The sequence below is a fragment of the Emydura macquarii genome, unplaced genomic scaffold, assembly GCF_026122565.2.
Source record: "Emydura macquarii macquarii isolate MOO-44397 ecotype Brisbane River unplaced genomic scaffold, CSIRO-AGI_Emac_v2 contig_1045, whole genome shotgun sequence".
NCBI classification, from domain to species: domain Eukaryota; kingdom Metazoa; phylum Chordata; order Testudines; family Chelidae; genus Emydura; species Emydura macquarii.
The window spans coordinates 10559088-10673602 of record NW_027131182.1 but is presented as its reverse complement, the minus strand read 5'-3'; the positions used below and the strand labels follow the sequence as shown (position 1 = coordinate 10673602).

At 42.8% G+C, this 114515-nt stretch overlaps 4 protein-coding genes and 1 long non-coding RNA gene across 6 annotated transcripts in view; 2 read left to right on the top strand and 3 right to left on the bottom strand.

The window, feature by feature from the left end:
* Positions 1-10361: 10361 nt before the first annotated feature.
* Positions 10362-44411, top strand: CPLX4 (complexin 4). The gene is made up of 3 exons (XM_067545660.1): positions 10362-10528; positions 13755-13842; positions 44184-44411. Exons 1-3 carry the CDS (start codon positions 10362-10364, stop codon positions 44409-44411), a joined length of 483 nt encoding a protein of 160 aa, XP_067401761.1.
* An 18322-nt stretch (positions 44412-62733) lies between these two features.
* RAX (retina and anterior neural fold homeobox) lies at positions 62734-66212 on the top strand. Of its 2 annotated transcripts, none has more exons than XM_067545659.1 (3): positions 62734-62969; positions 63138-63414; positions 65017-66212. In XM_067545659.1, the coding sequence occupies exons 1-3, from the start codon at positions 62734-62736 to the stop codon at positions 65455-65457; spliced, it is 954 nt and encodes a 317-aa protein (XP_067401760.1). In that variant the 3' UTR covers positions 65458-66212. The 2 variants fall into 2 exon arrangements, with proteins under 2 accessions (XP_067401760.1, XP_067401759.1); XM_067545658.1 differs by having other exon boundaries at positions 62734-63007; positions 63188-63414.
* Positions 66213-66250: 38 nt separating this feature from the next.
* LOC137151289 (uncharacterized) lies at positions 66251-70323 on the bottom strand. Its single transcript, XR_010919234.1, has 3 exons — positions 70240-70323; positions 67296-67358; positions 66251-66597 (listed from the first exon to the last, which is right to left on the bottom strand). It is a non-coding gene; the product is annotated as an uncharacterized lncRNA (long non-coding RNA).
* Positions 70324-80205: 9882 nt separating this feature from the next.
* On the bottom strand, positions 80206-89765 carry GRP (gastrin releasing peptide). The gene is made up of 3 exons (XM_067545657.1): positions 89368-89765; positions 84544-84794; positions 80206-80793 (listed from the first exon to the last, which is right to left on the bottom strand). The coding sequence occupies exons 1-3, from the start codon at positions 89537-89539 to the stop codon at positions 80740-80742; spliced, it is 477 nt and encodes a 158-aa protein (XP_067401758.1). The 5' UTR covers positions 89540-89765; the 3' UTR covers positions 80206-80739.
* A 20583-nt stretch (positions 89766-110348) lies between these two features.
* Positions 110349-114515, bottom strand: part of SEC11C (SEC11 homolog C, signal peptidase complex subunit) — an 11360-nt gene continuing 7193 nt past the window's right edge. Inside the window, exons 4-6 of the mRNA XM_067545467.1 lie at positions 112184-112303; positions 111091-111148; positions 110349-110598 (exon numbers count right to left, since the gene is read on the bottom strand). Coding sequence (XP_067401568.1) covers positions 110545-110598; positions 111091-111148; positions 112184-112303 — 232 coding nt within the window. The 3' untranslated portion in view covers positions 110349-110544. The remainder of the gene's footprint in view (positions 110599-111090; positions 111149-112183; positions 112304-114515) is intronic.

Below are 114515 nucleotides of genomic sequence, written 5' to 3'. Positions count from 1 at the left end.
CATTGGTTTGCAACCATTTAGGCTATATCTAAACCACAGGCTTCTGTGAGCGTAGCTATGTCAGTCATAGATGTGAAGAGGTGTGATTCCTGACCAGTATTGCTATGCTGGCAGAAGCCCCCAGTGTAAATGCAGTTTGCACAGCACAAAGCTGTGCTGTTACTAGTATAGTGTGTGTCATTTGGCGGTGGGATGACCATTTTACTCTTCTGGTACAATTACAGTTTTGCCAGAATAACTACATCCATACTAGGAGTGCTTTGCCAGTATAGTATACCAGTAAAGTGCTTCTAGTGTGGACATGGCCTTTAAGAAGAAGATTCTTTGCAACCTTAAGGCTAGGGAGGAGGGGAAGATGTAAATGAAAGCTTGCACTCTTTAGCCACTGATTCCTACATCAATTTATCAAAAGCGGTGGGCTGCAGGTTCAGGATTTTATATAGACACAACTTTGAAAGAACATCTATGTACTTTCATTAGCACCTTGACTCTAGGACTCAAAGCAAAATAGTTTTAAAAAAATTAATAAAATATTTGTTGCAGGTTATTAAAACTTGAAACATTAAACCTAGTTTACTTTGCACTAATTATGATGGTGGTTTTTTTCTCCGTTTTTCATGGACAAAGATAGACAAGTCAGCTCCTTTTTATACACACAAATACACAGTGGTTTTCCTGTTGTTTGTCTAGACTGTAAGCTCCTTTTGGAGCAGCAATTGTCTCCTTTTTTGCCCTCTACTGGGCTGAGTGTCTTATTGGTACTTTCTCGTTCTGTTTTGTTGTTTCAAGCATGTTATGGCTCTTAACATCATGGTGTCTGGGTGCAATTTATATTACTCATGTTAAAAGGAAAAATGTTAGAGAGCTAATACCTCATAATCTTCCATAGCATCAAAGCTTTTAAGAACGGATGAGGGAACAATGCATATGTTGGCAAACCACAAGACTGTAAACCACTTTAGTAGGTGGTTAGATTGTTTCCTCAGTTGAGGCAATCACTTTATCACTTCCTGAAAATGCTTCCCTCTGACAATTAGCATAATTCTTATTCTGAGCATTCTTAAACCAGTCAGTCTTCATCTTGCTCTCTCTGTGCTAGATGTTTAGTAAGGTAAGGCACCACCTGGATCTTAAGGGGGTTGAGATGATTGTCCTCCAGCATGCTGATGTTTGTTAGCTTGTGTTGCAAATTTCTATCAACAGCTTTGTGTAAACATGAACCAAAAAGGCTGGTAATTCTGCATCCAGTACAACTCCACTGCCAAGGACCTTGAAGAGGAAATGCTGTATCCTGTTGCCTCTCTCTAGGGTCTGACTGGAATGATCAGAAACAGTGATCCTCTTCACCCATTCTGACTCCTGTTGGCCATAGCAACCAGCCTCTCATGGTTGGTAATACTGAAGACTATTGAAAGATCTTGCAGATTTAACAAAGGCAGCTGTCCTCTGATTGGCTGGTGTCCATAACTTCAACATGCAGAAGTGGCTGGCAAGCCAATTCTTCACATTTTTCCCCAAATAGCAGGTGGTGGTTGCATCCCACAGTTGATGTCCTAGCACCTAAGTGGCTCTTCCACAACCCAGACAGAGTATATTGCTTTTACTACAGGTAGAGTATATTGAAGCGCTGGTGGTGAAAAAAATCTAGGACTTTGAATGGGCTATATTGAAGGCCCCGTACAATTTGAGTTGCTTGACCACTGTCCTACAGGGCTAGCATAGCGTCAGTTGCTTGCTTGGCTATTCTGATCCTGTAGCATGACATCTTCCAGTTGGCAAAGATGAATAGGACTACTGAATAACCTTATAGATGTCTCAGTTTCTGCATACCAGGGCACATAAGACAACATACAGATACTGTATGCTTGCAGCTGCGCATAGATAATGGTGATGGGAACAACAAGTTGTCCTTGAATTTCTGGGGTACACTGTTTCATTGCCAAGGGGCATACTTTTACTTGGCCCCTCCTATCACCAGATGTTGTTTTGATGACCCCAATTATGGTGAGAATGGAATGTAGTTAAGGGTGGAAACCCAATGTAGGTAATTAGTCTATATTATAATGAGAGAGAATTAGGTGAAGGTTCTTTATGGAAGGGTATAAGAAGTCACCACTTAGAACAAAGGGGGAGTGGGGATGCTCCATCAACACCTGACGCCATGGGAGGTGCTGCCGGTTGGACCAGAGGATCCACTGACACCCTGGCAGGGCCCCTGAAGAAAGCCATTCCTGTATACAGCCTTCTGAGTGACTGCTTAGTTCTCCAGGCTTAGTGAGTATGATATATTGTAGTTAATTTTAGGTTTTGTATTTAACTCGTATATTTATAGAAAACCTTGCACATTAAACCTTTATTGATCTGCAAATCGGGCGTACCGTGTCCCACTGGTATTCACACTGATCACGAAGTGTCCAGTATCAACAGGCTATAGCACAAGGAATTCCTATGTTACAGCTATGGCAGAAGCCAACAGATCTTTCTCCAGTGTTTTACTGAGCACATTGCAGAGCCAGCAGAGGACAAGATTCCTTAGCAGGAGGGCGAATGCTAACTCAAGGCAAGTAGGTCCCAAAATACTTCTCTTCCCTCACACTAAAAATATTAATTATTTTAAAGTCTGTGAATTAAGATGATTGAGATTAAAAATGTTGCAGCTTTGCAGTAAAATGGATGTTCTGTGTGCAGTGGAATTACAAGATTCGATTACAGGCTAAGTATCTACATGGGAAACAAATTTGATACGGGCTTTTGAATCTAGCAGAGAAAAGTATAACACAATCCAGTGACTGGAAGTTGAGGTAGACAAACTGGAAGTAAGGTAGTTTTTTAACGGTGAGAATAATTAACCATGGGAACGATTTACTAAGGATCATGATGGATTCTCCATCACTGACCATTTTTAAATCAAGATTGGATGTTTTTCTAAAGTCTATTATATGAATCTAAATTTGCTTGTTTACTACTTGCTGTACCACTTAGTTTCTTGTTCCTGTTCCACACTCATTTTCACTCACTGAATGGAGCATCTGTGTCTGGATGTAGTGCTATGTTAGCTTGCTGTGAGTGAAGCCTACATCTAGATCAGAAGCATTTACATCTTAACAAACAAGTAAGTCTAAAAATATAAGAGAAGGTTTCAGAGCTTTCACTCTTCGGTGGTGGTATTTGCTTTAGAATATATTTGCTGTTTACGCTGAGATCTGTTTTCACTTGAGAGTGAGAAATCTAACTTTTCTAAAATTAAATTTGTAATGACATATTTAACTCTTCACCTGTTCCTCACCTCTTGGCAACCGCAAGCTACAGGGGGATTTCTTCACATATCATACATATTACAGCTATTGTATTTGCCAGTTTTAGTTAAATATGAAGGCTTCTTTAAGACAAGGTAGGTTGTTCTTGCCTGAATTTTGGGTTCTCAAGTGCTTAGACTAAAATTAGGAAGCAGTAACTGTGACGCACAAGCCTGGGAACAGAGGGTGAAAAGGAAACATCCATCTTTATGTTCCTTAAGTTTTCCTTATCCCATCAATGGTTTCCTGTATATAGCCAGAATTAAAGTTAAGAATATATTTCTTGAATCATTTTCACTGTATGTTTGCTCTGCTTCTCTGGAACCTAAACTTGGGCAAATAGCATTTAACTTTTCACTGACTTAACTCAAGAACAGGTATGGTGATCACCCTTTACTTAGAATAGTTTGAGCATAACAGCTAGTTTTAAAGGGCTCTGAGTTTTTGTGTTAATGAGGACTGCTATTTCCCCGAAAATATTTTTATGGTCGTTAATTGACAGCGGTGCAGCTGTGCACCTCCCATACCTTTCCAGAGCCCAGAGCTTACGGAAGAGTCATCAAGAAGTTACCCTTATGGCAATCTTTCTCATTTCTTGTGCTGAGACCCTTTTATGGGGCTGGAAGGGAGTGAGGCTCTCACTCTCTATGGCAACCCTGCTTCCCTCTCTTTGGTCTCTTATTACTATGGTGGGTTGTGATGTGGATTAAATTACCAAAATGTCTCACCTGACTCTGTTTGCATAACTGTCCTTTGCCTCTAGGCTTGCTTCTTGCTCTATGCAGGGCTTGGGACACTGTTAGCAGATATCCCTGACGAGGTGATGTGTGAGGGAGATGGGTGTTACAGGCAACTAGGAAGCAAGGTTTGGAAGGGGCTAGAATAGAGCTTTGTTCAAAGACCTCTTCTCCGATACCAGAGAATCCAAGTTAATTTACAGGCTTCAGGAATGGCATGTTGCCTTTATGTGTGTAAGCTAAGGGGAAATGGTATTTCACAGTATTTAGCAAAAAGGCAGCTGGAATGCAAGATTGTAGGCCAGAGCTGTGGGTGTTGAATAAGGAGACTAGAGAATCTTATACTTCCCATTCCTCACTCCTCCCCATGCAGCGCACACTTCTGTTCTCCACAGCCCAGCTGCAGAAGCAATGTTTTATATGTTTGAAAGCCAGCCTTGTCAGGTGTTTGAGCAGTGATGGTCACCATGCCTAGCTGTGCAGAAATTTTCAGCTGGGGAAAAACGTCAGGAGTGAACACAATCGTAGATGGTCTATTGGCTTGCCTGCTCCTCATGCCCATCTGCTAAATGGCATTGTGCCCATTCATGCATTTTGACTGCTTTGCTATATTAAAGGCTCCAAGGATTTAGACAGCAGCCTGCATAAAATGAAATGGTTTTTTTGTGTGCACAGGAAACATCCTGTGGATCAGCCCTGAACTGACTGGTTTTACATGTCTCCTCTTCTATATTCTGACATTTACTTGAATTGCTTTATGAGTCCGTAGGGCTCTTCCTTGCCATTTTGCAAATCCAAGGGAGTATTTCACTCTAGGCATCCCTTCCCCAATTTAATATATTGCTACCCCTTAAGCTCTGAGCAGGAGCTGCATCACTACTACAAAAAAATATGATAGGAGGAGGGTAAAATGACTCCAAAGTCTTGAAGCACCTCTGTTCTGTTATGGGGGTAATCAAAAGCTATACAACAGAACCCCTCCTCTCTGGCTAGGCTGTAAACATTACTTCTATGGACCTTCCAGCATTTTTATTTTCTAATGACGGCTCAAAACAAAAACTGGAAGCTGAAGCTAAACAAATTCAAACTGGAAATAAAGTGTGCAATTATGACAATTAGAGTAATTGATCATTAGAACAATTTATTTAGGGATATGGTGGATTGAAATCAAAACTGGTTCTTTCTAAAAGACTTGATGCAGGGAATTACTGGGTGAAATTCTGTGGCCTGTGCTATGCAGGAGGCCAGACTAGATGATCATAATGGTCCCTTCTGGCCTTAAAATCTGTGAATTTCCTACATGGCTGAGCTGGTGACCACGCTTGCAGCCATTTGGCAGGAGATATGTGCCTTCCATGTTTTTTTTTTTTAAATCTTATTTAAACTTGTGTGCCCCTACCCCCAAAGGCAAAATATGTAGACCTTGGGAACGTATGTCTTGTTCCATGCAATTTCTGTTCAATGAAAATAAATTTACACTGTTGCGGGAGAGAATATAGTCCATATGCAATATTTGTTAAAGCATAGTGATGAAAAAAATGAGAGAAATTGAACCCCAAGAGGTAGAGGTTACTATGAGAGTTGTGGAGCAAAACAGCAGCAGGTAAAAGATGCATTGCCTCACCTGTGACTGGGGGCAGGGGGTTAGACACAACATATTACCTAGCATCTTTTTACATCAGCAAACATGGGAGTAGATTAGAAAGGCAGCATTGTCCAGTGCCTTGCTTTTGTCTCTTTCTATGAACCATGTATAAAGAGGTTCCACTTCTGCTTTCCACTCCCCCTCTACTAGGTTCTATTAGTAGTAGTAGTAGTAGTAGTAGTAATAGTTATTTGTCTTAGTGTAATGCCTAGAAGCTTTAATCATGGGCCCCATTGTTCTAGGTACTGTACAAACACACTGCATCTTGGAGCAGCTACTCCTGGAATCCACAAGGGGAGAGGCAACTTTTGATATAGTCCTAAGTGGAGCACAGACATGGGTGGCACATGACTCCAGCCTTTTGTGGAGGTTTGATGGGGGGACACTGGTGCTTGGATCATGGCCCTACCCCCTCCCCTGAAGCCCCACCTATGCTCCGCCGCAGGCCCTGCTCCCACTTGGTCTGCACCCCGAGGCCCTGCCCAACCTCCACCCCTGCTCCACTCCAAGGCCTACTCCCGCTTGGCTCCCTCTCCCAAGGCTTCCCCGCCTGCTGCTCATGCCTCTCAGGGGAAAGGGCAAAGAGGTGGGAGTGGCAGATGGGGAACCTTGGGGGAGGGGGGCCGAGCAGGAATGGAGCGTGGGCAGGGAGCTTCCAGCGGCAGCTGTTTAGGAAGGCTTAGCCTCCCCAAGCCTATTATAACTGCCACCTACGAGCACAGAATCTGGTCCAAGAGGTGGCTATAGCTGAATGGCTTAGTAACAGTCATAATGTAATTAAATTAACATTCTTGTGTGGGGAAAATATCTAAGAAGCCCACTACAGTAACATTTAGCTTCAGGAAGGGGAACCATACAAAACTGAGGAAGCTAGTTAAATGGAAATTAAAAGGAACAGTCAAGAGTGAAATGCCTGCAAGCTGCATGGAAACTTTTTAATGAACACCACAATAGAGGCTCAAATTAAATACATATCCCACATTTTAAAAAAAAGTAAGAGGACCACCCTGGCTAAATAGAGGATGTGATGGAGATTCCCACATCACATTTTTAGGTGACAAATCTGAGGAACTGTCTCATGTTGAGGTTTCAATAGAGGAGGTTTTGGAGCAAATTGATAACGTATTACTTGTTTAGTTTACTAGGCCAAGTCTTCTAATGTGTTGTTAAAAATGTTGCTGCTGTTTGCCATTGAAGTGACTTTTCTCAGCGTGTTATCCTCAGGATTCTAAACTGTTTCTCTCTCTCTGGGACTCTTTGATTCTCTCAGCAACTCTTTTGTCTGCTTGGGAAGCCCTTGGATCTCTCTTCTTGTTCCTTTCCAGCAGCAGTTTTTGCTGCCTCTGAGCTGACTTCTTTGCCTGCTCTCCGATTTCTCTCTCAACTCTCAGTTGCCTGTCTTTATATACTGTTTTAGCTGTCAAATCTTTGTCTGGGCATGTTTGCAGCTAACGTTACCTCATTTTTGGACATATGCCAACAATATCACACAAGTTCACTGCTGCTATTTTGCCTCAGAGCCCTGATTACCTCGTCTGACCCTATTGCCCATGGTCCAGATCTATTTATTTTGTGGCCATACCTCATTTTATGTAATTTTACTGCTGGGCATGTTCAATCCAGAGATTGCCCAGCTCTGGTCATGTGACCTTCATCGTCCAATAGTAAGTGACCTGCAGCATTCAGTAGTGAAATGATTCTTGCTTATTCAAGAGGGAAGCCAGGGAGAGAAAATGGCGATTAGGACTACAAAATGGAGTCTGTGGGATTTTTCCAGTGTCGCTTTAGGATTTTAAATATGGATGTGGCAGAGAAGCCACTGGTGGGAAGGAAATGTCCATCACATGATTCCTAGTCTCAAGTGGTCTCTGTACATAATTGGATTATTACCACTTGTGTACCGCAGCCAGCAACTGCTTGTTCCCCTAAGAGGAAGATCAGCTGCAGGAGTGTTGTCAGTCTGTTCCTGAGGGGTCTCCTTCTGTCTTGACTCTCATTATATGGTCTTACATACATTAATAAACCGAGGACAAGTCTACTTGTTCCTAACAACAAAGAGAAAGGAAGTGTTTTCTAGGGCCATGCTGCTGTTCCACAAGCCACATGGTGAGATTTTTCTTCTATTAATACGTCTGAATTTTGCTCTCCAAAAGCTATTCTAAGCCAAAACTAGAGAACTCGACATTCTTCACTTCAGAGTTCCTCACCTAACAATTTATAAAATGCCCTATTCAGGTTATGTTGCACCAGTCATCGTGGTATTTGAGTACCCTATTCCCTGTGTAGCTGCCAGACCAGAGAAAGCTAGGGCTGGGACTCTGAACACCAACTCCATTTCAGCTCTCTGGGCGCTTTGCAGGGATGGGACAAATATAAAGCCAGGCTTTCTGCAAAGTGTACAGAAACTGGCCCATGAGCCCACTTATGCAAGATGTAATAAAACCAATATTTCTGCTATGCCATGAAGTCACAGCCACATAGCTGAAACATGCCATGTGTTCTAAGATGGGGTTGAAAACCATTCCTCCATTCTGTGTGCATTTGTCTGGACTGTGCACTCTACCAGGATTCTCCCCTTTAACAGCAGCCATGATCCACTTTGTATGCAGCTTCCCTTCTGTGATGAGCATGGTGATGTCTTTATATTTGTAAAGGTGCTATGTAAATAAAAGACATTAATTACTATTATTGCTGCTCTTGTCTGCACAGTGTTGTAACTTAGAGATAAGGACTTACACAGATGCAGTTGATAAATAGTCCTTGTCAAAGCAAAAGTGATTCCTATCCTCCATGTATCTGTATTCTGTCCAATGAACTGAGCAGGTTGGATTATTTTTCTTTTTTCTGTTTTCAAATTGTGTAACCAGATGATGAGTTTTATGCATGTTTCATTAATAATTATTTGGCAAACAGTTTGTGCATCAGTTTTAATCTGTGGTTTGCTCGTGAACTGCTCCTAATCCGTATTTTCTATTCGAACTGTGATTGGTCATCCAACTTGGGTGTTCTTGTTTCTTCGTCCCGGATTGAATGACTGAAACTTTGGAATCTACTTGGGGCCCAGTTTTGGTAGATGCTGAGTAAGCCTAGGATCACTAGATGTCCTGATTTTATAGTGACAGCCCTGATATTTGGGGCTTTTTCTTATAGAGATGCCCATTACTTCCCACCCCATCCTGATTTTTCACACTTGCTATCTGGTCACCCTAAGTAAGTCAGCTAAATAGAAGGAAATCCCTGCTCCCAAAGAATTCAATTATGCAGGACCTTAAATGGGGGAGCATAATGTTTACAAAATTATTTCAGGCTTTAAAAAACACAATGGTTTTCTAAATGTTTTAGTAGATCAAATCTATTTTATAATTTTTAAAATTCTCCTAAGTGATATTTATTGTTTTCAAAAGGAAAGTTAGTCTGCTGATTAATCAAAGATAATCCAGGATTACTTAACATCCTGCACATTTTTTTTTTAGTAGCAGGGAGTGCTTTAATTAGAAAAGTACTAATGTAGATTAGGGCATTAGCCAAACTGGGCTCCTCCCATATCTCCAGTGAAATGACTATTGTGTTGGGAGAGCAATTTAGATAATCAAAGTTCAAAAATATTTCATTAAACTGTACCCAATAATACATAGTGTGATGGTTAAAACACCCCAAAGTGTGCAAGGCATTTGAGACATATAAAACAATTTCCCTGCCCCAAAGAGTTTGCAATCTAAGTGCCACCTCCTCACAAGACTACACTCAACTGACAACTAATTCCACTGAAGTCAATGGGATCATTCATATGAGTAAGGGTCAGCAAGACCAGCCCGAAAAAGACAATTTTTCAGACAAAGGATAGCAACGATGTGATCTGGCTGAATAAAATGCATTTCTTCTTACCTGACAGTTAAGAATCTTCAGTATTAAATATTCCATGCAGTTCCAATCAAAGTGATGGCCTATAGAGAGAGAGTGTAAACCATAAGCAAATCAGAATGGTGGGACGGGGAAGGAATGGAAAGATATAATTTCCTCTCTCTCTTTAAAAAAACATTATGATCACAGTGAAGACTCATGCATCTGTCACAGAAACCAACCCCTTTAAAAGGCCTGAAAAAGCAGATGAAGAAACCCCATCGTACTGTACTTTCTGTTCAATGGCATAAAACAATATTAATGGATAAAAGGATTGGTTTTTGCTTAATGAAGAATCCCAGTTTTCAAATCTCATTGGACTGTGTACATCCAACAGGATTTGCTACTCAGTAGCCTGAATTTTACAATTCCGCCGTGATCATGTAATCAACCAAGTCATATTTTAATTCAGATACAGTGTGTTCTGATGAAGGCTTTACTCTCCATGTAACTCAGTTTCAAGACTAAAGAAATGAAAATGCTATTGTGAACTATGTGAATGTTTTTGTATTTACAATTAGCTTAAGGTATTAATATTAAAAGTAGGTAGCTGCATCTAATGACTTTTTGGAGTAATCTGAACCATCTGCCTCTAGATACTAAGGAGTTCACCACTTTAATCCAGATTATGGCTGACGAACTGTTTTTGGCATCCACTTCTCACTAGCATTGTGCCCTTGAAGAGCTTCTGAGGCTGTAGAAATTCCCTTGCTGACAAACATATTGTTGTCTTTCGGGAACGTTTTTGGTTTGATTTTATTTTTACATTTCCTTGGGAAGAAAATGGCTTTCTTAATGAAAAGCATGTTGAGCAACCAGGTAAAGAATTTAGGACTTGGTGGTGGAGGTGAGGAAAGCAAAGAAGAAAGTGGTCCTTCCGACCCAGCTGCAGCAGCGGGAATGACTAGAGAGGAATATGAGGAATATCAAAAGCAAATTGTTGAGGAGAAGTGAGTACACATTCCCTTATTATCAATGTGTGACTAACTCATGATGACTTGGTTCATCTGAGAATAACCCCAGAAAAATCAGAACATCATCCCTCTACCTAGCATTCCTATTTTTAAGCATAGGGGGAACATTGCCTCACTGAACAGCCTCTCTAAAATAAAAGCTCATCTAGCTGCAAATTGTAAGATGTTTTGTATGATGGTTTCATCCTTCATCCTCATTTCTACCCCTACCATCTCCCCACAGACTCACATACACACTTTGTGCTGATGTTCCTTTCTGCTTCCATATGGGCAAGATAATTTCTTTCAAATTTATTTCTGTAGCCATAAAGGTATCAATGATGGTTGTAATCTAAAAATGCAGTAGTTAATGCTGAAAATTATATAATATACCCTCTTAAAACACTAAATCTAATATGCTTAAAATATTTAATCTCTCCCTTTTAGCCCCATTTATTATTGCAAGCATGAGGACATGGTAAGAATGGAGTATGTAAAGATGATGATGTTTATTCAAAGGACACTTGACTAATTTCAAAATTATAAATTTAAACCATTGTTCAGTTGCCCGATTTCCCCCAAAAGCCATCAAATGAAGCAGAGAGTTTTTGCTCTCTGTTTAGAGCTCAGGAATTTTATTTTGCCGATAATTACAATCCTTAACCACAATCTCACAAGTAAAATGTGTAGGTACTGTTTACATAGCAGATATAAAGTAAAATAATGGGTTTCAAGCATGTAGGAGTTTAAACCCTGCATAATTATAAAGAAAGACAATTGAATTCTAAATCTCTGCTGCATCTAGTTTACTAATGATCAATTACATAATGGTTGTCTAAATCCTACATTTAAGATGATTATAGGTGAAAGGTTAATGACTTATGGAATTTAAGAGGTATCCAGGTCTATATTTAGAAGTAGCAACTTCCATCATAAAGTCCTGAATTAATGTAACCTGTCTGTGTAAATAATTCAAGATGGTACCTGCTTTTGTGGTACATTATATAGAGGGAGGTTATTTTTCTTTTCAATCAGCCTGCAAAATGATGCTGTGCTGGAAAAGATAAGCAAAGCAATAAATCTGGAGTGGAGAAAAATTCAAAAGAGAAGAGCATGTTCTTTCAATAATGTTTTGAAGTCTGTTCATATTAAATATGAAGCTGTGGTATAAGTCAATAATTGAACAATATTCCTTTCAGCAAAAGTGGGATTAGAAGTACTGTAATGAGAACGGTTTCGTATTTTTGCACAGAAAAAGCTGAATGATGGAACAGGACACTGCACTGGTTCTGTAATTGTATGTCAGTTATTCATCCTGGAAACATGATCACAGATACAGCATCTGGTTTTAGTGACATCCCAATTTTATTCAGTTTTACAGCTGCACAGCCTGAAGATCAGAGATTAAATGACTTGCCCAAGGTCATGCAATGAGTCAGAGGCTCAGACTGGATTATGACCCCTGACATGACCCGGTTGTCTCGACTATTTTTGGTTTAACCTCTAAACAACACTGCTTTGGATAAAAATGTAAAAATGCATCAATCACCATTCATCAGGAAAGCATGTAAACGAGCAAATGAGAGACTTGTTAAGATTGAAGGACTCCTCTTAGTCACATAGTCCATTCTCCTGTATCATAAATTCCTCCATAATAAATGAGCATCAATTCTAGCCTTGATTTTTTTAGAATTTCATCTCTGACGTCAGACTTTGATGTCATCATCTTTGTAAAGATTTGGTGATTAGCAATAAATAAACGGGAAACGACTGTCTACAAGTATGTGCGTGAATGTAAAAATGCAGAATAGGGAAAGAGATTGTACACAGGGGGAGGAGTATTGGGATGAAATTAGGAGAGAAAATGTATGCTGAATATCAGAAAAAATTCCTGAGTGAGATGTATTTGGCTGTGGAATAGCTTTTCAAGTGGATGCTTAAAACTAGTTTACATGAAACTCTAGAATATGTTCCACAGAAAATAATCACTGGCAATACGGTGGACTACATGACCTAATAGATATGTCGCAGTTGTTATGAATCTACAACAGCTCCATTAACCTCTAGTGGACAGGAATCTGTAATTGAATGTCAGGCAATCACACATTATGTATGCAAGTTTTTAACTTTAAAGGAAGTTCCACAGCTAAAACTATCCATGTTGCTTTGAAAGCTTATGGATAAGATTTGATCAGACCATTTCGGTTTTTCTACAAAAAACAAACATTTTTATGAAAAAAAATTCACGGAAATGAAGAAGTTTGGAAAAGGGAAGGGAAGGGAAATATTTCTCAAGCAGCTTTAGTGCTATCAACTTTACATGAAAATATAAACAATCTAACAAAAAAAAATCAGTGAACATTTTTTAAATCAAGTGAAGTCAAATTTACCCTGATTCAGTAAATTCGGCCATTCATAAACTTGACAATGAGGAATGTCTGTTTACCTCTTATTTGGCTTCAGTCTTAGAAGGTATTTGATAGGAATACCACCTGTAGGCCAAATCCTGGAGTTTTGATTAAGGATTGTAGCATTTCTACCAGAGGCAGCATCCCTATAAAATATCCCCTGGAACTGAAGCGATGGCCATGTGAGGGGTAAACAGACGTATGACCACTTTTTTTTCCACTCCCGTTAAATTTGTGGTAATGCCTCCCTTCGCTAGGCACATTTTTACTGAATGGAGGATAAGATTCTTCTCTCAAATTATCAGGGAAGGATCTGAAATTTCAGATTCTGTTGTACAGAGATCTCCATTGATATCAATGTAAGATCCAGTCAAGGAGGGAGAACAAAACTGGAGGAGAGATCCATAACATGGCTTATGTCATTAGACTTGCCCTTCATTTCTTATAGAGCTTAATGGCCTTCTGGTCTGAATACAGGCCGGGTAATCAGGCTCCTGACTTCTAATGCCACCTCTAATAGTGACTCCTTTTGTAGCTTTGGACCAGTAATTTAACTGTCTCAAGTTCTTCTATAAAATGGGCATAATACTAACCTACCTCCCATAGGTGCTGTGAGACTGATCAGTAAATGTCTGGAAAGAGCTCTACGTATGTTCATTGTTTGTTTACTTTGATATAAGCATAAAATGGGATGTGAATGACTTCAGCCTGTAGTTTCCTGTGGCTGAGTGAGTAGTTCCGCGACAATGACAAGTTATCGCATAATATTTTGAAGACAGGTTTCTGGTGACACGCCACTTATTTTGAATTTTCAGGATGGAGAGAGATGCAGCATTTGCACAAAAAAAGGCAGAGAGAGCCTGTCTGAGGGTTCATCTGAGAGAAAAGTACAGGCTTCCTAAGGTAAGACAAAGTCACCATCATGACCTAGTTCACAGGCCAGGTTTAAAACAGCTGCAATCAGACCTGCTGTCTGGCTGGAGAGACTTCCATACTCATGTCGTCTTCCAATAAATGTGCACGTTGAGACTATCAACCCTCTTCACCAAAGAGATCTCTGTGATAAACAGCACTGCCTCCATTTTTATGTTGTGGTGAAGCCTGACTGGATTTAGATTTTCAAAAGTGACTAGTGATTTTCAATGCTTCCATTTTGGGTGCCCACCTGAGATACTGTAATGGGATTTGATTTTTAAATGGTACTCAGATAATTCTCCATCGAGTTTGGCACTCAAAATTGCTAGTCACTCTCTTGAAAACCCTGTCTCATTGTTAAAGCATAGGGATTGGGATTTGGGAGATCTTGGTTTTATTCCCGGAAGAGATGGTTTGAAAAACTTCCATCAGAATGGTTTTTCAAGGAAATTGGGGTTTGATCAAATGAAATTTTTTTGGCAAATTGTGTCTGCTTTCCATAGAGAACTTCGGGGTCTTAGAAAACCAAAAGATTTTTGCCAACAAAAGAATTCAAAATTGTCCGTGGGTGGGGGTGCGGGGGAACATTTTCTGACCCACTCTTAATTCCTGGCTCTACCACAGCCTAGCTCTTTGGGACTCTGCATAGTATCACTTAACCTCTCTGTGCGTTAGTTTCTTCATCTTACCTTGCAGGATTATTGTGAAGCTTCATTGGTTAATATGTATATGAAATACTTCAGACAGGCAGTGCTATAGTAGTGCAAAATATGTTGTTGATACAATTTGTAGCATGGGGATAATGATGTGTATCTAGTACAATGGAGCTCTGATCTCAGTATGGGCCTCCATGGATATCTCAACACTGCAGCTGAGAATGTGCCTCCCAGCCTGGGTAGAAAGACATATGGTTGAATTAGTATACTAAAAATAGCAGTGCGGATGTTGTGCATGGGCGCCTGCTCAGGCTAGCTGTCCAAGTATAAGCCTGCCTAACCCATTCTTGGGTGTTGCCTGTACCACAGAATCCACATGGCTGGGTTTAGCAAGCAAGGTCAAGCAGAGCTAGCATGTGTCTGTCTAATGAGGCTGGGAGGCATGCTCCAAGCTGCAGTGTAGACGTGCCCATAGAGGCCCTGACTGAGGTCAGAGATCTGCTATGCTGGGCACTGTACTAACATATTGTAAGAGACAGACCCTGCCCCAAAGAGCATACAAACTAGCTGGACAAGACAAACGATGAATGAACATAGAAGTACAGAGAGATGGCGTGACTTGTGCATGTTTAAGAAGCAGGTGATAAGCAGAGTGGGGAAAGGAACCCATATCTCTTGATTCCCAAACCGTTGTCCTATCTACCCATCCTGCCTCTCCAGCTTCCATTACCTGTATTTCATTTCAGTATCTTGTGTATGTGTGAAATAGTTTCTGCATCTAGTACACTAAAGGAAAATACTCATTTTTCACAAGGTACCTTACTGCCCCATTAACTGCAACATTTGCAGGTGTAGATGTTTGCTACTCACCTATAATACTTATGAAAGCACTCAATGCAATCAATTGAGGACAGATTCCCATTCATTTTAATGGACATGTGAATGGAGACCTAACACTGCAAATGAATATGTACATCCTTTACTCACAATCCATTTGTTTGCTTGCCGGAAGTACTATATTATATTAGATTGTCCATGATTTTTTGAGATTCTGACTGTGGACTATGGGGCTAAATGGTTATAGTTTTGTTCATTATTTTATAACTACATTGCCCGTTCTGTGTGCCCTTCACTTTTGCCAAAACTGTTTCTCTGTGTTGTATTGAAAATGTGTGGAAAACAACTCTGATGTCAGTGCTTAAAACTTTTCTGCAGTGTTTTACTTATCAGTAATGCCAGTATTTTGGGGAAAACAATTCAGGAATCTCTCAAATGCTGCTGGGTGATGAGTTGAGGTTTTTAGCTTAAATCCAGGGATATGTATCAATACTTGATCTGATCTACCACTGAAAGTAAGGGGAGGGGGTTGTTCAGTATGTTTAATAAAGTTTTCACATCATTTATATCTCCCAGACTAATGTTGAGCGCCTTTTACTTGTAATTTTCTGTTGTCGGTGCATCCACATCAACTCATTGCCCTTCTTTATAATACTGGATGTTTTTCAAGGAATGGATGCTTAGCTGCTTATCACCAAATGACTAGGAAGAAAATATCCAAACACAGAACAGCTGAAAGGGCCATCCTGGGATAAATGTACTACGAACATGAAACTATTATCTTAACCTCTATGGTTAAAATCACTGCAGTTAATAGCAGCTCCCCTAGACTAGGCACGGAGGTACTTAGGAATGCTTACTCTCTTCACCATAAGCCCTTTTGTACTAGACATTTCTCTGTTCTGTATGAGCGACTGACTCCTTAAAGTTAAAAACTAACCTTACACCTTTGCTTTCTCATGCCATGGTCTGATTTTACATTATAACATACATCTGCTCTTCCAAGCCTGTCTTTGTAACAAAAGTGTTTTTCTAACCACAATTTAACAGACCATGAACCAACTCAGTTTCTTTCTATAGAATCAAACATCTGCAGTATCAATCAGTACTACTGTGGTTGTCCTTAAAAATCTTTACACTTTTGCCTAGTGCAAAAAGATAGATGGTACTGTGCTATATTCCATATACAGTGTGTACATGTACAGTGGTTGGTATAGCATACCACAAGAATGTTAATTACAATTGTCTTTGTAATGTCATACCCTTTGAAATTAACATATTAATCCTTATTGCACTGATCATAATTGAGTCACTGTTCCCTCGTGCACCCCACATTCTGTTTATTGTATCCAGCTGTAGTCTCTCATCTGATACTTAAATTATAAACTCATTTTTCCCCCATCTGGAGGGCCTCATATTTATATATGTCTTTGAACTTAGCACATTTAGGATAGAATGAGATGAAGCAGGTTCAAAGATGCTGCTGATGTAGGACTCTGTCCAGAATAGAAATTAGAGCTGGAAGGAGTCTAATCATGTTTGAGTTGCAGAGAGAGTGTTAATATTGGCAACCCAACCAAATGTTCTTGAAAGTGGAGGTTGGCTGGAAAGAACCTTTGTTCACAACCCTCAATCCTTCCCCGTGTTCACTGAATTTCAAGTTTCCTCTTCCCATGTGGAGAAATACATGAAACACCGTGGCAACACCTCTAAAAATGAGACTGATGGCTCTGAATCATGAATGTTCCTGTGGAATGTTGTATTTCTACAGTATGGCCCTGATCCTGTAGTTGGTTGTCCAGTGGACTGCTTTGCCACACTGAGCCCCAGGGAAGTTGGACTTAAATGGGGCTCCATGCCGGTACACTGGGGCTTAGTAGCCCATATTAGTTGTGAGCCTAACTTGTGAGAAAGTGGATAGAAGGTTTAAAACAGTTAAATTGTTTGTAACAGGCAGAGTTGGTCATCTGTTGCCTTTTCCCATCAACATTTATCATTCTAGATGACTGGACCATTTTATAGGGTTTTTGGTCCCCAACTGTACCGATTTTTTTCTGAGATTTTAGGTAGAAATCTAAATAGACTCAGATTTTAAGACCAGAGGGGACCACCATGATCCTCTAGGCTGACCTCCTGCAAATTGCAGGCCACAGAACCTTAACCAGTCACTCCTGTAATAGATCACTAACCTCTAGCTGAGTCACTGAAGTCCTCAAATTTTGACTTAAAAACTTCGTTACATAGAATCCACCATTTACGCTAGTCTAAACCTGCAAGTGACCTGTGCCTCATGCTGCTGCAGAAGGCAAAAAAAAAAACCCCAATCTGACCAAGGGGAAAATTCCTTTTCGACCTCAACTATGGCAATCAGTTAAGGGTATATTCCTTTGTCAAGTGTTCCTCTGGATGGCATCGATTATCTTGAGTTTTCTGCTTGGTGTCCTCTTCTGGATCCCATTTTAGACCTGTGGTCTGCACCCCTATCCCTGTTTCTCATTTTCTGTCCCTTGGAATCAGTTGAGTTCTTGGTCACACCTAGAATGTTTTGGTGCACTCTGCCCTCCAACCCAGGATTGAAATGGGCTGAATCAAGATATGTTTTATCAAACATATGACTTCTGAGTCAAGGCTTTATAAGTAAAACTCAATTACCTAGTGCAGTGTATGTAATGGTCAGGTTATTGTAGCAGTAAACTCGTGGCATTTTCCTGCAGTCTTCTTTTACTGAATGGAGGCGTTTATCTGGGATCATGGCCCTATTAAATGTTGAGAAGTCTCTATGCAACTTTGTTCTCTATATTAATTAAGCAGCTATAATGAAATTAACAATCCACAGGGAGTTCAACACATTCAAAATGTCCTCAACTAAATTATTAATCCCCCAAGGTACTTCATTCATAATTGCTCAGGGTTACTCTATCACAGAGGTTATGTAACAGCAGGGAATAAAGAATCAACCATGGGCCCATGGACAACCACCTTATTAAGTCCCAACTTAATGAAAAGTTTAAAAAAAAAAATTCTTCCCATGAGCTGTCAGCTCTTGTAATTTAACTTTGCCAAAGCGCAGATTTGGGAATGGATTTTTCTGGGGGGAAAAAGTAAGTCTATCTTCTTGCCTGTGCAAAAAGCATGTACTAAATACTGAAATGGATAAGGAAAATGTAGGGTGCCAGCAATAAATCTAACACAGTTGAGCCCCTCTTATATTAACCCCTGTTATCTGAACATTTCTATTACCCACAGAAGCATGTAATCTAAATTAGGATATCGCTTACCTGGAAAAACTCCCACTTTTATTGATACTTCCATTTACCAGAATAAATTCCATGACCTCAGTTTCATTTGGATAAGTGTGGTTTTTACTGTAATAGCATAACCATAGCTGAAGGCTAAGAAATGGTAAAAAACCCAGGAAAATAATTTAATATATTTTTTAAATTGTTCCATTTTGCAGGATTTCAAATGGACCGTTTTTTGGTTTTCATGAAATTTGACACAATATTTTTACTAACATTTTATTAAAATGTCTTCTTTAAGAAAAACAGCGTATTCTTTGTGTTTAAAAAAAAGTTTCAGTTTTCTATAATGTCTTTAAAAACAATTTTGATAAAAATTTGTCTAAAATATAGATTGAAATCATTGCAAGTTTCACAACAAAATGGAAAAATTCTATGTCAACAATTTTTCTCAATAATGTTGTTTGTAAAAAGGCCATTTTTAAATTAAAATATTTTTGTGTGGGAAAAATTTCCATCAGCTCTAGCTAGCAGCATAAGACCCCTTGCCATGAGTTTTGTTCTTGCTTATTTGAGCACAATAAGAAGGATTTAACCTGGTCAAAGTTGTTAAAAATACTGAAGTTACTTGGTGTCCCTTTTTAGCTTTGATCTGGAAGGTAGTTGAAGGGAAAAAAAATATACTGGAAGAGTTAGACAAGATTTTTTTTTTTTTTAAACAGATTTTTGTTGACTGTTTGCTGCCCAAATTTATCTGATTTAAAAACAATTTTGAGATCTGCCTTTTAAGTGGGAATCATGGCAGTGGGGTTCAATGTAAACGTATGCCTTGTTTATGTATTGTTCTTGTTGTACCTTATCGATATATCAAGAGTAACCTGAAGTTCTTTGTTCTGGCAGAAGTGCATTTTAATACACTTTCTAAAATAGCTCTGTGTTTCCTTGGCTACCATTGTTGTCATTATTATTGTCATTAATTATTTATATTGTGGTAAGACCTTGGAACCCCAGTTATTGTCCAAAACCCTATTGCATGGAGCTGGTTGGGAATTTTTTGACAAATCTTGCCAATCCATCAAAACTGAAACTTTGTGAAACAGGGACAAATTTCCCATCTTGAAAAAAGTTGAATTTTTTAAAATTGTTTAAAAAAAAAATTGGTTTTGACATTTAAAAAAAAGAAATATTCCCATTTTCTAGTTTGACACAGCTTTTCATTTCAACGTATTAGCTAACTAGCTTGAAAAAAATGTTTTTAAAAACTCTAAGTCTAAACAAGACATTTCAAAAGTATTGAATGTTTCAATCAATCCAAAACAAAACAAACAACAACAACAACAAATTTTGTTCATGAATATTTTTGAGATGTGGGCTTTTTGTCCTGATTCAAGACAGGAAAAAATTTCAGTCGTAAAAATATTCATGAGATGGGAAAACCATTTCCAACACAGCTATACCATTGTGCTTAATGCTGTACATATACCAAACAAAAAGACAGTACCTACCCCGAAAGATCTTACAATCTAAACATTTTAGCCACTTTATAACCCTTTCTAATGTGGCATTCAATTCTACAATGCACCAGATACTTCCTTCATCATCATCATCTGTGTAAATTACTGTTGGACTGGTTTCTGTGATGGTAAGGCACAAGTTAAGCAGTCTATCACTTACCCTGATTGGCAAGGAATTAAGAGACCTGCACAGGTCTTGCAAGTTTATTTGCATGAATGTTCTTTTTCGAGTGCTTGCTCATTTCCATTCCACTATAGGTGTGTGCACGCCTCCATGCACGGTTACCCGGAACTTTTTTCCTCTTAGCAGATCCCGTAGGGCCAGCGCCCCCTGGAGCCCCGCGCACATGCCACAGTATATGAGGCGCTGCCAGCCCTATGCCCCTTCAGTTCCTTCTTTCTGCCTGTGACGGTTGCTGGAACTAGCCTTGCTCTCAGCAAGTACTATTCCCCTTGTTCGGACTTATTTAATATTCTAAGTTAGTTTTAGTTAGTTAAGTAGTTAAGTGTTGTTAAGAGTAGTTAGAGATAAGGCGAGTCCCTGTGGGGACTTTGAGTGGCTGGGCAATGCCCCAGTCATTGGGATTCAAGCCGTGTGCCTCCTGTGGGAAGGCCTTCCCGCTCAGTGACCCCCACGACTACTGCCTTAAGTGCTTGGGGGAAGAGCACAGGAAAGAGAAGTGTAAGATATGCAGGGTTTTTAAACCAAGGACTCAAAAGGACAAAGAAATCCGGTTGAAAGCCCTGTTGATGGAGGCAGTGCTCCACCCGGCATCCGAGTCGGCCCACTCCACCTCGGCACTGAGCGTGCCCTCAGTACAGAGCGCACCGCCGGCACTGCCCTCGACGATGTTGCACGGTGCCAAGTCAACACCGAAGAGGAGGAAGCAGCGCGCGGAGCACGGACACCCCCCTGTGTTGTCAATACGGGCAGGGTCGAGTGCGGAGATGCACTGGATCCGGCCTGTCGAGTCTTCTCCGGTCCCTGCATCTCCAGTCAGGGAGCATCCCCCGACTCCTGGGAGTGGGAGAGTGCTCCTGCCGACATTGTCGACACCAGAGGCTTTTCAGGCGGCAAGAGCCTTGTTGGCCTTGCCTACGCCACCTCCACTCCCCCTCCGCCGAGGGAGAAGGGGCTGGTGTCATGGGGGAAACCCGCGTTGGGTCCCCCTGAATGGCGGTGGAGATCCCCGGTACAGGGAGGAAGATCTCCCGCCGGACGGTCTCCGAGGGTAGAGCAGAGCAGCTCCCCCAGTAGTTGCTCCAGGTCGGTGTTGTCAAGCCGACCTGCACCGACACGGGACGTGGAGTCCCCCTCTTGGCGCCGACGTCAATCCCTGGCACTGGAGGCAGCGCATGCCAGGAGGCGGCACCGGCTGAGGTCTGCCAGGTGGCACTTAGACAGCTCCCATTCCAGATCCCCAGCACCGAGGAGTTCGCCCGCACCGAGACAGCACAGAACCCAGTTGCTGTCAGAGGAGCTGGCACCGCGTAGTCCACAATGCGGAACCAGGTCGCCGGAGTCCGGCTCGGCACCGAGGAGTTTGGAGCGACGCAGACCTCGGTCTCTGAAAGTGTCTGCAGGGCCGCAAGGCAAGCGGCAGTGGAAATCATCGGTACCGAGACGACGGTCCAGTACCTTAGCTCTTCAGAGTGTACCGCCGTTCGTCGGCACCGCTCACAGCAACGGAGGCAGTCCTCACTGTCCTCTAGGTCGGAGATGTTGAGATGGCGGTGCCCGGAACAGAAGGGTGCCTGGGACTGAGGACGTACATGGCACCGCCGGTCCAGGGCCTCTGACTGAGGATGACTCGGGGTTTCGCTGGGAGGACAGTTGTGGGGAGAGCCGATGCCCCCACAAAGCGTCACAGCCTGTGGCGCAGTCAACCCCGGGTTGGCCCCAGGGACAATGGCCGCAATAATGGCCTTATTGGGCCCCATGGGCTATCCAGATGGGGCCGGGGCCCCAATCCATTATGTCCTCCTCAACATAGGAGCGGTGGAAATGGTCCCTCAAGGCAGAAGGGGGAAGGAGCTCTATTCGAGGTAGGGCGGTGTGAGACCCATATTAGACCTGCGTCATCTAAACAAATATGTCAAACAACTCAGGTTTCTCATGGTCTCCCTAGCCTAATCCCTTCCTTGGATCCAGGAGACTGGCATGCCACTCTCGATCTCAAGGACACATACTTTCACCTGTCTATCTTCCCCAGTCACAGGTGTTTCCTCCATTTCACGGTGGCTGGCTCCCACTACCACTTTACAGCCCTACCCTTTGGCCTGTCTTTGGCTCCAGGGTGGTTCACCAAGTGCATGGCAGTAGTGGCTGCCCACCTGAGATGAAAGGATGTGCAAATTTTTCCTTACATAGACGATTGACTGATCAGGGGCAGGTCCAGGTCCCAAGTGCAGGAGAGCATGACCCTGATTTGTTCCACGTGCAGCAGGATGGGACTGCTCATAAATGAACAGAAGTCCACATTAACCACAGTGCAACACATAGAATTCATTGGGGCCACCCTGGACGCTTCCCAGGCCAGAGCCTTCCTGCCTCAGCCATGTTTTGAGGCGATGGTCTCTATCATCTCCCAGCTGCACCGATGCCCCATGACAACAGCCAAGCACTGCCTACAGCTGCTAGGCCACATGGCAGCCTGCATGTACGTAGTCAGACTAGCTCGCCTGAGGCTCAGACCGCTTCAGGCATGGTTGGCTTTGGTATAAGTGCCGAGCAGACACCCATTGGACTGGGTGGTCACAGTTCCCCCGCCCGTCTTAGCCTCCCTAAACTGGTGGCGGACTCCCAGGGCAGTGATGAAGGGCGTTCCGTTCAGGTCACTCTAATTTCCGACATGTTGGACATAAGATGGGGAGCCCACATCAGCGCCAGCCTAGGCACTCAGGCTCTGGTCGGAAGAGGAGAGGTTCCTGCACATCAATGTGAAGGAGCTGAGGGCCATTCGCTTATCATGCAAGGTGTTCCTCCGATTCCTGACAGGCAGAGTGGTGCAGGTGCTGACGGACAACACCGCAGCCATGTTTTACATAAAGAGGCAGGGGGGAGCACGCTCCTCAGCCCTCTGCGAGGAAACTGTCCATCTGTGGGACTTTGCCGTGAGGCACAATTTCCACTTGACTGCCTCTCACCTCCCGGGAGTGAGGAACGATGAGGCGGATTGCCTCAGCAGGTCATTTCTACCCTGCCACGACTGGTCATTGCACCCAGAGGTGGTGGCTATGATCTTCCAGAAGTGGGACATTCCCCAATTGGACCTATTCACATCAGCCTGGAACACAAAGGTCTGAGGTTCTGCTCACTCCAGGGTCATGAGACTGGGTTGATTTCCAACACGTTCCTCATGGACTGGACAGGGATCCTCATGTATGCATTTCCATCCATTCCGCTCCGACCCAAGGTCCTGCTGAAAATAAAGAGGGACAGGGTGAACATTATATTCATTGCTCCAGCCTGGCCGAGACAGCACCGGCTCAGCATGCTGCAGCACCTTTTGATCGCCCCATCCCTGGAGCTCCTGAGGCTCCACGACCTTCTATCCCAGGACCACGGTCGCCTGTTGCACCCGGACCTGGATTCCCTGCACCTCACGGCCTGGAGGCTCTGTGGCTGACGGAGGGAGAGGGAGCCTGCTCAGTGCAGGTCTTGCAAGTCCAGCTTGGCAGCAGGGAACCTTCCACACAGGTCATGTATTGGGCTAAGTGGAGGCAGTTCACCTTTTGGGCGGAGTCCCGGGGTATTCCGCCCAGCCTCTTGCCTATACAGGCGATCCTGGAGTATTGCTCATGTCCATTCCACAACCCACCCTCCGTCCCCGCTGCCAGAGTTGGCAGAAAGAAGGGACTGAAGGGGCGTAGGGCCGGCAGCGCCTCATATACCGCGGCTTGTGCGCGGGCTCCAGGGGGCACCGGAGATGGCCCTACGGGATCTGCTAAGGGGAAAAAAGTTCTGGGTAACCGTGCACGGAGGCATGCACTCACCTATAGTGGAATGGACATGAGCAACACATCTCGAAGAACATCAATTACTGGTAAGTAATCTTGTTTTTGTTTCTATGCCTGAAAGTCAGGAAGCAGAAGTTGTAGTAAAATTTTACTACAGCTGCAGTTTTCCCATTAAGAATGCTCTAGTAATGTTCATTGTGCAACAAAAGGAAGACCTTTTCGTGGAGATTCTACACCCACTGTTACAAGAGGTCTCCAGGCTTCATTTTCATGCTACAGGACTATGATTGAGAGCCAAACTGCTGTTCAAACCTGGTGACGTTGTTCAAACTAATCTTTCTTTGGTCTGAAAAATGGAAGCCCACTGGGAGCTGTCTGATTACCTATAACACAGGGGTGTGTGCAAGGGTGAGCAAGCAGGGGCATAGGCCCCCCCCCAGTCAGCAGAGACACAAAACTTCTCTGGGGCTAGGGTGGTGAGAGTGATGTCCTCCTGCTGCCCATGGCCAGGGCAGGAGATGACAGCTCTGCTGGGATGCAGGGGGAGGAGGGGTGAAAGCCAACTTGTGCCCCCGCCCAAAAGCAGCCAAATTGTTATTCCTGTGCACGCCCCTGCTCTAACTCCTCTCTGGGGAATTCCCCGCTGACATAAATCACAGGAGTCAACCAGCAAAACTAAACTTGTTATGCAGATTTCTTAAAACAATTCAATTTTTCCATTGAATGTCAATAATTTCTCAGTACATGAGTGCTGATTGCTTTAGGGGGCCCATCACCCACCTCTGTACTTTTGACCTCTGTTACCAGCTGTTGTAAGAGAGCTTTCTGCAATAATCTGCCTAAATGTGAGGGGGTAAGCAATCTTGTTTAAGAAATGTACTGCAGTTACCACTTCCGATTCTACTTTAAGAATATTATAGCATTCATTAAACCACCACACAGCCACAAATTTCTTGAGGCCTTTGTTGGAGCCTGTATCCTTAAACAGTCTCTGGAAGGCAGCCTGTATGTCTTCATTTGCTTTCTTGCTTGGGTAGATCTTTTTGGTAGATCTTTTGTGTACCATTGTGCCACTGTCTCCATCTTGACTCTGTAGAAGTTCCAGGGGTTGTGCTGCATAGAAAAAAAATTGAAATAATTCCCTAAGCATTAACAAGCGCACAGCATATTAAGAAAGTTGTAATCTGTGGGCTCTACATAGTTACCCAGTGCTGCCGCTGCATATGGGATTTTGGGGAGTCCTGCATTGTTCATGTATCTCCAATTGTCTACTATAAAAAATAAATAACCTACTGTATACCATCACACTGTCTCAGAGAAACAGCACCCTGACTCTTTGAGAGCCTTCCCAAGGAAAAATGTTGTAAGGAAGTTTACATATGCTTCGCACTGCCAGCCTAGTCTAATATTTTAATGTCATTCAATAACTCTTCTGGTTGTTGCATGAAAACCTTAAGACTTCTGGTGTGTTATTTTTAATGGAGAATTTAAAAACACGTTCCCTAACCTATTGCTGAATTATATTTTACACATCTACCTCTTACCAAAACACATAACTTAGTACTAAAGTATTTACAGTCATCTCTGCCCAGTGGTTTAAAGAATTCCCTTCCAAAACATCAAATTGTAAAAAAGCTGGGAATCTAACAAAGTAGTTAAAACTGATCTATCAGTTAGAAAAGAAAACCACATAGCCTCAGAAAATGATTATAAACTCACACACACACAAACATTATTTAAAAAGCAAGTATAAATCTTTGTATTGTATGTAGTGCAGTAGCTTTTCTATTTCTAACCTCTAGCCATTAAAGGCCCTCTGGTGACCTTTTCATAAAATTACATCACTTTTACTTAAAAGCATAACGCATTATTTGTACCTAAAATTCACCAACTTTAAGACAAATAATGGCTCTGTTAGAAAAAAAAAATTATCTCACTTGTGGCTTTTCATTGGATTTCTCCATTGCAACAGCAGCACTAATACTTCTTGAGTCTTAGATTCATAGATTCCAAGATCAGAAGGGACTACTGTAATTCATCTAGTTGGACCTCCTACGCAAAACAGGCCATAGAACTTCCCAAAGGGAATTCCTAGGACATATCTTTTCAGAAAAACATCTAATCTTGATTTAAAAATTTCCAGGGATGGAAAATCCACCATGATCGTTAGTAAATTGTTCCAGTGGTTAATTATGGTCATTGTTAAAAATGTATGCCTCATTTCCAGTCTAAATTTGTCTAGCTTCAACTTCCAGACATTGTATTGTTAGATCTTTCTTAGCTATCTTGAGGAGCCTATTATCAAATATTTGTTCCCCTGTTAGTACTTGTACATTTTTGTTAGACTCAAGTAGCTCAATCTATTTAGTTTATCACTCACTATAAAACATGTTTTCTAATATTTTAATCATTTTTGTGGCTCTTCTCTGAACCCTCTCCAATTTATCAACATCCTTCCTTGAATTGTGGATACCAGAACTGGACATGGTACTTCAGCAGCAGTTGCACCAGTACCAAATTCAAAGGTAAAATAACATCTCAGCTCCTACTCGAGATTCCAATTTTTGCTTCCAAGGATTGCATTAGTCCTTTTGGCCACAACAGCACACTGGGTGCTCATCTTCAGCTGATTATCCATCATCCATGCCAATTTTTTTCAGAGTTGCTTTTTCTCAGGATAGAGTCCTCCCACCCTGTAAGTGTGGCCTACATTCTTTGTTCCTAGATATACACATTTAGTTGTATTTAAAACACATATTGTTTGCTTAAACCCAGCTTACCACTGCTTTATAACAGTGATCTGTCATCTTCATTATTTAACCCTCCCCCAATTTTTTTTGTTATCTGCAAACTTTATCAGAGATGATTTTATAATTTCTTCCAGGTCAGTGATAAAAACGTTAAATAGTGTAGGACCAAGAAATGATCTTTGTGGGACCCCATTAGAAACATACCTGCTTGATGATGATTCCCCATTTACAGTTACATTTTGAGACCTATCAGCTAGCCAGTTTTTAATCCTGTTAATATATGACATGTTAATTTTATATTCTAGGTTTTTAAGAAAAATGGTGTGCAATACCAAGTCAAATGCCTTACAGACATCTAAGTATATTACATCAACACTATTACCTTTAGCAACTCAACTAGTAATCTCATCAGAAAAAGATATGAAGTTAGTCTGAAATAATCTATTTTCCCTAACCCCGTGTTGATTGGCATTAATTATATTGCCCTCCATTAGTTCTTTATTAATTAAGTCCCAGATCAGCTGCTCCATTATCTTGCCTAGGATCAATGTCAGATTGACAAGCTTATAATTACCTGGATCATCCCATTTACCATTTTTAAACATTGGCACAACATTAGCTTTCTTCCAGTCCTCTGTAACCTTCCGGTGTTCCAAGACTCATTGAAAATCAACATTAATGGTCCAGCAAACAACTTAACTTGCATCTGAAAATTTTAAAAGGTGGCTATCTGGACCTGTGATTTTAAAATGTCGAACTTTAGTAGCTGCTAATTAATATCCTCCAGAGATGCTAGTGGAATGCAAAGAGTGTTATCAGATGATATGATGACATAATTTGGTTTTTTCCCGAATCCGAAACAGAAATATTTATTGAATGTTTCTGCTTTTCCTGCTTTATTATTGATCATTCTATCATGTCCATCTAGTAATGGATCAATACCACTGTTAGGAGTCTTTTTGTTGCTAATAGCCTTTTAAAACTCTTTTTTATTGTCTTTAGCTCTGCTGGATGTAAGATTTCTCCTTTTGTCCCTTTACTTCCTTTATCAATTTTCTACAGTTCCTAGCTTCTGATTTATATTCATTACTATCAGTTTCACCTTTCTTCCTTTTGTTAATATATTTTTTTATAGCTGCCTTCATTTCTCTAAACTCAAGTCATTTTTTTTTTAACCAATATGACCTTATTTCTTGATTATGGGATTGTCTTTTGGGGAATCTAGTGATGTATTCTTAACCAATTACCAGTTATCATTCACATTTTTCTGATTAAATTCCTGCTGCCAGCTGACTTGCCTCATAATTGTTTTCAGTTTTGTGAAATTGGCCCTTTTAAAGCACTAAGTATATATTTCTCTGGTCTGGACTTTATTCTGTTTGCATATTATAAATGTGATCAAGTCCTGTTCACTTGGACTTAAACTACCATTAATTTTTAGTTCTGTGATCAGTTCCTCTTTATCTAAATGATAAGGTCTAATATAGAATTTCCCCATGTTGAATACAACACTTTTTGAGTTAGGAAATTGACATTTATAATATTTAGAAATTCCATGGATGGCAGCATGACACTGTGACATTTTCTTGGGGGGTACCCAGAGTTGGAGATACCTCACTACCCCATGCCCTAAGAGTGAGGAAGCCTGGTCTGTCAGCTCCCCAACTCCATCTCCCACAGTCAATACCAACATTCCCCTCTTAGCCTACACAGGCTCTGTCCCTCTGCAGGTTAGTAATATGCACGCTGCAACCCCTGGACCCTCTGAGCATCACCCTATAGTGTCTAGTCCTTGAATACACCAGCTTACCAGTTTCACCTCAGATCGCCACTCTGTTTAACATACAGCACTTAGATATGCTTAGACTGAACACCAGTAAAAGTAAACAAGTAAAAGTTTATTTAACAAAGTATAGAGATTCGAGAAGTAGCAAGTCAAAGTATTGGAAACAAATGGTTGCATGTAAAATAAAATCACAACATACATTCTACAGCCTAGACTTAATTAACTAGATATTTTCCTGTCTAATAAAATTTACCTTTTTCTGCAGTGTTTTCCAGCCAGGTTAGCTGTGACCCTCCTTTCATAAGACAGAACACACTGACAGTTCATTTCCTCGGTGAAGAATCCAAGATGTACCTCGGTGCCCCCAAAATCCATTATCTTTACTTATAAACAACATGCACCCCTGCTGTTTTTGCCTGTGTATCACCTCTCATATGAATTCATAATCTCTTCATTAGCATCACGCTAAATAAGGCACTCTGAGACATTTACTACACAATGAACAGCCAGAGAGATGTGTCTACCACCACACCCTGAACAGACCCTGTGTATCATCTTCTGGTGATCTGTCAGACTACATAACTTAATTAGTTTTCAGTTTTCAGACATAGTTTTCAGTATAGAGACACAACTCCTTAAATATTATTTGTACATACATTTTGCAATGATTATGTTAGCCAGTAAGCTATTGGGTCTTGGTAGACACCTTAGATGCCACCATTTGCTGAACTATTATGTAGATACCTGATCCAGGAGATCCCTGTATACTCCTATATATGTATCCCTTATGCCTTCAGCCAGTTTGCACCAAGGGGTCTCTGCGCCACAGAGACCTTCAGTATATGTGACTCAAGTTGAAGTCTCCCAGGATCATGCAGCTTTTTCCCTACACATTATAGATAGGTGTGTAAGGAGCTGGTGATCTGTCAGGATGTTAATCCATAAGCATTCAAAGTGTTTTTCCTCTGAGTTATCGGTGACTTGGAAATAGGCAATGCGATTTTGGACATAAAGTTCCACTTTTGCCCACTTGATCCCTCCTAAATAGGTGATAACCATTGATTTTAACATTCGGAAAGTGTGATTCATCCCATTAGGTTTCAGTAATACCAACTAGATCAAATTTATGCTCACAAATGAACAATTCCAGTTTTTGTTTGTCACCCAGGCTCCTAGCACTGGCATACAGTCAATTAAATAATTTCTTTTCTTCATGTCCCTTGATTAATTTTGCTGTCAACATCTCAATTTTGTGTTAAAGGAGTGCTTATATCTTCCCTCATTTCACCCTCTCCTTTTGTTATTCATTTAACTCCTTCTTAAGTACACTAGCCAACCTGTCCCTGAGGAGATGGGTTCCCGTTCCACTGAGGTGGAGGCCATCCAAACCTTTTTTAAACTGTTTGTTACATCCAACCATGCTCTTATTTATACCCCAAACTTTTACTTTTTTGCCTGTGCTGGAAATGGTAGGATTTAGATGGGCATTGATGTCAATAGAAGGGGTAGAGCTTATCCTTAACTATCCACCACCAATCTCTTATCCATCCCTCAATCTCAGTATGACATTTGTTAGGGTCAACATATTATGTGTCTCATATTATGTGCCTGAATACTTCATTCTTGGAGAAATAGGTTTTCTGAGATTGGTAAAGAATAAAGAATAAAAAAGACTATATATTGAGGGTAAGTTTAATTGTAAAAAGGTTAATTCTGCCATTATAGAATTTAGAAGTAAAGATGGGGTCGTGGGCTTAAATCTGTTTAAAAAAATAAATAAAAAAAATTAGCGTTTAAATTAGGGGATGAGTAGAAAAATGTCATGAAACTTTGTTTTGCCTTCTGGGAGTATGTGATGAACCAGCTAATGTACATTCCTTTCCTGGAGCAACATTTTACTGCTGTTACTTCTGCGGGACTAAATCCTCAAAGGAGAAGTTTTCAAAGGCATTAGTGCGGTTAGGGGTATAGTCAATGGCAGCTGGTTGCCTAACTGTGACTTTTAAAATCCCCTGCAGTACTTAGGCCCTGATGCTGCAATAATCTCTACACTGGTGGTCTCCACCCCCCAAACACACATGCCTCCGTCCAGAATCCCAGTGAACCCAATGGACTTGTCCAGTGCTCATTGTAGGATTCTGGCCTCATTTTTCATTGTCTTTTCTGGCCAAACTTCCAATGACAACAGTGGGAATTCTGCCCAAGTAAGGACAGAGGCTCTGAGTCAGCAAAGCAGTTAAGCATGTGCTTAAGTGCTTTGCTGAACTGAGGCCAGACTGGGTAAATGTTGCAAGATTCACCATATCGTGTTTGTGCATCTATGATCTATTATTTTCTTGGTGGTAACCCAATTTTCCTCCATCTCATCTACTTATAGAATTTTTTTTTATAAATTTACATTGAAAAAATAAAGAATTACATTCAAATTATCTCCGCCTGCAAAAGCAAAACCCTTCATTATGCTTCTAAAGCACTGCAAAATACTCTCAAAGGGGTAATGCGGCAGCCCAAACTACATTAATCATTTGGAAATGTCGCCCTGGATCTAAGTAGCAGGCTATTGAACTGAAAGGCATAAATGTTAGTTTTTGATATTGTTATCATAAGAGATATATACAATAATGAATGTCAGGACTAAAAAGGGCCCCACATCAGTGCACAACCTAAAGCTCCATGCTCTTTGGGCCAGATTTATACAAGAAAACAGTTCCTTAATGAACTTTAATCCTATTAACAGAATTGTCAGATTAGGTTTGTCATTGAAAAGATGTTTTCATCCATGAGAGGCGTGATTTGTTGACAACTTTTGCCTCTCCACAGTAGTCAGCGTATCACCTATGTCCAAAGTGAAATTTGCCTTTAGTGTATGTTTTTAACACACTGAATTGACTTCATCTTAATTGATTTTTCACCCAACACTGAAGTTAGTCTCGCCAGCTCTCACTCATATGCATGTTTCTTACCCACACACATGGTCTCACTGAAGTATCAAGTTTGTAGGATTAGGCCTTAAAAAGAAAGTGAAAATAGAAGGTACTTCATGAGTTGCATTTAAAGAGCTCATCTTTTGGGGAAAATTCCTGTTAGCCTTAGGTTATGACCTCCAAAATTATGTACTAGTAGTGTCATTTGAAACATCATCACTATGGGACTGTTTGGCTAATCTGAGCAGCTGATATAAATATGCAGCTAATTAGAGATATTTTGTTACTAGCCAAGGTGATTCCAAAATCAACCATAAAATATCAATAAGAACATAAGAATGGACATACTGGGTCAGACCAACAGTCCACCTAGCCCAGTACCTTGTCTTCTAACAATGGCCAATGCTAGGTGCTTCAGAGGGAATGAACAGAACAGGTCATCATCAAGTGATCTGTTACCCATTCCCAGCTTCTGGCAAACAAATTCTAGGGACACTTCAGAGCATGGTTTTGCATCCCTCCCCATCCTGGCTAATAGCCATTGATGGACCTATCCTCCATGAACTTATCTAGTTCTTTTTTTAACCCTGTTATAGTTTTGGCCTTCACAATATCCTCTGGCAAAGAGTTCCACAAGTTAACTGTGCGTTGTGTGAAGAAATACTTCCTTTTGTTCGTTTTAAATGTGCTGCCTATTAATTTCATGTGGTGACCCTTAGTTCTTGTGTTATGAGAAGGAGTAAATAACATTTCCTTATTTACTTTCTCCACACCAGTTGTGACTTTATAGACCTCTATCTTATCCCCCTTTAGTCATCTATTTTCCAAGCTGAAAAGTCCCAGTCTTATTAACCTTTCCTCATATGGAAGCTTTTCCATTCCCCTAATCATTTTAGTTGCCCTTTTCCAATTCCAATATATTTTTTTGAGATGGGATCGACCAGATCTGCACGTAGTATTCAAGATGTGGGTGCACCGTGGATTTATATAGAGGCAATACAGTGTTTTCTGTCTTATTATCTATCCCTTTCCTAATGATTCTCCACATTGTTAGTTTTTTTAAACTGCTGCTGCACATTGAGCAAATGTTTTCAGAGAACTCTCCACAATGATTCCAAGATTTTTTTCTTGAGTGATAACAGCTAATTTGGACCCCGTCATTTTATATGTATAGTTGGGATTATGTTGTCCAATGTGCATTACTTTGCATTTAGCAACATTGAATTTAATTTGCCATTTTGTTACTCAGTCACCCAGTTTTGTGAGATCCCTTTGTAACTCTTCACAGTCTGCTTTGGACTTAGCTATCTTGATAGTTTTGTATCATCTGCAAATTTTGCCACCTCACTACTTACCCTTTTTTCCTTTCATTTATGAATATGTTGCACAGTATTGGTTCCAGTACAGATCCCCAAGGGACACCACTATTTACCTCTCTCCATTCTGAAAATTGATTATTTACTCCTAACCTTTGTGTTCTATTTTTTTACTGATCCAGGAAAGGACCTTTCCTCTTATCCCATGACAGCTTACTTTGCTTAAGAGCCTTTAGTGAGGGACCTTTCAAAAGCTTCCTGAAAATCTAAGTACATTATATCCACTGGATCATCCTTGTCCACATGCTTTTTGACCCCCTCAAAGAATTCTAGTAGATTGGTGAGGTATGATTTCCTTTTACAAAAAACATATTGACTCTTTCCAAACAAAACATATTCATCTATGTTTCTGATAATTCTGTTCTTTAATATAGTTTCAACTAATTTGTCTGGTACTGAAGTTAGGGTTACTGGCCTGTAATTGCCAGGATCACCTCTGGAACCTTTTTTAAAAATTGGCTCACATTAGCTTATCCTCCAGTCATCTGATACAGAAGCTGATTTAAATGATAGCTTACATACCACAGTTAGTAGTCCAGCAATTTCATATTTGAGTTCCTTCAGAACTCTTGGGTGGATACCATCTGGTCCTGGTGATTTATTACTGATTAATGTATCTATTTGTTCCAAATCTTCCCCTAATGACACCTCAATCTGGGACAGTTTCCTCAGATTTGTTACCTAAAAAGAATGGTTCAGGTTTGGGAATCTCCCTCACATCCTCTGCCATGAAGACCAATGCAAATAATTTAGTTAGTTTCTCTGCAATGGCCTTATCTTCCTTGAGTGCTCCTTTAGCATTTCGTTCACCCAGTAGCACCACTGGTTGTTTAGCCAGCTTTCTGCATCTGATGTACTTTTTTTTTTTTTTTTTTTAATTCCTGTTAATTTTTGCGTCTTTGGCTAGTTCCTTAAATTCTTTTTTTGGCCTTCCTAATTATATTTTTACACCACTTGCCAGAGTTTATGTTCCTTTCTATTTTCCTCAATAGGATTTAACTTCTACTTTTTAAAGGATGTCTTTTTGCCTCTAACTGCTTATTTTACTTTGTTTAGCTACGGTAACACTTTTTTGGTCCTCTGACTATGTTTTTTAATTTGGGGTATACTTTTATATTGAGCTTCTATTATGGTGTCTTTTAAAAGTTTCCATGCAGCTTGCAAGGATTTCACTTTTGGCACTGTCTTTTTTAATTTCTGTTTAACTAACTTCCTCATTTTGGTATAGTTCCCCTTTCTGAAATTAAATGCTACCAATGTGGGCTGCTTTGGCATCTCCTCCCCCCCAGGGATGTTAAAGTTTATTATGTCATTGTCACTATTACCAAGAAGTTCAGCTGTATTCGCCTCTTGGACCAGATCCTGTGCTTCATTTAGGACTAAATCAAGAATTGCCTCTCCTCTTGTGGGTTCCAGGACTAACTGTTCCAAGAAGCAGACATTTAAGGTGTCAAGAAACTTTATCTCTGCATCTCATCCTGAGGTGACATGTACTCAGTCAATATGGGGATAGTTAAAAACTCCCATTATTGGGTTTTTTATTTTTATTTTATAGCCTCTAATCTCATTTCAGTCACCATCACCATCCTGATCAGGTGGTTGGTAGTATATCTCTATTGCTATAGTTTTATTATTCAAACTGGAATTACTATCCATAGAGATTCTATGGTACAGTTTGGTTCATTTAAGATTTTTACTTCATTTGACTCTGTGCTTTCTTTCATATATAGGGCCACTCCCCCTACCAGTATATCCTATTTTGTCCTTCTGATATATTTTGTACCCTAGTATTACTATGTCCCGTTGATTATTCTCATTCCATCAAGTTCCTGTGATACCTATTATATCAATATCCTCGTTAAATATGAGGCACTCAAGTTCATAATAAGAAATTATTTTAAAGATGATCAACAAAGAAAACAAAATTAGGCCTATTATTGTTTCTTTATGACTCTATGAATGACTGAAGAACTGTGAGGACTATGTTATTAGAGAAAGCATGCAACGTGAAACCTTGATAACGTGTGCGGGGAAGTGATTCTTATTTGGACTGTTTAAAACATTGTTGTCTGATACTTATGTAACTCAATGACTGAATAAGAGTTTGAAGAAAGGCTCTTTTGGTAAAGATTCTATAGCTTCCCACTTCAATTAAAGGATGGGAAAGTTCCAGATGTATATGTCTGGCTCCTCTAAGAAAGACTTTCAGCAACACAAAGAGGATTGGACTTGGCATTCCTAATATTTATAAGGTAAAAGAACAAAATTTAAGCATTTACTGTGATGAGATCCCAGTCCTGATTGGGGAGTTCTGGATGCTAAGATATAAATATTTAATAATAATGATACACTTTGGGACTGCATATGCAGAGTGGCCAAAAACATGGAGAAGATTGCTCCTCTTTGCAGAGGAAAAGAAACCATAAGGGGACTAATCAATAGTCAGTAAAGCATTCTCTGTGAGACCTGGGAAGAGCACAGCTGTCTGCCTTCAACATTACATTTGGGGGAGCTAATTCTCACTACCTTACTTCAGTTTTATGCTGATGTAATAGTGGAATAACAGTTGATTCAGTATCTTGACTGGTAACCTTTGTTACACCTGGAGAGAGGTTGCTGTGTGCTGCCTACTAGCACTTGTCTAGAAAAATGGATTGAAAATTCAAAAACATTGGTGAAACTAAAGTTGTAATTTTAAATTATATCAGTTCTTCTTCTAAATATATTTTTGCATGCGACCTATCCCTGAATTTGACATCTAAGCAGCACCTGAGATATCCTCTCTCAATGTTGTGTTCCAGTATTTTATTTATAGCTATTAGTTAGGCAAAGATGGTATTACATTATTATTTTTTCATTAAGGCGGAACCAGGGATAGAATCCAGCACTGCCGAGTCCTGCGCTAGATCAAGAGCTATCCATATTTCTGCTTCTGTTGGACTTCTGTATCAGATAGGATTTGTTTTCTTTGTTTGCTTGTTTGCTTTTTTAAATGTAGGCCTAGACTATATTTTTCTTACACCGGTGTAAATCAAACTAACACTATTATTTTTTGTGTCATAGTAGTGTCTAGTGGCCCTGAGATCCCATTGTACTGGGCTGTACTGTGCAAGCCCTGAAGAGTTTCCAGTCTAAATCGGTGGTTATCAACCTATTTACCATTGTGGGCTGCATATGCATATTCATATGCACGTACAGCCCAGAATGTGTTATGTGCACTGCATCCAATACTACCTATATGGCTCTGAGGATGTTATATGGGCCGCAGCTGGGTGCTGATTGGGCTGCAGGTTGAGAACCACTGGAGATGAGGCAAAGTGGAAAAAGATAATGGCAATGAGACAACCTGCCCAAAATTAGTGGCCAAGTTGGAAATAGAGCCCGAGTATCCTGAGTCCCAATCCAGTGCCTTATTCATTGGCATCTCTAGCACTACGAAAGGCAAAAGGCTTCATGAAGTCTGGATTTACACTGTTGTAACTGGGATCAAAATCTGGTTTATAGTTATCATCATCATTCCCCTCTCATCCATCAGTGCAAGGTGAACCCTGTCCCTTTACTTCCTTCCAGCTAATCTCCCCCCAAAAAAACAAGAGGACACTTTTTTTCTCTTAGCAGTCAGTCTCTCTCCACTTCGTAATAAAAATCAGAATGTGCCCTATTCTACATCTCTCCCCAGGAGTATAATATACGCTCCTAAAAGTCAGCTGTTTTGTTTTGTTTTTGTTTTTGTTTTTTTTGTCTTGGACAATGCTGCTTCTTAGCTCCCACTTGTGTTGTGCTCTTCAATGTCCAATAATAAGATCATGGGGCCAAATTTGAGTATGAAGTGTCTCTCAGCCATTGCCATTCTGAAGGGAAATCTATCCAGAGGTCATTAAGCATTGTCCATATAACGTGCTTTATAAAATGATGCACTTCCATTCTTTTTTTTTTTTTTTTTTTTTAAAAGGGTTTCAAAAAGGAAGACAGCCTCCTCTTACAATGCATCAGGAACAAAAGAAACATGCCATTAATTGTATGCAGCCTCAGAACCCCTGAATACCTTTTGGGGGTTTTTGGAACCAGGATATCATTAAGACGCAGTTTAATGAAGCGCATTATTCTGAAATTGAGCGATTTGTTACATGTTACACAGCATGATACATAATCTCCTTCTGCCTCATAGATATTGTCTAAGCACAAAGAGAAACTTTCCTAAACAGGAGAATTTGGAACACTGAGTTTTCAGAGAAGTGTCTATACAAAACATATACTGGATTCAAACATATACTGGATTCCCTTACAGGGCCAAATCCTTTCCCCACAGGCCCTGACTTAGTAAACAGATGTAGCTCCACTGTAGAAAAAGAGGAGTAAAATTTGGGGGTCCCATGCGGGCTCCACACACCAGTTGTGCACCATCGAGCTCTGCATGGTGGGGGGGTGAGGTCTTCCTTCCTTGCATAGGTGTTCGTGGGGAGAAGGGCGTAGTGGATCCATAGTTCTGCCAGGCACTTCCCCACAGAAGGGGGAGTGCACTGTTCACAGAATACCTGCAATCCTGAGACTACAGCAGTGCCATAGTGCCTCGGGGTGCAGGATTGCTTCCCCTCAATGCATCATGGTAATCCCAGCACACAGCCAGGGCCCTAGTGCAGTCAGAGTTTGCATGCAACTTTCATGATAGGTTCAGCCTCACTCTGATTGGAACTGCCATCTGCCCAGCGCAAAGCACTGAAACAATTCTGAACTCTGTTCAGTTTCACCGTACCCAAGTATTGCTGTACATTAGGCACAGGCAAATGAAATGACAAAATGATAAATCTCAGTGTAATCTGTTGCTTAATGATATTGAGGAGCTAGTTTGGCTCCCCGCTGGATTAGTCTGTGATCTTTCATCCCTTTGGCTTTGATTTTAAATAGAGTTGATCAGACTGAATGGTTAGACTAGATGATTGCTAATTACACTGATGTATAAGGTCCATAATCAGGGCTCTGGCTTACAGCAGATGCTGCTTTAAAGGAACTAAGCTAAGGCAAAATGGTGGCTAATATATTCTCAGAAGTGCAAGTCCTCAAGCAAGTGTTGAAAAGTACTTGCACAGTCATAGAGAAAGTAGTGTGCGATTCAGCAGTAGACCATAGGCCTTCAAGTAACACTATGCTTTCCTCAATGAAAATATTTGTGTCTGTGCTAGATTTAAATCTTGTTTTCATTGCTGAAGAAAGGCTATCCATTTTAGGATTTTATACTGGCATCTATTCTTACAGTCTGAGTGCCTTCCATGTAAAATCATTAACAATAGTTGGTGGCAGGGATTGGTGGGTTTTGTATAAATGTATTACAAAGAATTTTTTTTCAGCAGCCTCTGAAATAAATTCTTTATTAAGGCCAGGACTTTCAAAACAGGGTGCTAAAGTTAACCACCTAACTCTGTATGCAGGCACCTGAATTATAGGACTGATTTTTAAAAGTGTTGGACACCCAATAGCTCCCACTGGAAATTTTGGTCTGATTTTCTGATAAAACAAATCCCTTCCCATTTCCGTTAGGCTAATGAAAATCAGTAGAATCCAGATATCTAAACTAAATTTCCATTAAGCAATCAAAGTAGGAAAATTGGAACTGGAACTCTGAGAAGCTGCCTTGGAAGGAAGGAATATATGAGGCTTATATTCTTCTTAGTTTGCCATTGTTAGTCTGTTCCATACTGGAATGCTTAACAAGCTTAATAGGCGCTGGGCCAAATGCAGATGTGGTGTAAGCAGTTGCAATTCCACTGACTTCAGTAGAATTGTACTTGTTTACATCACATCTGAATTTGGTCCACTATAGTCAGAGATTGGTTGAATTAAAACAATTGCCTCCTGGATCCAGACTTCAAACACTTCAACAGCCCAGGATCTTCAGTCCTGGGGTTTTGGTTCAACCCCATTGTTGACTATAGTCGAGGTAAGTAGAGTAAGTAGTGTATGCATCCATGCATGTACGGATTTAATGTACAGCAATTCATTATGTAGTAATATTAATATCTTTATTGCTACAGTTCTAAAGGTTGGAAAAATCTATGGCTGACTGGTTAACGTGAGTTTGTCTAATTTGTAGGGTAACTTTTGTTATCTGAAGTCTGCCCTCATCCATCTATACTACTGGTTGGGGGAACCTCATGAAGAGAAAGACCTTTTGTAGCAAAGGTTTACTTATTAATACATTTTTCACTCTATAAAGTATATTTATTTATTATACTATTGTTGCTGTCTGCCACAGATCAACTGGTAGCAAATCATATTCCTTTTATTTCTTGCAAGCAGCCATGAGATGGCATGTTGATTTTTATTTGCATCATATTTAACTCTGGTATTGCCTAGGCCATTTTAACTGCATATGAAAAAAAATCTGATTCAAGATAAACAAAGCTATCAAGTATATTGTCACACTGAAAACTGTAACAGTAAATAATTATTAAGCAGTTGGGTAAGCCAGTCTGACCTCCTTTGCTATAGAACCGAGACTGCACATCCCCTGCACATTATTTCATTAATTCTTACATTGATTCATTCATACAGTCATTCAGATACAGAACCCTCTTGCTCTCTGAAACACCACCTGCTGACAGCATTACTGCTTATTCAGATTGGGCCTTAGCCACTGTCATGCTTCATTTTGGAGCTATAATGAGACATTAATGCTTATCTTTGATGTGTGAACTGTGTCAAAATATCCTGCTCTTATGAACACTGGGTCCATCAGAATTCACCATAAAATTTGAACAAAATGGCCATTGTTTGAAAAATTGACATAGTCCCATTGGCAGGGCTTGTCAGCAGGCAAGCAGGAAACAAGCATGTGTAGCACTTGCTGCATTTCAATCTTTTTAATTGCTTAACTAGTTCCTTCCCTTGTCTCTCGCTTGCATTCTCAGACTCATGCCCAACTTCCATCCACTCTTTTATTGTCTAAGTCCTCCTATTACCCCACTTAACAACACTACAAAAATGCTGGGATTATGCACAATGCAGCCCCTCACTTTCAGCGTGTCACAGACAGATGCTGACTGGAGACCTACGTATAGTTTCTGATTTTGTTTTATATATTTGGTTTAAGGATGATGGAGAAGGATTTGTTCAGTTCTTCTGTTCTGTACAGCATCTAATACTACACTCATCGCTGTAATATCTGAGTGCCTTTTGTGAGGAGTCTTTGGTGGAAAAGGTTTCACTCTTAAGGCTTGTTTACCCACGGAGTTGTTCCTGATTAACTTTATATGTGAACATTCTTATTCCAGCACAAGAGTACCTGGTTCCTGTTTATCAAATCCATAAACTCCACATGTAGACAACCCCTAAAGTTCTTTATTGGCCACCCAATCCCCTTTAAAGTTAATTTATAAATGGTTGGGCCTTTCTGAAGTGAGCACTGACTGAATATTATTTATGCTAATACTCCTTCACGCCACTCTAGCAATGAGAAGTGGGTATAAAGGTAATCTGCTCCCATATTAAGACCCCTTACATTGCTAGAGAGAAGTAAAGGGGTCTTAGTGTAAAAGTGAACAGAGCCAAATTCCAAATCCTCCTAAACTAAATAACAAATGTTGCCTCCAGGTAGCACTACCTTCTTTTTAGGTTGCAAAATAGTTTCCATTCTATTGCACTGGTTATGTATGGTTCTGTCTTCCAAAGCTTTTGCCATTTGGGGTGAAATGATATATACCTTTATGGTGACTTTTTGTACAGTTTGAACAGAATCTCTGACCTATTTTTGGGTGAATAGAATATTTAAAAGAGCAACAAAAATGTTCCCATTTTCAATACATTCCAACCACATGGGAAGAAAAGGGATTTAAAAATACATTGTGGACCTAACAAGATATATGGATTGAACATCACCTCAATCACATGCTTGTGTGCTTATATACTTTCTCCCAGATCTCTTTTGTATTTTGGCTATTTAGATTGTAAACCTTGCAAGACCTGTCTTCTGACATATTTGTAACATACTTTTGGCTGCTATATAAATTATTGGTGGGAATTAGTTAGGGGTTATGTAGATGGCTGAGTCTTATAACAGACCTGTTTCTTCCATTGTATTTCAACAGAACAAAAAACCCTTGTCAAGTATGAGAGTTTGCCTGCTAAACCAGCATTTAATACAAAAGGTGGTGAATTAATGAAGCAGTTCAAATAAAACCAGGGACTGTTACCTGCAGTTATCTGAACCCAAAGCTATGGTAACTAATCTCTGTTTTCCTGGTAGTGTCAGGAAATAAATCAGGGGGAGACAGAGCACCTCCATCAGATAAATGATTGGTACACACAAGAGTGCTTCTACTCAAAAATCTTTGTCTTTATTGAGTACTGTGACCAAGCTGTGCCTAAGGTAGCCCTCTTGAAAATGCCAAGATCAGGGCAGGCTGCAAAAGGGGAGCAATTCTTCCAAACTGGTGGTAAACACTGAAGTTAGATTCCCCGACTAGTCACAAACAGTGTTTCTGATTCCCCACACTGGTTATCAAGAAGCTACAAGAAATACACAGCCCCTTTTATTGCATTTCAGTCTCTGGTCTGACTCCCAATCATCAATGAGGTCCAGTAAAGTGAGAAGTTGTTTAAAAAACTCTGTTCACTTTACCAAAATGTTCTCTTGATCCTGAAAGAAAATAATTGTTTGCTTGACCACAGTTACTCCATTTTAGTTGTTTTTAGTGTTCTGCTTTCTGTTGAAATCAGCCACCCCCTCCTCTTTTCTTTGTTTATGGTGCTTATCTCTGCCAAGGTCAGAGAGAGAGATTAACAGAAGAAATGAGGAGTCAGCCTTAAGTAATTTTCGCTTTCTCTTTAGTCTTGGGAAATAGACTAAACAATTTTGATAAATATGTTGAAATCTTCTGCCCTTATCTTTTATATTATGCATATGTTTATAGTTAGAAGATGTAGAAAGTGTAAAGCCAATAGCAATTATAATAATAATTTGAGTGTACCAATGAGCACTAAGAATTTATGCATATGTAATTTTATGTTTATGTTTATATAAATATGCAAAAAAGCATGCCTTCGAGGTCTCACACTGACCACTTGCTGGAAAATGTCCGACCTCTACAGAAATAAAACTTAAAAACTGCCCAAATACCTGCTTAAATCTCTTTTTTATCTGGTGCAGGGTAAACGAACCTCATTTAAAATATTTTTCCAACAATTTCCAAAGCATTAGCCACATTACAAGATCAATATTGGTTTGGATCTTACCTAAAATACCACGCTGCCAGCCAATCCTTTAGTAACTAAAACTAAAGGTTCATTGTAAAAGAAAAAGAAACAAAATGAGGAAGATTAAATTATCAAAGCAATTATATACATACAAATGACTTCAAAGTCCATATATATCAGATTCTTAGCAGAACAGTGGAATTTGCTTGTACAGTTCCTCTGGATTACATCCAGTACTTGAATGGGTCTCAGTCCTTTGTTTCACAGCTTCATATATAGGGGAGTTGATCCAGAGGTAGGAAGCAGGAATGAAAACAAGATGGAGATGGTGAAGCAGCCTTTTATAGTTTCTGCCATGCAGTCTGTTTCAAACACAAGCCCACATGTGCATAGAAAAGCAAGCACTTGGAGTTCCCTGTTCATAGGCATGTGTCTACATGTCCTGATGACTTATCATAGGTGTATTCCCTGGCTTCCATCCCTGGGTTCATTGCATAGCTGATGGCCCTTGATTGGCGTTCAATCAGTCTGAACAGTACTGAGGCTGATCAGTTGCGGGTGTTACCCAGTTAGCACAGCACAAGATTTTGGATACAGATATATCACACACATCCATAATTTACAATACTAAGATGATACATACACACAAACAATATTATCGTACTTAGCAAATTATAACCTTTCCAATGGTACCTCACATGGCCTCTTTCATATGAATTATTGTAATTTTGCAATATTGATATCAATATTATTCTAAATGGTCACTCCTGATCCAGACAGCATCACAAGTACAAAACACACACAAAAAATAGCAATAATCTTTAGAGCACCTCAGAGATAGTTACCCAAAGTCTGAGGTGGTGTTGCGTGACAGCAGCAGGTCTCCGGTGGCCAGTTTTCCTCCTAGCGGTTGGGGAAGTTGATGTCAGTGTCTCCTTGCTCATAGAAAATTCAAACTTCTCCAAAGTGCACACTCTTAATTCATCTTTTATAGGTAGACCAAAACAAAGCAGAACTTAGAGTAACTTCTATTAGGCTAACAATTTGCCTAGCAGCAGCAATAAAACCCCTCAAAACTTCTACTTATCAGCAAATCAACTTCCAGCTAAAAACTTACAAGCACAGGCACCCAGACCAAGGTCAGCTATCCTTGTTAGTAGTACTGCAGCTGTGCAGATATTTTTTATCTGTCTGCCTAAGCCAATGCCAAATTCTTCTTGACTACTTGGTGTTCTCGCTTCCAGCTTTCAGTGCCTGAGTACACAAGGTGGCTGTGGTTATGTCAAGTCCCTGTTATCCAGTTCTCTTGTAATAGGACCCTTAGCCTGGTATTATAAATAGAACACACTGTTTGACTCTAGGCACAATATATGCAATTTAGTAGCTCAGAGGCACACTTCTTTTAAAAATTGCTAATTATTTTACCTCTCTAACTTTGTCAAAATTGTGGTCTGGCAAACATATTCCCCATATTCTGACATAGTAGAAAAGTGACTATGGTAACCCCCAATATCGTTTACAGCTTGGAAAAAAAACAGATCAGAAAAAGTGACTTACTGAGTTTCTAATTTGGGGGATAGGGACCTGGCAGTCCAGCATAACATTACAATTTCCAAACTCTAAAGGGTAATCCCCATCCTCAGCGCAACCACTACCACCATTTCTTTGATTGGAGGGCCTTTCCAACAGGCCAAGAAAAATACAAAAAAAATGTCGGGCTTTCACTTGGGCTGCTCAAACTGACACATTAGCTTTGTTTTCAGGATCGAGCAGATATTCTGTAAGCATTCCAACAAAAAACAACAGCAAATCCTGGCATGCAAATTAAAGGGACCTGATCTTCAGAGGGCAGGTGCTAGCTGCTTTCTGAAAATCAGGCCTCTTTATGGTGTCTCAGACTCGGCACCCAAATTCACTTGTTGTGTATAAAAATCTTGACTGACGTGCCTATGGGTTTGCTTCAATTCCCGCCAAATCAATGGAATGACTCCCATTGATGTCAATGGGTGATCGATCAGGTTCTATATTAGCAAAGACAGAGCACTGTCCATAACGGAATGTACTATTTGTTTTTCTTTTTTTTTTTTTTTCTCCTCAGAGTGAAATGGATGAGAACCAGATACAGATGGCTGGAGATGATGTGGATTTGCCAGAAGACCTTCAGAAAATGGTGGCAGAAGATCAAGTAGAAGAAGAAGACAAGGAGTCTATCCTTGGACAATTACAGAACATTCAGAATATGGATATAGACACTATTAAAGAAAAAGCTCAAGCCACTTTCACTGAAATAAAGCAAGCAGCTGAACAGAAATGTTGTGTCATGTAAAAGAGAAACCTAGGCTTCCGAGTTTTTGTGAACCATGTGAATTTAATATTGTATCATGGGAGCTGCTGCACGGTGCAAGCACAACTGATGGAATGCCATATAGTTCCAAAGCAGTATGAGTACCTATGAGAGAGAGACTTTTAAACCTCCAGATTTTAATCAATGTAGGGGATATACCTGCTTAAATAGAACTAACCTAGAGCCGGTCAGTATTTTTTCAAACAAAAAGGTTTTACATGGAAAAATGGCATTTTCAAAAACATTTTTCAGGAAAAATTGTCAAATTTATTTTTTTGCAAAAAGTGTCGCCTTTTTTCCAAAAATGTTATTGAAAACATCAAAAAGCATATTAGAATGGCTTTCATTTTTTTAACCAGATATTGGGTTTTTGGTAAATGAAAAATTTCTATAACCACTTGGATATTGTTTTCTGGGGAAAAAAAAAAAATTTAAATGAAATTTGGGCCAGTTTCAAACACTGCAAAACAAAAATAATGTTGAAATTTTGACACATTTTGCAAAGCTAGATTTTCATTTTTTGACCAGCTCTACTCTAACCATAAACAAAAATCCTGAAATGTATAACAATGCATCTTAGGACAAATGCTTGATCGATTTAGGACTCACAGTAGATGCTGCACAATCACTCAGCTCTGACTGAATATAGTGATTTTGAGGCAAGTCAAAGATAGTGCTATAGCCAGGAATATGAATAATGCAAACTTCCTCAAATTACTTTAACTGCTCCTCAGTCATGAACTACAACACAAACCTGCTATTACAGTAGTGGGTCTCATCTGGACTGCTGTTTGTGCCAAATGGTGTGGGTTTGTGATGTTGACTGCCTATCAAGCATAGGCTAAATTGAGATCACCAAATTCTTTTAATTTAATACTTATTCTACAGATGAAAGATGCTATAGAAATGCAAAGTATTATTATCAGATCCCAGATCTCCAAAAGTGACAGGTAAGTATTTTTAATGCATGGTGTCACCTTATACTCTGCAATCACTTTCTTGTGCATCTTATACTATATACACATGTGGTGTGTTAGCAATGAATCTGACTGAAGTCTGGGATTTGCACAACTTGAATAGTAGCTTTACTTCTTTTTCTCCTGTAGATTTTTTTCTCCCAGTATTTCTCATGCTTTTCTGTAATTCTGTTAGTTATTAGCCACTCTAGAATATATTTTACTTCTCATGAAATGTGTATGTGCTTCCTATAAATCTCAGAACAAAGAAACAGTAAGATAAGGAAAGAAGCACCAGTTCAATTGTTAGGCACTTGGGTATTAATCTTTATTTATCTACAGTTTTTAAGGTATTTACAGTTGGTTAAATCCTAAATTCCTTACTCAAGACAAGATTCTGATCAGTGACACCAGTGTCAATTCTGAATAATTCCACTGACTTGCTTCTGATTGTCACTGCTGTGACAGCAGAATCTGGCTAAACCTGTAGGTTTTAGTCTTGACTCAAACAAAACTTTTGTTAATGTCAGCCAGAGATTTGCCTGAATAAAGCCTGAGTAAATGCTAAGAGCCTGATTTCTCCTTTCAATTACCCTGATTTAAAACAGGAGTGACCCTCTCATAAATAAATTCAGTCCTAAATAAGGATTTGGGGATTTGGTCCTGTAATCGGGTGACCATTAAAATATGATTAATCATCATTTGAATTGGTTTAGCCAGTTTCCAGCTGAGACAAGCTTGGCCCGGCCCCTCCTGGTTTAGTTAAAGAGAGACATAATTTTGGATCACTTGCTAGAACCTGCGGACTTAGATTAATTAGCTGGCCAGTTCTCTCCAGTGTCTGGCAGACATGAGGCATTTTTCCCTCTAAAATAGCCTATTGTAAGAGACATTAACTAGGGACTAGGAGATGACTCTTGTCCATAGCTACTGTAAAGCTTAGTCTTGTGGTTAAGGCAATGGACCGGGACTCAAAGAGATCTGGTTCAGCACCTGGCTCTGTCACAGACTTCCTGTGTGTCTTTGGGCAAATATTTAGTCTTTCTGTGCTGGAGTTCTCCCGCTGTAACTTAGGGATGATAACACTTCTCTATAGTGAGAATACACTCATTAATAGTCGTGAGGTGCTCAGTACTATGGTGATGAGGGCTGTGTAAGTGCTTGGGCAGATAGACCAGGAGTGAAATTGACAAGTATTCTATGATGTGTGTGCTTGGATTAACACTCTTTGAGAGGTTTATATGTCTCTCTCTCTGTCTCTCCTCCCCCATCCCTCAAGTAAAGAATTAATTTAGGATGAACAAATGCATTAATCCGTGGCCACTGTTTCATTGTGATCACACAGGCCAAACCTGGTCTCACTTATCTTCCTCGAAATGGCCAAAAGAAGCTTTCAAGTGGACTTTAGATATGAGATCCATTAGGAGTTCAACACCCCCTCACTCCAGGGCCTCTGGTTTTTAATTACTTTTTCCCAACAGCTTCCATCTTTAATATTGACTAGGGGGGTTATTTGCATTTAAAATTGGCCTCTGTGGGATCAGCTCCCTGAACCGCCTAAGTCAGTGGCTCTCAACCTTCCCAGACCACAGTACCCCTTTCAGGAGTGTGATTTGTCTTGCGCATCCCACAAGTTTCACCTAACTTAAAAACCACTTGCTTGCAAAATCAGACCTAAAAATACAAAAGTGTCACAGCACACAACTACTGAAAAATGTCTTATTTATTTTTATCATAGAATTATAAAATAAATCAATTGGAATATAAATATTGTACTTACATTTCAGTGCATAGTACATAGAGCAGGATAAACAAGTCAGTGTCTGTGTGAAATTTTAGTTTGTACTGACTTCACTAGTGCTTTTTATGTAGCTGTTGTAAAACTAGGCAACTAGATGAGTCGATGTACCCGCTGGAAGCATGTACCCCTGGTTGAGAACCACTGCCTTAGGGGAGGGAGTGCCTTGTATCATTCACTATCTACAATATGGTCATTTAAGGGGCTTTGTTGAGAGGCTTCAAAGGAATTCCTGTTTGACTGTCTTCAGAGAGAAGGTATGGTTGCTTTGACATAGGACCTTCAGAAGGGTGGGTATAGTGTGGAAATAGCTTGGCATTCTCAGAGTCCAGTGGTTGATACAGAGAAACAACGGTCTCCCTACGATTGAACATTTAAAGGGACTCTGTCAACTTCAACCAGGTCTTGTAAACACATTTCCTTTCCTATGTTACTAAACATACACTAGGTACTACAAATGAAAGATCCTTTAAAATCTAATGTACCTGTCTTTGCTGATGCTTTTTCTTTACTTGTTGCATATCTCCTGGCTTGGACAATGAAGTATCAAAGAAACCAGTTTCTTTTTCAGGTGCTGCAATGGTTGGATTGCAATGTTTATTGATTTAAACAGTGTTTTTTATTGGAATTTAAAAGCACTGTAGAGACATTTCTATTGGTCCTGGCCATTGGTTTTATAAAGCTTTGCTTTCACAATATGTATATTTTCCTCCATTTAAGTGGACAACATCCCCTTTGAATATAAAGCTCTTTCCCTTTTATTCCAGACGCCTACTTGAAGAAATGTAATAAAAATGTACTTCACTAGCTTTATGAACAACAATGTACAACATTTCATTGAACCAGAAAACATTCACATGCACAGCTGTTGACAGTTTACTCATCCCGTGTATGTAAGAAAGAGGAACCAAGAGCTCAATAGAGGGTTGATCCTGCACCACTCAGGCTAATGGGAGTTTTTCTTTCATTTGAGTTGGGAGCAGGCTCAATTCCTAAGAATGGGTTGATTCCCTAAATGTAATGTATTTCCCCGCTGTTCCCCGCCCTCTCCCCCCCCCCCCCCGGGTCCTGTTGTTAATGTCAAGGCTTGGACTTAAGTGTAGCCTCACTGCTTGCATTTAACCTGCAAGCTTTCCAGTATGGTGCTGAAGCAGTACCTAAGAAAGTATTTTAGCACAGGAAAAAATAGACTGGATAAATTCATCCAAAACTTTTACAAGTTTATCATCTCATCAAGGGCTACAATATTGTCTCCCATCTACAGTGCAATACCACTTGCCACATATTGCTCTCAATCCCTGTGTGCTTCAAATGTTCATTATATATAATATCAAGAGCCCTTTTTATATTCATTGTGGGAATATATTCAAATATTATATATTTGTGTATCTTTTATTTTCTCCTACAGAGGTTCCTTGTAATTTTAAATTGGTTACTTTTTCCTGTGTAGTGGGGAAAATGTAGGCAATCTTATTAAAAATGTGTTATTTGTTTCCCGCCACTTGCTTCCAAAAATATACTCTTATTAGTTAAGGTTAGCTGGAGATTTTACAAAAAATTACAGCACTATTTAAGTATTTAGTGCATCAATCCTGGCTGTTGAGCAGTTCAGAAAGATTTGAATGTCAGGGATGGGTTTATGGGGGGACGAAAGATATTGTGTCCAGTCTATTTTTGTTAGCATTATGTACATTGCTATGTTGCTTTGAACAAAGGTAGAGAGTAGTAGCAAAAATGCACACAGATGAAGCCTCACTTTCAGACCCTCCCATCAAAGTAATCGAAGTTCAAGACTCCAGCCAGACGACTGCTTTCACACCAACTGTCCCCATCTCTGTGTCTCAATCCCTCTCCAAACATAGAAAAAGCCCCTTTAAGGTTATCGGTTAGTCACAAACTCCCAACCAGGTTCAATCAAGTACAAACACACATCATGGCAGCATCAATCTGATGTTGCCTGGCTTATCAGAAAGGACACTTTGTTTTAATTTAATATAGGTGAAAGGAACTTCTGCCTTTGAGACCAGGAACTAAGAATTATATAAGTTCCCCATAAACCTCAGATCCTAAATTTTCAAAGGTGATCCCTGCTTTTAGGTCCTTTTTGCTTTTCTACGATGTTTAAGGAAGATCTAAAAGGCTTTTTTAGAAATAAATAAATAAATAAATAAAAGGCTGCTGGGACAGATTGTTTCCCTACTTGTTTTTTTCCATTAAAAAGTCAGGTCCTCTCTAGCATGGAAGATTTTATGAGATTGAAAGTTGGGCAACTAAAGCCCTCATTGATTGTGGGACACCTGCAACTGACTATGGGACTCTAAATGGGTGCAGGACTGTGTCTGCATGTAGTTAATTGCAGGATCTGTGCCTGAAAGATAAGAGTTGAATCAGGGTGTTGGCATTGTCTACATGCAAAAGTTGTACTGCTTTAACCATACTACTATAATTAAAGTGGTACAACAACCCATGAGTGGATGCAGCCAGAATGGAGTAAATGAGAATCCAGCCCACAATGTGAGGTAGTCTGTGATCTTTAAGGACCAAATCCTGCTTCCTTGGGCCTTGTCTACCTGTCAGACACCATATCAGAGAACTTGGTTACAATAATCAATCATATCCCTTAGCCCACTTACAAACATGGGCCCTGATCCCCCAAGGAGAACCATGCAGACTGACTCCTGCATCACATGGAGCCTCACTGACACAAGGGGTGCATTTGCACTGTTCTCTTTACAAAATAGGGGCCATGGGATGCAGCACAACTCTCAGTGACTCCAGTGGGCATCTTTAGTGGGAGCTGCATCCAATTTGCAGTGCAGAAAACTTCATCTTCATCCTTCCAAGGTCTCCTTGCTGAGGGGAGCCCTCCTCACCTGTGAGCTTCCCCACGGAAGGGCGGAGTCAGCTGCTGCCACAGCACTGCTGCCTCCCTCACAGGGCCTCAAGAGCAGGACAGTCATGAGGTGAGTACTGGGCTCTGCACAAACGGGGGAGGGGGAGTAGGCAGGGATCAGGTGGCCCCTCTGTGGGCATGGGAATAGAGAAGATGTACCTCATCTCCTGATCATCCTCATAGAGCTTACCCAGAAAATCAAATACAGCTTCCGTCAAAGGAGCTACGCTACTAAGAACCAAGGACTGGGGGTGGAGGAATCTGCCATGTGTCTGTCACCACCTGTGGATCTCTGGGCCTCTTCCAAGGTGGGAGGAGTACCCTGCAGCTAAACTTCACTGGTCTTTCTACCCATTGGAGCAACTGGGCCGGAGCTCTGCAAAGGGAACCTTGGAGATACCCCTCCCAGTGTTACTCTACCCCTGAATGGGGCCATCCACTCTCGGACTGTGAGGCAATTTTGTTATAACTGGCTTCCCTGATGTGATTCTATTCACAGCATAAACAGAGCATCTCACACTTGAGCAGTTGGAGATTTCCTACCAGTAAGGCATGCAGGACTTGGCCCTAAATGACTTTTTTTTTTTTTTAAAGATGTATTATGTGAATCTTAGATATATAGACTGCAGAGCTGGGTGATACATAAAGCCCTCTAGACCTACCACATTATTCTTTCATTATATCTATTGCTATTGTAACAGCGAGCACTTCTAGGCCTCAGTCAGAGTTGAAGAGCCCATTATGCCAGGCACCCTCATACTGTAACCTTTGATTTAGATATTCTCATTCATATGTTTATATGCAAAATTTAAAAATAATATAAACCCAAGGTTTGATCCTTGATTTGGTTGCAGTAATTTATTTAATTCAGTCTAAGAACCTTGAGTGACTCAATGAGTGATTAAATTCAAAATATTATATGATAAAACTAAAGCGAGCATGCCTAAAAATTACAGTATAACAGCCTAACTCTACATTTATACTCACATTGCTAAAGTGAAATGACACCATGGGTTGGATCAATCTCTTGATGAAGGAATGGAGGTTGAGGTCCTTTCTTTAAACTGTGGCTGAAGCTGTATGAAGTGCTCTAAAAATTGGGAGCTACCCTATTTATAATAAATTACAATAAGCTAATTAATAATTTTACCTTTTAACCATATCTGTTCTCCCACTACCGTAGTTAATTTTATGTATCCCCAGACCCAAAGATCTTCTACTTCTTTATTGGCTATCGATAACACACATCATTCCAATTTTCACTTGTGTCAGTGCAAGTTCTGCAATTCCCAACTTTCCAAAACATCCAACAATTCCCCTACAACATTTGCTAAAATCAGTTAATGTAAAAACATGTTTACTACAAGACCCAAGGTTATGCCTTGAGTCACTTGTATTAATATCGCTTATTCGCTCCTGCTAACAAACTTAACTTTACCCAATGTGAAGCCTATACATTAAGCCCAAAGCCCTGCTCCCTATTTGCATTTCAACACATTTTCAGTTAACATAAGCAAACATTACCCGCATAGCCTACAACACACATGAGACATCATGAAAAGATAGTCCCTGCCCCAAAGAACTTTAGAATTACATAGACTATTCCTTTGTCAGAGCTGTTGTGTTTGAATTGAAGGTCCTCTTCCAGTACCGCCATTGTAATAACTATATAATGTATACATTAAAAAATTAAAGGATCAGAAAAATATTTTATTTTAAATATATATATATATATATATATATATATATATATAATTTTTTTCTGAAGAATTGTTTATGTTGAACCTGAACCAGCTCACAGTGAAATTAATACCAAAAATTCCACTAATTGCAAGGGACGGAAATGAGCCTTTTTCCTTAGCACATCGTTACTCTCAATAAATACAGTATAAATACAGTATAAATACATTTTATATACAAGTAAATACACACATATATGTATATAGAATTCTATGTAGCTTTGGGGGTTGTAAATTTGGTATATTTAAGTGGTAGTTGTAATGCAATAATGTCTGAAATTGATTTTTTCCAACCGTACACTGTACTTGTGATTAAGAGGTGGGAACTGTTCTAGTGATAGATGCCTGGAGGGGTTTGATTCATCCTCAAGTTCTTTTTAATTCCTTACAAATGGATTAATTCATTTAATGCCAACGTTGTGCAATATTTGCATGTGAAAACCAGGGTGTTTGAAAACTGGGACTTACGTGTGTGGGTGTATATAAGGGTGTGGTTGTAAAAAGAAATAAGAACAGGTTGAACCAACTCAAACTATTTCCATCAAATTAGCCCTACTTATAATGCAAATTGGGCCCTGGTCATGCATAGGTTGACAGATGTGTCAGTATGGGCCTTATTTGTGTTTCCTATGTAATATTAAAGGGGGGAGAGGGGTGACAATGGACTTATGCCCTTTTTAAAGATGCTTGGTTTGGTTTTTGTTTTTTCAAAATAAAAAAACAAATCTGCTTATTTTTTAAATTATGAAGATGATTCTTGTCTGGCCTAGAAAGCTCTATGAAGACTACATAACTAGCAAGATTATAACATCTCAGAGTGAAAGCTGATTAAGACCCCAAATTCTCACCCACATGCTTTGCTTTACTACTACAAGTGGTCTTCTTGCGGTCAATGGACTATTCATGGTAGTAAAAATTAAGCATATGCATAAGTGTGGGCAGGATCAGGGCCTAAATGTGATTTTTCTTTCTTTCTTTCTTTGGGCAGAAAGTTTCCTTTCACTCTTACAAAAAAACAAAAACCTAGGTTTTTGCTTTTTTATCTTCTTTGACATATTTACATTGTATTCACAGCTACTGGCCAACAGATTCCTGAGTGTTCAATCAAGCCATTTAGTTTTAATTCAAAATCACCTTAGGAAAAAAAGTGCTCCCAATGCCTGTGATCATGGGATCATAGACATTAGCAATTAGAAAGATCTGTAGATCCATGTAACTAAGCTCACCCTCACCTAATATAGGATAGTTCCATGTGGTATATTTTCTAGGTCTTTAAACCTACTGTGATGCAATTAGAGCTGCTCTGTAATAATTTATTAATACTGTACGGAGACATGGTTATATGTAGATTGTATGAATATATTGGTTTAATTTAATAGGGGACTGTCAGGAAAGGAAAGATTGGCTAAAGATAAGTCACTTCTCAGCAAACACTTAAGGGTTGTTAAGGGAAAATGCCAGAGCCATTGGATCTAAGGATTCTGGCTCAATCTCCTGCTGAGCCTACAGGCTGATTTTATCCAGAAGGGCCAAAGCCCAAGAGTGCAGAAGAACAAAAGAACTCCAGCTGTTTAAAAGGAGAGTCTCTCTCAAGGGAGGGAGGAGCTGTTCTGGGAAACTGGACTGAGACACAGGATGGAACTTACTGAGGTGTCAGAAGAAGTTAGGCCTGCCTAGGTTGCCCTACGGGGATAGTAAGCTTCAGGTAAGATAGACATGTCTGTCGACTGTTTAGATTTTTAAACCCTTTTTCTCTAAATGCTTTGATCCTATTGAAAAACAAAACGTTTTTAGTTTAAGCAGGCTACCTAGCCACTGGATTCACACCTGGTCACAAACTCCTGATGGGAAGAACTGCAGGTGCCACACCCAGTCAGACCTGTGGGGTAAGAATGGTGGATCTATAGAGGACTGTAATCCAGGGCCTTGTCTAAGAGTGGAGAAATTGTGAAATTCCAGCCCAGGAGTGGCAAAGACATGAAGCTGGGCACCTGGAAGATGCATTCGGAGAGGGCAGAGGTACAGCTAGCCCTGTAACTGTCACACCCATCTTGTCGTATCTCTTGGCAATGATTGATTCGAAAGTGAACTGCAAAAGATTCCTAACACTGGATTTGTTATAATATAGTTCTCCCCTAACCCATGTACAAGCATGGGACCTTCCTCCCTTCCCCCCAAAAGGTTTCTTTTTTTTAATTCTTTTTCATCTTAGAAAATATCAGGAATGTCAAGTTTGGTCTTCCCTGCTTTTTCTGAATGACTTCTGGGACATCTCAAAGGTGTGTATAGTGAGTGCTCACATCTTAGCTGAAGGGGTAAGGATAAGCTTTAAAGACACCCTTTCTCCAAAGAGTTGTTTAGACATCAGAGTTGAATGTTTTCTCAACTTTTCCCAGTCTGCTTGAAAATACCTTCTCCCCCCATTTGCTTGAATTTGCCTTTTGTGATGTCATCATTTAACCAGTCACTATAGAGTTTTCAGAGCTTAATTACTTATGTAACAAACAAACAAACAAACAGATTTATGTTAAACTAAAAAGTTTGTCTGCTTTTCTACATCATAAAGAAACAAAAAAGGGTCCCAAGCACAATTTCAACCGACCTATAAACCTGATACTACCTCCAACCCTTTGTATACTTTTGCAGATTAAAATACCTGACTAAAAATATCACAGTAAACAAATCTAAAGCATTTGACCTTTGAATTAAAACGTGACAGGAACATTCTGAAAATCTTATTGAAAGCATCTGGTCGGTTCAAGCAGCTAATTCGTCAGTAGATAGAGGATCAGCATTTTCACAGTTTAAAGGGTACAATCAGAATCACCAAACAAGTGATTAAAGAGATTCCATAAAAATTAAGGATTGATTGAAGCCAATAGCTTTAGAGAGTAGTTACAGAAGTCACTACTGGAAAAGCCTTTTTGCTGTACAGGGTGCCCCCATTATTATGTGTGTCTTTTTTAATGTATGTGTGAGCTGTGTAGCCTTCATGCTTGCAGGGATATGGGGGCGTGGTGGGGCAGTTATACAAGAACTTCAGAGCAAGTGGGTGCTGGCACAAAGCTGGGCTGATATTAACAAGACTGGCGTGAACTGAAATGCCTTTTGAACGGAGTCAGATTATTTTATGCACCATTTTTAAAGACAAGCCAAGGACTTCAAACAAAAACACACTGAAACGTGGGTGACTAATATTCGGTGCCTGGGTCTATGGGGCTTGATTTTCACTGGCAGCGTGGGGCGTGCACAAAGGGGGGGGGGGGAAGCAGGGGCACACCTCCCCCCGCAATAATCGGAAGGGGGACAGAACTTCTCCGGGGCCGGGGGAGGGAGAGTGAGCTCCTCACGGGTTTAGGGCTTCCCGGGGCCGCAGGGGATACAGAATGTGTGCGCCTCCAAATCCTTTACACGCCCGTGCTGGAACCCGTACGTGTTCAACTTCTTTGCAAATCAAATCAATGATGTGAGACAAGTTGCAAAAATTGCACGTGCAAGAGCTGGAACTTTGCGGAAAGATACATGGTATCTAAAAACAGGTCCGTATGCTAAACAGGTCCCGAAACTTGGGGCCTGAAATGCACACGCATTGCACTTTCCGGAGCAATGGGGGGAGATCGGTGTCCATTCGGCCTTGGGTTTGCACACCTCTGACAGCAGCAGCGAGAAGCGAATGAAAAGCAGCGGGATTGGGATTGAATAGTAAGTAAATCCTTCCTGTCATCTGACCTACTGTCTGTCACGGAGAACAGATGACCCTTTGCTCTGCTAGTTAAAGGGCTCTCCTTCTCAGAAATTAGCCTGCCGCGTTCCTCAACAGCATTTACAAAGCTAGACACGTAAATACGGTGCGGAGGAGTTGACGGGGTAATTGTTTTAGTGCACCAGTCAGATACTGAATACGGTATTGAAAAGGTGTAATTCTGCACCCTGCTTCCATTGCCTTCAATGAGAGCGTGAAATGGGTGCCAGTCTTCGAAGAATCAGTCTCCAATTGGCTCCGGGGAACCTAGCAGTTTCTCACCTGTAAAACTGACTAACATCCTTAACAATAATAACCGCTACCTCGTACATAGCACCTTTCCGCTGTAGATTTCAACGTGCCCTACAAAGGAGGGAAGCAGCAATAATAGCCCCATTTTACAGATGGGGAAATTGAGGCAAAGAAGAGACGTGACTCGGCCCAGGTCCCTCAGCAGGCGGAGCTATGAACAGAACTGGTTTTACACGTAGACAATGCTCAGCCGTTCCGCCCGTGTAAACAGCCGCACAATTCACAGCGGATACACTCAGCTGGTGGCAACACTGGACGGCAGCACAGACCCGTTCAAAGCCTGTCTTGATGCGGCTGATCTCCAATAATGCTCCCATTAATGCAGCCACGTCGGTGCGAGCGCAAAAATGAGAGGGAATCCGCAGTGTAGACCAAATTTCTGCCCCTTCACCTGGGCACCGCAGGTCTCTGAGTTTTGCTGAGGTAGCCCCTTGGCGTGTGGGCCTCAGGGTATTCCTCCTCACTGAAACTCATCCTCTTGCCCGGGGGTTTCGAGGCTGCTGCCTGGGTCCCTCACTTCTGCCTGTGGTTTGTTTCAGAGAATGCGGACTCTTATTTCGCAGGGATGGTGAAGCTATGCCTAGGAGCCTCGGCTAGGCAGCACCGCCTGCCCAGAGAGCGGGCAGAGCCCCAGTGAAATGCAGCCTTACGTTCGTCTGTGACACTCCACAATGTCCTTGGTGCTACACAAGCCGCAGAATGAGAGCGGCCCCGCCTCGAAGCGTTTCGCCTCTGGTAGGTGGTTCGCTGTGTGTCGGTGTTAGCGGCGTGTTCTGTTACGTGCCTTGTAGCCTAATGTCAATGCGCTGCAGCTCACTCTGAATGCTGCGGTAGTGGGGGCAGGCGGGGGCTTTTAGAAATAAACTTGGAGTTTAAGGGATTTAGAGTCCGCCGAGAACCCCAACCAAAATTGTTATCGGACTGAGTATGTATTAGTCCGCTGGGCACCAGGCGTGTTCTTACAGCTTTGCGTTTACACGGCGCCGTCCAGCCCAAGATCTGAACCCCCTTTGCGAACATTGGTTCACGCGCACTGCCTGTTCGGGGCCAGCTATGATCACCCCCGTTTTACCGGTGTGGAGAAGGGAGCGGGGGCAAATCCAAACCTATTCAGAAGCAGACACTCCTTGTGAGTGCTTCGCAGGGGATGCCCTCTGTGAGGCCCCTGGAGTCTGAGCACCTGCAGGTCCCACCGACTTCACAGAGCAGCGGGTGGGTGCCCACCACTGCTGACACGCTGAGACCCCCAAAACCGCCTTACTAACCGGGGGCCACTTTTGAAAGCGTTCCCCTCAGTGGCTTTCCTTCTAAAAGCAGCCTGAAGCAAAGCCAGGAATAGCAGGCAGGCCCCTGCTCCGCGCTCCCATTACACCACCAAGAATTAGTACATTAGGATCGTTCTCAAAGGACTTTCGCTAGCCGTTCTCTCTCCCGAGCCTACTTCTCGCAGGCAGGCGGGGGGGTCACAGTGGGGGCGGGGAGGGGGCGTCTCTCCGGGAAGACAGCAGATTAGCCGGGGTCTGTCACATGGGAGTTGCTGCCGGGCCTCTACCTGGGATTTGCATTCTTACAGCTAATAGGATCGCTCCAGCTCAGGGCCGTCATCCCATCAAGATAAACGTCTCTGGTGCCCACTTTTGAGCAATCTGAATTCAATTAGGCTAATTGGAAAACAAGTCAAGAAGGATTGCATTAATATAGCTTTGTTGCCTGAAACTCCCAGCTCCACCCTCTCGGGAGACAGCGGTGAGTGTGGTGGGCCCAGGCCTCCAGTTCTTAACGTTACCCACCTGGATTAGTCACCGCGCAGAGAAGTGACCCCGGGTGATTTATTCTTCAACACTGATATTGGGGTAACACCGAGACACTTGAACCAGATCGGGCTGAATTGTGCTGGACAGGCACAGACATAGAGCTGATGTCAGTCTTTTATACTGCCACCGGTATTAAAGCACAAGAGACACCTAACCCTTTAAGGGTCATTGTTAATGGTGCATGTCTGGTTCATCTACCCTGGGCTGAACAACTACAATCAACTTTCCAAGCGGATGTGAACAAAAACATGTCTTTTTCGAGAAAGAAACATAGGCCTAAGGGAACCAGTAAGATAAGATAAGGGCACCAGGTCCCCAATGAAGTGCAAGTTGTTTTCAAAAAGAGCTTCTTAAGGTGCAAATAACATGAACGGTAACAAGACAAACCTCATCTACATTTTATAACAGGCCGTTGGAGGAACAAACACAGACTATGAACATTGCAACAGGGATGCTGGCACCATGCATGGTGCCGAGAGCCATTGAACCAAACGGCAAACCCTGCATACCATGGAAACCACTTCACCCCTAGCTCCAGCCCCATCACAGGCCAAGAGGACCCAGCCTGGTACTGCCTTGGGTAGTTTTGTCTCTCTGTTTAGACTTCGCTGCCCATCCAGAGAGCCATGTTTTACCCTTCAAGGCGGCGTTCCCAGTGCCTTGTTTCGTGCGCCTATATTAGTCAGTCGTGTGACACGAATACAACTATGTGTTCACGGTTTAAATGTGGGTGTGGGACGGGGAAAGGCAACGCTCATTTGATCTAGAAAAATAAGGCCAGGGGAAGAGGAAGTAGGAGTCTGTGGCTCTGCGTCAGTCCTGCCATGTAAGTCCGTGCATATGTCTGGGTGGCTCTGCTAGGGGTAAGCCACGGCTACTCTGCTGCATCGGGCGTGCTGCGGAAGCTAGTCTATAAACCAACTGCGCTTTCCAAAGACTGGTTTTGTCACAGGTTTTTTTTCATGACCTGCAACACTAAAAGTGACAACTGGTGTGAAGCATCTTACTGAGCCCAAACCACTGCTGCGCGCGGCGCAGGAGCCGGGCCCAGCTCACAGAGCCAAGGAACTGCCCGGCTATTTGAGTCAGATGATGGGTATTTTCAGCTCTTAAACCAGCCCCCTGGTTGTCGGGTCCAAGCTGAAATCGGCTTTGCTGAGCTCCAGCCTAGCCTAGGCTCCGTGTCTGAGATGGCGCACGAGTGTGAGATGGGCGTCGGCGGTGTGCAGCGGATTTACCTAGGGCGATAGCAGCGAAGCAAGACGGTCAACCCCTGCCCCTGCCTCCTGCGGCTAACCTGAACTCTGCGAGTCTCCGTCTGGGTGGGGGAGGGGGGAGCACAGCAAGACAAACCTGTGATGCTGTCTGTACAGTCACCGCTCGTTCCCCTCTTTGAGGGGAGCTGGCCGCTGCGCCCCCCCCGCTTAGATAGCCATCCAGTTGGCAGGAGTTAGCCGCGGAGTGTGTGGGAAAGGATGTCTGGCCGGTATTTAAACTAGAGGATGGCACTTCGGGGTTAAAAACGAATGTGGGGCTCCCTCGGAAAGAGCCTCAGCCATGGGCTGGGCCATTAGCCTGCCGTGTCCCCGAGCAGCGGAGGAGGGCTGTGCTCTGTGCTTTGGAGAGCTGGGCCCCGCCTGCTTCCTTTGCCCTGGCTCCAGCCCGGCCAGACACGAGCCCAGCTGCAGGACTGCGGTTTGTAGGTTGCTGCCCGGATGCCCTCTCCCGTGTGTGCCTTGATTTCCCGGGCGGGAGCTGGCCGGGACTTTGGCATTTCGTGTCGTGCTTTTGACGGCAGCCGGCAGAGGGATTCCTGCCCCGGGCCCGGGGTTTCTGGAGAGCCGGGCGCGTTTGGGGCGGGTGTGAGCGCCGCACACATCCCGCTCCCAATGGGAAGCAATTAGGGGCATTGCACCGTCCATTCGGCGTCACTAATCGAGTCCTTGGGCCGTACCCACGTCGCTCAGCGCAGCACAAGGGTCCCGGGCGGCTTGCTTTGAGAGCCCTGCCAGGCCCCACAACGGGACGGACTCGCTTCTTATTCTGCGCGCAAAAGCCAGCCGAACCTTCCCTTTTCCCGTCGCGGGCTCGTGCCCCGTTGCCGATGGCTGCCGAGCCTTTGCCGCCTTCCCCCAGTACACGGGCGCTGCAGGCTGACCTCGCCTGGAGCCGCGGGGCAGAGCCGGGCCGTATCTTTGGCCGAACAAGGCCAGACGCCCCTTGGCAGCGTGCGGCAAACTCAGGCCGACGCTGCGGATCGCTGGTGAGGAGCGAGTCCACGGCTTGGGTTCCTGTTGAGGAAGGTTACACAAAACGCATCCTCAAGCAGGGGCAAAAGACACGTGCCAAGGGACAATTACCTAGCGAGCTAACGTCCCTCCTTCCTGCGGAGCAGGAACCAACTCCGCCACTGCCTGCCCTGCACGATGGGCAGGTGTTGGCTAGAACACTGATGTGACTGTGGCGGCCGGTACTTGCCGAGCCAGCAAAGATGTGTGAGACTTTGTCAGCGGGTCCCCTGGCCGCAGGGAGTTTAGCTGCAATGTTTTCAGTCCCTTTCTTTGCTGCAGGGGCCGCTCAGTGGCCCCCCGGGTCTGATTATCCAGCACGAACCGCTCCAGCTCGACGCAGGAGGTCTGGCCGATCACTGCGGCTGTCCTGCGGGCGAGGAGCCAGGCAGGCAGGCAGTCCTTCCAGCCAGTCCGCATCGCAGCGTGAACCTCCTGTGTGTGATACTCAGGGTATCCTAGACCTGACGCAGACAGCCCGGGAGAGCAGTACCTGTGCTCGCCGCACACACCCCTCTGCCTTTGACCTCAGCGGTGAAACCGAATTTTTATTTTAAAATTACATTGCCCAGATTCTGAGAGCAAAATGTCAGTCACCGACCAAGAATGCCGCCTGGCCATGACTTGCTGAGTGTGACCGGGAATGCAGGGAAAGGGGCTGAGTCGCACTGGAGTGTGTCACCTGCCCTGTTGCGCTTGGACCAATACACATGACAGGCGCAAACGACCCCAGGCAGGCTGTGCTGGGACTGCTGGGCCGGCCAGCCCAGAGTGTCTCTCAAGCCCCCCTAAGTGCTGCTGAAGAAGTTAGCTGGTCTATGGGCGGTGCAGCTAGGGCCCGTGCGGAATGGCCGGCCAGCTCTCCTTGCAAAGAAGGAGGTCCTTCTCCTCCTTGACTGACCCCCCGGAGGAAGACACCCGTCGTCCCGCACGCAGTGTCACCGGATACAATCTATGGGACACCCCTGGGGGCGGCGAAAGCCTGTCTACCGAGTCTCCCCTTCCCTCCCCCAGGCCTGCACTGGCGTCGGGGCATGAAGTCAGCCCCGCTGGGTTTATTCACTCCAATGATCAATGACGGGAACGGCCCTGGGCCAAAGCGGCGGGAGGAAAACCGACAGGAGGGAGCTGATGTGGCGAGGCGTCCAGAGGACAACGCCCCTGCTCGTGACACCCGGAACGAAGCGGGGGGGGGGGCGTTTACATGAGAAGATGTGCGAGACTGGGGTGGGTCCGCGCCCCTGTTCTCGAGGGTCCCAGTAGTGCTTTCAGGCAGTGTTTAATCTGCGCCAGGGCTTAGCAGGCGCACCTCTGGGCGTGCCCTCAGGGATGCCAGGACAGTCCTGGCGTGAGTCGGCACCGCTCTCGCTGCACACGAAGCCCCGTTTTGATGCCGGGAACATTGGGGGGTTTCGATGCGCTTCCCTCTCCGAACCGGCAATGGCGGGTTCACTGTGAGAAAAGCGGGCCGCAGACCGCTCGGCCTTGCGTGTCCCTTCCCCACACACCCTGGCAAACCTAGCCCCAATCTGCAGGAGCAGGGCGGGCAGGACCAGAGTATTTGTTTTAATAGCGGAATAGAAAACGACGCTCGGCGTATTTGTGGCGTTACGAATTGAGCGAAAGCCAATCCGCCCCGCAAAGCAGAGCGCCGTTCTTGGGAGCAATGACGGCGTTTTACCCAGGCCATTAAATAAGCACTAGTCACACACGGGGCACAACGTTAGTATTAGCTGGGAATCAGGACAGACAGACAACCCACAACGCAACGTGAGCAGGCGCTAGGACGAACGATGCCCTGATGAGTTCTTTTTAAAAATGCAACGATTGTTGACAAAGCGAAACAAAGCTACAGAAGTAGACGCCTGCCCAAATTAAACTGAGGGCAGCTGCGTGGTGTGGAGCCGTGCGAGGGCAACCCCGTGCTTCAGCTGGCGAGGAAAAGGGCACGTCACTGCGTGGGACTGGGGCTGGGTCGCTGCGTGTCTGCCCGTGTTTGGTGACTGGCTTTGATCGACTGACTCCACTTTTTAAAAGCCCAACCGGTTTTCTAACTTGGCCGTCCCCGAATTCGGGTCGGATCCAAGCCCGGCCCAGCGCACCCAGGATTTCGGAGTTACTCATAACTGGGGGATAATTGTTCCTCTTTCGAGCCTCTGGCTAACTCCAGCTTCCGAAGCGCTCCACCCGCGAGGCTGGGGCTGAATTCCTAGGGCGGCCCCTGCTCTCTGGCAGCGTGGGACTCGGGGAGGAGCCGACCGGCCCCACGCACTCAGGTGGACACAGTCTCCCCAGCGGGACAAAGGCCCCGTCTTCAGTGGCGGAGCGCACAGCGGGCGCAGCTGTCCACTGCCCGAAGAAGGGCGCTTTAAAACCCTCCGGCGCGCTCAGCCTGAGCCACTCGGCGCGGAGAGGTCACCGGGGACTGACCGAGCCTCGGCTCCTCAAGGGCAAGCAGCCAGGCCCCGAGAAGGCGGCCACAGGCTCTGCCACCCAGCCCAGCTTAAGGAGCCGGCAGTGCGCGCAGGGACCCGTCTGCAGCCTGCCCGGGCTCTGACATCAGGGCCGCAGGAGGGGGGGTGGCTCGTTTCCTCCCCCCCCCCCCGCCCCGCAGGAACTCCGCATTGGGTCCCAGGGGCTTCGCCTTGGAGTCCTCTCCTGGCCGCCCAGCCCCGCTCGCAGGGACAGCCGGCGCCCGCATGGCCCGAGCCGGCAGCGAGTGAGCGACGAGGCCGAGGGACCAGCCGGGGCCGGGGGTCTCCATGCACCTGCCCGGCTCCCCTCTGACCATGACGGACGGGAGCTTCTCTCTCTCGGCCCACCTGGGCAGGAGCCCCGGCGGCCCCGCGTCCCGCCTGCACAGCATCGAAGCCATCCTGGGCTTCCCCAAGGAGGACGGGCTGCTGGGCGCCTTCCAGCCCGCCGGGAGCCCGAGGGCCGTGAAGGAGGCGGACAAGCGGAGCCCCCGGACCTGCTTCCCCAAAATGCCCGGGGAGCCGCTGGCGGAGCAGGAGAGCGGGGCCGAGGAGTACGAAGGTGAGCGGGGGAGCCGGGCGCGGGGGCTGGCCGGGGTGCGGATGGGATGGGATGGGGGGGACCCGGCTAGGGTTGACGCGGAGCGGATCGGCCCCGGGAGGGACTGGCGCTTAGCGGGCCGGGAGCGCAGGGCACGTGTGTCCCCGGCCGCGCCTGACGGTCTCTCTCCCGCTGCCCCAGAGCCCGGCGGCCCCCAGCCCCCGCGGGAGCGGCTGAGCCCGCAGCTGCCCGACGCCAAGCTGCCGGACGAGGAGCAGCCCAAGAAGAAGCACCGGCGGAACCGCACCACCTTCACCACCTACCAGCTGCACGAGCTGGAGCGCGCCTTCGAGAAGTCGCACTACCCGGACGTCTACAGCCGCGAGGAGCTGGCCGGCAAGGTCAACCTGCCCGAAGTGCGGGTGCAGGTGAGCCAGCCCCGCCGCCCGCCTCCAGCTGGGGGCCGCTCCGCCTTCCCTCCTTCGCAGGCCGGGCTCTCCCCACCCTGCCCTGGGCCGGGGGATCGCTCCCCAGCCCCGCTTCGCCTTGCGCGCCCGGGCCTTGCGCGGGAAGCGATTTTCTTCATCGCGCCTTTTTGCAGCGCAATCCGGCTCATTTTGCTCCCCGGACGGACCCGTCTCCCCCAAATCTCCCTTTCGCAGCGAGCCACGGAAACGTCCCGTCCTCCAGCGCCCCTCCGCCCCCGGCTCTCCAGCCTGCCGCTTTACCTTCATTCCCACCGCGCCAGCGTTCTCGTTTGGAAGCAGTCCGGCCCTAATTGAGGCTGAATTCGCTTTAATCCGCGGCTCATTAAAATGTTTGGAAAGCCTTTAATATTCACTAGTCATCTGTGAAAAATCCGGGAGTGGGGCCAGACGGTGTGGGCTTTAAAGCGGCTGCCTGCAAGGAAAGTTGGTGCTAATGTCAGCCCATCCAGCGGGTTGAGGGCATTATTCGATTGGGGAGCGCGGGCCAAAAATGGCCTGGACGCGTTTTCTGTTTAAAAACATCAAGCTCGATTTCACCCGGGGCGCTGCGGCCTGGGCCCCCGCTGGAAAGGGTGCCGCTAACACCCTGGCCGCCGCCTCCCAGGAGCACCGCTCACAATGTGCGCTGATCGCAAAGCCCACCGAGGTCAGGGGAAAGGCTCCCATTAACTTCCGTGGGCTTTGGATCGGGCCCGCACACAGTGCGTGAAAAACCAGGCTGATTTTCAGTCCGGGAACCGGCTGAACGATTGTTGTGCCGTGTGGTTCTTAGTGCCTGGGCGAACTTATTGGGGATAACGCCACCTAACAACGCTGCGGCCGGTGATTATTTTCGGCACTAAGGCACCAATATTCCGCTAAGGCCACACCCACACACTAAGACCAGGCAGGTTATCCCGGGAGACCCCCAGGAATAACTCGAATTGCCGACCCCAACCAGAGAAAAGGGGAAGAAATGAGAGATTGGCGCGGGTGGGTTTGATCTCCCAGGCGCTTCCACCTCTTGCCTTCTTCAGCCCTGTTCGTCTCCTCAAAGGAGCCTTCGGCTAGATCCTTCTGGCTTCAGAAAGGGTCTCCCCCAGCCAGAAACCCGCCTGTTCCCCCCAAGATAGATCGTGACAGTCGGCGAAAAGCAAGTCTGTGCCTCCTTTGTATTCCGGCTAGGCCGCATCTTTGGGCTCCGGATGCAATTCAAACCCACCCGTTTCCCGCAAGCGAATTTGAAAAGAGGTCGGTTTAAAAGGCACCATTTCAGACCGAGGCCTAGTGGGGGGGGGGGTTTGTGGGGGGGTTTAATAAGACTCCGCTGGAATGAATTCAATAGTCCAGCGTCCCGTGAGTTTTGCTTGCCGGTGTCCCAGTTAGCCGGGCGGCTGTGGGCCTTCTCCGCGAAGGCCAGGAGCATAAGGGGCACCGCTTGTTGTTATCCTAGTATTGTGTTATTTGCTGGTGATATTGGAATTGACAGGGGGAACGTGAGACTCCCCTTCAGCCCCCCCCCCCGCCCCCCTTTTCGATGCTAATCCCCAACTCTGTTTGTAGGTGTGGTTCCAGAACAGGCGAGCCAAATGGAGAAGGCAAGAGAAACTGGAGGTCACGTCAATGAAGTTGCAGGACTCCCCTATTCTCTCTTTCAGCCGCTCCCCCCAGCCCTCCGTCATGGGCACCATCAGCAGCAATTTACAGCTGGAGTCGTGGCTCACCCCGCCGATGGCTAGCAGCACCCCTCTGCAGACTCTGCCCGGCTTCGTGGCTTCCCCCCAAAGCACCCCTCCACCTTTTCTGAACTCGCCGCCACCCATGAGCCATCCCTTACAACCACTGGGGACACTGGGCCCACCACCGCCCTACCAGTGCGGGACCAATTTTGTGGACAAATTCCCTTTGGAAGAGGCAGATCCTAGGAACACCAGCATAGCTGCGTTAAGGATGAAAGCCAAGGAGCATATTCAGTCCTTCGGGAAACCGTGGCAGACGATCTGAACGGACACGCAGCCAACCCAAACGGTGCATGGCTGATACCTTTGGAAAGAGCGCTCACCCCCAGGAAACGAGCCCCAGCTGATAGATCTTTCCTCTGCAATAGGCATGTACAAAAGATCAGCTTCCTAGCACGAGCTGCTCGCCTCCCCCATTTGGAAGGAAGCACTACAGAAATGCGTTTCTCATGTAGGTCCCCTTAGCCTCCCGCCCCTGAAGTTGCTTTGTTTGTATTTCTGTGTCCCTTTTCTAACCCAGTGCACAGTAGGCTTTGGGTCTGGTTTAAAGAGCTAATAATTTGGTATCACTTCTTGGCTGGACACGTAGTTACATTAAAAACGAAAGTAGGGGCAGAGAAATGTGTAGAGTTAGAGGTTTTTGTAACATTAAAGAAGGACGATTTTAAGACCATGCATTGTACGTGTCGATTCCGTATGGATCTCTGCTAAACGCCAGCAGGAACGAGTGCGTCCTTTTTGCTTCTCTCATTTTTTGGTACATAGTCTAAATGTATGGGCTCGTTGAACCGGCGGGGCGGGCACAGCTGTGCGCGATGTTACTAGATGGAAGGGGCAATCGGGGGGTCCCGGGCTAGATCGGGGCATCCCGACACGGAGAAGCACGGTATGAAACTGTTCTTGTTTTCTACAAACGGAGAGGCAAATACCGAGCGCTGTTAACCAGATAACACCCAGTTAGCTGCGTTCCTGATCCGATTCCAGTGCAGAGCGAGCTGCCTGTGGCTGTCGATATGCAGGTATTTGTGTGACAGCCAAGCAGGTTAAAACAGCTGTAAGTAATAGACCAGGCTCGTGTTTACATTCGCATTTTCCTTCCCCCCCCTCCCCCCCCGATTTGTCTGTTTCAGTCAAACTCATTTTGCAAATATTTTGGCCTTGTGTTTAATAAAATGACCCGGGCTTCGTGAGGGGGCGGGAAAGTAAAGAAGGCCCAGGGGCCTGCAGGTTGTGACCCAGACGTTTAGAAGGCCGCGACTATACAGCGTCTCGCTCCCTCCAAGCTGCATCCGCATCTCTCTCCAGCTGGTAACGTGAATAAAAGTCACTGCGCTGTGGGACCCGGACTGGAAATGCGGCCTGTGATCCAACGAGCAACCCGAGCTTTTTAGAGCGTGCTCCAGTTCTGCCGCAGAGGAGGGATCAAAAGTAAGTCGTCCCCAGCCTGTTGTCGCTACTTTCCAGGCTGGCCACCCCTGCCCCAGCTTAACCTGCCGCTACCTAGGCCGTGGGAATCAGAAGTAATTTAAACAAACAAAAACAAGGGCTCCATTCTGCAAGCGGCTCCAAACCTACTGCCTGCTTATAACGTTGTCTGTGAGTAGCCCCAGTGATTTCAATGCGGCTACTCGTGTGCTTAAATTTAGGCAGATGGGTAAGTGGTTTTAGCCCAGCACCTTGCAGCCTCCAGCCCTAACTGAGGGCTTGTTTGTGTTTTTATACCAGGGGACCTACCTCCATGTTGCTGGGTCAAAGTAATCTGCAAGTGCGAACATCCTGCAAACCGTGACTTGTACCAGTGGAGCTACGCTGGTGCAGACAGTCCGAGAAGGCAATCCGGCTCAGTGAGTTCAGCCCCTCCAACCCAGGGACCTAAATCCGGAAGGATCCTTTCCTAATCCACCCCAGAAGAACTAGTCATGACATTCAGCACGGTGAAGCTGGGACTTCGTTTTCCTATAACAGGGGCCGGGAATTTGGGGTTTAAATGTGGGCATTTAGTGAATTTGGAGTTAAGAAATATCAGAAGCTTGAGCATAAGTTTCTCTGGAACAATCAGAAAAAAAAACCCCTCACCCAGCCCCTAAGGATCCTCTTACCTACCTGCTCAGTAGTAGGATCTAGCATTAAATGAGAGGATCCCCGGAACAAGGAATCTCCAGATACCTGCCAAAAACATTCAGACAAGAATGCAGAAAGCGATTCACGCAGCCAGAGTAATTTCTATAGCTGGGTTACATGCTAGTATTTCCAAACGAATGGTTAGCTGTGAGCTTTCCCATGGAGAAGAACCCAGCTAGTACCACACGGAGCAATGATTCGGCATTAAACCATTTCTTTCTTAAATCCGGAGAACGAAAGGTGTGTTACCGCTGAATGAGTAGAGCCTCATGTTCAAACGAAACCATGAAAATAAATTCAGCTGTCTGTCTGTCTGTCTAACTTTTTTGTTAAAATATTTCCAGTTTTAATGTGTTAGCTAAATGTTAAATCCACAGCCCTGTTTTACTTCTCCAGTTTGATGTGCAGTCAGGATGACTACATTGAGGTTCTTTTCTGAAGTTAAAAATGTAGTATTGGTGTCATTTTGAAAAGCCATGAAAACATTGGTGTGTACACACACACACACACACACACACACACACACACACACCTTTTCTCAATTCCCCCCCTTTTAGAATTCCTTCCGGGGGGCCTGATGCAAAGTCCTTGAAAGCAATGGAAAGATTCCCATTGACTTCAGTGACTTTTGGATCAGGCCCTGTCCATGTGATTCACTCTAGGAAAACTAACCAACCTCTATTTCAGTTCGGGGATGGACATGCCATCACTCGGATCTCTTCTGTAAGAGGGGTCAGAACTCCCCCCAGGCTCCCCCGCACCCTGATATGGCGCCTGGGCGTACAGTCGGAGCACAGGCCCTGGAGCCAGGAATTCCCACGTGCTGGCTCCAGCTATCACACACGCTCCCTTTGTGACTTTGGACAAACCGTTTAGCTCCTCGGTGACTCAGGTGCCCCATCACTACATGAGCCCTCACCCCTGCCTGCCAGCCTCCCGGAGGTGCGGTGAGGCTTACTTCGCGACTGTTTACACTGAGGTTTGAAGAGGTACCATGCTGCAAATCTTCGCATGCTATGGCTCAGCCAATGGGTCAGCTTCTCGGCTGGGGCACCCTTTCCACATGCTCCGGAATGCAAGTGTGTGGTAGTGACCTGCTGGGAGATCCGCTGGGGAGCCCCGGCTGGGCGGGGGGGGGGGCGGCTTACAGCTCTCCTGTGACCCTCCGAGAGCTTGTGCCTGAAACCAGAGGGAGCCGGGCGGCGGGCGAGGCGAAGGCAGCAGACGCGCCGAGGAGAAGCCTGGTATTCGGGTGAGAGGCGCGGCTCTCTGGAGAATAAGGGACAGAGGCGCAAGCGAGACCATTTGAAAACCGCTTCGCGCAGGCCCCATCCCTCTGCTCCGCAGTCACTTCGAAGGGGAGTTCAGGTTCAGCGCCCCCCCTTGCAAAGAGCCCGAAGTTTCCGCAGGGAAGCCAAGACTTTCCTCTCCCGCCTGTGTATCGCTGGTGGGTTCGTTTTGTTTAACAGCCGCCGCCGAGCAGCACAAGCCGCCCTGTCCTGTGGGAACTGCGGATCGAGCCCGATTCCCACCCGGCCCCGGCCGGCGAAGGGCAGGAAAGCGCCAACTAACCGGCCCGGCGAGGGGCTGGAGCCCCTTTATTTCACTCCGGGGCCAGGCCAAAAGGGAGTCGACGGGAAAGCAAAGAAACGCGGTGCTCAACAATCCGCAGCCCGCCGAGCCGGTTTGGTCCTTGGGACGAGGCCTGGGGCGGGTTCCCGTTAAACGGAGGCGCTGCTCGGCTTCACGAGCTACAAACAGGGGAAGCCCGAAGGTCTGTGCCGCCAGCGCACGGCCCCCATGTCTCCCCTGCCGCGGGCCGGCTGGGGCGCGCTGAGCTCGCAGGGAGCAGCCCGGCCTGCCCGGGGGCAATTCGAATGACACAAGTGCGCCCAGCCCCCGCCCTTGGCCGAGCTGCAGAAATTCAGACCACAGCGTTTTTAATTTTCCATTATCTCTGTTACCACATTTAATGGGGCTGAGAACCTTCTCAAGAACACACCCCTTCTTTTTGCTGGGCGCAGGGTGCTTTACACACTCTGGAAATTGTGGCAATTAACGTTTCTCATTAGGGGGAAGAGAAGGCCTCACAAGCCCCCGCATTGTGTCCCGGGGATGGTTCAATAAAGACTGGGAGACCTCCTCTTTCAACATTTCCCACTCGTTGGGGCCAGACAAAGCCTGGCTTCTAATTATATGTTCACAATCTGTGCGTGTCTTTAAGGGTCCTGTCAGAGACAAGCATGGCCTCTTTGTTCAGCTTCACTTCAGGGAGCTTTTTAACCTTAGACAGCAATTTCTAAACATCCCTTACCAACAACGTGTCCCCTTTGCAGACCTGAGAGCTGCTTTTGCAAATAATAATGGGAATCGCTGTATTTTGAAAACAACCTCCCACCCCCCCTTCTTTTCCTTCTCCAGAGTAGAAGGACACACACTACTTTGGGGACTTGAAAACAAGCAGAGAGGTGGGAGGTAGGGACATTGAAAGCCAATTCACTTCCCCAAATCCTCTCTGATCACTTTGAGGATTGCACCTTCCAGCAAAATATGCGTCCATTTCCCCCACCCACCAACCCACACTGAATTCTACAACATTTATAAATATTGGGCCTAAATCGGTTCCCTGACTTCAAGAGGCCATTATGTTTTAATTCCATTCTCAGTCACATTGGGGTAAAGCTGGAGTAACTCCATCAATGTCAATAGGATTACACCATCTTCACAGAGCTGTAACTGAGGGCAGTTTGCCCCTTGGCCTTCAGTAACAACAGCACTTCCTTCTTTCATGGCCAAGCAAAGTAGTTTGTAAGATTCTAATAAATAAACCTAAATAAAACACTGGCTACAGGTGGCCAAGGAAAGGCTGCTGTTTATAGCTTCACTCGTGCCTCTTTAAGTCCCAATTCTACAAATTCATAGTTACCTTTACAAAAGCAGGGATTTTTTTTTCCCCCTCTGCAATAGGGAAGCAGCTTTTTTTCCTTTGGCTGGCATGAATGCCCGTTAGTATATATGCAATATCCTCTTCATTAGAAATGCAATGAGACCTTTAAATGTATTTGTAAAGTGCCCAGCATTCTTTGGGCGCTAACAATAAAGCAGAAAACAATGACAACAATACTAATGAATGGCTACTACCACTACTGCACTTCATGCATCTGTAATGGTAATCAGCATCATCTGGCAACAATTGAATAAAGGAGCTGATCCTGACAACACTAGTGCACCCGAGTAACTATTTGCATTACGCCCTAAATTTGATGGTTGCCTGACTACTGCTATGACTGTTCTTGCTAATGATTAATAAGTAACTTGCTGAAATTTTAATGAGAAATGACAAACATACACATACACACACCATTTTAAAAAAAATCTAGCTCTATTAAGCTCTGATCCAAAGGCTTCTGGTATGGCAGATTACAGAAATACTTTAATGAGTTTTGGATCAGGCCCTTAATAAGTGGTAATGGTGGTCCTTGGTCAACATTATTGTTGTTATCATTAGAACCCAAAGTGTATATAACAGTGTCTAACACTAAACATATATACAAACACACACACACACACATATATATACATACACATATATTGTAACAAATAGTTTGTAAAACTATATTTTTATGTGTGTGTGAGAGAGAGACACACAGAGGGAGCGTGTGCAGGGGCGGGGGGGTCTGTACAGGTGTGTAGATAATGTGACTCTAGCAGACCAGGTGCCAGCTCATGCCAAAGTCCCCATGTCTCCACTGAACAGAGACAAATATATAGCTGAATCCAGTCCGACTCACCTGTAGATTAGTGCTGCTAAAATAGGTAGAATTATAAGACTGTGTTTAGACTTTCTGGAATGCTTGCTGCCGGCATTAATCTCATGCATAACATCTGTATCCCATATTATCAGGTAATATATGAGTGTCTACATCATAAGTCTCCATCACTGTGTAAATCACCAGACAGGAGAGACACATAAACTAGGGTGAAATACTGGTCTCCAACACAAGGTGTTATTTCCTGCCTAAAAAGAAGGCCCACAGTCACCAGGTGAACTAGAGTGAAACATTAAAGAGAAGAAAAGACTTTGCTGTTTCTTCTTCCTGTCCTCCCCCCAGATGAGTCTTGCAAGTAAATTCCTCCTATCAGTTCAATTTGCAGCACAAGGGGGGGGTCGGAAAGGGAAAGAATAAAAACCCCCTAACAAGGAGGCATGATATCGTTATGCTACTTGGATTCTGGGGGTGGTGAAGAGGAGGGGGCAAGGATTACTACTATAAGCAAAAGATCCCTAAGTGCTTAACCTGGGTTAGCCCCAAAGGTCCATTCAGAGCTTGCTTATTATAGAAGGGTCTATTACTTTTTTAAACTTAAGACTGTAACTCATTTGTGTGTATAGATGGTTACCTGCTTTAGCCTTGTAAATAACCCTCATGTTTCCTTTTCATATATTTATTTCATATCGTTTATTATAGGATTGGCTACAAGCATTGTCTTTGGTGTGAGATCTAAAGTGCCATTGACCTGGTGAAAGTGACTGGTCCTTCAGGACCAGGAGTAACCTGAATATTGCTGTGCTCCTTGGCGTAAGGGTATCACAAAGGTAGGTTAGCTGGGTGATAAGACAGATTAGAGTACCCCAGGGGACTGTCTGTGATTCCAGGTTAAAGCTGTTAGAGTGCCTGAGGAGTTTACACTTGGTGAAAGCTAAGTGTAGATCTCACAGTCAATTTGGGGTTTGTGCCCTGATTCTTAGCCATCTGCCCTGCGGTTGGTACCCATGCTCTTGAGCCACTGCTGGACAGCTTGATAGCGTGCAGTCATGTCTTTAAATAGTGCATACCTTCACACACGCTATCTACGCACACATTCTCTCTCTCGCTTTCTGCCTGTCACACGCAATTTTACAAATATTTGTGTGTGGTTAGATAGTGGGCAATCATGTCCATAAAAGAAAACAACATGTTCCTCTATTGCTGAAAATAATGAAGATAAGCAGGCAAATACACTCATTTAAGAAAAAGACTTGGTGAAAGTGAAGTGACAGGTCTAGGCACACTGCAGATGTACATGGCCAGACGTTGTAACCTGGGTAGTTTTTTGTGTCCATAAAGTTTCTCTCAAATTGTTCTGTTCCAAGGTAAGAGCCCTCTTGTTCAGTATGTTGTAAATATCTTCTCCTCCTTAATTGGGTGCTGAGTCTAATAATCCTGCCTCAGCTTGTTAACTGTACAATAGCAGTCAGAGTTAATGACCCATTAGTGATTAATTCCTTAACCAGCATCTAATTGCTCACTGTAAAACCTTTTCTTAAAACTGGATTAAATCATCTAGATCCTTAACCACTTCTTTCCTATAACATAGCTAAGGCTCTTAGCTCGGCCCTTCCTGAATTACCAATTTCCTTTTTTACTTAAACTGTCTTAGAAGGACAGTAATTTGAATGTTTATTTCTAACTTCACTGCTAAACCTCAAGCTCTAAAAGGACTAAAAAAGGCTGTAAGGGAAAAAATGAAAAGATATAAATCTCCCTTAAGATGATCATGTTGCTCCTTTCTTTCCCTTCAGCGTGTCCAGAGTTAGGGCCATGTCTTGCAGAGCCCTTTGTCGAGTGAGTAGCATGATTGCACTCGGCGGGGCCCATTCTGCATACAGAGCTCCGAGAGAAATGGGGCCCATTGACAATGAGGAGACAACTTGTGGGGTTACTCACGCAGGTCTGGAGGCTCTGGTTATTGACGCTGTAAATAGTTACTGAGGTTTTATGAGGAATAGATTCAGCCTTTGCTCGATGCCCTGAGCATAGGACAGTTAATAGCTGCTCTGCCCAATGGAGAGCCCGGGAGGACTCATGACCCTACTCTTTCCTTGCTCACGGGGCAAAGTCATCTGTGCCACACCTTTAGGCACAGATGACTTCCACTCTCTCCTCATGCACTGCCAGATGACCGCTGCTATTCCATGCCAAGGCTCTGCCCGCTCCCCTCCCTACCCCTCCGTGCTCCTCTCTGCCCACCTGCTCTTGGGTAAGTGAGGTGGAGAGTCAGAGCCCTACAGAGCCTGTTGTCTCTCCTACATTAGCCAAGCAGACCATGCAGGAGTGTGTGCGTATGGTACATCCCCTTGTTTCCCTACACAGCCGCCTCGAACTGAGCCGCATCTGGCCCTCCGTGTTGCACACAGCTACGAGTGATGAAAGCCAACATAGAAACCTAGTATTGCTTAAGTGTGCAGCTAACTGCTCAACTGCACGTCTTTTGATATTAAAAATGTCCAAAAGACCAAATAACCAAGCTTAGCCAAGTTTATTGCCTAAGACAAAGCCATACAATACAGAGAGTACATCAGTCTTTCTGGGAAGCTTGTTCTCGCAGGGTTCACCTTACTTGGTAGGTTTGCTTCAAAATATGTCCCCCGAACCATTTATATTTATAACATGGTTGCTTACAAGTTAGAAAGCACTTTTTACATCATCTAAGATCTCATCACCAGTTTTTACCAGCTCCTTAATTTGTTGTTCTGTACCTTTCCTTATCTCTGTTTTGGATATTACATTTAAACCAGTTGCCTGTGAAGATTCCTTCACTATGACATAGAATGACCATATTTCACCTTTGATGGGCTTTATGAATGGGGATACTCTATATAGAAGTAACGAGGCGATGACAGAAGTTGATAAAGAACAAGTAGGAACAGAAGAGAACAGTCAAATGAAAAAGAGTTCCATTCAATTACATCACATGAAGGCAGACAGCTAAACATTGACAAGTGTTTACATCCTAGAAATCTAAATAAAAAGATGGGTGAACTTGAATGCCTGCTATTAAATGAGGATATATATATATATAAAATAGGCAACACAGAATCTTGGTGAAACTATGACAATCAACAGGACATGGTCATACCAGGGTACAAAATATATAGGAATGAACAGACCAGATAATCATCAAGTTATCCATCCCCTGTCGCCCATTCCCAGGTTCTGGCAAACAGAAGCTAGGAACACTTCTTCTATTTCATTAAATAGCTCTCTATCTGAGGTGATGGATGCAAATTTTCACCATACAAGAAAAATAATGCAAAAATTATAAAAGAACAAGGGTGAAAGAAAGAAACTATTTATCTTTATAGACAAATATGAAAAAGAGACTATTTAAAACTAGACCCCGTAGGTCTTATGCAGTTAAAACTCACATTAATAGCAACATAGGTCTTGGCTGAGAAAAAGAGTGCTGGATAGGACCTTCTCTTAGCAAATCTAAGTCCAGTGCACTGTATGCTATTCAAGGTTGAAGTAATGAAACGGCTACATTAATTAAGGTGCTAAGGCAATCAGTTTTATTGTACTGGCATTTTTTTCTCCTGCTAAAGCAACAAATTTTGTGGTCTTCTACTGATTCAGAGAGGGTTTTACTATATTGAAGACTGTGGAATTTGGCTCCAAGTGACTAAGTCCTAGACAGAGAATTAGAGGTTAAAGATGGAAAAAATTGATCAGGGCATCATGAGCTAAAGTTGGAGTCTTTACTCAGACAAAAGTTTAATAGGAGTCAATGGGATTTTTGATTGAGTAAAACTGAGCTGAGAACTTAAGGATTTGACCATTGATACATGGGATGAGAATTCAGTAAAACTTCCCCAGGAAAGAGTCAGTGGCTTTAGGATTGGGAAAAGGGTAGGGAATTTACTGGAATTTTAACTAGAACACCTATGTATTAAAATATAATCTAATTCATTCATGGCAGATGAAAATCATTCACATTTCAGTACAAAAAAAAAAAGCAGAAAATTGACATATCCTGACAGATACCTTATACTGACCTTTCCCAATCCCAAGAATATAGCCTGTCTTCTATAAATTAGGTTGCAATCAAGGGCCTGATAATTGCATGGCATTGAACTCCTTACTGCTCTTCATTTTGCCCAGCGGCTGCTGTTCATCATCACTAAATATCAACTTCTTCTTTTAAAAGCAAGCAAGAGAAAATGAGATCTACACAACAGCTTGAAGCTCCTTGAAAGGATCCATATTTTAGCAAAGTGTGCCACCTGCTGGAATCCAAGAGAACATCATCAGAACCATTTTATAGGTTATGGCCCAAGTAAAGTAATAGATTCCTAGCCTTTAAGTCCAGAAGGGACCATTAGCTAATTTAGTCTGACATTTTGAATATCACAGGCCATTAAATTCCACCCAATTACCTCAACATTGAGTCCAATAACTTGTATTTGGCTAAAACATGTCTTCCAGAAAGCTGTCCAGGCTTGTTTTGAAGATATCAAGAGATGGAGAACCCACCCATACCCTGGGAAGTTCCAGTGATTAATCACCCCCCACTGTTAAAATCATCACCTCTTAATTTTCATTTTGCTAAACTAAACTAAACAGACAGAGCTTTTTACCTCTTTTACTGTAAGACATTTTCTCCAGCTCTGAAATTAGTTCTGTAGCTGTTTTCTGCACCCTCTCCAATTTTTCAACATCCTTTTTAAAATGTGGAAGTAATAATCACCTCCATCCCCTAAACACTATTCCTTGTTTATACATCCAGTAATCCCCACCCCCCATATTATGGTAGTTCTTAAAGGCCCTCTGTACAAAGTGCAAGGTAATCCCTGCCCCCAAAATTTTCAATCTATTAAATTAATGTCTGTAATACAGTCATTCTCCAGTTTGTAACAAAGGATCAAGCTCTATATTATATTATAATGTCGTGTCCAGTTTTGGGCCCCCCACTACAGGAAGGACGTGGACAAACTGAACAAAGTCCAGTGGAGGGCAACAAAAATGATTAAGGGCCTGGAGCACATGACTTATGAGGAGAGGCTGAGGGAACTAGGCTTGTTTAGTCTGCAGAAGAGAAGAGTGAGGGGGGATTTGATAGCAGCCTTCAACTACCTGAAGCGGGGTTCCAGGGGGGATGAAGCCAGGCTGTTCTCAGTGGTGGCAGATGACAGAACAAAAATCAATGGTCTCAGTTGCAGTCGGGGAGGTCTAGGTTGGATATTACGAAAAAGTTTTTCACTAGGAGGGTGGAGAAGCACTGGAATGGGTTACCTACAGAGGTGGTGGAATCTCCATCCTTAGAGATTTTTAAGGCCAGGCTTGACAAAGGATGATTTAATTAGGGTTGATCCTACTTTGAGCAGGGGTTTGGACTGGATGACTTTCCAAGGTCCCTTCCAACTCTAATCTTCTATGATTCTGTGATTCTATTCTATACTATTCTACTGAGGTTTTTACACCACGTTCATCACTGTAGTATCTGAGGGTATGTCTACACTGCAATAAAAAACCCACAGCATCGCATCTCAGAGCCCGGGTCAATTGACTTGCGCTCACAGAGCTCGGGTTGAGGGGCTAAAAACTTCAGTGTAGCCACGCAGGCACAGGCTGGAGCCGAGACCCTGAGCTCTTCCCCCATAGTGGGGTCTCACTCCCATGGCCCAAACACCTATATTGCAATTTTTAGCCCTGCAAGCTCAAGTCAGCTGACCTGAGCCAGCCATGGCCATCGTGGGTCTTTTATTGCAGTGTAGATGTAGCCTGTACATGTCTTCCAGTATTGCATTAAGTAGTATTAATGTCTGTCACGTTTGGTCTCTCATCCTCTCCTGAAGAGGAGACGTGCATGTTGCTATGTGTATGTTAATGAAGGCAAGGATGAAGAAATGCTCCTTCTCTTGGAGCAGAAGGTGGTGAGGTTTGTGTTGGTCCTTAGTGCCTAGAAGAGTTCATTGCACAGCTCTGTCTCCTGCACAGGTGCCCTTTACCATAGCGGGTTCTATTATGCCAGCAGAGCAGAGCTGTCTACCACGGTCTTCATCCGGTAGCTTTAGATGAACTTTTAGGTACCCTCAACCTGGACTATGGAGTGCCTTGAAGATAAGGGCTGAGACCTTGAACTTGCTTCAGTATTCTATGGAAAGCCAGTCAAGAGACAGATTTGATGTGTTTGTGGACTTGGAGATATGGAGAATCCACCACTTCCTTTGATAATTTATTCCAATGGTTATTTGCACTCACCATTAAAAAAAAAAGCCTTATTTCTAATTTGAATTGCTGAGTTTAACTTCCAAACTGGCAGCTGGCATCCTGCTAGGAGGCGTCACATATGGGAATTTCACATAAGGCTTCTTTAAAAAATGAAGATAGCTAGAAAGATAGATGTAGATTTCAGCAGCCATTGGCTCCTGACCACAATACCTTATTGCCCTGTTATCAAGACCAAGGGTCTTAACCTTAGTGTCCTGACCACGTTCCAACCTAAAGTCTCCTTTCAGTTAGCTGTTGTTCTTCTTTGCTTCCTATCCTAAACTGTTGTGAAGTGTTTCTGTGAGCTCTTAAACAGCTGCCCCAGCCCACGCCAGCGATGGCTGCATTTTCATTGTGGGTAACGTGACCACTATAGATCCCTTCTCTGTCCCCGGAGGTTGAGAATGAGGCTTATTCACATGAATGTTTGCACAGCATTTTGAGATCCTTAGCTAGCAAGTTCTGTAGTACCTAAAATGGGGCTAATGATATTTACTTACCGTCTTCACGTGCATGTTTGTAGACTAATTACTGTTTGTGCACCGCTTGAAAAATGTAAGCTACTCTGTGAATACGCTGCAGTCTTACTGTTACTGTAAAACTGTTGCTTCTTTTATTTAACTAAGCCACATTTTCAGCTGCCAATGAATTTGTGTTTTCCAACAGCAGCAATGGCAGCTATGTGTGCATCAGACACCAGAGTATGGTCCAGTACATTTATGAAGAACCTGGGGCTTTTGACTGACTGAAGACGAGAACAAATCCCATCTGTAAGCAAATCAGCATTCAGCTTGGTCATAATGTTTGCGTGACAATGGTTACTCTACTATACCAGGGTCCTATTGTGCAAGTTACTGAACACTCCCTACATATTGCCATGCATGCACAATTCCCACCAACACGATCTTCCTCAGTTATATAAATTCACTAGACTACAACCCTCTGAAAGGAGAATTGCAGTCCCACTTTGAACCATGTGTTTAGTATAGGCTGACTAGCATATAAATCATATTAATAATATATATAATCCACACTATATATGTGCATTAAGCATAAATATTGTCACAGTGATTTAGCCTAAAACTGACATAGCATAACCATTCCTGTTCACTTGTGCCAGGTATCCCATAGCTCCTTGCATTTGCTGAAGTAAGCATTTGGCATCAGCAGATAGCAAACTTGTCAAAAGCAAGCTACATTAGTCCTATGCCAGTACAAGCTAAGGCAGTACCTTCACGGACTAGTACTTGGAATGCTAGTATCCAAAAGAAAGCTAAATAAGGAATAGACCAGCGAGATAAGGCATGGGGACAAACTGATGGCTTGGATTTTAGTGACGTATAACTTGTAAAATCATATAAATAATACCAGCGGAAATGTGTTACTTGGGGAGCACATTGTCTGCATAAGTTGAATGTAACATCGCTGCACAGGCCTACTCCTTGCACATTGGTAGTGTAAAGTACCTTTTTTTGCTGTACGACACTAATAAACCTGACTGACCCTGGTTATTTGGTCTCTTTCGTATATTTTGTAATGACCCAAAGTGTGGTCAAGTAATTTACTACACACTTTATCAGCACAATCATGATGGTTTCAGCGTTGAGTTAGCAGACAGAGAGGACCTGTACAAGAAGATATTTTCCCTTCATTTGACACGATCTCTTCATGGGGGCCAGGGATGAAAAATGTGTGTTTTACGGCTAATTTGAGTGGAGGGATAATCAAAAAGCATGCCAAATTTAACGCCGAAGCACTAGACATTGCATTTCCTTTAGCAGTCGTGGTTATGCACATTCTGTGTGCTATCATCAGTCCCCCCTGGCTTTCTGTACAGTCTTATTGAAAGTACCTCCATTTCTGGTCAAAGCTATTTGTATCTAACTCTTTGGACAGAGTAATTTCTGTCTCACACAAGTGATTATATCACAGCCGTGGGGGATTGTTCAAAGTGAAGTGTAGTAATTGATGGCCTCAACTCCCCACTCAAGGAAGGGGGTGGTTTAATTTGAAACAAACATCCAGTTGGGAATTATTTTTGTCATATGGCTATTTTAGTGTCTCATTATGAGGTGTTAAATGTCACGCTGTCCAGCCTGCTTAGGCCTTTTCATATATCAAACCCATTGTTTAGTCATTTGTATAGAGAAATTATTTGGACTCTTTTTGGGCTGTTCTACTGTGGGAACATGTAGTGGTGGTTTCCCTTTGCTGGGTGGAACTCCCAGTGTGTAACTCCTCCATTGTGCAAGGACCTCCATCTTCTCCGGAGCAGATTGCTTTGCTTGGCCAACGTGCACAAGAAGCACAGTGCAGCTGTTCAGGCCCAGCAAGTGTTTTAGGGCCACGTCACTGGCTTACTCAACTGTGCTTGTGGTAGGAAATGCTCCTCCTTCACACTGAATTAGGATGCCTGACCTCCCACCCTTATTTATGTGTGACATGCCCACATTCCACTCTGGAGACCCACTGGTGATGTCATTTGTGCGTCATACAGGGGGATAGAGGGCCATCTGGGTGAGTTTACCCCACTGCCTCCTGGGGCCACCTAGGCAGCAGAAACATGCCACTAGGGCCTGGTCTACATTGCTGACTTAATATCTTCTGTTTAACATGCCGTCCCCACTGCGCTGCACCGACGGGAAATGCCTACCTGTCGACGCAGCACTACGCTTTTTGCGGAGGTGGTTTTATTAGATCGACTTCTGAACTGATTGAATGTGTCTTCACTGTCGCTCAATCAAACCAGGAAAATCGATCTGACGGTGGCGAATTTGCCACCGTCAGTGTAGATATAGCTGATGTTTCGGTCTTCCACACCCATGTAAGGCAGTCTGGATCTTGGCTCATTGAAAATATACCCCTTAGAGTCAATGAAATGCATGGGCCAGGTTCTGAGTTGTGTAAATCAGTGTAGCTTCATGGGATTTAATGGAGCCATGTCAATTTATACAGCTGAGGATCTTGCCCAACATGTAATGAATCGCCCAGTTGTTTATTTGTTACTATCCATGACGCAGTCAGTCAACATTTTGTAAGTCAGATAAAAGCAAAGCCTTTGTTATTATTATTTATTGTGAACCTTGAAATGTCATGTAATTTTAACCTAAAGATCAACTGGCTAGACAGAGAAGTCAGATAACTGGAAGACCCTTCCCGGACAATTATTTACAGCAAAGCAGTTTAAAGAAGAAAATGCAGCTTGGAGAGAAAAAATGGAAAAGAGTTTAGTCAATGTGGGAACATACAAGAATACGAGTGTGTAGGTATTTTTACACAAAAGTAATCTTGTTTACACAAGGGAAACCGTGTTTGTTATCTGTTACAATTGAGTGCTTGTGAAACAGTCTCTTAAGGATATTATTCTGTTCCTTCAAGTTTGGAAGATCTTCACTTCAGCTTGGCGTGCTTTTTTTCATATTCATAACCTGAAGCAGATAATCCATCATCTAATAAAGAGAAGTAAATAATATTTACAGAACAGACTTGTCAAAAGTCACATACTGATTCAAGAAACCTAATGCATAACTTCTCTGCATCTATGCCACACAACAAATTCATTCCCAAGACTTGCCCGCAAAGGACATTTGTTTTTGTTAGCTTGCTAAATGACAACCAAGGGCTCAGAGAAAGAGTTATTCAAAAATATTTTCTTCATAATCCCATTTATAGAACATCAAATTAATGTTGGAAAGTGAGTTCATAGAAATATTTTAAAAATTTACTTTGGATTGCACTTGACAACTTGCAAGAGCAAAACCTTAGAATAGCAGGCAAAGCAGCTGCTTCAGATTTTTATAGCTGATCCAGATTAATTTTAATATTAATTTACTCTGTGCATGAGTGGAGGAGGGGTTGGTGTTGATTTTCTTATTGTTAAATTAACTGAGGCAGAAGAATGTGACAATAAAACCAAAACTAAAAAAACAAAACCTCGGGGGAACACTGAGTAAGGCTGAATTGTTAAAACATGACATTCAAAATAATAAAAGTGAAGAACAGGCATGTGGACACCCCCCTCCCCCCCCCATCAGAAGGGCAAAACATGAGGAGGAGTAGGCAACAACAGGAATAGAGAAGAATTGTGCCAAGAACATAATAGTAGCAATGGGAGGTTTCAGCTATTCAGATAGAAAATGAAAATCAATAAATCAAGAAGTAGAGGCCTAATTCTTAAATACAAGCCAGAAGTGAAACCAGAGGGAATTTCTGCTTATTGTTTTTAAGTTCTAGATGCCTTTTAATTTGGATTTTTAAAACGTAACATATTTGAATATATACATGGAACAATGAAATTACAGCACAGTGACTATGTGTACATTATGACTAAATGCCTTTAATAATCCTGTAAACCTATCCCCACGCTACACACGTTAACCTAAAGTATAATCCCAACAGGATCCCCTCCTGCACTTCCCTTATGGAATAAACCTATAGAATTTAATGGGATGAAACCAGTAAAGTTCTGTAGAAATTACCCTACAACCTATATAAAACACCCACTGAGTTACAAATACTTGGTGTCCACTCAAGATGGGGACTATCTCCATTTGGCCTCTTCACTTATTTGTATGTGGTACCCATTCTCCCACCCCGTGTCTATTGGATGGTGAGTTTTTCAGGGCAGAGATTGTATCTTCTTTTATATTTGAAAAATGCCTTGCAGATTGTGGGCACTAATGAAAATAAATAAAAAATAATAATGCCACTTTATAGGAAAAAAACCTAAGTAAATTCAACTTGGAAACATCCCTGACAAAAGTACATCTAGCGCTATGGTCTTAGATTCTGCAGTTATCTCATTCCTAGCACAAAACACACAAAGTATGTTGCTTGTTATGTTTTTGGTTCATACATCAGTATGAAGAGTTATTAGTAAGATTCTTCCCAGCCCACTAAGACATGCTTATATGTACATTTAATTAATAGATGGCAGCCTACAGGATGCACACTTGGATGGACTCTTGCAATGTTAACATCTGAACAGACACATATGCAATCTATCATAATTACAGCTTTGTGACAGTTTGAGCATGCAATGGTCCCCGAATAATGTATATATGTTCCTTCAGCCTGAATGTACAGTCTGCAATGCTGCTTTCTTTGGAACATTTACATTTCATTGTCCAACCCTTGTATCTGAACTCGGCACCAAATATAAGATACCGTGATGGATTAAACATGTCTTTATCTTTCTAGACAGTTGGTTTCCACTGGAAATTCAAATACAGTAAGACGGGATTTATTTTATGTCGCTTACAGGCCCCACCCTGCATCTATTGGAGTCACTGGTAACAGCATTATTATAATAATAAATCAAAGCTATCTGAGCATCTTCCATCTAGCCATGCACAACACATTCATCATTGCAGTGTCTAGCATCTTCATAAAGATGTTCTACAGCACCACATTAAAATGAAGGGCTTGACTAGACAAAGTCTGAGTAGCTAAGAATGTAGCATATACTAGACACTCTAGAGAGATAAAATATGCATTCAAAAGGGTCCTGGATATCTCTGATAATTGCAGCTCTTATGCTTCAAATATCATTGCCTATCAAACCAGTGTGCCAGTATTACACTAGCCTCTCTTTTATTATTAAGGATAATGATTGTTCTTTAAACAATATCGTAAATGTTCATGGCATTTGAAGCACATAAGATTCCCTAGGGCCTCTGTGTCTGAAAAAGCAAATCTTAAAAATGGATATAGTTTGACTTTAAGGGCCTGACCGATCACTTAGTGGCGTCAATGAAAAACTTCCACTGACTCCAGTAAGCATTGGCTCAGGGCCTAAATAGATTGCTTATGACAAAAATAGAAGATCTTTGCATATTATCAAGGAAAAATGCAAGGCTAAAAGCTCCTTCCATGATTGCCCTAACCACTAGGCTATCGGATATTCTGATGTGGAGGCCTCAATCTCTCCTGCTGATGCTATTCCATTTTGGATTAAATAAATAGTATCATTTTTAGGGGGGATGAGAGAGAGAGCGAAAGAGCACAAGCATGAGTATGATTCCCTAGCCTGGTGGTTACAGCACTCACCCAGGATGTAGGAGACCCAGTCCCCCTATTTTAATAAAGCTTTCATTATTTATACACATTATAACAGCTTCAACAGAAGAGACAGAGGGAGCTCCCCATATCAGAATATCCCATAACCCAGTGGTTCTCAAACTTTTAGTATTTGAGACCCCTTTCACACAGCAAGCCCCTGAGTGCCACCCCCTGGGCAGCCAGGGCTCACAGCCCTATCATGAATGGGGCTGAAAGCCCCAGCCCTGCCACCTGGGGGGCTGATAGTTCATGGTCATGACCCCCAGTTTGAGAACCCCTGTGCATAGCCCAATGATTAGAACATTCACCAAAGAGGAGGTAGATCCCTGCTCAAATCTCGTCTCTGGCTCAGACAGAGGGGGGATTTGAACTGGGGGTCTCCAACATCTCAGTGGGGGTGATCCTGGGATTTAGGTACCTAAAGTCCCTTTCTGAGTCCCAAATTCCTATTTTGTGATCAAATGAAATTTGTTTTGAGTGGAAGCAGTTTACCCAGGCTAGGTCATCGCATCAGCGGACAGAAACAATATGAAGTGACACAAATAACCATTCATGTAGCTCAAATATAGAAAGGGAAATACTAACAATTCAAAGAAATCAGCTAGCTAATGATGGCCAGATTGGGCAGTGTTGTGGATATTTAGTTTGTTTGTGAGGCTGAACATCGCTCATCTATGTAACCATCATGTGATCTTATATCATCACCGTTAATTTTACTCGCTGGTTCCCTCCTATTGTTTATTACCTCATTGCAAGGTTTTCAGCTTACATTGTGAACTCATCAGTGCAGAGACTACATCTGGTTGTGTGTTTGTACAAAGTTTGGCAATGACTAGGGCACTTGTATAATATAAATAAATCAAAATACTTGAAAAAATATTCACAGCAAATAGCTTGCATCCAAGCCATAGGCTGAAATTTACAAGATATTTGCTGAGCTGTTCTAAATAAATACATTCATAAAAGGTATAATCTATTCAGTGACCATTTGCAATAAGGGATAAATTCACGGAATTAGTTGTTCATTACAAATTGTTTGACCAACTCGACCAACAATACCAGAGTTAGAAAGAGCTAATTTGTTTGGTTTTTTTCCTCTTTAAATTAAATTTACGGTACTTTGTTATTTTAAAACTTACATCTTTAAAGTTGCTGTCATCCTCTGTCTCCCAACTGTTCTTGGTGTACCATGGAAGCTCTTCCCTTAGGATCTGAGCACTTCTGTTTTCATTCTCTTCTAACAGCCTTAGCAAATTCTTCAATGTTTCTTCCCATTGCAGGTAATCCCCCAGCTGCTTGATATTTTCAGGTAATGCTGAAAATGGGATCTTGTTTTCTTCTTCATAAGCATAGGGAACATCTCCAGTGCTCTTTTTCCCCATTAAATGTCCTATAAGAACAAGCAGAATATCATGACATTAACCAAAAATTAATTACTGAGTAAGTATGGACGTTCAGAACCGTATTCTGATTGGCCAGTGGAGCCTTTTGGATGATGTCATACCAGCTGCCACTGGGATTCACAGCTGGGACTTTCTCGGAGTCACACACACAAAAATCCCTATGCCCATTCTATTAAGTGGGTCAGGGAAATGTTGATGTGGTGAGGACAGAGATAAAAAGGCACCTGTTAGGAGGGTAAAGAGAGGCAGCTGAGAGCAGGGGTGAGCATGAGGTGAGGTTGAGAGTTTTAATTTCTCTCCCACACACCTAAGTTGCCAGTTCAGCAGCAGTATGTGGCTCTTCCTACATCTTTAAACTGGCTTTTATGGCAAAAAGCTAAATTGAATGTGCTTCAGTATTCCAGGTTGTGATTTTATGAAAGTGAAACTGATATTGGCTGTGGGCCATGAACTAAGGCTGAAAGGGCAAACAGGCCTCTGGGGGTGAGAAGCAGTGGGAAGGTGGGATCCATATACTCTGGGGAACCTTAAAAAGAGAGAAGGATAGAAAAAAGTAATCAAACAACAGATACATTCAAAATAATAGGAAAAAAAAGTATTCATAGCATTTTCCCCATTATTTTCTCTTTTCAGTTTGCTAGAAACTCCATTTCAGAGTGTGATGATATATTGCATAAATCCCCATGAAGCTGCTGATTGGCTTGTGGGTTTTTTAATTAAATTTGGGCCCCAATTCAGCAAAAGCACTTAAGCATGTGCTTAAGTTAATCACGTGTCTAACTCCCATTGGATGAAAACACTTAGGCTATGTCTACACTTAACAGCTGCACTACTTTAGTACTTCAGTGTAGCCCCTCATTACAGTGACTGGAGGGGTTCTCCCATCACTGTAGTTAATCCACCTCCCTGAGAGATGATAGCTAGGTAGAGGGAAAAATTCTTCCCTCGACCTAGCACTGTATATACTGAGAGTTAGGTTGGCTTAACTACACCACTCCGGGGTGTGGATTTTTCACACTCCTAAACTACTTAGCTGGGTCCACTTAACTTTTTGGTATAGACTTGGCCTTAAGATCATGTTTAAAGTTAAGCACATATTTAGTGCTTTCCTGAACAGGGATGATCTCAAGACCATGCTAGTTCAAGTGTTTTGCTGAATCAGGGCAGCAATGAGCCATACTCTTATAGCAATAAACCACTCCAGATGTAAAAGTGCGCTTCAAACATTATTTAATTAAACCTCACATAACTCCTATGAGATTCACAAATTCAAAGGCCAGAGGGGACCACTGTGATCTCCCTCAAAATGGACCTAATCTTCAGGATACTCCACACTTTCAGTTCCTTTTAAACTCAATTGCAGATGAAGTATCTTGCAGGCTTGCGCCCTTTATTCTAATAATATATATGAATAATACACAATAATAGTTAACACCGATACTCTAATTTTCACCCTGACATTAGTCCACAGTTATACATTCAAGTACAGTCTTCTGCTATTGGTGCCAACCAAATCCAGGCGGACAATAACAAAACACTCATGCTCTCTCCTTTAAAATGCACTGGATAAAGAAATCCTTTTCTATTTGGAGTTTTAATCCTGTTAGGATCATCAGGAGAACTCCAGTTTATTAAAGTTGTAGGAGTAATCATCAGTTACTGTTCAGTCATTCTTTGCCAAATGAAGGTGGAGAGTTTCTCATTCACTGCAAATTTAGCCTTTAATAAACCATCCGCAATAATTTATCTGTAGGGGGCAAGACATGGAAATTCTCTCTCTACGCTTTCTCCTTCTATCTCAAAATACTCTATAATTTCCCAGCTACGGGACATATTGTTTGCTTCCTTTGTGTGTTTCTTGCGGTTTGCACAATCACCAGCTAAATATATTAAATACAATATTCACGTTGGCCCATAGCATCAAGACTATATAGCTTTTTTCTCTCCTCTAGAAAGATGACAGCTAAATCACTGAGCAAGAGGATGAGATTCTGCAGCCAGACAAGCTGCTACCTTATCAATGATGCTGACAGTTTAGTAATAAATAAATGGAGAACTAAAATTAACATAAATTGTAGTAATGAGAGTATCCCGACATGTAAAGTGAAAAAATAGGAACAGAGGCACATATTCATTGATAAGAGCTTAATGCAAAGCCTACTGAAGTCAATGAGAGTGATGCCAATGATTTAGAAAGCTCTGTCTAGATCATACCCTATAATAGAACTACCCTGTGCTTGGGGTCCCCTTCCGCAGCATATTGCATGACAGTTTCAGTAGTTTTGGTTTCAGTAATTCTAAAGCTTTTTTCCTTACAGCATTTCAGGCTACTTCAACTGCTCATTAATTCTTCTCCAAAGTATATCCCGAGGGATTTCATTGGGTGTGCTTGGGCCTCCCTTTTACTCCCAAAGACGTCAGTGGCAAAAATCCCATTAGCAACAACGGTGAACAGGATGTAGGGCCTGATCCTGAACCCCTTAAGGAAATGGGATCATCATCATCATTGATTTTAATGGCTGCAGGATCAGGCCCCTCTATCCTTCAGTTTTCTGCTTTCTAACTAAATCGAACTAGCCTTTGTCAAGAACTCAAAATCTAGGGGTTTGTCCCTTGTCCCGAGGACTGAAGTAAGAGAAGAAAATTACAGCAGTTGACTTGCCTGAGTAGAACCCTGACCTTGTTTGTAATTTAAGCCTCTATGTGTGTGCAATGTCAGAGGCAGGTGCTGGCTGACCATTGAACCCACAGTGGCTCTGCAAGCTCCTCACACTGGTTCTACCATGTGCTTCAATCTTAGCTTGAAGAAACTAACTCTAGAGGTGAGAAACTAGTGCCCTCTCCAAGCCCTTTCAGTTCCTGGCCTCACTGAATGATGGGATGATTTTTGTGTGGTGTTAACAGCTGGCCACCAGTAGCTGAACCAAGTCAACCAAACTCATTTCCCAGAGACCCAGCCGGCCATCAGATGATACATATCTTCAATCATTACCCGACCTTGCACCCTATCTAAACAGCACATACCTGCTCGTTTTAGCAGTGTCTAAATGAGGCAGTTTACACTGAATACAGAGAAGTGCTAGGAGCAACAACTTGCAAATGATCCCGGTAATAAGGGGAAGGAAAGTCAGGGCACAGCTTTTAGGAAATAATTATCTTAATAATTTAGGAAGGTGTATTAATTGGGGGCTCATAACCCTTGGATGTCACTCTCTTAATAAAAACAAGGAGAGTGCTGTAGCACTTTAAAGACTAACACATTTAATTTCTGCAGCCATAAGCTTTCGGGAAAGTGGGCTACAGCCCACCAAAGCTTTCCCCAGCAGCGCCTTTCTTCCCCCCGGACACTATCAGATCGCATTGCCAATTTTCGATTCCCTTTGACTTTTGCAAAGACAGGGATTAGCAGCTCTGTGCTCATTCATCTGCCGCCTCCTGCCACGGCTGATGGGAAGAGCAAGACAGAGTTCTGCGGCTGTTGGGCAGGAGAAACAGACAAAAGGAAATAATCCTACTCTTTGCTTTATACCTACCTTCCCCACTGTTGTCCTTTTACCCTCAGCTGTATATACACACCTCCTCTCTGATTTCTAGTCCTTACCTCTGACCAGTGGGTTGCAGCCCACAAAAACTTATGCCTGCGGAAATTAAATGTGTTAGTCTTTAAAGTGCTACAGGACTCTTCTTGTTTTCAATCCTACCCAGGAAAGTCAGCAGTTTAGAGACACAGGGACGCCTATGAAACAATGCCACAAAATGGAAAGAGAATACACGCGCTAGGGAGCGAAGGGAAACAGAGGCAGCTTCGGGAGTCTCGTTACTGTCAGCTTCCCAATTCAGCTACACCCCCTCCAGTGCCGGTAACACCAAATGGCCCTTGCCGCCCGTGGAGATGGATGAGGGAAGCGAGCTCCTCCGCCTTGATCGCAGAGACGGCAGGTGCCAATTGCAAACGCTCCTTTTCTTACCAAACCCTGGCGGCGCCGCGGTGGCCCGGCTCAGCGTGTCGGGAGCTCTGCTTTCCTAGCAGGGGGTCCCGGCGTACCTGTCTTGGCATCTGCTCTTATTGCAATCGACCACAGGCTTGTTTGACCCCCGGCTCATGCAAGTCCAGCTGTAGCAGGCACCTCTCCCGCGGCTGGGAGCGGGTTGAGACTCGGCTTCCTAAACCAAGCGGCTCTGTTTCAACCCAAATCCTCCCTCCCTCCCTCCTCCGGGTCACAGCCCAGCCGCACCGGCCGCTGAACTCTGGACGGGGAGCCCAAGTAGCCCCAGCGAGGCTCGGCGCTCAGGCCCTAGATCCCCGCCGCCCCGCCGCCCGCTGTGTGCCGTGGGTCGGAGCAGCAGGCGGCACGTGTTAGCGGAGCAGACCAGGGCGGGGTGGCTGTGACCGGGCGGACAGAGAGCAGCGCTGCGGGGCAGACGAACGGACGTAAGGGGGAGGAAGCTCGAACCAGTCCCAACTTTCTAGCTGGACCCGCCACCCCCCCCCCGGCACGTGCTAAAGCGGGATCGGGGCCGCTCCGGGCTCCCAGCGCGGAGAGCGGGCCGGACACTTACCCACAGCCCAGTGGCTGCCCCTGGGGTAGATCTTGGCCATCGGGGCGGCCCCCCCGTTGGACGGCAAGGGAGCCGCGGCGCCGCCGTGCGCCTTGAGCAAGACCAGGGCGAAGAGGCCCAGCGAGAGGAGCGAGCGAGGCTTGCCGAGGAGGGGGAGTTCACAGCCCCGCATGGTGCGCGCTGCCCGGGCGGGGACCGCTCCCTGCTGCGACTCCGGCTCGGGACGGGACGGCTGGGGATCCGGGGCGGTGCCGGCTGCTCGGTGCCCGCTGCTCGCTGTCTGCAGCCGCCGCCACCGCTGACCTGGCTTTATAAGGGAGCGGGACGAGGTGACGGCCAAGTTCAGGCCCCTGACGCCTCCCCTAAAGGTGGCTCTGGGAGCCCGGGGGGCCGCGGAGCGCTCATCCGCCCACTCACCCAGCCAGCCAGCCATCCGCACAGCAGCCGGCCGGGGAGGGGAGGGGCGGCGCATTGGAGCCCTCCCCTGCCCCCTCCCTGCTCCGGAGTGCGGGAAGGGCGGCGAGTGGGGGCGGCCCGCGGGCTTCTCCTGCCGAGCGGGCTAGGAAAGAAACCCGGCCGGCGGAGCCAGTGACAGGGCGCTGTATCTGCCCCCCGGCTCCCAGCCGAGCCCCCCGGCCTCTGGGGAGCGGCAGGGGGCAACTGGGCTTCCCCAGCCCCCGGCCTGTGGGGAGCGGCTGTCTGCAGAGCTCCCTGATACCGAACACCCCAGCCCCCCACATCCCGACCGTGGGGAGCGCCGCCCCTTCGCCCCCGCTTCCCACCGTTGGGTGGCTGGTGCTAGGTAGCAAGTTACTGATATTACCTAACACCCCCTCCCCCGGCCCGGACTCCAGGTTATGGAGGTTTCTCTCTATCAACAAGCCCTTGCTCCCCTTCCTAGCAATCCCGGTGGGGGGGAGCACGTGTGGTTTCCCAGGTCATACAAAGCTACCACTATCCCCCCCCCCCCCGCCGCCCCCTCATTGCACTGGGATGCTTTGTTTCCTCTGTGGGTTGTGAGACTCGATAAGCCCTTGGCTTCGCCCCCGCCAGCACGTCCTTATCAAGGCAGGGGGCGATGGGGCGGAGGGGTGGGCTTTATTTACCCCGTTCCTGGCGCTGATAACGACGGGGCTGTTCACACCAGGACAGGCTCCCTCTAATTGATGGCCCCCTGTTATTGTACCGTGCACGCGCTGTTACTCCAGGATCCGGGAGGCACCCCCCATGCGAACACCCACCACCTGCCCCGATTTGTCACTGGCTCACATTATCCGGTTCTATGCTGCACACTTTTAGGGCATCTTTCATTTGTTGGTTTCCCCTCCCTCCCCCCACGCACTTGTCCTGCTGCAAGGGCTCCTGACAGTATCTGTCCGGCTGCACGTGCATTGTGGAGATTGTGTCTCGGGGGTCTCCATTGTTAACTAGAGGACTTTACACTTATCGCCTCCCTTTCACGGGTATCAAGGTTCTTTTCCAGCGGGGAACAGATGTTTGCTGCGTCGTGTCTGCACTCTCTTTGTGTTTCTGGCTTCTGTTTCACTCTGCCATTTGTGTCCATTTTGCTGAGTGAGCTACTTAATGTGTTGGCTGTGTGTCTTCACTTGTCTCTTGTCTCAGAAGTGCCCTACACCTCTATTTGCTGTGTGTGTTGTGTACCTGTGCAGGTATATACCTGCTGATGTGTAATAATGATGATCAAGGGAGGCAGAATTTCACCTTTTAACAGCTCTTCTTTTGTCTGTTTTTCCCTTGCCTAAATTTGACCATTCTGAATTTTGGATATGTCTGAACTGTATGTCCTTAATGGACAAATTAATACAAAGTGCACAGCCAGATAAGTAATTTTTTTAAAAAGTCACAGGTGCTTATTTAAATCCCAAACTGGCAAACTTCATTTGAATATAAATCTTTTGAAACGTCATTTGAATCCAAAATGCAGTTTAGCTCTACTATTAGTTGCTTCTTTCTACACCCGTCTGTTTTGTGTCCCTCCCTATATGTGATGTGACTATCTGAATGCACCGAGGGTGTTTTTCTACATATTTTTACAATTGGATCGCCTGTATGCATTTCTATGTTGAGTATGCATTTATTAATTATTGATTCTTTATTATTACAATAGTTCCTAGAGGCCCAATAAGAAATTGGGGCCCCAGTGTGCTAGGCACTATACCAAACATCGAATAAAACACCCTGTGCCATGAAGATCTTACAGTTCAAATATAAGACAAGACACAAGTGGGTTTTACAAATAATAGGAAGAAGGAGGAAGGTTGGGAAATATTGATAAGATTGTGTGGTTACAGAGATGCTTGTGTACACAACATGTATGCATGATTTATGTTTTTGTGTCTGTCTGGATTCATCAAAGGAAGTTTGTCATTAAGATGAACCTCACTATTGAAAGGGAAATTCGAAAAAGGCTAAAAAAATTGTTGTAGGGTCAGTAAAAAATAATACCTAAAAATACAAAACCTAAAAGTACAAAACAGCTTGACAGAATTACACTAAAAATCATTCAAATAAGAAACAATAAAAACTAGATGAACATTTTGTTTAGGGATCTTAATTTCCTGAAAATCAGTTTTGACTGGCCAGCTCACAGTAAAACAGAAAAATACAAAAAGTCCACGTAACACTGAGGGAGATGGCCTGGAACAAAGGTTTGCCATATCTGGGATTTAATAGTATGGCTCACAGTCTATGGCCTACTCTACATTTTAAATTTAGGTTGTCATAGCTACCGCACTCAGGGGTGTGAAAAATTCACACCGCCAAGCACGGTAACTATGTTGATCTAACCCCTGGTGTTGAGGTAGCTACCATCACTCAGGGAGATCATGGAAAAAATCCTTCCATCACTGCAGAATCATAGAAGATTAGGTTTGGAAGGGACCTCAGAAAATCATCTAGTCCAGCCCCCAGCTCAAAGCAGGACCAACCCCAACTAAACCATCCCAGCCAGGGCTTTGTCAAGCAGCACCTTGGCTGTGTCTACCCTATGGTGCCATAGCTATGCCACTATAATTCCTGTAGTGAAGACATGGCCTATGAGAGAGCTAAAGGAATCTCCTTCCTACCTGAGGTCCTGCAAGTTCTCCAAAGCTTGAAGATTTTCTGGGACTGGCCAACATTCTAATAGATGAAACAATTCAACCACATTGCAAGAACAACGATACAATGGAGAGATGAATCACTTAAGGAGTCTAGCAGATTACCTAAAGGCCATGATCCAGAAAAGCATTTAAGACCATGCTTAACTGTAAGCACATTAGTAGTCCCATTGAAATCAAAGATAGTATAGGTACATGGATATAGAAACTTGATGGGCTGTTTATCCTGGAGGGAAAAAACACACACAGTGATGCAGTCATATGGAATTGTTGTGATTTGTGTGGTGATTATGCTACCTGGACAAATATCTGTTAGGGACTCAGAAGCCAGTTTTGTTAAAAATACTTTTAAAAACTTGGCTGTAGGATGCACAGCTCACAGGGTTGGCTGGAAGGGCCCTGCCAGATCATCCAGCTGAAGAATCGTACATGACTTTGACCAACATTTACCTAAACTTCCTTTGATGAGCACTCCTGATGAATGTGCTATAATTATATTGCTAGGCAAAGTATTTCATTGTGCTATGATCTTCAGAGACAAATGCATTTTCTGTTGTCCAGGCTAAATTGTATTCGTGATTAACTTTAGTCCATCACACCTCCCTTTACTTTTGAATGTGAGCCATTCTTATTTTATTTATCAATTATGTTTATTTAAATTATAATCAGCTTAGAGGACCCAGTCAAGGATCAGGGCGCCCTTGTGACAAGTGTTGAACAAAAGGCATCTGCTGCCCTAAAACACTTACAATTAGAGCTGATCCCAAAACGGGAAATTCTAATATCTTGACATTTGTTTTCATCCCAATTCAGGATGAAAAATTGAAAGTTCAGAAAAATTTCAGTTCAAGAATGTTGAAACAATCAAAATGAAATGTTTTGACTTTCCCGAATCAAAACACTTTGTTTCAGAATCTTTCCCTTTGCCTTGACTACCGTGGTGCGGTGGCATGGCAGTCATTTTGGAAGCTCTTTTTTGCTTGAGCCATCATGCTGCCTCATGAGAGGTGTAGTTCTTTATCACGCCTGCCCACATTATCCCCTCTGGGCCCTGTTCCCTGTCTGGTCTCCATATTCCATGATACATGTTGGCTTCTTGTGGCTGAGCTAGAGTGACCCTTTCTGGAAAGGGTCCTGTCCCATCTCTCTGTTTCAGAATCCATGCATAAATTTTTCCATACATAAGGTGTGACATGAGAGAAAGCACAGAGGTGCTTGTGGGAGAAATGAACTAAGGAGAAGTCTGGGAACATTGGCAGGACAAAGATGGTGCCAGTGGCCATGTTTTTCCAAAAACTTCTGTATTCTAAGCTATACAAATTGATTCAGGAAGATGATGCCCATTTTCTAATCCTGTTATCTTTTTAGTATTTTAGCTGATTTTTTTTAAGGTATTTCCAGCTTTTTTATATCTTTTCTTGTAATGTGGGGTCTATTGCTGTATTTACAGTACAAGGTGATATTGTAGCCTCCTAACATACAGATAGCTCTGCATATAACTCCCAGCACTGTTAATCTTTTGTCAGCAGTATCATACACTGAGTTTATATTTAGTTTATTATGCACAATTAGCCCCAAGTCTCTTTTCTTACAGATGCTAGCCAAATAAATATAATGATCCCCACATTAGGTACGATCTAGTTCCTTTAAATTATTAAATTGTACTTCCTCACATTAAATCTCATCTCACTCTGCCTCAAGGTATATTAATTTTATACCATTCCTTTTACATTTGCTTTTTATATTATCGTTGTGTCATTCATAGATTTAATGAAAGTTTAATTTACTTCAGGTTTAGGTCATAAATTACTATAATGAATTATACTGGTATATAGAGCTGGTCAAAAATGTTTCATTGAGTTTTTTTGGTGGAAATTTAAAAAATAAAAACAATTTCCAGGTTTTTGTTGAAAGCCCCTTTTTCAGTATAATAACCCCCCCTCCCCAAAAAATCAGTTTGGGGTTGCCAAAAAACAATTTGGAGCATTTAAGTTTTTGATAATATTTTCCCATTTAAATGTTCATAAGAAATAACATCATTTCCCAAACAGCTGTCCTGTTTTGTCTTTCTCTCTATTTCACCATCTAACTTCTTATGTTAGCACCCACCATCCAAGTCATACCTGAACTCCTAGTACTATTTCAGACTGAAAGCTGTGGAACTCCACTAGATACTTTCCCTTCCCCTTCTAAAGAGAGATGGTCCTAATTCAGAACCTTGGATGTGAATAAGCCCAAATTTAGGGAGTGTCTGAAATCTGAACCTGGAATGAGATTTAAATTTTCCATACACTGCACCAACACTTCAGTTACAAACTGTCATGGATCCACAGGGAATGCTATGCCTCCACCCTTTGCACAGTCTTTCTAGGACTATACCTTTCACAGTGACAGGACCTGGGCCTCTGCTTTTATCAAGGTTGAACCCCATGCTAATCTGAGCCTGGATCCCTGGCTTCAGCATCTCTTTTTCTTGCTGTGGTTCCTTCAGCATTTCCAAATGAACTTGGTTCCCTGCTAGAAGCGGTGCGATTAGCAGATGTTTGCAGTGACAAAGTGGCCTTTTCAAAACAAAACATTATTTGTCAACTGGAATACAATATTTAGGAACATTGCACATGTCTCTCATCTACCTTGCCAGCTTTTCCTTGCTTAGTTAGGTGGGCCCCTTTTTGCCCAACTAACTAAGTAGGCAGACTGCACCTGCAGCAAACTTCCCTGACCTTGCCCAGCTATCTAAGACTGAATTACCTCCTCAGCTGGCAAAGCAGGTTTCTTATCCTCTAACGCTCAGGTCCTTTGTCTCAAGTTCCAATCATGTTATTTTCACAGGTACTGCCCCTCCAGATTCAGGAAGGGGAGAAGTTGTGGTCAGACAGGTAATTAACCATCCACATCCAACAGGTCCACTTGGGCCACAGTTATTAGAAGTTAATGGTCCGGTTGTTGGTTTCCATCATACCTCCAAGAGAGCTCCTTTCCCATTCCCATATGGACAGTTCTTGATAGTCTATTCATACCAACCCAGACACATCTATATGACCCACACTCAGTCAATCCATTGCTTATTCTTCAGTCTCTGGAAAGAAATACACTCCTGTATACCACATAAGTAACAATACAAAAGTGAGTGAGAAAACTGAGTCACATCCCTTTTCATAAAAACCATACAGAAATTTCCCTCTTTCTCCACATAAAAATCACCAAACTTTGAGGTATTCAAAATCCTGACCCCTCAGGATGATACAAGAGTCTAAATTATGTTTGGGACCTAATAGGCCTTCTGATTAGAGGGACACAAAGGTGACTGGGATCTAATTTTGTCCCCTCATTCCTCAGCCTCACTGAGCATATCTCAGACACAGCTGAGGATTCAGCCCCTACATATCTATGCTATTTTGTATATTGCTAGTGTTTCTTTTATACATGCCCTTGAGGATAAGAATGTTAACATAGTTCCTGACCACATTTTGTGTTTTCCTGTTAACCTTTTCAGAACAAAATAATTAGATAATATACAGGAACCCCTCAAACTCAGGAAAGACTGCAGGTGCAAGAAGTACATATAATCTATTTTTAAGTGACTCACACTTATTTGTTTGAGACAGCCTTTCTTTGCTAAAGCAGAAATCCAATAACATTTGCATATGAACTTCTAGAGATAATCCTCCTAATTTTAAAACGTCTTTCATACTTTTCTTTTGTCTACACACTGGCAAAATAAATCACAATTAAGCTTTGTGGCAGGAAGACATTAATGGTTTTTAATTTCAGTAACATTATTAGTATACTGTTATTTCATTTGCTTCCTTTACATTTCAGGCAAATATGATAGTTGTTCTATTAAGACAGACTTTATGGAAACAACAGGAATGAAAGATTAAAAATGCTGTATATCTTTCACCATCCTGTTTGCTGTCAGATCTTGAAATGTTAGAGGCAACATAATATAGGTACAGAGCTGATAACGGTTTGAACCTATCAGCAACATAATAATAAGGCATAATCACTAAGGGATACTTGTAAATGTCTAACATGCTGAATTGCTTGATGTGCTGTTTTCAGAACTGGAAACATGCTAGCTATTTTTCAAATAATCTCCACAATGATCCTCTGCAATAATTGCTTCCTAAAGAAGCACTATTCTTCTAAGAAGTGGTGAGAAAAGAAGCACGAGATAAATCAGCAGGCCCTGAACAAAATGCTGCAATAAAGTATTTATTTAACACTACATGGGTTAACGTTTTTTAACATTGGGTTTGTGTTGTATTTTATAAAGTACTAAATCTAGCCAAGTCAAAACCAGCGAAAGAGGTTTCTTATACCTGTATGTATATCTTTGTTTAATTAGAAATGCCATATTTATTTCCTCAATTTTGATAAAACTGTGGACGTGAAATGTTATTTGCAGATTCCAAGTGGGCAGTGTTTACTTTCTGAAGTTCTCAAGAACTGTTATTGGTCTGATGCAGCTACCACAAAAGTCAATGGGAGCTGGATTGAACTCTGTTATGGATGAGGCAAAGTTGTTTGGAAAAGGATTGGACTCATGAACTTTGAGAGTACAGGCAGGTAGGACTTTGAAGTGCTATTTTATACACTAACTGCACAGCTAGACACTGGACCAAACTGTTCTCCTGGATACAGACATCCTGGAACTTGGAGAAAATTCCCATCTGGATCCAAGTTTCGTATCTGTCCTGAACTTGCATAATGGGCTGAATCAACCTCATAGTTCCAAAGTTTGGATCTAGAGCTGTAAACGCCTATGCGCTGGGATAATGTCTCTCCCTGTGTGTTTGTACAGCATTTAGTACAATGGGACTAAGATCCCGACTCGGGTTTCTGGGCGCGGTTGTGATGTTTATAACCCTGGGTCTAAACTTTACAGCTCAAGCCCATCCGTATGCAAAATGAAAGGCCAGATTGTGCTTTTTAGGTACTATCCCACATTCAGGGTGGTGCAGAATCACCAGGAGCCCTAGGAGATTTGGCATCTCTGAAACTGACAGCTGGAGTTAGTTCTCTACTCTGTCTGCCAAAAGCTAAGTAGCATCTATACAGTCAATCACACTCACCTTAGAGAACGCCCAAAGTTTTCCATTGTTCATATGAGCAGTTTATGTGACAAACATAAAATGTATCCATTTGCCTGCATACCTTCCTGTGCATTCTGTTTCAAAGAAGCAATTAGCAGACTCTCATTGGGGTTCCTGCATCTCTTACATTTCATAGTTTGGAAGAATAGGGGGTAATATCCATATCTTGAAAGGTCAGCTCAGAAGCCATTACTCTGTGTTTGATGGTTATTTATTGGTTATCAAATGCCTACCTTGAAAAAAAATAGGAAGTTTTAGGTGAAGCTCAGAGCTAGACTATTCATGGCATGCATGTATGCTATATCAGAATATTCATTTTCACGGGAACAGGTTGCTTTGAGCAGGTAAGACTGGTGCTTTGGGCTCTGAAATGGTTACCCTTTCACCTCCAAGTACCCAGTCTCTTCGATTGAACTATCTTTGAAACATGGGCTAGTCTCATTCTGACTGTCCAGAGCTGTTTGCCAAACATGGTGTTCTCTTCTTTAGAAGATATGCCAATGAGCACAATGTAAATGCTTAAATAGATAGATTTCACTCCCCCCGAACCTGAGTGTGGCAACAATCAAGACATGCTGTAAAGCTTTGCCATTGAAGGATTTCCTCACAACAGCTATGAACCCTGGTATGGCAAATAAGGGTCAGTGATTTTAATGAATCATCTACATAGGTGATTCATTTGGCATTTGCTAGTTTTCATTTAAAACTATGGCAAAGGGTGTCTAGTTAAAACACATATAAATGTGTTTGGGTTTTTCTAATGTCAAGTTTCTTCCACATGGAGCTACTGCTAAATTAATAAACACCTTATGTGTCAGAGAAAATAGAGATGGGTAGAATTTGTGACATAAGTTTTGATAGCTATTGGGCAAAAGGTAGGAGATACACAGGTGATAGCGTAAGGACAGGACTTAGAAAACTGGAGAATTATCAGGTGGCCGAAGCTCAAGCAACTAGGAGAAACTAAAAAAGTAAAAAAGCAAAGTTCAGAAAAGCATTCAGCATGATTGCTGCTGTAGGTAAGAATCGGGAGAGTAAGCCGTGTTCATTGAGAAAAGTGGTTTTCTATCAAAGGAGCGTGTGACTTCCTAGAAGTTTCATGGTTTCCACCTGCAAAGCTGTTCCCTGAAACCTTAGGGGAGAAGAAAAGAAAAAAAGAACACCTTTCTAACTTCAGGGATTATCATCAACTCACAACTAAAACATGTATCATTTATACCCGCATACAACAGGAATAACCCCACTGAAGTCAATGGAGTTGAGTGCTGTAAAAACGGGGGCAAGATCAGAACTACACTGGTAATGAGTACAACACAATGTGTTGCACTGGAGGTGCTCTCTTATTCCCCCTCCCACATAAAGTATTTGATAGAATTCATCACTCCAGGCAAAAATACAGCTGTCAGCTCAATAACCCCATTCATTATTTTAAAAATATTTTCTTCCATGAAAATTGAGCATATATACAAATGACATATTCTCACAGATGTTGGATACCAAGGAATATGTCATTTTGAGATTACATATACAAATTTCAGGTGGTTGAAAGGTGTTTAATCACAGACCCAGAAACTGAAGTCCTAATTTTATCCATGAAGTAGGCACAGCTTGGGGATCTAGATGCATATTTCAAACACTTGCAAAGTTCAGGTGTAGTTAAATCTGAAGTTTGGCTTCAGATCTCTCTCTATTTTTATATGGATAGCTAGTGGTTGAAACTGTATTAAACACATAATGATAGCAATACAAATAAAAATTATATATAAATATATTTGAACATATTCAAAAATGTAAACTGTAAAATGTGACTGTATCAGAGAAATATATTAAATTTATCATGGGTGTAGCTTGAATTTTTTTTTTTTCATAAAGTATGCAAGACACAAAGAAACACTGGGAGAGCATGGACATAGCAGTGATAGTCCTTTTCCACACTAAGTTTAATAAATGTAAGAGGCAAAACATATAAAAAACAAAGAGGGCACAAATAAGGTAGCAGTGAGAATGATCTGTTCCATGTATAGAATCATAGAATATTAGAGTTGGAAGGGACCTCAGGAGGTCATCTAGTCCAACCCCCTGCTCAAAGCAGGACTAACCTCAGCTGTATTTAAATTACTTCCTATTAAAATGATGCTATATCTCAATCAGAAGCTATGGGCTTGATGCAGGAGTTACTGAGTGAAGGCCTTTGGCCTATGTTATGCTGGAGGTCAGATGACAGGTAAAATTTTGGAAAGCGTCTAAGTGACTTGGGAGTCCAAGTCAAATGTCAAAACTCTCAGCCACTTAGGGTCAGATTTTCAAAGGTATTTCAGCACATGGGATTTAGGCACCTAACCTGTTTAGGCGCTTTTGAAAAATCCCACTGGGTGCTTAAACCTCTTTGAAAACTTTGCCTTTAGGAGCCTAAATCCCATTGACTTAGATTTAAGCCCTAGGTAGGCCTGCTGCCTAGTGGAATTTTCAGACCTGAGTTAACTATCCCCATGCATGGAGTCGCCTAAGTGCTTAAGAAAAGGTTTTTCAAAGCCGGTCAGCTGAACAGAGATCTGCCTAAACTAGCCAGGAGTGAAATGCCGAGAAAAGGGGCAGGTTGATGAGAGGGGCTTAGGCACCCAAGTGACTGATCTGCTAAGCCTGGCTGGTGGGGCAGACATAGACACCTTCTTCTGCTTGGGATCCTCAATTGTGAACCTTCTCCTGGAATTCGGCACCTAAGCAGATCAGTTACCTTGGTAGCCCATGCCCTAGCAGCTGAAACATACTTTCTTTCTCCCCTGCTTAGGCTCAGTACCTTTCTCATGTTCCCCTTACGTTTCCCTACACTCATGGCTGTCTTTTTGCAGGTGCCGTACTGCCCCTCTATCAGTAGCCTGCATCCTGTCCTCCTGCTGTAGGCTAGGAGAGGTAGCAGATGTTAGGCACGCTCAAAGCACAGCGAGGGGGTCAGGCTCCACTGGCAAGACAGGTGTTCCCTTGCCTCGTTTAATAAAATCCCACTTGAGGCTTGGGCAAGAAACAGGGCTTCAAGCACTCATTAGCCATGAAGTAGCAGCAGTGCTTAGGCTGCTTTGAAAATGCCAACTGGTGGAAACCTAAGCATCAAGGGGAGGTTAAGCAGTGCTAGGGCTTTGAAAAGGTCAGTGGCTCCCACATGGTGGACGTCAGTGCCTAGATTCCCATACAAATCTAGCCACAAGTGCCTATCTCCTGAAACTATGACTTGGGCTCCCAAGTCACTTAAACTACATCTGCACTTACAGTGGTGGGCAGGGTACAGGCGCTACACAGATGGCTACATACCACAGTGAAAGGCTCCAGCAGCAGGGAGGCATGGGGCAAGGCTCCAGCTCTCTCCGTTCCCCACTGCCAGAGCCTGTCATTGCAGCAGGGGTGTAGACATAGGAGGCACTGCTTGGGCATGTAGAGAGCCATGTAGGGTGTGTACTTTGGGGGTTGAGGTGTGTAAGGCACTTCGCTCTACTCAACCCGCCTTAGCCATACCTCACTATCTATATTGCTATTTATGTCTGTGCTCGCTGGGTGTGCAGTGTCTGTACTGTACACACTGCTGTAAGTGCAAACGTACTTTTAGGGACTTTTGAAATGATCACTTCTGGCATTAAAATCTATGAAACTAGAAATATATCCTACTGATTAAAGAGATACCTTCTGCTGTTTTATGCTTATTGTTTATTATTTGTATTATCTTAGTGCCTAGGAACCCCACCCAGGGGCCAGCACTGCCAGTGTGCTAGATGCTGTACAAACACAGAACAAACTAACACTGTGTCCAACACTGAACACTTATCAAGACCCCATCCCCATTAGAATCAGACAATTAGTACCTGCAAATAAAGCCAGTTATATTATCCTGAAGACTGCATAGGGAACAACAGCGGTGGATGTAACAGAGAGCATTTCTCTCCACATTATGCTAGAGTGATGAAATGGAGGTATCTTCGGGGGTTTCTCTGAGTGCGGTGTGTGTGCCTCAGTTCTCCCCACCACCCCCCCCCCAGTACGTTTCTTGTTTTTTGGTGATGAGACCTGGGTGTGTAATCATTGCAGAGGTCACTGGAGGGCGGAAGGGCCTTCCCCAGCCAGACCCCTTTGTCCTCCTGCGTCAGCCGGCTGGAACAGGTTGTGGCAGGTGAAGACCAGGAGCAGGGGCAATCTTGCCCATGGAGACAAAAGGACTGGGAGGAGCTAGGGGACAGCTCTGAGGGGGTGGCTAGGGGGGAGAGGGCAGTCCTCCATGGGGGTCCAGCATTGAGGGAGCCCTACGAATGGGGCTCTCCAGGGGGTTGCTGTTATAACTCCTAGTTGAAGCTGATAGTTCTCAAAGTCTTTCTACGCTGTGAACCTGAGAACCAATAAACCCTTCTGACTTTCCTGCTGGCTGTGAATCGCTTCTGACTACAAGGCGGGGTGCATGGCCCTTTGGGTGTGGAGGAACTCCCCGGGCCCCATCCAAGGGAGGGGCCCACAGGCGGAGTTCCAGGAGTGCTGAACACCTCAGGGCCAGAGTCAGGAGGCTGCGGCACTGATGTATGGAGACCTGAGAGGCAGACACCGAAGCACTAGAGCCCTGACTGGCTGCGCCCGAGTGGTTCAAGGGCACAAGCCCTGTGGGACTCCATCCCAGCTAGACACTCCTTTTCCCTTCAAACAAATATCTCCAGTGCACCTGCCCGTCAGGCTGAGGTTATCTTACTAACTGCCAGCATTTTTCTGGTTCACAATCCCCCCAACTGTGGGAGACTTACATTTGGTAATGCAAGGAAATGGGGGGCTTTGAAAAGTTCTTTCCCCTTTGTTTCAAGCACTTTAGAATTTTTGTAGCAGCACCAGCAGCATACAAACCCACAGAAAACCAGCAAATTCTGTGAATTTTTTTTTGTACCTAGCCATTTTAAGACAACTGGGATGATTAATTGTTTTCTTTTGGCATATGATTGACATAACTCTAGGTTTGAATGGCCAATGGCAGTCTACAGTGTATGCCGCTGAAAGTGAAATGTCAGAAGCCAAATGCCACGGACAAAACATCATGAACAAAAATGTCATGCAACAAGCTGGGTAATCCAACATACCCCACAGTGTAATCTAGTTGTGTCTAGACTTCTGTGGTGGAAAGATCACAACTTGAAATGGGAAGGACTTGTTCCCCTGCCCCATGTTATGTGTCTTAATATTATTCTTTTTGTTTCTAATTTAAAACCAGCAAATGTGGGGAAACAAATCTGTCAAAATCACCTGGTTTTAAAACCAGCCCCTCCAGCGAGCTTAGCCAAAGGACAATACACACAGCAGCATGTGTTGCCCAAATTATTTTCTTGGCTCGAGGTTCTCTTTCATTCCAGTGTCAGTTTCCACTGGATAACAGTAAGAGTCTCCACATTTCCCCTAGAGATCATTGTCAAATTCAGTATTCCACCCCCAAAGGCTGCTGAGGTACTCGAGTGCAAAGCCCACAGAGTTTCTTTTCTGATCATTCTGTAGAAGTATAGCTAAGTGGAAAACAGCTTCAATTAAAGCATTAGGTTTTTTCATTTATCCACTTAAAAAGTTCCTTCTGATGCCTGTAGTATCTTGATTGCTCTCAAATAAAAGAAAACCCCAACCACCTGGATGCCTTGCTGGAATGAAGGGAGTTGTATTAAAATGGTTTCACTGGTTTCTCTCTGGTAGATCCTGAATGATCATGATGGACAGCTATTCACAAAGTACTGATGCTGCCCACCTTACCCTTCTTCTTATTCAACATTTATGTCAGACCATGGGTTGGGCTGTAGGGACTGACTTCAAAGCCACTAGAATGCTAATGGCACCCAGCTCCCCCCACCCCCAATCTCTCATATCAAGTGCAGACAATTTTGTCTCTGATCAGTCTCAGCATCTAAGGGAAATTGCAAGCTAGATAAAAAGTAGCCTGTTCAAGACAGAGGTTATGAGAGTAGGAAAGAGAAAGCACTTTGAGGAACTAAGAAGAGCTGTGACCTCATCCTTCATTGCAGTCATTTGATGCAGATCTCTTTGATGATCTTCACTCTTTAGGGCTCCCTCTCTGATTTCACATCCATTACAAGGTGATGATCTCCAAAGTTCTTAGCTGACCAGGCCAAAGCTCTCAGAAAAGTATCCTGAGATCTTTAATATCCAGAGCAGAGAGAACCTTCATTGTTAAGGCCTTATACAAGAGACCACCCCGGTAGTAAAATAAAGAGAAAAATCTATCTCAGCAGGAAGCAGTCTAGTCATCTCTGCTAGAACTGGAACCTTACATTCTAGGGAGAGCCTAGGTATTTTAAACAGTGACAGAGGCTGTGATGAAGGACGGTCAGAGTAGTGGGGACTGGTACTGTTGAATCTCTATACAATGCTTACAGTACCTCTGAAACACAGATGCACATTCTATATAAACACAAGTCTAGCGGGTTGTTTATGTACAAATTTGCACAGGTTTAGTTAAAGCAATGCAAACCCTGTGTGGAAGCTTATTCCAGTTGAAGAATGGTTTCTTTCAGTTTGGTTTAAACTTGTTCCAAAGTGACAACCTAAACTTAAACCCAAATAAGCCTGATTTAAACTAAATAAGGAAGCCTCCTCAGCCTTTTGCACCAATTTAACTAAAATCAGTTTAAAAGCACCCCTTTAATTAAACTGGTGCAACTCTGCAGACAGACAAGCACTGGAAATTGTTTGAGGGCTAGACCCAAAGCTAGACAGATGTTTGGGTGAAAGTGTCTTCTACACTTTAGAATAAGCAAGTGTCAACAGTGGGCCTGGAAAAAGGCTTGGAAAAAGAGGACATGGACTGAAAACATCTGCTTCCTGATACTAACTGAGTAAAGAAGGAGGAGAGTGTTGAGGGCTTCCCCCAACTATCCAAAACCAGTCTGTGCATGTTCACCTGCATGATCAGTGTAACATTGTAGACAGTGTTTGAGATAGGCAGATTTATTTTTAATAAACTGTATTACATACACAGCTATGCTTTTCCTGTAAAACATGTATAACAAGTCCACTGTATTATCCTATTATTCATACTCAGTCATCATGAGCATCACATTATAAACAAGCCTTGGGTTTTTTTATGTTTGGTTTTTGTGTGTGTTTTTTTGTTTGTTTTTGTTTCCCCTTGTTTTGTGACTGGTGATTGTAGTTGAGATGAACAATAACTTGAGACAGAAATGACTAAGTAACCACCCTCCATACTATTGGATCTTCACAGAAGGATCAGAAAGACACTTCACCTACTGCAATTTGAGATCTGTCACCATTATACAGCTAAATGGTCTAACTTTCACATAGCTTTGAGCCTGGAAGATTCGGCTGTTTTGGGGCCTTGCACACTAGACACAAAAACAGACACCTCTGCATCCTGCTCTCCTTCACACCAACTCCATATTTTCAGAATCTGTCATTAACTCTTGGAACAGTTCCTCCACCTTGTTACAGTTAAGTAACGTGAAATGAAACAGCACTCCCCCACTCAAAAGAGAAAGTGACATTTGCAATAAGGTTGCCCTAGCAATAAAATTTCTCCATTATATGGGGTATTTTTTTGGAAGGCATAGCTCACAGTGACCTTTCAAAATGGGCTAGGCCAGTGTAGAATGAAGCTTCTATCTAAAGAAAACAATTATTACATAGGGAACAGAATGGAAAATGGTGGATGGGGCAGAGAGAGTGTCCTGCATCTGAAATCGTTAGAGCATGAGAGAAAGTAAGGGCAGGTCTACACTACAAACTTGCCTTGGCGCAACTGCACCAATGCAGCTGCGCTGCTGTAGTACTCGTGGAGAAGACATTCCACGCCAACGGGAGAGAGCGTGCTCCCGTTAGCTTAATAACTCAACCTCTGCAAGAGGCAGTAGCTATGTCAGCAGGAGAAGTTCTCCCACCATAATAGTGCGGTCTACACGGGGTTAAGGTCGGTATAACTCCGTCGCTCTGGGGTGTGGATTTTTCACACCCGTGAGCAATGGAATTATACCAAAGTGTGTACTGCAGAGCTGGCCTCAGTGTCTAAATTCAGTTTATGGCATTATCAGGTAGTACTAGAACCCTACTCTGCCACCTCTCACTCCAGGAGAGCATGTTCCATCCCACTACTTGACTTTGCTGCTATCTATTTCCCCCCTCTTCTTTAAGTCAGCAACTCAAGGGACAAAATCTTCCCAAAACAATTATTTTCAGACTATGGCTCTTAAATAATTGCTGTAACATCTACTAATTACTAACCAAACATAAAATGTAATATTTTCAAATAAATGTGATAAACGGAACTTATTACTAGAAGGGAAAAACTTCCAACATTCAGCCACAAAGTGTTCTCAACAGCAAAGGGTACCCTTTCTACTGGAAATATTAATGATATTAAGCAGACATTAAATTATAATATATTATAATATAAAGTGATTTGGTGACAGCAGCAAGAAAACATTCTCCTAATGTGAGTTTCAAGATTATTTTGACATGAAAACTGGCTAACATACATTTAATTTACCTCTGTTACCAAATCAACATTTAGGGGATGCAGAAAATCTAAGTAAGAATTGAAATCTATGGCTTTCCCCGGTAGAAAAACAAGTGCACACAAGACCTGAATGTCTAATGTGTGGAGAAACCACCCCACCTTTCAAACTTCTTTATACATCAGAATGAAACAGGAAGAACAACAAAAAGGGCAGAAGCTCATTTTTACCCTTGCAGGTCACTTTTGAGGGATGACTCTAGAAACATAGGTGAAGTCCTTATTCAAAGACGACAGACTTCAGTAAAAAGTTTATGTAAGTAAGGACTGCATCATCAGGCCTAAATGTTTCAAAATTTCACATTCTGAGGTCTGTCTATAAATGTGATCACATTTGGTTCTCTCATTTTCCCCATCTGTGAGATTTTGACCTATTTTACATACCCTGATAAGTCATTCAGTATAGCAAGTGTGGTTTTGTGAATACAGCTGGAGCACACATGCAGAGATATTATAAAACTTGAACACATGGTGCTAAATTGATCTTGATGAAGGTCCAGCATATGGTCTTTAAGATAAACATTATATTGATTATGACCACATTATAATTGATAGATGTGGGTTGCAGTTGTGTGTACAGTTTTGTATTCAGTTTTAGGGCCAATATAAAAAGCATTTCCTGTAAAAAATTGAATGAAATGGTTTCACCAATATTTTTGAGGAAGCAAATCAAAATGAAATTGTTTTGATTTGATTTTTTGAGTTACCTCTGCCAAGTTTTCCTGCCAAGTAAGTGTGTGTGTGTGTGTGTGTGTGTGTTGGGTGGGTGGGTGGGAAGAGAGAGAGACACGGACGACCACGACGACTAAAAAAAGATTTCTATTTAAATTGAAATATTTTTATTAGCATTGGATAGATTGAAGGAAACAAATAAAAAAAAAAAACAGTATTTTTGTGTCATTTGAAAAGCCATTTTCCATTAAAAAAATTCTAACCAGCTCTATTATTAACCAACCTCAGTTCTGTCTCCCTCCTTAATATAAAAATCCAGTAGCTCCATAACATTAAAACATTACTGAGTCAAAGTTTGCTCTAAGTTGCAACCTGCAACCCAAACTAAAATCTACCCATGATGTCAGTGTCCAAACAGATCAATTATTTGTATTGGGATAGAGCCAATAGGTCCCAATCCTGTTGTGTTATGTGATGTATAGGCAAATGGCAGCACAAGGTAACAATGGAATAGCTGCAGCTTTCTCAATCAACTACTTGCACAACTGAATTTTGGTGCCAAGAGGCATAGAGGATGGCACTTATCTATGTTTAAGGATAAGAGGCGTCCTCTCCTCACTAAGTGAGGCACCTGAGGTCTATCAATAGAGGCACTTATGCCACACCACTTGCTTTAAGCAGACAAGATGGTAAGGATCAGAAATGCAGGTGGTTGACCAGAAGTAACCCAGATGACTATGGGCATCCACATTAGAAACAAAGTCTAAAGCAGCCAGGGGAGAGAGCTCATTAGTAATCTATACAGTAGGCCTGAGTAGAACAGCCACATGCCAGTGTAGATCACCCACAGAGAACACAGATTTGCCAGTGTGGTTAACCGACAGAATTACTAATAGCACGAAGCATTAAACAGAACTATACACCACCTTACAGGGCCAACCTGGCCTTAGTCATAGTTCTTTGTAGGTCTAAATAAGTACCTTGTACAGCGGTCTTCCATTTAATTCATCAACTACAAGTCACTGTTCACCATTACAGTGCCCTCCAGACCAGAGACACAACAGGGGTCAGTGAGTGGCCAGGATGTCAAGAGCCCCTTCTAATAGTATACTATGAGAAGGTAAGCTATCAACAACTTGATTGCCTCCCCCAACAGGAAAGGCAGTTAGACAACTATATTGTGCCTCTTTTCCTCCCACTAAACAGGAATCTTAAAAATTACCAGCATAGAGGTCAGAGAAAAATCTTTCTTTCAGTATTTCTCAGGTACAATGTTAACCTCAGCATCAGCAAAAGAAACCACAAGGTGCACAGGATTTATTAATTTAGGAGTCTATATTGAAATCAATTAATTCTGGGGCTGATATAGCAGTGGGATATTCCCTGCATTGAAACACAGTGAGATGAAAGACCCATCCAAAAGGGTGACCCAAGAATCCAAAATATTCAAATCAGACACAAAGACAAGGTCAAGCAAACGGCCAGTTTTATGGGGGCTCCTCCTCGACCTTCAGAATACTATTCAGAGTCCATCACTTCCAGTGAGACACATGCGGGCTTATTCAAGCTCACATCCACATGCATAGTGCCCTGGGGGATTTTTCAACAATTGGTGTGGATTCTAACAGAAGGGCTCACAGAAGTTCAGATAATTTACCTGTTAAATCGTCCCCTAAAAGTTGGTGGTCTACATACAAGCAGAATGATAAACTTTACCATACTGCTATGGCAGGGGTAGACAGCCATATGCTCGGGTTATCATATATAGTAGACCAACTCTTGCTCTGGAAACGATGCAGTTAGTGGACCACCAATTAACCAAATGAAAGCAATGTGAAAAACTGGACATGCAGCTTCATCCACCAAATATCTGGAGACGCTCCCTGAGAGACCACAGAATGTTCTATTCCATCTGGAGAAGACTTGAAGAGCTCTTTGTAGCTCAAATGCTTGTCTCTTTCACCAATTGAAGCTGGTCCAATAAAAAAATATTGCTTCAGCCACCTGGTCTCTCTCATTTCACCTAAGCCATTTCAGTACTTCTCAATGGAAGACTTATTTAAAACGCTTAAAATGAGGCACCTGCTACCAAACCCAAGACTTAAAAATTCCCTTATGGAGCGTCAACCTAATGGACATGTTCAAACCCATTATATCCCAGCTCCCTTCCCATTCCAATGAATTCATCTTGTAATGTCCCTACATGGGGCCACTTGCTAGTTCCCATTATCATAAACAAAATCCCCATAATGAGAAAAAACTCCCCTATATCCAAAACTCAATTCACAAAACCAGAAGTTAGCACTGAAGGCAATTGCATAAATATAAATAGGGGAGAATAAATCCCAAATGTCAGCAATAAACTGAAAAATGGAACTCCTCACTAGCCATACTACCTGTCACCCTCAAACACAAAGCTCTCCTAACTTTGAAGACACTCCTTCAGGAAAACTGCATTCAAAATATCTAATTTATTCTGATGTACCATTTATTTTCTTCAATTTTATTTCTACACTATTGTCACAGCAGGAAAGCTATTTTTTATCATTCAATTTGTTGGGGAAACAGCTCAGTGGTTTAAGGGGCACAAAAGAAATAATGCTATTTAGAAGTATTCAGTAGTAGGTTGCCTTTTAGCATTGCTGGTTTTAACAGAAGGAGGGCCATTATTGTTATAATACTGTACTTTTGTAGAGGTAAGGGATTAAAGCAGAAGTAAAACTCCTGGTGGGGGTGGGAACTTCATGCTGTTCTTTATTTTCCTTGCACTCTCTGCTGTTTAATAATCTCTGGTTTATTGAAGACAGAGAATCAACTTTACCAAGCAAGGAAAGAAAAACCCAGAAGTTTCACACTACAAGACAGGTATTAGAGGAAATGTTAGAGTGGCACATTGATCTTTTTGTAATATTCTTGTGATATAACATGACAGGAAGAGAACAATACACTCAGGACAGGAATGCTCTCTCTTGGTACTGTATTTATTAGTAGTATCATTACCCAAGTACCTACAGTGCTTTTCATTTAGCAATTGACAAATATTAATAAATCCTCACAAGTCCGTTCTGAGGCTTGAAAGTTTTAGCACCATTTCACAGATAGGAACACTGAAACAGTGAGATTAATGGCCTGATTTTCAGAGAGGCGGATGCTCAGTACCTCTGAAAAATCAGGCCATAAATGTTTTGTCCAAGGCCACAATGAGAGCCTGTTTTAGAGCCAGGAATAGCACTCATAAGCTCCTAGTTCTCAGTCCTTTACTGAGACAACTATATTTTTCATCCCACAAACTGGGAATGTTAAGAATTGCTAACAGAGAGGTCACAAAGTAAAATCTTTTCCCCCTTCAATATTGCTCATGGCACTATATTAAATCACTAGGCTAGACATCTAACCGTTGTTCAAATCAAGTTCTGTAAATAAAACCCATCATTTGGGTAAATTTGGACCAAGGAATTTTCACCTTCCCCCTGAGGTCCTTAAACAGCCAGTTTTACAGTAAGTTAGCCAGTTTCCTCAGTTTGTAAATAACTGCGTAAGCACATATAAAATAAGTATATTTAATTTATATAATTAACAGCCAACAACAAGTTTACTCGTTAACCTTACAATTTATTTGGACAAGACAAAAAAAAGTTTTCACATCTTTGTGTAACCTTATAAAGAAATTGGAAAATTTGAAATATATTAGTTTTTCCAATAGATTTAACTTCAATCTTGGGCCAGGCATTTTCCTTCTGTTTTAGGATTCACGTTTCAGTAATACATATGCTCCCATTACTGCCAGAAGAGCATACTGTAAAGAAAAACACACAAAGAATGATTACAGTTCTGCCTTCTAAAAAATTTTAGATGTTATATCTCTGTTCAATGTTAACTCTTGGATTGGCTTACAACTGTAAGAATTAGACAAATTAGATATATTTGAGACGCTACTGGCACATGAAAATGAGCTTCAGTTGATAAATAGTTTATTCTTATTTTTATTTCTTTAATTATCAAAATGATAAATTCAAATCTTAGATCAGAACACAAAATATACATGCTTAATTACACATAAAAGTGATCCTACAAGCTGGTTGATTAAATGTTACTTAGACTGAAAACCAAAACGTATATAAGAAAATATGCCATATGGCTAATTTTCCCTGTGATAGTGTATTTGTATCTGTGGATTTGGTTATCAGTTAACAAGATATTTTATTTAGGTGTAGAAATTGCTCCTTTATCGTTTAAATATAAAATTACAAGCCTTAACAAGCTAATGTTCAAAATAATGTTGACTTACCTTGAATTTTGGGTAGTCATTCATTATTATGGTAACCATCCCAACATAAGGCAAAAAGCTAATTGACAAAAATTAAAGCAGACAAATGTAAAAGAATTTTAGAGATAGAGAGATATCTAAATATTGTCCAAAATATACATTAGAGCTAGACATTTAATTGAAAATGTATGTTCCATACAGCAAGAGCTTTAAATTATCATTGCTCCAAAAAGCGTGTATTTTAATACAACCTAGGAAAGGATAACTTGGACCTCCCTCGCCCTTCATCAGATAAAGACTTCATCAACCTGCATATTACTTAACATTTGGTAAGGTAGTTTTAAAAAAAGAAAATAAGATTGGACGTGTAAACGTGGTCACCCTCTTGTATAGCTGCAAAAGCAACAGTCTATATTGGTGAGTGATGTAACTTAAATTCTGTTAGTTTACTTTTATATTAAGGCTTAAAAACAGTTGATTTTGAATGCAGAGATAATGATGGAAAACCTTTCCTGATACCAAAGGTTTTTCTCAAAAGAGGCACTTTTTATAATGTCAGGAAAAACCTCTGTGGCAATGGCAAGCCAGTTTCTGGCCATTCTGAATAAGGCAAATCAATTCAGGAGGGTGGGTAACACTTGACATAAGAACTCTGCTTCCACCAAGAGTTATCTTGATGGCCCAATACACAGCCAGGACTCTTGGGCTGGCAAACACTTAGGGACTGATACAAAATCCTCTGAGTCAATGGAAGATCTTCCATTGAACCTTTAGGTCAGGTTCTTACATAGTTTTAAGCAGAGTTCCAAATAAGAATAGTGAATTGACCATAGACTTTAACTCTCCCCACCGCTGCATATTTTTGACTGAATGTTTTAGGTTTGTTTTTTAATAAAAGTTCTCAGGCAGTTAGTATTCTGACAAAGAGTTAATGTGATTCATCTGAAACATAATTGATTCTTACGATGGGTTTGTGTCTTTTCGATCAGAGGATTTGATATAGTATTAATCCCTGTGCTCCTACCAATATTGATCTTGATATAGAACTCAAAATACCTTCTAGCATGTACTTCCTATATTACTGATGCAGGAAAAACAGAAAAGTACTCCTTACCCTCTTGCTCTTCCAACAACATCTTTTTTTTCTAGCCAGTTCTGACCTTCTTTGTACAAGCCTCTATCATCAACTTCATTATTATCACCCTTAGTCAGAAATTTGATGTTCCCATTTTCTCTGGAAGGTAACAGGGTGACTAATTAATTTCCACTTCATTTACAGTCTCATTAATTAATATTTGCAAAGCGCATTGAAGATGAAAAGTAAAGTACTATAAGATTAGATACCAATCTGTACTCTCAGTCCTGCTTGTTCTACTTCTTTAATAAATATCATCAAGGCATTTATGGCTTTCACTGACAGTTTTAGTATATATAATAAAGCTTTTACATCAACTATTCATTATTAGGGAGATGTTTTCCACCAGATACAAGTTTGTAACTTCTATTAGCATCAACAACTGTTATATCCATGTAGGTATGGAGAACAGAGTCCTACATATTTACAGTAAAGTAAGCATACAGATCTAAAATACTGAAAGTGGCCCTACCAAGAAAAATACACTACTGATTTTGAAAAGGTCAGGGGAGGGGAAGGATAGAGAATTGAACAACATCCAGTGAAGAATTTGATACGTCATTTATCACGGAACTAAGAGGCTTAACCTTACTCTCAATGAAGTTAACCGAAGTTTAATCATGTGTTCCACTGAAGGGAAGGTCAGCTCCTGTATCCTGCCTCTTGGTAGCAGAATGGGCTTGAAAATTTAATGCACTTGATAATCTAATGTGCTAGGTAATAACTTCCATATATTTGTTCAACTCACAATCATGATTAACACTGATATTATATATGATTTTAAAGATAAGAATATAAGATGGCTCTTCTTGATGCAAAGAAATATTGATGTACTTGCTACATAAAAACCAAAACACTTAATAAAACAGCAAGACTGCATTGGAAACACAGAGCCACATAAAGTTAACTGCTAAGTGCTGCAATTCTTTCCATCCAGGCTGAATCACAGTTATGTTAGCTCTGTGTTATTTTGCAATGATGAAAGACTGGTATATTGCAATTATGTTTTGTTTAAAAAAAAAAGTATATGAAGCACTATGGACATGCTAGGTGCTTTCACAGGGCTGCATGGAGATACTACTTAGATGCAAGATCTTTAAGGAACACTCAGGGGCTACAAAAGTTATATTGATGATTCAGTAGGTGGCACTCTTCCCTCCCAGATAGCACTGAATCAATGCCAAGCATATTATGGAGAACCATGGTGCTACAGGTGCCAACTTTCAGACAAGACACAAAACTGAAGTCCTGACCACTTGTGGGCATCCAAAAGCCCTTGATTCTTTTTGTAAGAACAGGATTCTTAAACCCAGTGACTTGGCCAAACTTTATCGTGGATCATTATGTTTATTATATATATTATATATAAATGCTACCTGTAGTTTCAAATGGAAAAGATATTTTTTTGCTTTGTCCTGACTGTTGCCTATTTGCCGTCTCCTGTTAAATAGTTGCCATATTTCACCCTAGAGATGGCTGCATTTCAACAGCGGATGAAGTAATACCATGGGTAGCTGAAGTGTATATAAAGCACTTTGAATCAGGATTAAAACAAACGTAAAATTATTAACTTTACAATGATATAATTGCTCAACCTGCTTTTACAGGGATCACTTGATGATTACCTGTTCTGTTCCCTCTGAAGAACCTGGCATTGGCCACTATCTGAAGACAGGATACTGGGCTAGATGGACCATTGGTCTGACCCAGTATGGCTATTCTTATGTAGTGATATTAAGATTGAAAATAAAAGAAAATATACTGCTTTATCTGGGGAACTCTGTGGTCTTCCAGAAAACTGTCTATCATGGAATCACAGAAATGTAGTGCTGGAAGGGACCATGAGAGGTCATCTAGTCCAGCCCCCTGCAATGAGGCAAGATCAAGTAAACCAAGAACATCCCTAACAGGTGTTCTTCCAACCCATTCTTAAAAATGTCCAATGATGGGCATTTCAGGACCTCCAGTTAACCTATACCAGAGCTTAACTATACTTAGATTTAGAAAGCTTTTTCTAATATCTAACCTACATTTCCCTTATTGCAAACTAAGCCAACTCCTTCTTATCCTACCTACAGTGGACATGGAGAACAATTAATCACCATCCTCTTTATAACTACGTTTTACATATTTGAAGACTTATCAGGACGCCTTCAGCTTTCTCTTCTCTAGACCAAATGAGCCCAATTCTTTCATTCTTTTCTCTTACCTGTCCCAGCACCAAACCATGAGCTGAAAACCATCCAGCTGCATTGGGAAACACAGATCAGATCTTAGCATAAAGGGGGCAAACCTCAACCTCTGCCTGTGC

Bases quoted from the DNA above. Each gene is read 5' to 3' on its own strand.
- CPLX4 (XM_067545660.1), top strand. From the start codon at position 10,362: ATGGCTTTCTTAATGAAAAGCATGTTGAGCAACCAGGTAAAGAATTTA. The intron at 10,529-13,754 runs GTGAGTACACAT...TTGAATTTTCAG, and splicing joins AAGCAAATTGTTGAGGAGAA to GATGGAGAGAGATGCAGCAT. The intron at 13,843-44,183 runs GTAAGACAAAGT...TTTTCTCCTCAG, and splicing joins AAAAGTACAGGCTTCCTAAG to AGTGAAATGGATGAGAACCA.
- GRP (XM_067545657.1), bottom strand. From the start codon at position 89,539: ATGCGGGGCTGTGAACTCCCCCTCCTCGGCAAGCCTCGCTCGCTCCTC. The intron at 84,795-89,367 runs GTAAGTGTCCGG...TTGTTCTTATAG, and splicing joins GGGCAGCCACTGGGCTGTGG to GACATTTAATGGGGAAAAAG. The intron at 80,794-84,543 runs GTAAGTTTTAAA...TCTCTTTATTAG, and splicing joins ATGACAGCAACTTTAAAGAT to ATGATGGATTATCTGCTTCA.
- RAX (XM_067545659.1), top strand. From the start codon at position 62,734: ATGCACCTGCCCGGCTCCCCTCTGACCATGACGGACGGGAGCTTCTCT. The intron at 62,970-63,137 runs GCTGGCGGAGCA...CCGGGAGCGCAG, and splicing joins CCCAAAATGCCCGGGGAGCC to GGCACGTGTGTCCCCGGCCG. The intron at 63,415-65,016 runs GTGAGCCAGCCC...CTCTGTTTGTAG, and splicing joins TGCCCGAAGTGCGGGTGCAG to GTGTGGTTCCAGAACAGGCG.